General features: G+C 39.5%; 3 protein-coding genes and 1 long non-coding RNA gene across 4 annotated transcripts in view; 1 reads left to right on the forward strand and 3 right to left on the reverse strand.

Moving 5' to 3' along the window:
- Positions 1-13,336: 13,336 nt before the first annotated feature.
- On the reverse strand, positions 13,337-63,967 carry LOC139736281 (nephrin-like). Its single transcript, XM_071647011.1, is given in 18 exon segments — positions 13,337-13,391; positions 13,424-13,527; positions 14,183-14,396; positions 16,286-16,431; positions 18,568-18,669; positions 18,671-18,766; positions 18,769-18,849; positions 19,628-19,773; positions 21,137-21,319; positions 22,988-23,278; positions 23,870-24,091; positions 26,246-26,326; positions 27,100-27,280; positions 28,094-28,203; positions 28,742-28,876; positions 59,242-59,326; positions 60,757-61,001; positions 63,856-63,967. Coding segments are annotated over 18 exon segments (2,589 nt in total).
- A 12,269-nt stretch (positions 63,968-76,236) lies between these two features.
- Positions 76,237-92,211, reverse strand: LOC139736299 (uncharacterized). Its single transcript, XR_011711253.1, has 3 exons — positions 92,032-92,211; positions 80,399-80,482; positions 76,237-77,384 (listed from the first exon to the last, which is right to left on the reverse strand). It is a non-coding gene; the product is annotated as an uncharacterized lncRNA (long non-coding RNA).
- Positions 92,212-92,451: 240 nt separating this feature from the next.
- On the forward strand, positions 92,452-110,303 carry LOC139736298 (DCN1-like protein 1). The gene is made up of 7 exons (XM_071647028.1): positions 92,452-92,525; positions 92,637-92,850; positions 96,988-97,156; positions 98,007-98,137; positions 99,259-99,341; positions 105,930-106,026; positions 110,174-110,303. Exons 1-7 carry the CDS (start codon positions 92,523-92,525, stop codon positions 110,248-110,250), a joined length of 774 nt encoding a protein of 257 aa, XP_071503129.1. The 5' UTR covers positions 92,452-92,522; the 3' UTR covers positions 110,251-110,303.
- A 14,626-nt stretch (positions 110,304-124,929) lies between these two features.
- LOC139736282 (uncharacterized) overlaps positions 124,930-144,179 on the reverse strand; it is a gene marked incomplete at its 5' end in the record, with an annotated part of 27,217 nt that continues 7,967 nt past the window's right edge. The window contains 13 exons of the mRNA XM_071647012.1: positions 124,930-127,551; positions 128,859-129,145; positions 130,678-130,869; positions 132,418-132,534; positions 133,284-133,433; positions 135,500-135,607; positions 136,348-136,500; positions 137,042-137,158; positions 138,901-139,026; positions 140,071-140,142; positions 141,012-141,119; positions 142,504-142,674; positions 143,407-143,470. Of these exons, the coding sequence (XP_071503113.1) occupies positions 127,297-127,551; positions 128,859-129,145; positions 130,678-130,869; positions 132,418-132,534; positions 133,284-133,433; positions 135,500-135,607; positions 136,348-136,500; positions 137,042-137,158; positions 138,901-139,026; positions 140,071-140,142; positions 141,012-141,119; positions 142,504-142,674; positions 143,407-143,470 (1,920 nt within the window). The remainder of the gene's footprint in view (positions 127,552-128,858; positions 129,146-130,677; positions 130,870-132,417; positions 132,535-133,283; positions 133,434-135,499; positions 135,608-136,347; positions 136,501-137,041; positions 137,159-138,900; positions 139,027-140,070; positions 140,143-141,011; positions 141,120-142,503; positions 142,675-143,406; positions 143,471-144,179) is intronic.

The following is a 144,179-nucleotide window of genomic DNA, read 5'->3' on the forward strand; positions in this document are numbered from 1 at the left end:
CGGAACCAATTGCTCTATCCCCGCCCCTCCGCTATCTATCTATCTCTCCTTCCTTTTCATCTCCTTCTTTCTTTGTTATTCTGTATGATGTATATTGTGAAATCAATTATATTGTCAATGGCAACATTGCAATTAACATTTTACCGCCAACAGGAATCATTTTGGCACAGGTTGATAGTGTATCTGTACTTGTAAATAATATAAAAAACGAACTATTATCAATAGATATTCTTAGATGTTAAGTGCAGTACTATAGATTATGCAAAGTTATACGAGTTTGCAGCCATAATGTACAGTGTTACTGCGTATATCACGCAAGGATAATATACTGCATAATGTGAATTCAATCACAATATTATTATAAGGTATGTGGTTCACTCATTACAGAGGGCTGGCAGTGTTAATCGCGTTGCTGTTTTTTTAATCGTATTATTATTATTTATTACTATGGGGGGAGGAGCAGGATGGGGTAGGGTGGGGTAGGGGAGGGTAGGGATTGGGTAGGGCGGAGTAGGGTGGGGTAGGGTAGGGGTAGATACCGTCTTCCTGCTTCTGGTAGGGTTAAAGGAAAATGCAGCTCCCGGAAAATCACAGGCTTGGGGGAGGATTAACACTTTTTTGTAGATAAAACACAGACATAAACGCATTTCCTTTTAGATATGAGGGCCTGTGTATTTTCATCGTTTGTTAGCCAAAAATGGAATGGGGGAGGGGGTGCAGCCCAAGCCCCCGTTTCCGCCACCCATTAGTATTGCAAACTGTGCCTCTCAAGATAGAGTGCACTATGTCTTTCAGGCTGACAGAGCGTACATGTTTGCACAACAATCGACAAGAAATAAGTGGGAATTCGCACCTTACTGTGTGAACACCAACAGACCGTTAGGTTCATGTTTGTGCTTAGAAGTACAGTACATGTACTATCGACGTCACAGACACTCTAAGAGCGCTTATATAAGTGCAAACCCATAGAAAAAGGACTTTGTTTGATGTTTAATTAACAGACAATATTGGAATGCGCCTTCCAATAAACTGAGCATGACCTGCATGAGTTCATAACATTGATATGATTAACAAAAGACATTGCACGGAGACATGCACATCATGTTCACTCTAGGATAAGGTGCACTCCAAGTTCTTTTGTTGATCACATTAGCAATTAAGATCGGATTGAAAGATAACATATTCGAGAGAAGACTGGTTTGAAAATTGCTCTTTTCTGTTGTTAAAATATCTAAAGATAAACAGCAGAAAATCATGAAACATATCTATCGCACATATATGTCTATTCTTTTAGCCACAAGAGTGATGATCGGGGTATCATAATCGACATGCATTTATAAAGTCAACATGTGGTTTATTTGCATAGGTTCTTTAACCGCATTCCGCAATTTGCAACAGACCGTTTCTGTAATGTACAAAACTTCATGTTCGTTTCCTATACAGCCTACGAACAAGCCACATTCTTTCTCCTGCTCCCTCCAATCAATTTTCTGAGGCAGGAATTCACGCATCATGCATCAGTCGTTGCTAGGCAGGGCAAGCCTCTGGCAAGCTTTGTGGTTGCTGAGGCAACATTTTGTGAACAAAACATGCACATTTTTTAGTACATTGTAGAAGCGGTCTATTGGAATGTCTTGATCGTAAGAAAATGATGCCATGATCTCGGTTTATCTGCTCTAGGATGATAAATTCCACAAATCTATACAGAACACAATTTAAGTACACAACGTGAAATTATTGAAAGAAGGGGGAAAAATCTAGAATGCCGTCTTCATGGCCGGGATACCATTTTTTTTTTTTTTTTTACCGTGGGCTTTGTTTTATGAAGAGTTATGATTGAGTATACAGTTGATTTCTATGATAAGTCTATGGCAGCCTGTGTAGTGAGGAAATTCATAATCGACTATATCTTTTGATAAAACGGGGCCCTGTAACGTTGTTCTTAAAATTTTGGATCTTGTGATATATCTGATGCACAATCAGCGATTTACCTGTAGTGTATTGATGATGTCTTGAAAAGAGATAATACATGTACAATCACGCCAGTCTTATAATATGAGAGAAATGGCTGCATTTTCTACTTCAATATACATTTTTGAATAAAAATACATGTGCAGGAATAATTCATATCATCCCTGTTCATTCCTGAAAGTAATAGAAACTCGTTCATACTCGCAAGGCCTTCATTGAATTAGATACTTGAGTACGCTTCCGAATTGCATTTACAGTTATTTGTATTGTTTACTGAATAATAAAAAAAATAACAGACGTACATACGTGAAATAGTGTGAAAGAGTGAGAGAATTATAAAGAGAAATCTTGTAAGTAAAAGAGAAAAATGGGATTATGTGGAGTGTTGTACAGAAGTGGGATGTGTTCAAGTTTGCATAAACAACTTATGGATATAAATGTATATTACATACTGTACATACATGTACATACACACATACATACATACATGCATACACACAACATACACATACATGTGTACAGACATACCATAGGCCTAGAAATATGTGCATGCTATGTCTGTATTAATTAGACTGAGAAGAAATCAGAGGTACAGGGCATGGTTACAGCTCGTTATTCCGAAGGCTCTTTATTCCAAAGATTCGTTATTTTGAGGGTTCATTGTTCCGAATTTCATTTTCGGATTAACGAATCTTCGGAATAACGAACCTTCGGAATAACGCCACAAAGGTTCGGATTAACGAACCCTTTTTCATTTTCGGATTAACGAACCTCTGGGTATAGGGAATTTGCGTGTTTCGGATTAACGAACCTTCAGAATAACGAACCTTCGGAATAACAAACAGCACCCATAGGGCATACGTGTCCATGTGTAGTCTACTGCCAGTCAAAATGAAGCAGTGAGAGAGAACTTAAGTGTGATGGACATAGAGAAAAACCTTTCTTTGGCAGGTATATTGCATAGACCAGGGAGGTGTTACAAAAGGAGAGACAACTCCTGGGGGCGTTTCATGAAGGAACTTGTCGGATAAAGTTCAGAGGAATCAGCCAATCAGAATAAAGAATTTCTCAAAACTTGTCGGATAAAAGAGACTTGTCAGATACTTTACCCGACAAGTTCCTTCATGAAACGCCCCCTGCTCTCCTTTGAAGTCATGCGCGGTACCGCCGAGAAGTTATGCGCTTAACTACAGGTGGAAATCAGGTGCTTTGACAAAAGAGAGCATCAATAATCGACACTAGCGCTCTCACATCTAGAAATACTTGCCCCTACTGCATTTCGCTCTCTCTCTTTCAATGTGATGGCAACAATGAATTTGTGTACCTTGAATTGGAGCAGCGAATCAAAATGCAGTGTAAAACTAACAATTTTAACAGCAAATAGTTTAAAAGCACGCTGGTGCACGCTTTAGCGGAGTACTTAATTTTAGAAAGATCAAAATTTCCCAGATTAAAGGATAAAAAACTAACACGCGGAAATGTGCGCATTATAGAAAAATATTAGGTTTTTAAGATGGCCTAATTTTTCATTTCATTTCGATTTGCGCATTACGAAGAAACTAGACATACATGTTTATAATATGTACTCTTAATCAATTCGAGTATTTCATTTAAAAGTTTTAAGGGGAAATTAAGCTTGTAATTCAACGAAAGGTGAAATGCGTTCTTCGTCTCCGAACTTCGCCTTGCAACTAGAGCGGTGCAGCGCGTGACTTCAAAGCGTATAGTGGAATGCTAGACATCCCATTGTAACGCTTTGAACCAAAACATGTGTTTGCATGAATTACGAAGAGTTGTCTCTCCTTTTCTAACACCTCCCTGCATAGACTGTCCTTACCTTACCAATTTGATGCATCATGGCCGGCGCAGCCGTGGGGGCCGTGGGGGCTCGGGCCCCCACACTTTTTGTGCACCATACAAAGGAATACATAAGGTGTCATCACTTTGGGCCCCCACACTTTTTTCAATCCGGAAGTACGTAAGAGGCACTACAATGGGAGGGGAGAGATTGAGCTGAGGACCTTTTTCTTTTTTTTTTTGCTTGTCAGCTGAAGAAACCCGGAAGTGGACGGGTAGAGATGAGCTGAGGACCTTTTTTTTTTTTTGCTTGCTTGTTAGCTGAAGAAACCCGGAAGTGGACGGGGAGAGATGAGCTGAGGACCTTTTTTTTTTTTTTTTTTTTTTTTTTTGCTTGTTAGCTCATGAAACCCGGAAGTGGGCCCCCACACTTTTGAAAACAGTGTGCCGGCCCTGTGCATGTATGCGTAGTTGAAAGAAGAATAATTATAAGCACTGTAAATGCTACAGTCAGGTCGTACCACCTAATGCGTAAATGGATCAATCGAACAAACATTTTAGTTGTATGTGTGTGTTCACACTGTATACTCAGGTGTATGCTGCATAACACGTTCCCATGACCACGCACCTCGCTGCACACAATACGACTATACTCTACTAAGAGGGATGTACTTTAGTGGAAGAAGGAAAAAAAAGCCCTAAACAAAACAAAAGCAATTTGGGTGCTAGATTTCTTTCACATTTGCAATAAATGTGGAATCACAACAAACAGGCTAGGACTAGTCATATTACTCAGAAGTACAAATATGGGTGTATTTACAAATTTGATATACATAATTATATGAAGACAACGAAAGATAATTCCTAAATATATACGTTTGTCTTTTTCTCTTCATCAGAAGCATGATCACATGTTTTACTTACACAGCTGTATATTTTTCTCTCAAGAGATATCACATGTATGTATCGTTCTACAAACACTCATTAGTTTGGCCAAAAACTTCATGTACATCAATGTGTTTAGACCAGCCATATTCTCTATCACTTCTACAACCCAGCAAAATAAAAGTAAGAAGAACAAGCAATGAATGAGGACATCAAAAGTGTAGAAAGTAAGAAGTTTATTTTACATTCTTCCCTTGGGAGTTTGATACCAATGGTACAAGTGTGATATACAAAGGTCCCTCACACTACACTTGTACAACATTTGTGCAGTGTGACTAATGAACCCTCAATTCTGCTCAGGAAATCAGGTAAAAAATACAAACAAATCCTGTCCAATTTTCATTTCTCACATAGCTGCATTTTCCCTCCTTTAACCCGTTGATGACAGGCTGATTTTTCATAGACACCTGCCCAAGTATACTCGGACAAGTCTTCAACGAGTTGATCACACGAAAAAAAATATTACAAAACAAAAACAAAAAAATAAGAAAAAAAAAATCTGGTTATTTCTATGGAGCTCACATCAGGGGGAAAAAAAACAAACTTGCAGTGTAAGAGATGCACATGTCAGGCTAATCTCATTTTTCAGAAAGGGAAATTAACTATGTCTTTCATGCTTGCAAAGATTTTGCACAGCAGTTTTTGGATATGCTGCCTTTACATGATAAAATAAGGGCAACTAATGAAGCCAATAGCGACATATATGTTTACACACATTTGCACACATTGTTGACTGTCGCAAAACTCTACTCCATTGATTGAACTTCTTAATATTGTATTATGGAAACATCTTTCTCTCACCAAGGATATTCCTCTGCATAAAGTTGTAAAGTTCAATGCAAGATGGACAATACAACTGTAGTGTAACAACTGGGCAAATTCATCCCCTACCTGCTGCATAATGGTGTGTGAATCAGTCAAATATCAACAAACAAAGCAGTTTATGATGAAGAGACAAAAATAAACACAAACATACATATCCGGATAGAGCAACTGTCACATGCAACATGCTTTCTTTAATTATCCATGCAGCAAGTTCTTACTAACTTGGTAAGCAATGAGATTTACAAGATGCTGGGTAGGTCTAACCTCTGTATGGTAAACTTTTATCACAAATGAAACTGCTTCTTTTGGGGTCTTACTGTGATAAAGCTTTTAAATTTTTCAAACAGCAAATATACATACAGCAAAGGAATCTCAAAGGGCACTAAGAGGCAGAAAGTTTCTGCATATCTTCCTTGCCATGGCACTGCAAGTATAATTCTAGTAGAGGATATATAAGTTGAGGATCATGATGGTTCTTTAGATTACTCTTTTTTGGCAGATTGCAAAAGCTACAAAGGGACTGAGAGTCTTCATCTGTAATAATACTGCATAGTGAATTATGCAAATCATGAATGTGACCCCCTGCAAACAAAGACTACCAGCACAGGAAAATTCAAAAGGAACATTTGATCCAGTAGGTCTAGCCCTCACTGGACTATCACAAGTTCACCTTCCACATATTTTTGCAAGCTTTTACCTAAGAAGAACATTGCAAACTTAGGGGAGGGGTGGCTTCGAAGGGCTGCAGCGGGGCATGTGTGTCAATTTTGTAGAATCCACTTCATCACACTGCCGATAATACCTCCCAAGTTTGCAGAAAATTTGACTATGCATTAAATAATATTATAATACATATATATCAGAGCGTGAAAACTGGCCCCAAACCATTTCAAGGTCTAAGAGAAAACAATTTTTAAAGACCCCTACATTTTGAAGCTTTGGCAACACAAGCACATGTAACAATGCCCATATTGCTATGGGCCAGTACCACAGCCACAAACTGTGGAAACTCATGTGCCACAAAAAAGAAGAAGAAAAAAAAGATAACAACACAAACAGCACCTTTAATGCAGAGACGCATCAGGCAACACAATAGGCGTTTTCACATCAGCCTGATAAAAATCAAAGCTCGAGGTATTTTTCGCGATCGCAAATTAGCGCGCCATTTCATTTCCTATTCACATCAGCCCGAACATTATCAAATAGCGCGCTAGTTCACATTGATTATCCTGCTATTTCGGAAATTTCTCAAGTTGGACTCAAGAAATTTTCTTGATCAATTAGCGCGCTAATTTGTATTCACATTATCAAATAGCGCACTATTTCGTGATCGGGTTAATTTCCCAAGTCAGAAAATAGCGCGCTATTTCAAAACATCAGGCTGATGTGAAAACACCTATTGAAACATATGGCAGTCCTGACATCTATCAGAACATTGTTGCATAAAGAAAAAATGCAATCAAGCTTAAGTCAGAAAAAGAAACATAAGTCAGGTAGCAGGAAATCAAAATACAATATTCAAAGACTTGTGTTTGATTTTCTGATTATCACTTTGATGATCTGAACTTCAATGCGAAACAGAGTGCGGGTCTCACAATTTATCCCCCTGGCCTTGCCAGTGAAAAGTTCGTTTTTGTTACGGTGGAACACACCAGTCACTGCACATTTTATACAGTCAAACCTGTCTTCGCGGCCACCTGTTTATGGCGGCCACTGAAAAATCCCCCCCCCCCCCCCCCCCGAGAGAAAAGCCCTGTTAAAGACCCTGTGTATAGCAGCCACCTGTCTAATGCGGCCAGCGGCCACAAATTTTGTTTCCCGGAGTAGATCTTAACCTGTGTATAGTGGCCAAAGAGCCGATAATTCAGCCTGTTTTCCTGCTTTGTAGTCGTGCCAGTCATTCATGGGCAACGTTTAGTGATCGCCAATATTATTCGCCATCCCTGCATTCATCACTCATTCAGTCATAATAATGCATTAGTGCTTAGCTTTCTTCACAACTGTTCACATGCTGATGTGCAACAATTTCATAAACACCGGCATTGTTCAATGCATGAAACACACGTGTGCATACGTACACACATACATGTACATGTAAGTACTTATTGATGTATACAACGATGATACATGTACATGTAGGCAATGCACACATAGTTGGATAACCTGTCTATAGCGGCCACTTGTCTATAACGGTCACTTCTTTTGTCTCCCTTGGGTGGCCGCTACAGACGGGTTTGACTGTCTTTGAATTGGTGATATATCTGGGTACTAGTCAAAAGATTGGCCGAGCTTACAATGTATTTTCTCTCAAGACCCAAACCTACTTTTCACCAGTCACCAGAGTATACAAATGAATGATATCGACAATTGTTTGTCTGTACCCAGCTGCATTGCCTGTGTACTGGAAATGCATTGCTTTCTGTGTGCAATTTACAGCTTGCTGTTACTGCTGACCTGGCAATCTTGCTAAAACGGCTGCCACAGAATTCAGATGATTTCAAAATTTTATGAAACAAATAGTGCGCATTTCTTGGTCTTTCCGCCCCATGATAATTTTGGAACAATCCACAACACACTTGGCTTCACCTTGAGTGTTTCCGACTGTTCCAAATTCATTTTCAGGTTGATGAGTCTATTATTAAAAGGCCCTTTGTCATGTACACTATTTGCATAGTAGCATTGACAGACAAACACATTTTGAAAAATAAAAGACAGAAATGAAAGAAGAACAAACTAGGGCTGTCATCCATTCATACCTGAAGCAAGAATTTGCAAGTACAAGCTGTAGACATTTGAAATCTGAGACAGGAAGCTCATAATTATGATCATTATTTCCAAAGCATGATTTTAAAAAGGCACATTCTGTTGTTTCAATCACGACTGTTCCAAGCTGCCGGTTGAATGGAATTCCATTAATTTTTGTTGTGAATTTTTATCCACCAGAAGGGGGATCTTGCATATCTAGATGGTAGAAAACACATATCAATTAATTTGTGTACACAAATCATACAATAGTCATATGTATGGCTAAATAGCTAATTGCCTTGCATGAATGCATTTTTCAGCCCATTCATGCCTCTTACATCACATACTATGTACACAAAGGAAAATGCCATTGCAAGGGATTCTGAGGCATTGTATGCTAAGACTCATTCAGGTCTCTTGAGGTTGTATGCTAGAATGGTGGCAAAATCAATCATATCAAATGCTCATTTACACTGAATCAGGCATATTGATAATAGTCACTATCTAATCTACAAAATAACTCTGTCCATGATATCTTGTAGAGGGATGTTACTGGATTACGACTTTGCAAGACTGCAGTGTCATGCCATGGACGCAAATGGTGCAAAATACAAAGAAAAATGTAACATTTGGACCCAGAGATATTCCACTGTGGGACTAGCATTTCATCGCAGCAGCAGACAAGATGATGCTGTCAGCCTATAGGTGTCATATATGCTATCAGACACTTATTTTTGACCACTTGAACTTACACACGTACTGGTTCTTCAGGTATTACCTGAACACAATTTGCATTCCATCATGTCTATGGCTGTCACAACTAGTTTTTCCTTTTTATTGCTCAATGAACTTCATCCTCCAGAAAGGCAGCTTGATGCTTGGCTCAACAGACTGGGGTGGGTGTGTGTGTGTGTGTGTGTGTGGGGGGGGGGGGGGGGGGGGATAGATACAGAAATCACTTTGACCTGCCCCTTGACTTCGGCTGAGCTTTTCCCTTCATGGGACCTTTGCCCTTTGACCCCTTGCCCTTGCTGGTGGTTGACGACGCCGCTGCTGCTTTTGATGATCCTTTCTTCATCTGCCAACAGGGAAACAAGAAAAGACATTGATTCAAAATCACGAAGCATGTGAAATGTGTGTAAGTATACGTGACCCTGCATCACAAAACGTACAGAAATGTACAGAAAGTCGCCAGATATGAAATTTTAGTTATGAGCAGATTCTGAAAGAACAGACTCGAAGCTTTAAAATGATGTATAACCCAAATCAAATGGACTTTCCAAACCTATCTAAATATTGGAAAGAAAGCACGCACTCAGGAAAAGTGTGAGCTGAGAAAAGAAGCTCTGAAGTACAGTGTCTATTCAAGCGCTAAATCTTTACCAAGCCGTACTGGCTGTGAGATGAATGGGACAAAAAACCACTGGAGTAACAACAATGAAGGGATTATCAGATTAAACTAAAATTGAGCATGCCTTATCAACACATTCTGTCCACAATCAATGCCAATTTTCAAAGCAATAGCGTCATCCTTTCAAAAGTTATTAGAGTTGAAAGTGAAGAGTGTGTACAAGGTACTTATGAAAATGGGACCCTAAAGACACACCTAATCACACTATTCTACCAAAAAAATGTTCGAGATAAACTACTAAAAAACACACTTTCCTGCCCGTTTTATGATCCCAAATTTTAGCATAATGTAGAAGAAGACTTGCTCTTTCAAAATATATGAAAAATTCAAGATTGGCTAGGTTGACCCATGCCACTTATTTTCAGTCCTCACACAAAATCAGTGTGTGCGACTTTTTGTTCGTTTTGTGGTGCACGGTCACATACAAAAAATTCACTAAAAAAGAGAAAGAAATTTGCCATATTTCTATATGACAACTTCTTCTGTTAGTCAAGATTCACAAGTTATAAGTTAACTAAACTAAGCACGAGACAACAGAGTCATTACATAGAAATGTCGCTAAGGCGACTGGTATGCCTCCGCCATAATGCATGATTCTCCTAATAGGTCTATGTAGTACATTAGTAGGGCAGATATGTAAACAAAAATTGGTCGAAATGCTCACATCCGGCGGAAAGTATGAAATTTTGCATACAGGGGTATTTTGGGGCGCTGATTTCAAAAATTGCCGGATCCAAGAGATCTGGCCACGGGATCGGCCGTCATTTTGAATTCCAATATGGCCGCCATCACAAAACAAATTTAAAGATCCCTATTTTGAGTTTTGAATGACCTGTGGCACCAAAGTTTGGTTCACAAGATCGTTTTGACACATTAAATGTGATGAAAGATTAATTTGTGGTGTCTGACAATCATCGAATGGCCGCCATTTTGAATTCCAATATGGCCGTCTCAACGAAATTTTCAAAATTCCTATCTCGAGTTCTAAGTGGTGAGTGACGCTGAAATTACATTTGTACGTGCAAAGAAGTATTTTAACATACTGAGTTTAAAAATGGACTAATGCGATGTGTCTGACAAGTGCAATGCCCGCTATTTTGAATTCCAATATGGTTGCGAAGACAAACATCACGAATAACATTCACGGGCATGCCAAAAAGTGCAACAAAAATGAAGTATAACGCACCTTTTACTGACATCACAATGTAAATACAGCAGCGCGCACTCAATCAGTTACAGACGCGCGCTCAATCAGGTAGCCTAATTCACAAACCCGAGAAAGAGATTTTCAACACTGCAACATGGAAACTACGTAGGAAAATTCAAATTGACTGCCGTGCAGCTTGTCAGACGAATCAAATAAGTCTGTTATTGAAGTCATCATATCACCACGTTTTTATGTATCAAATTTCAATGGCTTATGTCATTCAGAACTGAAGATAGGGATCTTTGACGGCGGCCATATTGGAATTCAAAATGGCGGCCGACCCTGTGGCCAGATCTCTTGGATCAGGCAATATTTGAAATCATCGCCCCAAAATACCCCTATGTGCAAAATTTCATATTTTCCGCCGGATGTGAGCATCTTCTTCACATATCTGCCCCACTACATGTAGACAATGTATGATTACATTTTCACAAAATTGGCAAAATATCAAAATGACAAGTTTGTCACAAATGTGTTGAATGTTCACCTTCCTTGACCTAGGTTTGATTGGATGAATAGGAGAGCATGTATTTGGGGATTTAAGTACTTTAACTTGACTTTGACCCATTCATATGTTCATGCATTGAGAAATTTTCAAGGTATGCAGAAAAAGTGCAATTTCTGTATTGAAAAGTTCATTGTCACCATTTTCATCTGGCCTTTGACCCTAAAATTCATAGGATAATCACTGTCAGGCACAACATGCATAAATATGTAGTAAGTTTCAAGATAACTTGAGCCACTTCTGAGATATGGAGGAAAAAGTTAGTTCAGCACTTTCCCTTGATCTTTGACCTTTTGACCTTTGAGGCAAACAAAAAAAAAGAAGAAAAAAGAAAGCTTCCAGAGAATCTTCATTAGGTTATACATGCATACACCAAGTGTAAAAAAAATAATCCTGCTGGCATTGCATAAATATGAGGGAAATAGTAAATTTTGAAGTGTTGCCCTTGACCTTTGACCCCTGACCTTTGACCCATGAACCCTAAATTCTCTGGATAATCACTGCCAGTCAGTACATGTATATATACTATGTTCCATGAAGATACCTTGAACAATTTCCAAGATACGGAGAAAAAAGTGAAGTTCTGATATTTGTACTTGACCTTTTGACCTTTGACCTCATGACCCCAAACTTTCACCAGAGAATCTTAATTGGGTAATACATGTATACACTAAGTTTCAAGAAAATATCTTCAGGTATTGCATAGATATGGTGGAAATAGTGAAATTTTATGTATTTGACCTTGACCTTTTGACCTTTGACCTTGAGCATGTGCAACCAAAAGTTGATAGGCACAACTTCACCCCCTAATACACATACATGCCAAGTTTCATTAGGATACCTCAAAAGGTTTTTTAGTTACGCTGTCCACAAAATTCATTACGGACGGAAGGACGGACGGACGGAAGGACGGACGGAAGGACGGACGGACGGACGGACGGACGGAAGGACGGACGGACGGACGGACGGACGGACAACCCGAAAACATAATGCCTCCGGCACCACTTCGTGGCGGAGGCATAATAAAAATAGATGTAGTGTTATGTGTTATGGTGTGGCAAGGTCATGGCAGGAAATTCTGCAAAAGAATCTACAAGCCCAGCGCAAGCTCTACTCATGTCTCACGTCTGTGATCGATATTTTGCATTGTTTAATGGCACATGCAGTTGCCCGTGGAAAGGGAATAAATATACTGCTTGACTGCTTTTGCACAGGTGAATGATCAACCTGTCATATTAACCTGTTCCTTGTTGACGGGCAAAAGAATCTTGTTAGGGGGCATTAAAAGTTCTCAGAGAAATGTAGAAGGAACAGGTTGATATCACATCAGTGCAAGTTGTGTTGTTGCTGTTGAATGAAATGATTGCTGACAAAATGGGTTGGAAATTTACACTTCCCTGCAAGAACACATTAAAGGGATGGTACAGTATTGGTTGAGGTAAGGATTCAGCCTTTAACTTTTTGCAAGATACTTCGAAATCACTTGATGAAATTTTAAAAGAGCATAATATTCTACAAGGAATTCAAAGTTCATTTGATGAAAATTGGTTTTCAAATGGCTGAGATATCAAGAAACAAAGTAAAACAATGTGATCCTAATAAAAGGTGGATCCCACCTTAGATTACTTTGGATATCTCAGCTATTTCAAAACCAATTGTAATCAAATCAACTTTGAGTTCCTCTCAGAATTATATGCTCTTTCATATTTCATCAGAAGTTTCTCATTATTTCTAAAAAACATCATCAAAAAGAGTTGGAAACCTGTAGCACCACCTCAACCAAAACCGTACTATCCCTTCACGGGTTAAATGTTCTAAAAACCTTACCCACAATCTTACCCCTCTTCCCGCTGCCCACAGACATTCTGTATTACGATGTTCTTCGCTCACCTTGACCATGCCTCCGATAACATCCTCCTCCTCCTCGTTCTCACTCCCCGCCTCCTCCCCTTGGGTGCCCCCTCCTCCTCCTCCTTCCTCCTCTTCTTCCAGAAGGCCCGCTTCCGTGCCAGCGAGCCCCGCCCCGCCTCCTCCTCGCCCCTTCTTCTTCTTCCCGGCCTCGATAGCGTACGGGGTCATGTGACTGCCCTTGTTGTAGGTTCTGGTCAGTGCCGCCTTAACCTGGATGGGACATCACACGCAACACAGTCGAGAGAATTTCTAATTAGATGATTTTTATCTTTTAGTTTCAGCGTGATATTTCATACTTGTGTACATTTTCTTACACACAATCTCAGCAATGCTGCATTACATCTGCATCACTCTATTCCTTTCAGAACTTATAAACAATGCAAAATTAGTTTTCAAAATCTGCACCCACTGTTGGATATTGTCAACATAATACAGGACAATCCATGGATAAAAAGAGAAACTTACAATGCAGGGTGGTCCACAACCTGAAATTTGAGTATGTTGCAAGCTCAGAATCTGAGAATATGGCAGAAATGTGCGCGGAGTACACATCACAAGCATTTTGTTTGTAATATTTTGCAGCTTATCTGTCTTTGTGCTGCTTACACTTAATGTTCCCTCTCATGTTTTGCACACAAAATCAAAGTACCAGGTAAATTGATGTTTCGTGCATGTTTTGCACATGTTTGAATATGTTTTATTTTGAGCTTGTTGCACATTCTTGAGGATGTTGCATAGCATGTTGCTGGCTTTTGATGATGTTGCACAAGAGTTGAGGATGTTGGGCAAGAATTCGAGCATGTTGCAGGAAAATGCTGAAACCCCTCATGGACCACCCTGTAATGTAAAGAGTTGATCTGTGTACCTTTGAGGGGACCCTTGACATGGGTTCCCTGAAGCCGGAGTACTGGGTGACCTCCAGTAGGCTATCCAGGTCTTCCCTCAGTAGGTCGTAGTCGCACATCAACTGGACAGTGTCCTCCACCCCTTCCGCCTCCCGCTCTATCAGGGGGTCGGTCAGGAACCGCCGGAGGCGTGGCAGATACTCCTGGTTAAGGTCCCGGATGGAGGCTGAAGTCCTGCTCAGTGGAAAGAGGTAGGGGGAGGGTGTAGAAATGGTGGTGGTGGTGGAGGTGGTGGTGGCCAGGGTGGAGATGGTGGTAGCATTGGTGTTAATGATGACGGTGGTGGTGGTGGTGATGGTGTTGGTGGTGGTGGTGGTGGTAGTGGGGATGGCAGTGGGGTTGGTGGTGTTGGTAATTGTATTGGTATTGGTGTTGGTGATGGTGTTGGTGATGGTGTTGGTGATGGTGTTGGTGATGGTGTTGGTGATGGTGGTGGTGATGGTGGTGGTGATGGTGGTGGTGATGGTGATGGTGGTGGTGATGGTGGCGGTGATGGTATTGGTGATGGCGTTGGTGATGGTGTTGGTGATGGTGTTGGTGATGGTGATGGTGGTGGTGATGGCGATGGTGTTGGTTGTGGTGATGGTGATGGTGATGGTGGTGATGGTGGTGGTGATGGTGGTGGTGATGGTGGTGGTGATGGTGGTGGTGATGGTGGTGGTGGTGGTGGTGGTGGTGGTGATGGTGGTGATGGTGGTGGTGGTGATGGTGGTGGTGATGGTGATGGTGGTGGTGGTGGTGATGGTGGTGGTGATGGTGGTGGTGGTGGTGATGGCGGTGGTGATGGCGGTGGTGATGGCAGTGGTGATGGCGGTGGTGATGGCGGTGGTGATGGTGATGGTGGTGGTTGTGGTGATGGTGGTGGTGATGGTGGTGGTGATGGTGGTGGTGATGGTGGTGGTGATGGTGGTGGTGGTGGTGATGGTGGTGGTGGTGGTGGTGATGGTGGTGGTGATGGTGGTGGTGATGGTGGTGGTGATGGTGGTGGTGATGGTGGTGGTGATGGTGGTGGTGATGGTGTTGGTTGTGATGGTGATGGTGATGGTGATGGTGATGGTGATGGTGATGGTGGTGGTGATGGTGGTGGTGATGGTGATGGTGGTGGTGATGGTGATGGTGGTGGTGATGGTGATGGTGGTGGTGGTGGTGATGGTGGTGGTGATGGTGATGGTGATGGTGGTGGTGGTGGTGATGGTGTTGGTTGTGGTGATGGTGATGGTGATGGTGATGGTGATGGTGATGGTGGTGGTGATGGTGGTGGTGATGGTGATGGTGATGGTGATGGTGGTGGTGATGGTGGTGGTGATGGTGGTGGTGATGGTGATGGTGATGGTGATGGTGATGGTGATGGTGGTGGTGATGGTGATGGTGATGGTGATGGTGTTGGTTGTGGTGATGGTGGTGGTGGTGATGGTGGTGGTTGTGGTGATGGTGGTGGTGGTGGCAGCAATGGTGGCAGTGATGGTGATGAAGGTGGGGGTAGAGGGATGGAGATGGAAACACATTAAGTTGTGACTAGATACATGCATGCAATTACAACCATATAGATCTAGATGCATTACAGTTTTAATTAAAGCAAGATACAGGTAGAAAATACCACAATCTGAACAAAAATGCTATTGACAGTCTCTATACCCTATTAAAATTTTAGATTATGAAGTGAGGATCCATATATTACTTCCTGTTTACAATGATTCACTTTTCCTTCTGTAATGAGTATATGCCTATCAATATTAGTCTACATATATTTCATATCTCATGATATCTCTCAAAGCTTCCCTTCAGAAGCAACAAAGACAGATGAAATACATAAGGAAAGAGAGATCTTTGTGGATACATGTTTGCATGTTCATCCCCAAATAGATCAATTAGTCATGTACGAAGCCAAGTATTTGAACTTCAATGGGGCATGATGTGTATTCATATCAAAACACAATCTCTGAATCATTAAATAGCACAGCAGGCAGCATATAAACATACATGATTAAAAAAAAACATAATATTAAAAAAAAAAAACATTTATGGTCAAACTTTTCAAGGTACCCTTGTTGACAACAGCCTACCTCATTCTAGTGTGCATCTGCAGCTCTTGTAGGAGACGGAAATTCTTGCCCCTCGTCGAGTTCTTGCCGAGCCAGCTGGGGAAGTTGATCATGTGACCCATGTAACCCTGCAAGGCTGTGCCGGGAATCACGCTGGCAAACACAGCCTGGAAAACAGCACAAAGTCCATGTCAGCGTGAGGACAAAAAGAAACACACTAATCCAGCATCAACACTTATAATGCATGAACAATTACGCAAACTAGCCAACAAACTTGCATAACTAAATCCACATTCAGATGAGGCATTAGCATTCATGTCCATTAACCCTAAAAAGACTGGGCTATTTTGGTAGCTCGAAAGACTGGGGGGGGGGGGGGGGGGCCCTCAAGGGCCCCCCCCCCAAGATCTCGGCCGTGGATCGCGTAATCGCCGCGGAACTTTGCACAATGGTAGTGTGCGATGTAATCTACAAGATCGTGTTTTTAAATTTTCCAAAATAGACTTCTTTTATTTTATTTTGATTAATTATGATAATTTATGCAAGAAATCAGAATCTTTCATCTAAATCAGTAAATAAAGCTCAAAAAGTGCTCATTTTTGGTATAATTAATCTTTGTGGCATTTTTAGCAAATGTACTTGAAAAAAAATTCGGTATCAAAATTAATTTCTTATTTATTTTATTGTTTCATGAATTTCTTATGTATTTCATTGTTTTTTCGACCTTTTGTTTTTGTTGTTTTTTGTAACAAAATTTGTCACAGACATTTTTGAAGCATAATACTCCTAAAACAAACTAATTTTAGCCATTGAGAGTAAAAATAAGCATATTTATATGAACCATGTGAAAAAACTCAATTTGCATTGACTTTGTACACAAAATCACATTTTTTAGCCATTTTTGGCCTCACGTGCATGTTCAAAAAGTCATGTAACTTCAGAACCGTACCCCCAGGCATCACAAATTTGGTGTCAAAATGTGCGTGAAACTCAAAAGAAAAAAGTCATGGAGCATCGCGGCGAGAGCATTGCGTATTGCACAGTAATCGTGCGAAAAGTCGAGGGGGGGCCTCCGAGGCCCCCCCCCCCCCCCCCCCCCCAGTGCAGTTAGGATTAAACCACGATATCCTCACAGCTAATGGGATTTATAAAATGGGTTCAAGAATGTAGCCAATTGGAAGCGCTGAAATGAGTCACGTGTGCGTGCATTATTTTCTTCAGGTAAGCACTAAGAAGAGTCTCTCTTTCCACCTCCCTGGCCTGACGTACGTCACAATGTTTTTACACTAGCAGTGCGCACTCAATCAGTTGTTACAAGTGCGTCACGCGCTACTATACGCGCTGTCAATCCTGTAAACAGCTTCTAGTTCGGGCCGGCGCGGGCTGCCACAACAGCCGGCGGCCTTTCTTGTGCATAACAGTACGTGGCGTACGTATACTCTTGTACGTACGTCACGTACAGTACTTATAGTGTGCGGGGATTTCCGAGTGCGACGTGCGTAAATGTTTGGGACGAACATCTTCGGACATCTTGACTTTTTGAGCGAGTGTGCTACATGTAGCTGACTGGTATTGACCCACAAAGTGTACGTGAATAATGCTGTTAGTTTTCGACCCATTTTATAAAACAAATGATGCACAGGATTATTTCGTGGCGTTAATAGTGAAGGTGCGGCTCACTCGAGTGTTGACAACGGTTGCAAACATGCACTCGGCTGCGCCTCGTGCATGTCGCACCATTGTCAATACTCTCGAGCGCGCCGCACCTTCACTAACACACTCTATCCTGTTGCATCATTAGTATATCAGCATATGTCAACGGCAGACAGATAAAAAGCAAACTTTTGGCATACACTTGTAACTTTTCAGAAGTTGTGAAATTTTTACACTGTATCAGTGGTATTGAGGAGGAAATGGGGGAGGGGGCTGCCAGACATCTATCAAAATGCACTGTGAATTTGAATGTTTAATTCCTGCCTCCAAAAACTGATTTCTATTACAATGAGTGCAACCATTGCTTGTCACTACACAAATTTATTTAGCTAAAATTTGCAACAGAAGGAAATAAGTACCACAGAGATCTCATAGATTTGGGTCTTGATATCGTAAAAAAACATTAGATATAACAGTGCAATACTGTGAAGGGGCAATCTTAAGGGACCATAATCTGCTATTGTATTTGATTTTCATCCATTTCTATAATTGATGGAAAGCAGCTGCCAATGCTATAAAGGATGGAAAAAGAAGGGGTGGCAGGGCACAAGGAGAGTCACCCATAAAATTCTGCGATACGTACACATAACATTCACGGTGGCCGTGATGTTGGACGAGCCCTCCTCATTGCTTGCAAAGCACTTGTACGTTCCCGCCTCGTTCCTCGTGACGTTGTGGATGAGCAGCGAGCCCCTGGTCGTCGATGGAGTAACGCGGGGAGGAGTCCGGATTGATGAGGTTGCCGTTCTTGTGCCACTTGTGCGTGATTGCCGCCGGGTTGCCCTCCGCTCCGAACAGTTCAGGGCGAGTATGCCGGGAACTTCGTGTGAGCTGACACTGATTCCTGAGGGCGTGTCAATCTTTGGCGGGGACTGAGCATGGGAAATTTGAAAGATCAGAAAATTTGGGTTATAACCTAGAGTACCATTACAAGAAGTCATCATACAGAATGCAGTGCAAGTTCACTTCATGATAAAGGAAAACATCATATCATAACACAAGTGCAATATGAATAATGTAACTCCATGGCTATAGAACTGCGACAAATATGAAACGACTGCTCTATTCCTTTATACAAATAACTAAATTAAATATACCCAGCATGGTCTTCAGGCACCTTTGTGCATAATAATGTCCTATGATTCGAGCTTCAGTATAATTTGGCATTATAAAATCAAACATATGTAGGATTTGTTTTCATGTTTGACAGAAAGAGATTTCAAATAGCCAATCAGATGTTCTGAAGTAGCTGTTTTGAAAGTAAAACCTCTGCAATCGTTTCTATGGACTAAAGACCCATGGTATAGCTGATAAACTGCTCGATCCTTGCAAAATACAAATTTGTAGGCACACAATGGACAGCAGCAAAGGGGAACAAAACTGGCAAGTACACCAGGAGATTAGCACAGGGAAGATAATGATGTTTGTTGAAACAATCGGAAATCAAAATTTTCAGGTGATTTTTGACACACGGAAAAAGTAAAATGTGTATAGCCTTGGTAAAAAAAAAAATCTGAAATCACATTTAAATCTGCAGAATATCATGCCTGTTAGCACTTTGTTGTGTGTACAAGTTACGATTTGACCAGAAGGACCAAGTGCACTTAGGATTCAAACATGGATGTGATATCTTCGCAGACCGTCGCAAACTCAACAGCGGATGTCCAGCGTGATGCCGTCGTTGACGCTCTCGTCCAGGGTGTCGCTCTCGGCGCGGCAGAGGTAGACACCCCCGTTGTTGGCCGAGGAAACGGAGGGGAGCACAAGCTGACTCCTGGTGGGAGATCCCCCCCATTCTCGGCATTCGCCATGACTTGTTCCCCTCCTGAAATGCATCAATATCACACACACACACATTAGGTGGCATTGTACGGATTCTTCCGACAAAGAACTGTACAACAGTATAATACACCATACACATGTACATGTACATCTTGCGAGTCATATTTTTTCGCAAATCAGGACTTTAAGACAATTTCAGGAGTGGAAAAATGAGCAAAGAAAATGGGATTCCATCGGGATTCGAACCCGAGACCTCCGTATTGCTATCCCAATGCTCTACCAATTGAGCTATAGTATAGAAAGCCCTAGTTCAGTGTTCATCCATAAACCCCATTAAAATTGTCAATGCTCGGAGTGAATTTCAGGAGTGGTTAAATTCACAATCATGGAGTGTAGTTCGAGAAAATGCAAACCCTGTGAAATAAAAATATGGCATGCATACACTGTATACTGTAGTAGGTGTCTTTGCATTGTGCATGGCATGTGTGTAAAACATGCATGTGTGTACTTGTGTGTTTCAACACATTTCTCTCCTTCCTCGCATAATGAAGAGCACCTGACTTTCACACCTCTTTCAGGAAGAAAGAGGAGTAATACTAACCTAAGCATATGTTGCTTAGGCTGCATTCACATAGAAGTATACAGTATTCACTATTCGGGCACCCAGTACACCATCATCCGCACCGTCAACTCACCATCCCATGCAGTGAGGATTTCTTCCTCCTACATCCCAGCAAATCTTATTAACAATTTCTAAACTGCATCAGAATGTCAGTCTACATGCTTATTTTTGCTAAAGGGCAAATCCAGACCAAAATTGTCATTATTTCATAAACGAGAGACGGTATACGCTGCAAGAAAATCGAACAAGCTCGATTCCCACTATGCTATACTATTCTATGCTATTCGGTACTTTCGAATAGTGCCCTCTTATGTGAACCGGTGTTAGGAAATCCTATTGTTCGCTTCAAGCTATTCGCGTGCCCTCGAAAACGAGCCCCGATTACCCAAATAGTATACTTCTATGTGAACGCAGCCTAACAAGTCAATGGAATGGATACTTTTCACAGTGAGGAAAGTAAAATAATTATTGTAGAAAAGAAAACAAATCCAGGCTGCCATAGACTTTATAAAATATCCTTTAAAAAGGCTGAATGATAATCCGTAATAACAAGCATGCAATTTCATGCTGCAAAAACAAAGTCCTGAAGACTGCCATGGAGTGTAATCTGTTCTCTCTTCTTCTTCTGCAATAATTATGTTGGCAACATATCTATTACTCCATGGAGATTCTTACTATCATAGAAAAGAATCTGACAATTTCATTTGGTAATGAACAGTGTGATCACAACTGTACATTATTTCCTTGGAAAATACCATAATATACATCAGACTTGACAAAGACTAGACAATTACATGTACCTTCAATGGCAATGCCATTGCGCCACCATGAGATTCTGTACACTGGATTGCTGCTGGCCGTCTGGCATGTGATGGTCACTCTGTCCCCCTCCTTGGCTTTGTCCGGCTCTACGGTCACTGTTACATGGCTTGGAGGAACTGGGCAGATGAGAAACAAAAAATGACCGACCAATGAATGAACAGGTTGCTTTACAATTCACACGAAACTGATCGACGAATTTCAGGCATTCTTAAAAAAAAAAAAAAACTAGATATATCGCTACGGCTACTGATATGCCTCCGCCATAATGCATGGTTCTCCTAATAGGTCTATAGTACAATGTCTTGACAATGTGTGATGACAGTTTCACACAATTGGCAAAATATTAAAATGACAGGTTTGACACAAATGTGCTGAATGTTCACTTTTCTAGAACTAGGTTCAATTGGATGAATGATTAAAATGTCAGAGTGCAGGTATTTGGGGAACTGATGATTTTTACTTGACTTTTGACCCTTTTATAAGTTTATGCATTGAGTAATTTTCAAGGTATTGAGAAAAAGTATAATTTCAGTATCAAATGGGAAAATAGCATTATCTAAACCTGGCCTTTGACTTTTGACCTCACAGTTCCAAAGAGAATCACTGTTAGGTTGAACATGCATAAATATGTAAGTTTCATGATAAAAACCTTGAGTTACTTTCGAGATATGGAGGAAAAAGTGCAATTTAGCACTTTCACTTGACCTTTTACCATTTGACCTTTGACCTTTTGGCAAGAAACTTCCCCAAAAATATATATTGGGTAATACATGCCATACATCAAGTTAAAAAAAAAAAAAACCTTTAGGCATATTGCATTTTAAGGAAAGTAGTGATATTTTGAGGAGTTGACCTTGACCTTTGACCCATGACCCCCAACTTCCCTAGATAATCACTGCCCATCGGTACAAGCATATATACTAAGTTCCATGAAGATACCTTGAACCATTTGCGAGATATGGAGAAAAACATGAAATTTCAATTTTTTTTTCACAAAATAACCTGTGACCTTTGACCTTTGACCCTGTGACCCTAAAATCCACATAAAGTATTATCCCCCGAGGATATACCCTCATACCAAGTTTGATGTAAAACCACCACACAGTTCTTGAGATATCGACAAAAACAAAACGGGACGGACAGACGTACGGACGGACGTACGGACGGACGTCCGTACGTCCGTCCGTACGTCTGTCTGTCCCGTTTTGTTATTGCCACACAAGTATATCACCGTAAGGTCGGAAGGACGGACGGACGGACGGACGGACGACCCGAAAACATAATGCCTCCGGCCACTTCGTTGCGGAGGCATAAAAATGCTATACCAGAATAAAGCTGCTATTACGATATAAAGGTCTCTTGCATGAGTGAATGTAAAGCAATTACTGCATTATAGGCAAAAATGTTCAGTCATTAACAACCAACAAGAGGTTAAATGCACTTTGTTCATTTCATTTTCCATCTGTCAAGGTGGCTAGACAGCCCATCTTCAACTGTACTAGCTCGTCTTTCATAGGGTCCAGTTGTATGCACTTGGGACGGACCACTTCACATGGTTATGCACCCCTCTCTTTACGATAAATGAGTGAAGCAGGATCTTTTCATGTGTGTGGGGATATGACTCGATATCTCAAAAACAGAAACTCCATTTCATGTGCTATCCTAACTATAATTCTGAGACATTAATATCATCCTTGCTCCAATCTCTAGTAGACTCATACAAGCTAATATAAAGAAGGGGTTGTTAGCTTCCAACTACTAAGGAGAGGAGAAGAGAGACTCACAAAGGACATTCAGAGTCACGCTGGCACTGAGGGGTACGGGCGTGGCCTCGTTGGAGGCGTTGCAGGTGTACAAGGCCCCATTGTCCGTCTGGTCCAGGATGATCGCCAGCTCACTGGTAGACAGGATGTTCTGTGTGGTGGCCTGCGCCCCCTCCTGCTCCACCCCGTTCTTGTACCAGACCAGTGTGGCCAGGGGGTTGCCGCCCGTCGCTCTGCACACCAGGCGCAGCAGGCCCCCCGACCTCGTCACCGAGTTCTCGTTGCCGGAGATGGTGGGTGGCGACGGAGGATCTATTGGTTAACATAAACAAGAAAGATCTTGCAAGAGTCTATTCATGCCTGTTGAGCAAACTCACTTTTAAAAGTACCGATAAAAAAAATGTCTTCTGGTGTCTATAATAACTCGATTTAAATAAGAATTGCACAAAAGCGCATACTATTAATTCTTAAGCAGAGGCACGTTCACACCTCCAGACTTTTCAACATCACTGTGATTCCCAACTTCTTATGAACATACTGTATTATCATTCTCAGAATTTTAACAATGAACAAGCATCTCACTTTAATACGTCATGATTTTACAAGCAACACAGAGAGACGGATGCATTTACTTCCTTCTACTACTGGTCACCTGAAGAGCCTTTTAGAAGAGAAGAACAACAACAATTAAAGTATACTATCATCGTACAAGACAAATATGTGACCAAGCACCACAAAACCAACAAAAGAGTTGCACACTGTAAATGTACATGAGTACTCAAAATAGGTGATGTTGGTCAAACTGGTCAATCTTTAATTTTTTAGATATTCCGAAAGAAAGGAAAAGGAGACCATCTGATAGTAGACCACGTGGCAATAAACCAAAGACCCTGGGTAACTAACACATGACGTTGACGGTGACGGTCTCTGCTGTCGTCTCGTACAGCTCCTCATTGGTCGCCTGGCACATGTAGTCCACGCTGCGTGCGTTCGCTACCATGGTAACCGTCAGCTGCTGGGAGGTGATAAAGCCGCCGTTGGGGGCGGTCTCCACCACGTCGTCATGGGTCTTGACCAGTCGGCCTCCGGTGAACCATGAGATGAAGGCTGCAGGATTGCTGTTGGCTGATACACAAGGAGAACAGAATTTTTCATAAATAGAGTTCACATGGGAAGAGGAAGGACTATATGAATTTAATAAAAAAATCAATCTTTAATGTATTATAATATACTATTTTCTCCCTTTTCTATGAAACTTCACCTTCTCACTCTCTCTATTCAGATATGAATCATTATTTGAATGGGTTAGTATGGTTCAATCTAACATTTTATGTATCATTTGAAAGCTTAGAACTTACTCTTTAAAAGTATGTAGAAAAGTTTAAAGGGATCGTACAGTGTTGGATGGGACCTAATTTCAGATTTCTAACATTTTTTTGTGAAATAATGAGAAACCTCTTATGAAATATAAAAGAGCATGTAATTCCTATGAGGAATTCAATGTTTATTTGATGAAATTGGTTTTGAAATGGCTGAGATATCCAAAAAAGAGCGATTCTAATAAAGTGTGGGACCCACACTTTATTACGATCGCTTTGCTTTACTTTGTTTTTGGATGTTTCTGTCATTCCAAACCCGATTTTCATCAAATAAACTTTGAATTCCTCTTAAAATGGTATGCTCTGTGCTATATAATAAGTGTTTTCTTGGTATCTCACAAAAAGTTAAAAGCCCAATTCTCATCTCCACCAATACTGTACTATCCCTTTAATTTCATTTTGGCATTCTTTTTGTGGATTTTGAGCTAGGAGATTAAATTTGTATCATGTACACAAGTAGATGGCAAATTTCTGCATTATTTAACTAGACAATGTACATTCTTGAATCCTGAATCCTACAAAATCATCTCAGAAAAAGTTAAAAGATGAGTCCCCATCTCAATTAAAACTAGAAATATCACTTAAGGTGATTAATACCCCCACCCCGTGACGACAGTCTTACCCAAGGAATGATCTTTCCTTGATCTTCAACCATTTAAATGCCGTTACCATGGCAACGCAGCTTCCGACACGTCTGAAAAATGTCTTGCACATCTTCCCACCAAGACTATTGTGTGTGCCACATTTCATAAGCTTTTGTCAAAAACTGAGGAAGTAGTTCAATCCACAAGATCTTTCCTTGATCTTCCACCATTAATATGCCGTTACCATGGCAACGCAGCTTCCGACATGTCCAAAAAATATGTCTTGCACATCTTCCCACCAAGACCAATGTGTGTGCCACATTTCATGAGCTTCAGTCAAATACAGAGGAAGTAGTTCAATCCGCAAGATCTTTCCTTGATCTTCTGCCATTTATATGCTGTTACCATGGCAACGCAGCTTCCGACACGTCCGAAAAATATGTCTTCCACATCTTCCCACCAAGATCAAGGTGTGTGCCACATTTCATAAGCTTTGGTCAAAAAACTGAGGAAGTAGTTAAATCCGCAAGATCTTTCCTTGATCTTCTGCCATTAATATGCCGTTACCATGGCAACCTACTTTCGGGTACTGTCAAAAAATGCGTCTTGCACATCTACAACCAAAGGCACACATCTGTACCAAGTTTCATGGAAATTGGGCAAAAACTGAGGAAGTAGTTTGCAACACAAAATTTTCCATCATTTTGGCTCATAATATGTGAGCTGTTACCATGGCAACATACTTTTTGTCACTGTCAAGAAATGTGTCATGCTGACCTATATCCTAAGACAAACATTCAATATGAATTCCATGAGAATTGGAAGAACACTGATGAAGCAGTTTTGCCATGAAGCATTTTGCCCTATATTTTACCAATAACATGCCGTTACCATGGCAACGCACTTTTTGCCACTGCTGAAATATGTGTCTTGCACATTAACATATTCAGATGAACATCTGTACCTAATTTCATAAAAATTGATCAAAAACTGTGGGAGGAGTTCGCGACGCAAGATTTGTACCCATTTTTGCCCATAATATGCCGTTACCATGGCAACATACTTTTGGGTACTGTCAAAAAATACGTCTTGCACATCTACAACCCAAGGCACACATCTGTGCCAAGTTTTATGGGAATCGGTTGAAAACTGAGGAAGTAGTTCGCGACGCAAGATTTGCAACGGACCGACCGCCCGACCGCCCGACCGACCGCCCGACCGCCCGACCGTCCGCTGATTCCTATATACCCCCTTCAAACTTCGTTTGGCGGGGGTATAACTATGCCATCCCTTCAATGGCTAAGTCAGCATCATACCTGAAGTGCAGGTCAGTGTCACTGTAGCTCCAGACCTCACCATGTTCTCATGGCCTGTGATGTTGACAAAAGCCGGAGCAACTGTACCAGAAAAAAAGATGGGAAAGTATAGACAACACGTGTGAATTCATTTCAACAACTCCCATCTGGCAATACAGTGATGCTTCTGATATAGAAAATGCAGCCAATACCTTCAAAAGAAAGTACTATTTACTATCAGTGTTATGAACTTTTTTTTTCGCATTGCACTACAATCAATAAATCATATGAACATTTGGTAGAATGTAAAAGGGAATATGATACTGTGTGTGCACATACAGTATATGAAATAATCTATGTTACTACAGTAGAATCTCCTTCAGTGTCTTATTGCAATGCAACTCTCGACTAAAAACTGAAAGAAAAAAAAAAGTGCTCGAGGCACATTGTTTGATGGTTGGGAAATAACGAATGAAGCCAAGGAGAGGCAGGGAGAAAGTTGGAAGAAAGAGTAGGGTGGGTTGCCATGCCGGGGTCATCCCACTAGACCGACACCAACGAGCCATACAGCCCACGAGTTCGACACTGAAAACAGGTCCATAAGTCATACAGCTCACGAATCATACAGCCCATGAGTTCGACACTAGGTAGAAACAGCCCACGAGTTCGAAAGATACAACACGGCGCATTATGTGTCAGTCTCGTGGGCCTTGTTGGCTTAGTGTCGAACTCATGGGCTGTATGACTTGTGAGCTGTATGACTTGAGGGCTGTATGACTCGTGGGTGTTGGTCTCGTGACGTGCACCCGCCATGCCTACATGGAGTTAGAGGTACGAGAAAATCAATTGGGGGAGAGGGTTGCTAGGCAACTCACAGTTGACAGTGAGCTGGATCTGCGTGCTCATTGGCTCCTCGAGCACAACGCTAGTTGCACGGCAAAGGTAGATGGCATTGTTGTCGCCGTACTCCACCGTCAGGGGGAGGACGTTGTAGGCACTGACCCCATCTGTTCTGTAGGAATAGTCCAGCTTCTCACCATTTCTATACCAGTAAACCTGTGAGAAAAGGGTCACCAGTCTCTTCTTGTAACTGCACGTGCTGTTTTTAGGCTACCCAACTTTTGTGGAGAAACATCATACCACTAGACAACATGCAACTTGGAGCAACTGCATCACGTTCATACAATACTGTTCACCATAGAAAGGTTTGCCACTATTGTACGCTACAACAATATGGTAGCAGCCACGGAGACAATCAGCCACTTGCAAGACGTTGCAGCAATAACTACACACGGACAACAACAGTAATAGTCTTGATGAGACAGAACTAATACATGTACACCCTTTAATGACCTCAGCAATCCTATTTTTGTACAATGTAACAGTGACAAATCAAGTTCTAGAAGAATGCCTACAGAAGATCCATGGATATCACAATGACAGAATTTATTGCTCATAAAAAATGAAACAACCCTAAAAAAATAAGAATAACCCTTCCTTGGACTGAAGCAGAAAGAAAGAAAGAAAGAAAGAAAGAACAAACAAAAGAAAGAAAAAGAAAGAAAAGAAAAGAAAGAAAGAAAGAAAGAAAGAAAGAAAGAAAGAAAGAAAGGTTTCATGAAAGTTTTCAGAGAGACTTTTTGCTCATATGATACACTTATGAGAGGCTTCGTGAAAGGGATTTCACTTCTCTTTGAAAATCTCTCATGACTACATACAAATTGTACGTGTATGAGCAATTTTGACCATTTTGAGATTTTAAAGGCTTTTATGTGATGACTTCATGAAACGGACCTCAGGGCACATTGCAAGTTAGCACTCTAGTACCTACTACACCTCTTTGGGCTGCATTCAAAGGATCTTCCTCACCTCAGCCAGGGGATTTCCACCCCTGGAGGTGCACCTCAACGTCAGCACTTCCCCCTTCCTGACAATGGTACCTGCCGAGTAGCCAGTGATGAGAGGTGGCAAGGGAGGAACTGCTCCAAATTCAAGAGAAGACAACGAGGCAAAAACATGATGTACGGTTGTTTCATTTTCTGTTTCTCTACCGTGAGGATAATGATCATGATCACGGTCCTTGCTAACAAACCCTGTCACATGCTACAAGGATGGAAAAAACATCAAACCTTTTATGTGAGGAGTTTGATCACGAAATGAGATAACTCTATTCCTGCTTAATTTTAGGATATTTGTGGAGATGCAGCTGTGTTTGCCTAATAACTTCAAGAATATTCCTTGTTAACCGTAACAAGTGAGGTATAGTTGGAAAGATTTTATTCTGCTATATCTGATAATTCAACTTCATTCATTCATCGCATGAAAGAGAAGGGTGCTGGCCCAGTAAAGTGGTCTCCACCTACTTACCAAAACAAGAAATCGGATGAAAGATTCTTACCCCATGTACAATACTTTCGCCCCAGGTGACTAGAAAAAGTCAGGAAATGCTATCACCCAGTCACATTGTGCCACATACGCTGGAATGAATGAATCTGAGAGGAAAGTAATCAGACTTACAGAGGACATTCAAAGTGACGTTGGTGAGGAGAGCTGACGGCAGGGCGGGGTGAGTGACCTGGCAGGAGAAGGACAATCCGTTGTCCTCCTTCTCAGGGTTAAGGGTCAAGGTGCTGACCGTATTGACCTTTTTACCTAGGAGCGGGGAGAAGAGAGACCTCATTCAAATTAATGAAATGTTTGCGTCCAGTTTTTATTGCACCGAATTGCTCTACATTGACCTATGAATAAGCACCGAATTAATCAGTGTTAAAAAGTAGCCAAGATAAAAAATGCTGAACATATATCGTCATTGGGGTGATAAGACCTTGTATCTGCAATTTTGCTGAAAATGAGTTTTTTGGATTAATGGTCAAATAATGAGTTAAGTGATGTCCTGTCCAAATCCCAACTGTCTTACTCCAAAAATGAAGCCACCACGGCATGTCAAAGGAAAGGCTAGCCCATTCTCCACAGTGCTTTGGCCGCCATGTTTTTTGGCTCTCCTGAACATTTGACATTTTGTAGATACGAGGTCTTATCGCCCCAGCGGCGATATATACTCAGGCAGAACTTAACCTGTGACCTCCTCATCCTGGACAGGTGTCCTATCCACTAGACCACACGGTTTCCATCCGACAGCCAGTGCTGGTTCTAATCCTTATACAGCATGCAGCAGATACTGCACTTTTAGTCAAATTAATGAAGTTCTTGCATCAAGTTGTTTTTACTGCAACTGACTGACAAATTGCCCTTCCACTACATCGACTTATGATTTTCATCGTGAATACAACTAAACACTGATTAATTCGGTGCTTTGAATATATGTCAATATAGGGCAATTTGTCAATCACCTGCAATAACAGAGAATTTGATATGACGAATTGGTAGATTAATAGTTAAGATGTATTGGTGTACTGGTACATACTTGTATATTTTGAGAGGAATGGACAGATACAGTTGTAGGCGACAGATATGTTCACACAGGAGAACGTGTGGTGGGTGTGAGGATGGATGTATGTATGGATGGATAGATGGATGGATGGATGGATGTAAAGATGAATGGATGGATAGATGGATTTATTAAAGGACAAGTTCACCTTCATAGACATGGGTTGAGTGAATATAATGCAGCAACAATAGTAGAACACATCAGTGAGAGTTTGAGGAAAATTGGAAAATCCGTTCGAAAGTTATGAATTTTTGAAGTTTCTGCTCAGTCACGGCTGGATGAGAAGACTACCATACCTTGTGATGTCACATGTGTACAACTATATAAAGAAAGAATAAAGAAAATTAAATATATTTTCACTTTTCTCACATAACAAAAGAATACTTGACATCTCTCTTTCAAAAGGCAGGGGGAATAATATTACCCTTAACCATGGCTCGACACTAACTTTTTGTTTGGTGGCCCGATGGGGCCACCAAAATCCTAAATTTCAAATTTTTGGTGGCCCGAGAGAAAAATTTGGTGTCCCGAAAAAAGAAACAATAAAAAACATTAAAAGTCCTTTGCTTTTAATGAGTCAAATATTTAAGTTTTATGATAGTAAGAACTAGAAGTTGGACATATCTACTCATAAATAAACTTCAACAAACTTGCAACACTCACTCTCGGGCACTCATTCAGTCCTTTTCATCCATCCTTTAAGAAATTTAACTGTTAATTCTGGCGCAAAAAGTTACGAATTTATTGACATACTTTTCAAAAAAATTTGGTGGCCCGAGGACGGGCCACCAAATTTGCCCTTTTTTGAAATTTGGTGGCCCGACTTTCATTTTTGGTGGCCCCGGGCCACCGGGCCACCGTTAGTGTCGAGCCCTGCCTTAACATTCATCAGTAACAAGTCGAAAAATATAGACTTTATTCAAAAAGTAAAGTTTTGTGAAATTCTCTTTTATATTCCTTATATCGTTTTACGCATGTGACATCATACACTGGGTAGTCTTCTCATCCAGCAGTAACTGCATAGATATTTTAAAAATTCATAAGTTATGAATGGATCATTGTCTGATTTTCCCCAAACTTTCACTGATCATGTGTTCTACTAATTTGCTGCAGTCACTGAATCCACATGTCTATGAAGGCGGACTTGTCCTTTAAGTCTGCCTCCTTCAATAAGCTGAAGATTCTGCAGACTGTTCCTTGATTCTCATCTACTATAATCATAATCAAATCTGTTTGTAATTATTTTAAAAAAAGTCTTTTTTATCAGACTAACTTTCAACAGGTCTGGAATTCCCCTTTTACAGGTCGATTTCAACCATGGAAGAAAATGTATTATTGTCTATTTATCATTCAAAAGGCATTGCATTAATCAGCCCTGCTTTAATGGAAACTTGCAATGGTGTGTCCCATTCCATGACAATTATTAAGGTAAAAATTATGGCAAAGGTATTTTGAATAAAAGCCATCATAAACCAGCAGACTGGGGAATTAAAAGTCAAAGTAAAATCTTTGATAAATGACATTGATGAAAGCATACATGCCAGTGCATCATTTACCTCCTGGGTGTAACCCTTACTGCACTTCATTCGCTGATTGGTATGTATGATCAAGTGTTTTCTTGGCACATTAATGGTTGAATGAATTCATTAAACCATTTCGCTCTATGTATAGCTCCTTCCATATATCATGATTATACCACTCAGACATTTGAATTGATACTTGACAGGTCTACGTACTATACATTGAGATGCCAAGTTCAATAATCAAGTACCGGTATTAAAGGACAAGTTCACCTTCATAACATAAGGATTGAGAAAATGCAACAATATTAGTAGAACACATCAGTGAAAGTTTGAGGAAATTGGACAATCTGTGAAAAAATATGAATTTTTTAAATTTTTGTGTTGGAACCAGCTGGATAAGGAGACTACTACAGCTTGTGAGTCATATGCGTACAACAGTATAAAGAAAATGTAAAAGAAAATTCAACATATTTTCACTTTTTTTCGCATAATAAAAGAGCACTTGACTTGCCTCTTTCTAAAGGCAGGGGAATAATATTACCCATAACATTTGTCGGTAACGAGTCAGGGGGAATGTGTACTTTTTTCAAAAGATGGAATTTTGTGAAATTCTCTTTATATTTCCTTATATTGTTGTACGCATGTGACATCTAAGTTATTCATACACTGCAGTAGTCTTCTCATCCAGCGGGTACTGCACAAAAACTTCAAATATTCATAACTTTTGAACGGATTGTCCGATTTTCCTCAAACTTTCAATGATGTGTTCTACTAATATTGCTACATTCTCTCAATCCTTATGTTTATGAAGGTGAACTTGTCCTTTAACAATTACAAGTCCATTGCTAATCATGTTTGTCTCATTTCCATGGACCAGCAAATAGTATGAAAAACCATATATTTCAGAATCAAAGTAGGCCTTCTTGTTCGAGAGAAAATGTTGTATCTTTACTGGTTACCACCCCCCCCCCCCCCTCCACACACACACACACACACACACACACACACACACACACACACACACACACACCACACAAACACGCCCCTCCCTTGCCTATCTGCATACAACAGATGGTGGAACTAGAAATAAAATGGACAGTTCACAGTGTACAGTAATCTCGAGCCTAAATCACTTGATTCTCCCGTGAAAACATGTTTTTGTGGTCACATAAGGAACGCAAGTCTGATATCATCTTTGCGTAGTTTTTGTCAATGAAATTGCGCTAAAATCTTTGAAATGTCCAGTGTAAAACTACCGGCCTCACAACGATCTGTTGGAGCGGAGACAGTTATTCGCGACACGCCTTGGCTTCCCCGATGCTCTCCTTTCGTTTTCCACACCCAGCGCCTCTCAATCCTTTGTTTGTGTGGTCGGAGGCCGCACATTCTCCGAGCGAGCGAGTCGATGTCGCAACCACAGCTGTTCGTATCACGGCGACACAAAATGCCATCTCTACATATTTAGATTAATATCCCTTTGTACACTGAAATGTCAGAGAGGCATCCATCCCCCACATTCCTCGTATTCAATAAAAAATAAGGACGACCTAATTTTGTCACTTACTCTGAATTTCAGTATTTTCGGCCATTCTGAGTCGTCTGCTTCACTACAGCTGTCCACGCACGTTTCAGCACACAGTTACCAGACTGGTCACTTCTCAAGAATAAACTCAACGAGTGATGCAAGCGCGTACAAGTAATGAAGCGATAGAACGTGTGTGTGGTAGGTACCTATCTGTACAGCGGGTGTCTGCGCGTGCACGACGATCTTACGACAGGGAAAGTACTAGTAGTCTAATTTGGCAGACATGACAGATACTGAATGGTGAAATTAAAACACAAAGTGCGATGAATCTTTAAATGAAAAGTTCAAATTTAGGTCCTGTGGAACGCAATACCTGGTGCTTTACCGAATAAGCAAGCCCCGTGGACCCACCTTCAAACTTCCATGCGATATCATGCGATTTACTCCAATGAGTACAAGTGAAAGCTAGGAAGATATTGAGATGTAATGATGTAAAGCTCTGACACACAAAAAAAGTGGGCCCTCATTTGACCGTAACATTGTAAGTTTGAACTCGACAGCACGTTGATCATCTTTGAACAATGATATCGGTGTAGGCCTACATCCCAAGAACTATATGGTCAATAACTCATAACACAAAGGGGTTTGAAACAGTGGAAATGGAACACTCGTTTTAAAAAGCAAACACATATTATTATGTACACACTTTCTTTTTTTTGGGGGGGGGGGGGGGTGGAGTAAACCACTTCTGGAACTCTCAGCTATTTTTCTCAACTCATGCAATATTCAAGTGTCCACCATCCTTGCCTCCATCATGATCAGCACCATCTCATCTCCCGAGACGTGATTCTTCATCTCGATCGTCGCCATTGCTACCATGCACAATTTGATCACTCAGTATCATGATTCTGGGGTGCCTTCTGTAGGCCCAAACTGATATGTAGCTTGAATTTTACAAGAAGTAGCTTCAAGCCTCTTTTCGTCCCTTCGATCCTTATCTTTCTCTCTGCTTCTTATTGATAAATACAGAACCACCCTCCCCCTCCCCCCCCCCACACACACACACTGATGGTTGAATGGCATGTCAGGCTGGCACATTTTCCTTATACAAAGGTAAGGCTAACCGTTTTCGACAAGAAAGATAATACTTTTAAAAAAAGTATATGATTTGTAACTTTTTCCATGTTTGCAAGATCGTTAGCCATTTCTAGATTTTGTTGTTGCTGTTATGTGCCAGGTTTTTTTTTGTTTTTTTTTTAAATCGTTGTCATCATAATTATCATCATTGTTGATGGTGAATAGTTTCTCACGTGGGGAGGAAAACTGACCTGGGTAGAGCGTTCTGTCAAATTACGGTACCTTATAACACCTCAAAAACCGCATCCTCAAACTTCATGCGTAAACAGGAAAAACATTAAAAGTGTTACACATTTTGCAATTTTTTATTGTTTGCTTGGTCATTAGCTATCTATAATCGCCTTTATACAATGACACTTTACAAACAAAATACGTATAAAGAGGAAATTAAGCTATGCCGTCGGTTCATCTTCAATTTTGATTGGTGAAATATAAAGTGAAATCAAACAAATTGTGGTTTTGCATCCAATCAATAATGAAATAACAAAATTGTGGACTTCAAAACTTTCATTTATGACTTAATCTTGGATTTTGGTTGCAACAAAAGATGAGATGGTGATGTTATCAAGTCGCATCACTCCAAGAACTCTTAGAAGTAATTTAAACCGATTTAATATGTTTGTATAAAACAACCGGAATTTAGGGAAGAACTGTGTGTAAAAGGCATAAAAGAAAGGAAACTTTTGAGGCAAAATGCAGTTTTGAATAGTTTGATTGTTTCTTAAAAACGCAATGTGAGACATGAATGTACCATATTTCATTATTCATTTTTTAGTCTAATGAGCAATGTTATGTTTCGACCTCATGAGGGTTTGAAATGCTATTTCGGGAGGCTATAAGTCCCTCGACTTCGTCTCGGGACTTATAACCTCCCTCACTAGCATTTCAAACCCCTCGGGTGGAACATTCGGTATGTTCCCTCCCCCGCCAGTCATCATCTATATATTGTATATAAGTGCAGTTGGTTTTTGTGTGTGTGCGTGTGTGTATGTGTTTGTGTGCTTGAAATGATAAGATTTGCTTCCTCTCTGTCATTTCTGGGCCAATTTTGCTTCTGATTGCTCTGACTTATATGGAGATTGTAATAGGTAAGGGCTCTGTAACTTCAACACAGAAATCTGAAATTCATTAATTATGCAAATTTATGCGATTTGTGTGGGGAGGGGTCCTAATGGGGCCCAAATTGTACATTCTCATCTTTTTCTTGAAGATGCCAAGATGAATTTTCACCAAACTTGGCAGGTAGCAACCCTATCACAAGGGGGATAGAATCTCATTCCCATCATGGAATACGGGCACCATGCCTTACCTGGGGGCCCCATGGGGGCCTAAATTGGGGCATGAATTGTAAACTTTCATTTTTCTCTTGAAAACCCCATGATGAATTTTCACCAAACTTGGCAGGTAGCATCCCTATGGGGATAGAATCTCAATTACATCAAAGGGCACCATGCCCCACCTGGGGGTCCCAGGGGGGCCAAACCCACCCCCAGTAAGGAATATCTTATAAAGATTTTCTCTAGAACCAGAAGTGATTGAGCTAAGTGATTGAATCAGTATATTGATGACTGTTGTTTCAAGTTTGTTAATGGCAGAATCAGGCGTGCCCCCTCCCCTTGGGACCCAAGGGAGTGGGGTGGGATGGGCCCAAATGGTGATGTAAATTGCACATGTTCATGATCATTGAAAACCCCTTGATGAATATTCACCAACTTGACAGGTATAGCATGCCAGGGGGTTAAGATCTCAATGTGCTCCCCTTGGGGTACCGAAGGGGGCCTAATCCCCCCCCCCCCCCACATTAAGGAATATTTACAATTCTTCTCTATAGAACCACTGAGTGATAAAGCAAAGTTACTTTGAGTTTGTACATTGATGACTATAGTTCCAAGTTTGTTTCATTGCAGATCCAGGGCTGCCCCCCCCCCCCCCCGACTTGGGGAGGGGGGGGGGGGGGGAGGGATCCAAATGCGGACTTAAATTTTCATCTTCTTGCTGAAAACAACATAATGGATTTTCACCAACTTGGCAAGTAACATTCCTAGGGGGGTAGGATCTCAAGGTGTTTGAATGGGCACCATACTTTCCTTGGGACCCCAGGGGGTCCAACTAACAAACCTCCTAAATTACGGATTTTTAAAGAATATTCTTTTCTAGAATCGAAAGTGATAGGGCTTTAAGTCTCCTTTTTCCCCAACTGCGTAGTCTAACAATCTATAAAGTACAGTGTACTTGGTAGGTATATTTACCAGTGTGATGGAATATGCAAATGGCACAATTCCCCCCAACTCTCAAAGCTACCCCCGGGTCTCTTGTTTTTTCCAGAATTGAAATTATCGAAAATGTTACTTCTCCTACATTTAACAGTGGGTTTTGATTCTGCTTGTTTTATCTGATAGGGCTTGGTTAGGACTATCGATACCAAAGTTCAATAAAGAATTCTAAAATTTATAAATCATGCAAATTTATGGAAACGTATGCTCATTTTGCAATTTTTTTCAAAAATAGGCGAAAATGCTACTTCTACATCTTGCAGTGAATTTTTATTCTGTTTATTTTATCTGATAGGGCTTGGATAGGACTACCAAACCTCAACACAGAATTCTGGAAATCATTTATTATGCAAATTTATGCAAATGTAAGCAATTCTTCGGTTGTTGTTTTTTTTTAATACTACTTCTACATTTTAAGAGTGTATTTTGATTCTGCATGTTTAATCCGATAGGGCTTGACTGGGACAACCAGAATTCAATACAGAATTCTGAGACGCATTAATCATACAAATTTATGCATTTATGCACCTGACCCACACTTACTTGCAGCTTTGGGACCCTACTCCCTAAGAATGATCCTCAACAAGTTTGATTTCTGAAATCCGCCCACTGGTTCTGAAGAAGATGAAAATGTGTTTTCCCCCTTGCCCCCCCCCCCCCCGTCTCCAACGGATACCCTAGGTATTCCCATAAACAAATTAGATTCTTCAGCTCTAAAGATATCCACGAACAACATAACTTGAGTGTAATGCTTTTTGGTCTGCAGCACAAATTTCTACCTATTTCCCCATGGGGGCCACATGCCCAACATGAACAACCTTAGGACCCAACCCCCTACGGATGATCCCCGCCAAGTTTGATTGATATTCGATCACTAAAGTGGTTTTGAAGAAGAAGATGAAAATGTGTCCCCCCCCCCTTGGTCCCACCCCTCAAACTTTCACCCCCCCCCCATCTAGGGGCCCAAGGGGGCCATCTTGGGTCTTGCCATGAACAAACTATATTCTTCATTATAAAGGTATCAGCATACCTAGACTGTATTGCTCTTGTGTCTGGAAAGAAGATTTTTAAAGTTTACTCCTTTTTCCCCTTGAGGGCTCTCTCCCTGGGCCCCTCTGGGGGCCCCATGCTCCACATGAACAACTTTGGGTCCCTACCCCGTTAGGATGATTGAAATTTGCCCTCTGGTTCTGAAGGAGAAAATGAAAATGTTTGTTTCCCCCTTGGCCCCCACCCCTCAAACTTTCACCCCCCCCCCCCCCCCCCCCTCTAGGGCCCAAGGGGCCATCTTCGGTCTTGCCATAAACAAACTACATTCTTCATATTATATAAAGGTATCTACACACAACATATCTAGACTGCACTGCTTTTGGGTTCGGAAAAGAAGATTTACCTCTTTTCCCTTGGGGGCCCTCCCCCTTGGCCCCCTGGGGGCCACATACTCCACATGAAAAACTTTGGGTCCTTACCCCCTAAGGATGATTCCCACAAAGTTTAGTTGAAATCTGCCCACCGGTTCTGGAAGAGAAGATGAAAATGCAAAACAGTTTATGCAAGACGCACGACGCACGACGCTCGACAGACGACGCACGACGGACGGCGGACGAAAAGCGATCGCAATAGCTCACTCGAGCCTTCGGCTCGGGTGAGCTAAAAAAAGTGTCTTGCTTGTCTTTACTGCACAACCATATCACCTTCCTTGACCGTATAATAACTCTCAAGAACATCCATGGGTTATTAGTTCAGTCACCAAAATGTGCAGATTGTCCAAAATGTGCTGGCAAATCCACTTTTAACTGCACATTTTGGTAACAGTTGATCCCGCAGGTATAGGTGCACTATCGGCACGTTTTAGTAACATTCTTTTTTTAAACCAAAATGTGCAGTTACCAAAATGTGCCGTAACATACTTACGGCACATTTTGGTAAATTTACCAAAATGTGCAATTTTCCAAAATGTGCCGTATATATGAATAACAGGGTGCATGCAAGTGAAGTGTGCAAGGTCCCACCACACATCCAACACGTCGAACTGGAAACCATGGAACACCAGCGATAGTGCAGCTGAATATCCAGCCATCTTCTCAGATGGAAATGAAACAAGCTTCTATTTTGTTAAGATTACCGCTATATACAGTAGTTTAGTTTTTGTCGTAATTCGCATGGTAAAACAAACAAACAAACAAAAGAAAAACACACACACAAAGAATGCAATTCCGTGAAGAACAAACAATCATGTGTATACCTATACCTTACATTACAACAATAATATTTCCATTAACAAAACAAGCAAACGAGCAGTACGTATACCTGAAACAATGAAAACGTGCTTAATTTGCAGCGGATTGATGATATCAAAATAGTCACTGAACAGAAAAGAGAACTACGAAAATAATGAAGTAATCTACACAGATTTATCTATACTACACAGTTTCAAGTCGGTACATCGCCTTGTTAGATGGTAATTCGTATCAAGTCTCGATAATGTATAATAGGCCTAGTGAACTCAAGAACAATTCCAGATATCTAAGTGGCAACAATTTATAGCAGGAAGGACAAGCGGAAGAAAATATAAACACTATAAGAGGACAGAAATCATAGAACGAACTGTGGACGGGGAGTCAGAGAGTTGTATGCAGAAGGCAAACACAGTGACGTATAAATACAAATCACGTGGTGAAATTGTACTTCAAGATAAATTTGTCCCATCAGTGATTATGTTTCCGTATTGCATTTCATTATCGAATATGCATGTGACTGCTAATGGGTACCTGCTAGAATGCGAAAGTCTAAATGTCGTAACAACCCTGACCTGACTGACGACAGGGCACGGTCAACAGTTATACCGTCAGGAAGAGGCTGGTTCCCTGATTGTAGTAAATAAGAACACATCTTCAGATTCTGTTACAGGTACCCTTTATTCATTCATACATAGTATACAACAATCGTGATTATGTAAAGCTTTTCTCGTGTCAATGACATGATGTGCAGGATACCCATCAGCAGTCATCACTTCTTCTGGCCTCATCTATTGCACTGGCTTTAGTTTTGTTCGATTTATTTTTTCTGATGTGTTTGTTAAATTTTATAGATCAGCAGTTGCGATCTTGCAAATTTCATTTGTACAGAAGACAAATTGAAGAAAACTCATACCTAACCAGATTGGTGCCAGGTAAAAATGGCAGAGGTAAAAATGGCAGAGGTAAAAATGGCAGGGGTAAAAATGGCAGGGGTTAAAATGGTAGAGGTAAAATGGCAGAGGTAAAAATGGCAGAGGTAAAAATGGCAGGGGTAAAAATGGCAGAGGTAAAAATGGCAGAGGTAAAAATTGCAGAGGTAAATATGGCAGGGGTGAAAATGGCAGAGGTAAAAATGGCAGAGGTAAAAATGGCAGGGGTAAAAATGGCATGGGTAAAAATGGCAGGAGTAAAAATGGCAGAGGTAAAAATGGCAGGGGTAAAAATGGCAGAGGTAAAAATGGCAGAGGTAAAAATGTCAGAAGTAAAATGTCAGAAGTAATGAGAGCGATTTCGTCAGATATAAACGTATGAAGAGGTTGTGAATGATAACCTAGCCAGAGCATACTGTACTTATCGAATTATCAAATCCAAATTGCAAATTTGAAGAATATTGATTGAATTATGTTTTAAAAAGATTAGGGCACTCTCATTATTCTGAGTTTGATTCAAGTGCAGTGGCGTAATCTGTCTGTGTGCAGCCTGAGAAATAATAAACCAGCTAAGAGCCTAGTAGGCCTACGGTAAATTATTTTTATTATTCATTATTATTATTATTATTATTATTATTACTATTATTAGTAGTATCTATCATTATAAGGGGGTTCCAACAATGCTGCAAAGCCCTTAAACAGTATAATCTTACGTTGTTTCGCCCAATGAAGTTATCACACACACACACACACACACACACGAGCCCACTTTTGGTATAAACATATACGCAGATATACATACTCTCACATACACACTCTTACACAAACGAATTCCGCTCACGTCCAGGCTAGTATATTGTCATTATTTTTCATGTTTTGAACTGTTTAGTGTAAAGAAGTGAAGGAGACATAGTCGAAGCAATTTTTCACCTGTTTGTTTGTTTTTTGTTCATTTCCATGTAAGAAGATGGCTGGATAGCCCATATTCAGCTACGTTAAGCTGGTCTTCCATGGGGTCCAGTTGGATGTGAGGTGGGACCACTTCACCGGGTTAAACACCCTGCTCTTCAACTGCTCTTTGCGATGGATGAATGAAGCGGGATCTTTTACGTGCATGAGTTGTGACTCTCTCATACACGGGACCTCCATTTTATGTCCTATCCGAGGGAGTTCAATATTATTTTCTCACATTCAGGTTTCGTAGGAGCCTATTTATCTCACAAGGCCTGATCACGACATAATGTAGAAGTAAAAATACAAAACGGAAAAAACAAACTGCTGCAGATGTATGGGCAGACATAAGTAAGCTCTTGCAAAATATATTATTACATTGTTCAAGTATCACATGGCGCAAAAACAAATAAGCTCTCGCAAAATATTTCATTACATTATTGTTCAAGTATCACATGGCGCAAAAACAAATATCTCGAAGTTTAATGAACACTTTGTGGTCACTTTACAAACTTATGCCTATTAAGACTGGAGACGAACTTTAGCAATAAACTGTTCTAGTAAGAGTAAAAACTGATAGTTTGCCATGGGATTTCTTTCAATCATTGTTGAACGAATCCGCAGGCGAAAAAAATGTAAATGTTTGATGCCTTTCAAACTTAGCTGTTGCTCCAAAGTCAGATTCCATTATGTTATCAACATGGTGTGTTGCTAAAGATTGGTAGATTCAGCCACCGAAAATGACGTTGTTCCCTCGTTGTACAACAACAGTAAGAAAATCCACCCCAATCCCATCCAGGTAGATTGAAATCACCGCCTATGACTATGATAGCGATTCAATTTACACAGGGATCGCTGAAGCTCTGCAAGAGTTAGACTCTCTTTACATGTGCCGCGGGGAGAAATGTAACACTGCCCTATTAAATTTCTCCCAGTGGTAACAGAAACAGTAAAAGATCCCTGCTAATTTTTCATACCTGTATGTCTGTTATCAAGCAATTTTATTTTCAGAAGTGTGCACACTTTTTAAAATACGTATTAAAGGGATCATATAGTTTTGGTTGGGACCTAATTTCAGGTTTCTAACATTTTTTGGTGAGATAATGAGAAACCTCTTATGAAATATGAAAGAACATGTAATTCCATGAGGAATTCAATGTTTATTTGATGAAAATTGGTTTTGAAATGGCTGAGATATCCAAAACAGAGCGATTCTAATAAAGTGTGGGACCCACCTTTTATTACGATCGCTCTGTTTTACTTTGTTTTTGAATGTTTCAGTCATTCCAAACCCAATTTTCTTCAAATAAACTTTGAATTCCTCTTAAAATGGTATGTTTTGTATTATTTCACAAGTGTTTTCTTGGTATCTCATAAAAAGATAAAAGCCCAATTCTCAACTCTACCAAAACTGTAGTACCCCTTTAACATAGTATATAGGACCTACCAGATCTAAAGTAAGTTTGATATTTTACTGACAAGATACCTGTAGAGCTGTATAGTGGTTAATATGTCCATTTTCAGGTGTACCGAGGCTCATCTTTTTACTGATATAATTGGATTGTTGACTGGCCGAGCATTTTTCAAGTTACATGAGTGTCCCATTCTCCCCGTGTCCCATTTTCCCCCGGTCTCCCCAGTGCTTTATTTCAGGAGAAGGCACGAAAAGCGCGTTTTGCGAAAAAGGTGTCAGAAACATGAAGAAGAAAAAAAAATCTCTGTCACTTTTACCTCGTCCTCTTGCATTTCAACGACTAAATTTTTATCAATGACATTTTTATCTCTAGTGTTTTGACCACTGACATTTCGACCACTGACAACTTTACCTCTGCCATTTTTACCACATAATTATTTACCTCTGCCATTTTTACCGCTGCCATTTTTACCTCTGCCATTTTTACCTCTGCCATTTTTACCTCTGCCATTTTTACCTCTGCCATTTTTACCACTGCCATTTTTACCTCTGCCATTTTTACCCCTGCCATTTTTACCCCTGCCATTTTTATCCCTGCCATTTTTACCTCTGCCATTTTTACCTCTGCCATTTTTACCCCTACCATTTTTACCCCTGCCATTTTTACCTCTGATGCCATTTTTACCTCTGCCGTTTTTACCTCTGCCATTTTTACCCCTGCCATTTTTACCCCTGCCATTTTTACCTCTGCCATTTTTACACCGAACCATAAGATTGCCTTCACCCCGCTGCTTGATAATCTATTGCTTTCAAAGTTACTTATAAAGTTTCACTCTCCTCAATGTAGATATTCTTCATGAACTACCGTTTATTTTGTCATCACCTGTGAGCGTTTTCCGCCTTCATATACCAGACTTAACAGTAACACACACGTGGAACAGGGGGTGACGATACCACGATTTACCTATTCATTTTTCCCACACTGATCGAAAATTTCAAAATATTTCACAATGAGTATGCACCAGATCCCTAAATTTCATAGAGCAATAAAAAGCGCCCTCGTGTGGGAGAAGTTACCCCCCCCCCCCCCGACCACCATGAACAAGAGGGGATAGATACCACGACTGAGCCATTCACATTATCCCTGAATGTTGATTTCCTTACTTTCTTTTTCTTAATTTGAAAATTTTCGAAATATTACACAAAGAATGAGATCGTTATATGCAAAAGCGCCCTCCCCCCCCCCCCATGTCCACCTCCGTTGCAAGAAGGCGCACACGTGGAACATGCAAGAGGTAACTGATGAGACGGTAAGATTGAACTATTCTCATTGTTCCTGAATATTTATTTTTCTCATTATTCTGTTTGAACATTATACATTTTCCAAATATTCACAAAAAGTGCACACTTGATAGATCAATTTCAATTCTAGAAATGCAAAGCCCCTCCCCCGTTTGTATGGGAGGGGGAGTTACTCTCTCTCCGCTCTACTCTCGCTGTATAAAGTTTCGAGTAAGTTCTGATGACAAATGATGTAATAATATGTCATATGTATTTAGAAGTCCGAACAAAATATGAAAAATTGAGCCTTTTACTTTGAGTTTGATTATTCATGCATCAATACAACTGTACATTTGATACGTCGTTGTTGAACATAATTGAAAAAAAAACAAACAATGCAAACGTGGATGGGGTATAGAAAATTTTCAGTTAAACTAAATGTTGGTACAAACAAAAGTTATCAAGGATTACTTTCTTGATAGAACATGTACTTGAAAGAAGATAATGGTAGTCGGTGATGAATGGAATACTTCTAATGTTGATAAAAGACAATAAATTAATCAGTCACAAACTAATGAAAGAACATGGCGTGAATTTAGAGGGAGAGGGGGAGGGAAAGGGGGGGGGGGGGTATAGCAATACATAGCACACTTAAACAGTAAGATCCCTGCTCCGGCATGCTATTTAGATCGTTCATCAAAAAAAAAAATTAATAAATAAAGATACAGAAATGTCGTCAAATGCTTTATTCGACCTGAAAAAAGGTAAGTATCTTGTAGTAGAAAGGGAAATCAGGGAACTAAATTAATATGTAAACTGTTAAGAATTAGAAGTGTGGACCAAAGTTTTATTCGATATCATAATACATTTTTTTTTTCGCATGCGCTATTATAAGCACCACAATGTATGGCAATATGACTGGATCCTATACCTTCAACAGTACAGTCCAGACATTCCCTCCGGCATTCCATTCAATTTATCACTAAAACGATCCATTTTGCTCTTTGCAGATAAATTATGGGTCTCTCTTTGCAAGTACGAGCTGTGGAAGGAAGTTAATTCTTAATTCACATCTTTCTTTTTCCTTTTTTCAATGAATGGATCTGTTCACACAAAATGTTTGCGCACAAAACGTGACATTATCGATGTAGTTCTGAAACTGCGGTATTCACATAATATACGGTTCAAAATTCTTAAAATAAAGAACCGTGATCCCCATATCCAAACTCTATGGAAAAGAGGCGCGCATGCAGCATGGAACATCAAAGCCAGTGAAATGCCAAGGGTTTATGGCGTAGAGTTTATCATGCTATAGAATCCATATGCTATTCGCACAAATTGCAAAGAAACTCCACTTCTTCTCTAATACAACACTTCCCTGGGGGGTCATCCCACGAGACCGACACCCAAGAGTCATACGGTCCACGAGACCGACATCAAAAATAGGTCCATGAGTCATACGGCCCATGAGTTATAAGGCTCACGAGTCATACAGCCCATGAGTTCGACACTAGACACAAAAGGCTCACGAGACCGACACTAAGCAAAGAAAGCCCACGAGACCGACACTACACAATAAGGCTCACGAGACCGACAGTACGCAAAAGAGGCTCACGAGACCGACACTAGGCAAAAAAAGCCCACGAGACCGACACTAGGCAAAGAAGGTTCACGAGACCGACACTATAGGCAAAGAAAGCCCACGAGACCGACACCTAGGCAATGAAGGCTCACGAGACCGACAGGATGAATAGCGCCGTCTAGATGTCAATTACAAACATGTACCTGTACAGGGTGTTCCACTAAGGGGGAAATTACATACTGGCGGGTGCAAATTCGCTACGCTGTTCAGCGAAAGATTGTTACCAACTAATAACAGCACCATCTACATATCAACGGCATTAATTACGTTTTTCTACACGTGTAGCTTTTAGGGGGCAGTTCTGTCACGCTACGGGGAGCGACATTGTTACCATAGAAGAATGAAAAAGACGAGTGATAGAGAACAAGAGCAATGAATGGTTTACTTTTAGATGCCATCATGCTTATATCTAATAGGCTTTCCTAATTTCTGCTTAGACGGTGGACAGGATCTAAGTTTTTTACCCTTTTCTGTCTCGCTTCACATGTTAAGTATAAAAGGCCTTATTAAATATCCTTTCTTCCTGCTTTTACCCGCCTGCTTAGAGTTCCATTTGTAATTTTCTCTTTAACTTTAATGTATGAAATTCAACGGATGAAAACGGGTTTTTTTTTTGTTTTTTTTTTATCGCGGCGATTCACCTCGATTTCAGTAGCTTGTGTTTGTAGAATTATTCGTCTCAAATTGAACAGTACGTTTTTCATGAAATAGGAAAGTTACTTTCATGGATCCATCTTCTTTTTCCGAATTCTTAACGCTGCCTTAACCCTATAAAGCCCAAGCTATTTTGACCCCTTCCAGGCCCAAGGGGGGGGGGGGGGGGGCTCATTGTGCCCCCCTACATAACTTCTTTATTATATGATGTATGACCGTCATATTTGGCACATGGGTAGAGCAACTCATGTTCTACATGACCCAACATTTGAAATTTCTCAGGGTCACTCACTGAGGGCGCTATTTCCCAAAATACAAAGAAATACATAGGAAATACGCTGATATCATGTTTTTTCTATTTCTTTATCCCCAGTATATATGTTTTTATTTTATATCAATCATTTTCATATTTACTACAAAGGAAGAGCAAGTCAACCTTCACTATTTGTTATGGTTGAAATTTCTCAAGGTCTAAATGTGGGGGCGCAATTCATTACAATATAAAGAAATGTATGAAACCTATAATGTATTTCTTGGAATAAATACATATGTTGGTATCACATTTCATATTTCCAAAATATTGAAATTTTGAGTTTGCTGATTTATGATAAACAAATTATATTACAGGTAAAGCTTGTGTAAAGATAACACAAAATAAAAGGGTATTCTTTGGAAAATGCTGTATTTTCGATTATTTCTATTATATCCATTGTTTGATGCCTATGTCATATAAGAATAAAGGAAATAATAAGAAAACCATTTCAGAGTAACTCACAACCACTTCACCATTTGGTCCTTTGGCAAATTAAAGCCAAGAAAACTCCCATTTCATCAATTATTATATTGTTAACTGAAATTGGAACAGAAAATCATGCAAAATCTGACGAACATGGTTGTCAGTTTACGGTTGCCATGGCAACCAGCAATATTGGACATAGCTAAATAATACATCAAAATGTTCGCAATAAGATTTTAGGAAAAGTCACCAAATTTGGTTGAAATCGGGTAAAGGGTGTAGGAGTGGCAAATGAAAATATGGTAGGGGGCACAATGTGCCCGCCCCCCCCCCCATGGGCTTTTAGGGTTAATTGACGATTACATGTTTTTTTTGTGATTTTTTATTATTTCAACACCTTTGCAGATGACTAGGCCCCCCCCCCCCCATATCATATAAAGCAGGTGTGCACTACAACATTGACCATTTTGTGAATAATTTTCTTGTATTGAACTTCATTTTATACCTGGGTATTTTTCTAGGTTGGTTGATCTGAATGTCGACATCATTTTATTTTTTTTTTCTAGGTAGGTATACCGGTATGGGCTCTGCAGATAGGGAAACGAGGGTGTTTTGGCATCTTCGAAAGTAATGTTGAAACATCTCATACACTTTACTGAATTTTGTTCCTTTTTTTCACAAACACTCACATACGCAAACATAATTAAAGATCTTAAACCGTTCAGGGAATGAGGGAGGGCAATGAATGACGGGGTAATACCCTAGCATCTCTCCTTTTCCATCTCTTATATCTCTTTACGCCATTATCTGGACACCCTATACAAAATTGGTCTATAGGTGGAGCTCTTCATCCTGTCGGTCCTGATCAGTGGTCCTGGGGGGCGTTTCATCAACGAGTTCGTCGGAGGTTTTCACCGACAAATTTGCTATCAGCCAATTAGATGCAAGGATTTCAGTAGCTCCTTGCGTCTGATTGGCTGATAGCAAATTTGTCGGTGAAAACCTCCGACGAACTCGTTGATGAAACGCCCCCCAGATCCTGTGTCGGTCTCGTGGGCCTTCTTTGCCTAGTGTCGGTCTCGTGAGCCTCTTTTGCCTATTGTCGGTCTCGTGAACCTCTTTTGCCTAGTATTTGTCTTGTGAGCCTTTTAAGTGTAGTGTCGGGCTCGTGGGCTTTCTTTGCTCGTGAGCTTTTTGTGCGTAATGTCGAACTCATGGGCTGTATAAACTCGTGGGCTTATTTTACTTGATGTCGAACTCATGGGCTTAATTAACTCAGTGTCGAACTCTTGGGCTGTATAACTGGTGGGCTGTATGATTTGTGAGCTGTATGACTCGTGGGCTGTATGACTTGTGAGCTGTATGACTCGTGGGCTGTATGACTTGTGAGCTGTATGACTTGTGGGCTGTATGACTCGTGGGTGTCGGTCTGTCCTAGCGGGTAATTGCCCTTGAGGGAATTGCCCAAGGGGGGTAGTTGTCCGGCGGGTAGTTGCCCTAGGGGGAAATTGTCCTGAGGGGTAATTATCCTTGTGGTAGTTATCCGGAGGGTGGTTTTCCAGGAGTATAAGCGTTCCTAGACCCGAAAAAAGAGAATTGAATAGAAAACTGTTGATTTCATAAGATTACAAGCCTATAAGCAAGAACATTGAATTGAAAAAGAGAATTGAATAGAAAACTGTTGATAAAGCTTTAAAAATCCCTTCCTCCTCATAACTCCCGAGATATAAAGATCTTTTCTCTCTTTTTTTTAGTTGTTGTAGAAAATTGTCCAAATATTTCACTACTACAGTATTTATGTCATTAGGAATAAACTGTAATACACAACCAAATTATCAAAATTTGAAAATAATACGAGAAACTTCATTAAATTGCAAGCCTTAGCAAGAAAATTGAATTGAAAAAGAGAATTGAATAGAAAACTGTTGATAAAGCTAAAAGAAATGAAATAAAATGGAGAAAATAATAAAAGCGAGGCAGAATTCACTCTACGGAGTCTATTCACGCTCTCGATAAGCCAGCGGTTTGCTTTCTAAAATGGCCGCTGTTGGGCTCCATGGCTTACTGGTAATACTACTACTACCCCTGTTAAATCGCGAGAGTAGACCCTCTTGGAGCACTTCTGACATTATCTTCTTTGGTGTAGGATTAGCGCGACCAGACGCCGTACGCGGAAGCACGCACAGCGTCCCCGTGCTCGTGCGCCAGTACAGTCTCGATACTTGATTGTACAGCGAGGCTACACCGCGAGGCTACTTTGTAGTGTAGTTGGACAGGGCTAACGGCTAGCTGTAGAGCTGTGTTGGATACAATCACAGTGTATCCCACAATCATCCTCTCTAGCTCACCTGCGCGAAGCGGAGATACCGTATTTCGTCCTCAAAATGAAGCCTGTGGCCGTAGATGAAATGTTTCCAGAAGGGTCTGGACCCTATGTAGATCTCGAGGAGGTAAACAGAAATATCAAGACCTTATTCGTTCTTTTTACTATACAAAAAGGACCTTAACTCTAATGTAGAATGTAGGGTCTGTGGATGTGGCATCGATGCGCTGTTTTTGAGTTCTGAATTCTGGCGTCATCGGTACTGTTTTGTATTGTCCCACCCCTACTAAGTGGCGTTAGTTCAAGTAATCACACATTGATTGCTATACGAGTATGATGTGGGTGTTGATTATTACTTACTTTACTTGGGTTTACTTGGGTGTATGTCAGTCCGGGAAACCCGCTCATGAGGACCGCCCCCGCGTACGAGGATGGTCCCTCCTCATGAGGACCTCCCCCCGCCTCATGAGGCGTTCCCCGGGGGGCCTCATGAGGCCCCCCATTCACTTCTTATTCATCTCACATCTGACGTATAAATTGTCGCAACTTTGCACGGTGATTTTTTTGTTACACACACATGTCCACTATCCATGATGAAAAGAAGAAAAAATCCTGTCTGTTTTTTTTTTTTTAAATCGAGTTTTAATCACCCGATGCAGAGCGCCCATCAAAACACGGGCGCCAGCGCGTTCGCACAATGCAAGACTGCCGCACCTAGCGGCCTGATCCGACTAAATATTTTCGATGCTTTTTTCTGCGGCTCTCACCTCTCCGCGCACGAATCAGCCTCGTGAAGCTGAAGTCTGACATCTTTTTACACAAATTCGTAACGAGAAAAATTAAATCAGTACTAACCTGATCTTGTCCATATCAGTTCGGGAAACCCACTCACAAGGGGGGTCCCTCCTTATAAGTAACCCGTCCCCCTTATAAGTAACCCTGTCCCCCTTATAAGTAACCCCCGGGGCACCCCTTATAAGGAGTCTCCACGCTTTTTTGCAATGCAACGCGAAAATGAAAGGACTGCGGCAATTCGCTTGATTATGTCCATAAAGCTTCACAAGTTTCCTAGTTACTCACGAAATTTGAGCAAAATCGGTTTGAGGCATCATATCTAAAATCATGGATTTAAATGCGATGTCAAACGACCCATGCGAATGCTGAAATGCGAGCGATTACTGGCGTGAGTGTCGCCAGGCGCGGCGGCGCGGCAATGCTTGAGTGCAGACGTGGCGACTGAGTCCTGCCGCTCAGTCGCCACGTCTGCACTCAAGCATTGCCGCGCCGCCGCGCCTGGCGACACTCACGCCAGTAATCGCTCGCATTTCAGCATTCGCATGGGTCGTTTGACATCGCATTTAAATCCATGATTTTAGATATGATGCCTCAAACCGATTTTGCTCAAATTTCGTGAGTAACTAGGAAACTTGTGAAGCTTTATGGACATAATCAAGCGAATTGCCGCAGTCCTTTCATTTTCGCGTTGCATTGCAAAAAAGCGTGGAGACTCCTTATAAGGGGTGCCCCGGGGGTTTAAATCTGATACTTATAAGGGGGACGGGGTTACTTATAAGGGGGACGGGTTACTTATAAGGAGGGGCCCCCCTTGTGAGTGGGTTTCCCGAACTGATATATTCCAAATTACTATTCCACACTGATAGAGTAGGTGGGTAGATGACATACTCCAGTTTGTTAGCAAAATAATCACTTTGTAGGTATGACGAGTTCACTTTCTTCGTCAATTCCGCCCACGATGCCGCCGTTTGGGAGCTTTTTCTGGAATCATCCCGCGACGCGACGTACGTCGCATCACATCACGCATCCAGCACATACAAGTACCAGACTGGTATGTGCTGGATGCGTGATGTGATGCGACGTACGTCGCGTCGCGGGATGATTCCAGAGAAAAGCGCCCAAACGGTAAGCGGGCGGCGGAATCATGGGCGGAATTGACGAAGAAAGTGAACTCGTCATACCTACAAAGTGATTATTTTGCTAACAAACTGGAGTATGTCATCTACCCACCTACTCTATCAGTGTGGAATAGTAATTTGGAATATATGGACAAGATCAGGTTAGTACTGATTTAATTTTTCTCGTTACGAATTTGTGTAAAAAGATGTCAGACTTCAGCTTCACGAGGCTGATTCGTGCGCGGAGAGGTGAGAGCCGCAGAAAAAAGCATCGAAAATATTTAGTCGGATCAGGCCGCTAGGTGCGGCAGTCTTGCATTGTGGGAACGCGCTGGCGCCCGTGTTTTGATGGGCGCTCTGCATCGGGTGATTAAAACTCGATTTAAAAAAAAAAAAACAGACAGGATTTTTTCTTCTTTTCATCATGGATAGTGGACATGTGTGTGTAACAAAAAATCACCGTGCAAAGTTGCGACAATTTATACGTCAGATGTGAGATGAATAAGAAGTGAATGGGGGGCCTCATGAGGCGGGGGGAGGTCCTCATGAGGAGGGACCATCCTCGTACGCGGGGGCGGTCCTCATGAGCAGGTTTCCCGGACTGATGTAACTACACGCAGCCGCTTCGTAAAGCGACAGCGGCTGCACGTCTATTCCTTCGCAGACGTTATTTTGCTCAGCGGTGGGTGTGCGTTTCCTTCATGAGTATCGTGGAAAACTAAAATATAACTAACCAAGGGCAAGGAATCCCCGTAATCTATGATAATCATTCAATAATCGGTATGCGATTTTTTGTTTAATTACGTCAAAAACTCACCGAAATCCGTGGCTAAAGTCAGGTCTGTAAACGTCAGTATCAGTCCGGGAAACCCGCTCATGAGGACCGCTCCCCCGTAAGAGGACTGCCCCCGCCTCATGAGGACCCCGGGCCGGGGTTCCTCATTTATACTGACCCTGGGGGGAAGTCCTCACGAGGATCCCTATTCACTTCTTTTTCATCTCACATCTGACGTATAAATTGTCGCAACTTTGCACGGTGATTTTTTGTTACACACACATGTCCACTATCCATGATGAAAAGAAGAAAAAATCCTGTCTGTTTTTTTTCTTCAAAAATCGAGTTTTAATCAACCGATGCAGAGCGCCCGTCAAAACATGGGCGCCAATGTGTTCGCACAATGCCAGACTGCCACACCTAGCGGCCTGATCCGTCTAAATACTTTCGGTGCTTTTTTCTGCGGCTCGCACATCTCCGCGTGCGAATCAGCCTCGTGAAGCTGAAGTCTGACATCTTTTCACACAAATTCGCAACGAGAAAAATGAAGTCAGTACTAACCTGATCTTGTACATATATTCCAAATTACTATTTCACACTGATAGAGTAGGTAGGTACTCCAGTATGTAAGCAAACTAATCACTTTGTAGGTATGACGAGTTCACTTCCTTCGTCAATTCCGCGCTGTCCGCTAATTTTTGCCAGTTTTGGCGCTTTCCTGGAATCATCCCGCGGTGCGACGTCACATCACATCACGCATCCAGCACATCCAGACAGCGCGCAAGCTGAAAGATTTTCAGAGCGAACTTGCGTGCTGTCTGTATGTGCTAATGGGGATGTGTGATGTGATGTGACGTCTCGTCGCGGGATTCCAGAAAAAGCGCCCAAAGTTTAGCGGACGGCGGAATTGACGAAGAAAGTGAACCCATTTTACCTACAAAGTGATTAGTTTGCTAACAAACTGGAGTACTCACCTACCTTATCAGTGTGGAATAGTAATTTGAAATATACTGTATGCACAAGATCAGGTTAGTACTGATTTCATTTTTCTCGTTACAAATTTGTGCAAAAAGTTGTCAGACTTCAACTTCACGAGGCTGATTCGCGCGCGGAGATGTGCGAGCCGCAGAAAAAAGCACTGAAAATATTTAGACGGATCAGGCCGCTAGGTGCGGCAGTCTGGCATTGTGCGAACACGCCGGTGCCCGTGTTTTGATGGGCGCTCTGCATCGGTTGATTAAAACTCGATTTTTGAAGAAAAAAACAGACAGGAATTTTTCTTCTTTTCATCATGGATAGTGGACATGTGTGTGTAACAAAAAATTATCGTGCAAAGTTGCGACAATTTATACTTCAGATGTGAGATGAAAAAGAAGTGAATAGGGGTCCTCGTGAGGACTTCCCCCTGGGGTCAGTATGAGGAACCAAGGGGTCCTCATGAGGCGGGGGCAGTCCTCTTACGCGGGAGCGGTCCTCATGAGCGGGTTTCCCCGGACTGGTATTGCTTCACTCCTCATCTATATAGTCAGGTCGCTTAATGTAAAAATTTGGGCTTACCGTTACAGAGCGGATAAAAGCACCAAATTTGGAGAGGTGATCCCCGAGGACCTACTCATTAATATTAGAGTAGGAGCCCTCTGGAATTTTTCGGTTTTTAGGATGAAAATCCTGAATTTTGATATTTCTTTGCAATATGATATACTGTATTGCGTAAGTAATAGGTCGCTTAGCGAAATTACCATTACACGGCAGATAAAAGCATCAGAATTTTTTTCACACGGATTCCTATAGGACTATTAAACAATATTAGAGTAGGAGCCCTCCGGGATTTTTGTAGAAAAACACTAAAAAGATCAAATTTCAAAATGGCCGACACTTAGTTGACAAAACCTTCACTTTTCATGTCATATGGGTGATACGATGACAATATATTTCATTTGTTTTTTTATTTTTGGTTTGCTTTAGAACCTTGGCTTGAACATTGCGTTAGGAGCATTATATTCTTGCGTAATGTAAAGTCTCTGAACTGCTGGGGGAGGGGTAGGGCAAAAGGGGCGGGACCCCCCCTTTAATAAAAAAATGGTTGTTCACTTGTTCTTTTGCGTGCTTTTTTTCTCGTTTTGCTCTGTACGCGGGGGATAAAAACAACTTTGGCGCACGGATTCCTTGAGGACTAGGAAACAATATTAGACTAACCACACACACACACACACACACACACACACAAGATCAAATTTCAAAATGGCCGACACTTATGGCAAACCCTTCACTTTTCGTGTGATATTACTTATATATAGATAGGTAATACGTTGACCGAAAGATCGGTCTGTATCTGTCCGTCGGGGAATGTTCCGCGGAGACTGCGTCTGGCTTCACGGATCCCCTCCGTATACAGACCCAGAGACTCCAACTCTCCCGTTTTCGACGGGAGATCTCCCGCCGAAAGCCCATTTTTGCAAAATCTCCCGTTCTCCCGTTTGAGATTTGATTTCTCCCGCCCTGGCTCTGTGTCTCCCGGTCGAAAGGATTTCTTACTTTTTGCTATCGTATGTTGAAAAAATAAGCCTTAGATAGCACCAGAGAACATCTAGAACCCTAGGAACTTCGCGCTTCGCACACATCAACTTGGAGTCTCCCGTTTACTAGGGGTTTCGGGCGGGAGAATCTCCCGATCAGAAGGTGCTTGGGGTTGGAGTCTCTGCAGACCGAAGTCAGTGATCCCAGCTCCTGTGTGGAGCAACGCGCACAGATCAAACGTTACGATAAACCAAATTTCAGACAGCTTTTTTACATTCAAACAAGTTTGACATGACATGACACATTATGCAGCAATATTTGGGGTTAATTTCTCACATTGTGCAATCGAAATACTCACAGTAACTCGGTTATAATGCAGAAATTTTATCCATATCGCAACATCGCCGTTCGCTAGCCGTAGGTCGCCATTTTGAATCTGTAAACCAATCACATGCGAGGTACGTGTTTTAGTAAAAAAAACACGTAGAAACTACTGGTACCTCGCATATGATTGGCTAATAGATTCATACTGTATGTTTCTGCAGTTTGAACGTGACGACGCGACGGGCTGGTTGATGTGTGTTTTGCGTTGAAAATTCTATCGAAATATTGGATTATTCATTAATCTGGTGAGTGTAGTCTATTCTTGAATAGTTGATTTAACTATTCAAGCTTAAATTTGCCGACCTAGGGCCGTGAATTAGACGCAATCGAGAAGGGTGAGGTACCTCACCCAATTTTCCATAGAGACAGTGGTTAAGAACATCCACACAGCAATGGGTACTGCAACCTTCCGTCTGTCTACGGAGGACAGCGTTAATGGGAAAATATAAAAGAGTCCTCCGGACAGACGGATATTTCTGTCTAGGTAATACGATGACATATCTTTATTTTTGGTTTGGCTGAAAACCTGAATTTGGACATTGCGGTAGGAGCATTGTTTATATTCTTGCGTAATGTAAAGTCTCTGAACGGCTGGGGGAGGGGTAGGGCAAAGGGGGCGGCCCTCAACTTAAAAAGTGGTGGTTCGCTTGTTCTGTTGCGTACCTTTTTTTATCGTCTTGCTTTATACACGGCGGATAAAAGCATCACATTTGGAGCACGGATTCCTCATTAGAGTAAGAGTCCTCCTGCAATTTTGAAGGAAAACACGCACACACACACACACACACACACACACACACACACGAAATCAAATTCCAAAATGGCCAGCACTTATATGGCAAACTCCCCGTTTTTCATGCCATGTGGGTGCGATTATAGAACCTTGATTTGTGCCATTGAGCTGAGTGTGTAACAAAGCTTTCAACAGTTTCTTCACTCCCAAAGCAGAGTTCAACTGGAACAGCATTAATGGCTCGGAACTGTTCAGCATTGGACATGAATGACTTGTAGGTATCTGTCTTGTCACCACTTGCCCTTGAACTCTTTAAGAGACACTTTAAGGGTTGAGCGGTGTCTTGCTGGCAAATCACACAACGATCCCATGCACTTAAATACCATGATGGATCACATTCTTAAAAGTAAAAGTATTGGAATGTAATCCAATTATTGTAAAAACTTTGATATTCATCGCATCATTTCACTTACGGTGGACTGGAGTAATGTTGTCATGCATTTGTTAGAGAAGACATTTCTGGTACAAATTGATCTCTAAGTATGTACTCATATAATATTGCCTTGGAATGTTACAGCAGAAAGCACATGTAAATGATAAAGGTAATCCTCTGGGGGAAAGAAGGACATTATACAGACAGTTTCTTGTAAAGCGACTATGATAGTCAGTTAGTTCCTTTCCTGCAAAATAAACCTCCCTCAGCATGCAAACGCAACTTTAAACATCTTTATCCAAATACAAATACGGCCAGCACAACTATATGACAAGACATCGTGTCTATCTTTCTGCCCTCATTTAGTACAATTATCTGTAAAATTCCCGGTAAAAGATAAAGCTCACCCATAATCTCAGAAGGGAAATTTTCTGGTATACTGGGACACATATCAGTGGCACAGTAGCAGTAGAATGCACCCCTGTTATAGCAAACGTCGTCGGGACCGGCAGCTTTTTTCCCTGTTATATCGACAATTCGATTTATTATAAACAGAACAGTAATGTATAGAAAGATAGATGAGAGTTTTGGGACCTGATTTTTACTTAGTTGTTACGAAAATTCTTACCGCCTTTGTCATAGCGGGAGTTAACTGTATCCACAAATAAATCTTACTGTACACTGAAAAATTATTTCAGTGTAAAATGATTCTTAGATGTCTCAGAGCGTGGGAGTAGCAGGGGTGGATCCAGGAATTCCGTGAGGGGCAGAGGCGCCTTTACAAAATTAAAGGGGGCGCATGCATGCCATCCCCCTCCATTTTTTTCTTTTTATTTCTTTGTTTTAATAAAGAATAGAAGGGGCGCGCCCGGTGCACCTCCATGCACCCTGACCCGCCACTGAGTAGGAAAACTGTTTATTTTAGAAACTATCTTCTGTCTGTTTAAACTGTATACATTATATTTGATTAGTGTATAATTATATGTATATAATATTTGATCAGTAATTAATTCTACCAACTCCATGTTTCAGATGCTTTGATGTTGATCATGGTCTCAAGTTTGGATTTATGTTTTCAGTTCCATGACAAATAAATCAATTCACAACAGATCTGAACTTATATGTTATCACATTCCCTCACTTACGCAATACCGTATATACATCATATTATAAAGAAATATAAAAATTCTGCATTTTCACCCTAAAAATCGAAAAATTCCAGAGGGCTCCTATTCTAATATCAATGAGTAGGTCCTAGGGGATCACGTCTCCAAATTTGGTGCTTTTATCCGCTCTAACTAACGGTAAGCCCAAATGTTGACATTAAACGATCTGACTAAGGGAATGTGATAACATATAAGTTCAGATCTGTTGTGAATTGATTTATTTTGGAATTTGGTTTCGTGTGTGTGTGTGTGTGTGTGTGTGTTTTCCTTAAAAATTGCTGGAGGACTCTTACTCTAATGAGGAATCCGTGCGCCAAATTCGATGCTTTTTTCCGCTGTGTTCAAAGCAAGACGAAAAAAAAAAAGTACTGTATGCAACAGAACAAGCGAACCACCACTCTTTTAAGTTGAGGGCCGCCCCCTAGCCTTTGCCCTACCCCCTACCCCCAGCCATTCAGAGACTTTACATTACGCAAGAATATAAACAATGCTCCTACCGCAATGTCCAAATTCAGGTTTTAAGCCAAACCAAAATTAAAGATATACAACCTGTATACTAATATTGTCATCATATCAACCATTCTATAAGTAATATCACACGAAAAGTGAGGGGTTTGCCATAAATGTCGGCCATTTTGAAATTTGATCTTGTGTGTGTGTGTGGTTAGTCTAATATTGTTTCCTAGTCCTCAAGGAATCCGTGCGCCAAAGTTTATGTTTTTATCCCCCGTGTATGGAGCAAAACGAGAAAAAAAAAAAGCTTGCAAAAGAACAAGCGAACAACCATTCTTTTTAAGGAGGGGGGTGGGGGGGGGGTCCCGCCCCTTTTGCCCTTATACCTCTCCCCCAGTAGTTCAGAGACTTTACATTACGCAAGAATATAATGCTCCTAACGCAATGTTCAAGCCAAGGTTCTAAAGCAAACCAAAAGTACAAAAACAAATGTAATATTGTCATCGTATCACCCATATGACATGAAAAGTGAAGGTTTTGCCAATTAAGTGTCGGCCATTTTGAAATTTGATCTTTTTAGTGTTTTTCTACAAAAATCCCGGAGGGCTCCTACTCTAATATTGTTTAACAGTCCTAAAGGAATCCGTGTGAAAAAAAAAAAATTGATGCTTTTATCCGCCGTGTAATGGTAATTTCACTAAGCGACGTGATTATTACTTACGCAATACAGTATATCATAATCCACAAAGAAATAGAACAATTCAGCATTTTCACCCTAAAAATCAAAAAATTCCAGAGGGCTCCTACTTTAATACTGTTTAATAGTCCTAAAGGAATCTGTATGCCAAATTTGATGCTTTTATCCGCCGTGTAATGGTAATTTCACTAAGCGACCTGACTAATATGTGTGTTATTTGAATGGCATTCACTCTCCTATACTACAACGTACCGGGTAGTCGGGGCGGAAGTGATGAGCTAGTCGGGATGACCCATAAAAAGGTCAAATCATTGCCGGCGCAGCACGTGCGGATACGAGTGCTGTAGCTTTACGTACGTAACACATAAAATGCACGGGGGCACGGGGGCACGGGGGCACGGGCGTACGTAAAACGCAACCACTTCCGGTTCCGCATGTGTGGTAGTTTGTTGATTTTGTGAAGCTCTCGAAAGAAAAGATGCCACCGCACAATCTACTCAGAAAAATTCAACAATAAGGTCTTGATACCAACAAAACGCCGAATTCAACTCAACCATCAGGAAAATACGCTGTAGGTGAGTGGTAAAAATTATCTTACTCTTAAAATCAAACAAAATAAAAGGCATTTTATGTGATTTTGCCGTCAATAGTGACGATCGTTTACAACGTTTAGAAACTAACACATGTCAGACCGCTGTGCTTCGCACAGCGGTCTGGTCAGGCTAACTTAGGTGTAGAAACGTAAAGCATCTGCCTATGTGCCCCTCGTCACTGTTTGTCTCTGGTATGGGTCGCATGACCAAGCGTTGTGAGACAGGACGCGTTTCACATGTAGTCACTTTGAAGGGGAAATCCAACGATTTAGCAAGTTAATTCTCACGCCGTTTTCAGAGTATGTTGTCTAGTATATCATGAGGAGTCTATATCAAGTCTTTGAGGTAAAGGGTGCATATTCTATGTAAAATAGATTAGTTTTCATGCGGCAGCTTAAGTGTCCGAAAACCCAACCCCCCATCATACTTCATAATGGGTGGTTTTCCCAATGTCTCTGTAGTAGTGCAGTGCCGACTTGAAATTGAATTTGTTTAATTTTTTACACTGGTGCAGTGGTGGCTGAGACTGCTGCTTCTGGTAGAGCGTTCCAGTTATTTATGCTTCTTGCAGCAAAGGCATTTTGTCTCAGCTGCAGTCTAACTCTTGGTTTCTTCAGCTTCAATTTCAGGCTGTGGCCTCCTGGTGTTGCTGCATTCAACCTTGACTGGACAAGTATGTCTAATTCCGCGAAAAACTTTTCTTTTATAATAATTCTGGCCCTGTGGGCTGTAATGACATTTGCTGGGTCAGTTTTTTGCTTCTTTAGACAAACACCATTGATACATGTATACGCTATTGCGACGGTTTTCAACCGTTCGGGTTAACGCAACTTCGACCCAGATCCCCCCGCATAAAAATGGTTTCTCATTTTTTCCAGCTTGGTTTTCAAACCAATCTGGAAAAAATATACACAGGATTAATCAGTAAACATTTTGACTCACCTCTTCCACTGTTTCCTCCTGTTTTCTGGTTGTTTCCTCCACTTCTTTGCAGCGCTCACCAATTCATCGCCGCCTTCGTTTGAAAAATGACTGCACGAACGTCTATGGCAAGCCAAATGCTCCATACAATCACTATATCAGTAAACATTTATTGACTAAAGTACTAGTAAGTTGTTCGAGCGCTAAATTTAACTTCGTAATATTGTGAATGTACTCTCACTTTTGACAAAACCAATTAAAAGATAATCATAACACAGACACAATATTACGAAGTTAAATTTAGCGCTCGAACAACTTACTAGAAGTAGTACTTTAGTCAATAAACGTAAGTGTACCGATATAGTGATTGTATGGAGCATTTGGCTTGCCGTAGACGTTCGTGTGGTAATTCAAACGAAGGCGGCGATGAATTGGGGAGTGCTGCAAAGAAGTGGAGGAAACAACCAGAAAACAGGAGGAAACAGTGGAAGAGGTGAGTCAAAATGTTTATTGATTAATCCTGTATTCTCTCCTGTATATATTTTTTCCAGATTGGTTTGAAAACCAAGCTGGAAAAAATAACCATTTTTATGCAGGGGGGGGGGGGGGGGGAAACTGGGTCGAAGTTGCGTTAACCCGAACGATTGAAAACCGTCGCAATAACGTATGTATCAATGGTCATCGAGTCTAAGAAGCGAAAAACTGACCCAGCAAATGTCATTATAAATGAGAAGTTTTTCGCGGAATTAGACATACTTGTCCGGTCAACATTCAACCATGTCAAAGAATTGAGTAAATTTACTGTCAAGATGATCTATTCCCTTTATGATCTTGAAAATCTGAATGAGCTCGGCTCGTTGTCTTCTGTATGCGAGGGTGGGTAGCTTGAGGATTTTCAGACGCTTTGCGTATTCCAGATGACGTAGGTGGGTAGCAATCTTGTTGCCCTCTGTTGTACTTTCTCAAGTAGGTCTTCATCCTTTTTGAAAGTAGGAGACCACACCATATTGCAATACTCGAGTGTCGGTCTTATTAGTGCTTTGTAGTACAACTTGAGCCATCCTTTCTCATTCAGCGCCGAGAAAGATCACTTGATTATGATTCCAAGTTTGACATTAGCTCTTTTGGCAAGCTCAGCTGTTTGTGCACTGAATGTGAGGAATCTATCACAGATGACTCCAAGATCTTATTCGGAGATGTCCTGAGTGATCTCCTCACCATCCTCTCCTGACATGGTATATTGATGACATGGGTTACTTCTACCATAGTGCACGACTTTATGTTTGGTCTCGTTGAACTTGAGTTGCCATGTGCATGCCCACTTTGTTACAGCATTTACATCATCTTGCAGCACATCTGCATCATCTTGGTTATCGACAATTCTGTATAATTTGGTGTCATCAGCGAACAATTTCACTCGAGATTTGGCCACCTCTGGTAGATCATTTATGAAACAGATGAAGAGTAATGGACGTAACACGCTTCTTGGGGGATACCACTAATAACTGGATGTGACGTAGATAGTTCCCCATTTACTCTAACTCTCTCAGATCTTCCAGTGAGGTATAATGCTGTAATCCATTTCAGAAGGTACCACCTACACCATATGCTTCTAGTTTGTGGAGGAGTCGCTGGTGTGGAACACTGTCGAAGGCTTTCTGAAAATCCAAGTATAAACAGTCTGCACTGTGGCCATTATCAATCCATCGAGTCCACTCATCTAAAACCTCAAGGAGTTGTATTGCACAGGATCTTCCTCTACAGAAACCATGTTGATCATTGGTCAGTAGATTATGCTCATGTAGGTGTTTTTCCATTTCTTTCCTCACCAATTTTTCCATGATCTTAGATGTTACTGAAGTCAAGCTCACAGGCCTATAATTGGCAGGATCGCTTTTCTTCCCCTTTTTGAAGAGTGGTACCACTGTGGCTTGCTTCCAAGATTCTGGCACAGTGCCGTCTTTCATCAACGTGGTGAAGATGATTTGAAGTGGTGTGCAGACCTCCTCGTGGACCTCTCTCAGCACTCTAGAGTGGATTCCATCCGGACCTGGTGACTTGCTGATGTCTAGCTTGCAAAGCAATTTGCCTATGTCTCTAGCACTGAATTCCATCTCTGTTAGGTCAACATTGGAAATTTTAGTCAAAGTCAGCAGTGATGTGAGATCCTCAATTGTGAAAACCTTCCCGAAAAAAGTACTAAGCATATCAGCTTTCTCTTGATCTGTTTTGGCCCATGTGCCATCCGGAGTCATCAGTTCGGGGATACCTGTGTTTTTTTAATTTACTTTGACATGACTCCAGAAACTAGTTGCATTCTCTTTTACTTCCTCAGCAGTTTTGTTTTCAAAAGCTGCCTTGGCTCGTCTTACTTCAGCTGTCGCTCTGTTTCTGTAGGTGACAAAGTTTTTCCAGTCCTCCTGTGCTCTGCTTTTTTGATACCTTTTCCAGGCCTTATGTTTCAAGTTGATTGCATCCACTGCCTTTTGGTCCATCCACATTGGTCTGTTTCTAGTTGGCTTTCTTCGCAATGGTACAAAGTCTGAGATACACTTGAGTATGACTGTTTCAAAAAATTTCCAAGCTTCCAGTCCAGACAGGTGAGCTAATTCTTCTGCCCAAGTAATGTCTTGTAACGATTTCCTCATCTTATTGTAGTCACCCTGATAGAAATTTCTGGTCTGTTTAACCTCTTCTGGTTCGGTAGTGTTCATTGCCAACTTGAGCCGCAGTGAGACATGATCGCTCATCCCAAGTGGTGGTCCAATGTTTATGTCTGCTAGAAGGTCCTCATCTTCTGTGAATACTATATGTCCAATATGTTAGAAACTTGGCCTTCTGTGATTCATGTAGGAGTTCGTACATGTTGGAACAGAAACAGATCATCAATACATTCCACGAACTTTAGAACATCCTCACCTCCAGAAGAAGAGCTGCCACTGTTCCAATCAATGTTCTTGAAATTGAAATCTCCTACTATTACCAAGTGGTCATATCTCTGCTCACATGCCATTCCCAGATGGTTGCATAGCTCAGAATTATTCTCTTGACTACTGGATGGAGATCTGTAGATACATCCAAAGAGTAGGACTGATTGATTTGTCTCTATTTGCACCTATACGGATTCCTCAAACTTTCCTCCTCCGATAGTGACAATCTCACATTTGATTGAGTCTTTAACATACCTGTAAACTGCAACTCCTCTTTTTGACTCCACGTGGTCATTTTCCATGAAAAGCTTGTATCCTTGTATCTCAAGATCACAAGGTTGAATTTCATATTGCACATTCTTAATAGGGTAGACCTCTGTTATAGCTATTACATCCGGTCTCTCAGCCAATATATACCTATTCAGTTCATCTGTCTTGTTCAGCAAGGAATCACAGTTTGTATAATACATAGACAAGGGAACTTGATCTGCTGTTTTTCCCTTCACATGTGATCCTTCACTTTCCATGGAAACTGCAATATTTGGCTTAGAATGAGCTGGCTTATGCGATGCTCCATCCAATATTTGGCTGCTTATTGTACTGTGTAAGTCCTCACATATTCCATAGGATCCGCTTGATTGATTACATGATACAGCATTTAATACTTGGCTCTTCACATTATTGCATGGTTTACGCCTGCGATGACATGATTCACTAACTTCACATGGTGCTTCACAAATTCCACACCTTGCTTGACTAATTCCACATGGTGCTTCACTAATTCCACAAGGAGTTTCACAAATTTCACTTGGTGCTACACTTGATGCTACACAGGTGCCAATGACTTTCTGTGCTCAACAATCAACAAAGCATTACCTGTAGGTGCTTGTGCTGTGCTAGTAAAAATTTTCCTTCCAGATTCACCACTATTGACCGTGTGTTTCACTCCCGCTACGGCGAAAGCTGTGCTGCACGATCTTTCCTCTTCGTATCACCAAGTTTTCCTCTCCATTCCTTTTCCCTTTCTTTTGACTCATCTCTCAGTTTTTTGTACTCGTTTCTTTCGGTTTGAGTTCTGTCACGAGATATCTGCACTGAGCTATCAATCACTCCAGATGTCGTTCGTGCTACTGTATACGCTATAATTTTCGCGTACATAAATTTTCACGAATTGTCGCTGTCACACATTTTCGCGAGTGGTTAAATTCGCGATTGGGGGACCAGAGAAAATATGAAGTGGCAAAGAAAGTGTGAATTTTCAACTTACTAGCAAATAAGAATGACACTAGTTATACACTGCATGAAAAAGACTTGCCAAACTCTGCGAACTAATAAGTTAGAATTCAACATTTTTGAAGTGGTTAAGTCCATCGCGCTAGATTTCTGACGAGTGGTCCCCTTGCGATAATGGATTGGCTCTATACAGTATTCGTAAGTAGACGTGGACGTGCGTAAACAAGCTTAGCCAGTATGGTCTGTTTGGTAAGCTGTGACATGGTATACTAATTTAGTACTGAAATGTTCGTATCACCAAGTCAAGGGATTCATTTTGGAAGGTAATATTTTCGCGTGTTGTTAATTTCGCGAATAGCTCCCGACTCGCGAAATTCGCGAAAATAAAACCCCCGCGAAATATATAGCGTATACAGTATTCTCAGGATCTCATCTCTCTCACTGGTTGACCTCATCGAATAATGACTTTCAAAGGCCGAGGTGACCTGTCAGACTTCTTACCCAGTTGATACATGGTCCTTATCTTACAAGTATTTCCTTCCACAGCTTAAGAAATGACTGATTCAACCTTTTTGAAGTCATCCTCCTTCCTCGTGTCAGGATTTTTACTCTCAGACTCTGGTTACCCAAAGAAGATCAAATTTGTTTTACGTCTCTCACGTTCCTCCATCTCCTCGACTCTGTGCTCTATCCTCTTCCATTTTTTCCATTCTGTTTAATGTTCTACCGCTTCGTCTGGTAGGGTACGACTGTTACATCTGTGACTGTGTTCCTCACAAATTTTCTTCACTTCATCAAGCCTCTCACCCATCCTTGAATGATTCCTGTCACATTCGTCCTTGTAGGCTTTAATCTCAGTCTTCAATCCACTGACATCCCTTTGTAGTTCAGCTTGCTGTGACTGGAGCTGTGTCATCATTTTTAGCATATTTCCTGCTGTATTGTTACATGTCCTACAGTACCAGTGGATAGAGTTAGGTTCCTCCTTTATAATGCTGTACAGCATGCTGGACACCAATTGACAATTGCTGTGGAACCAGAAGTTACATAGTTCACATTCAATTGCCATATCTTCATCTGTGACGATTTGATCACAGCTTCCACATTTAACATGATCATTGTTCGCTCCTGTCTGTCTCATAGTTTGAGAATCAACATCTGAAGTTTGGCTTCCTTTGCTAGATACCCCTTTACTGCTGACAGATGTCTTCCGGTTTGACAGCTTGGAAAATGTTATCACTGCAGAACCCTCCTGACTATTGCATGTAGATCTATTTGATCTTCATCTGGTCAATAACTTCTCACATTTCAGTATTCAGCTCAGCAGACATTGGGTCTAGACCATGTATCATAATATCATACACATTGTAGGCTTGTATAAAGTGTAAAGTTTATGTGTGCAGCTTACCCTTGCAAGTAGGATTCCATTAACTGATGGCTGCCAACTGTAGAGATGCACTTGAGTATGAAGCTTATGCACATCAGTTGTCACATAGTATATAATATAATCCAAAAATCTTACCTTGCTTCTGTTCCATAGATAAAAATACACCTTTAAAATCTATGATGGCTGCCAAGTGAAGACATGTGCTCAGGAGACCAAGTCCTCAAAGTACAGTGTGCTTCTGTACTATTCATCTCAGTCTCAGTCAGATTTCAGCTTGCTTCTGTTTTCCTCAGTCTGAAACTCATCTTGATTCTGATAGTGATACTCTCAGTCCTTCCGAAAATAAAAAGTTGAAGACCAAAGGAAAAAATGGGAGAAAGGGAGGACGAAAGATGCTATGCTGTGGAAATCGGCCCCACCGCTGTATCAATCTCGCGTAAACGCCATTTGGTGGGGCTGCATTCACGAGTATTGTACTGTGGAAGAAAGCCCCACCGCCGTGCTTATCTACCGATGAACGCCACACGGTGGGGCTGAATTCACGAGTATAAACAGGCGAGCCGCCGTAGTATTAGTACGGACACGCAGTGGTGGGGCCTATTTCACGAGTATGCCAGCTTTGGTTTGATGTAGGTAGATGAATTATATGACAAATCTATGATTATGGCAGTAGCTACTTGACTTGTAGAGCTCTACTTGACTTTTGCGTGCAAAATATAGCCCTGCTGCTGTGCGCTGTACACAAGCAATGAGAAGTGAGAGTGCTTCCGTGCTTCACACGGCATCTGGTCGGGCTAGACCTAGGTAGAAGCTAACCCTGCCCTGGGGTGCTCCTTTTACAGTTGTAAACTGTGGGAGTGTTTGCTTTAATTGTATGATCAGAAAAAAAAAATCATAACATCAGGCACCTGTAAAACTAAAATTGCCCTATTTCACCAGCAATTGGCAGGTTGTTATACTACAGTATATGCTTTTTATCTAACTTATACATTTTAAAGGGGAAGGCTAGTAACTGATCAGTGGGAATCAGTGGAAATGCTTGGAGATGATTGTTCCAATCCTTATGGGATTCATTCAAGAGTTCATTGTATATCTATTGTTGTGTGAAAATGATTTGCTTCAGAATGGTCTCATATTCAAGTAATGTGCAGTTTAATGCTTCCAGGTTAGCGTCCCTGGTCAGTGACGGAGCATTAATCTGCACATTACTTGAATATGAGACCGTTCTGAAGCAAATCATTTTCACACAACAATAGATATACAATGAACTCTTGAATGAATCCCATAAGGATTGGAACAATCATCTCCCAGCATTTCCACTGATTCCCGCTGATCAGTTACTAGCCTTCCCCTTTAAGCAGAAATATGATTACAAATCCAAAAACACATTAATCATTAATACAATTTGACATTTAAGATATAACATATAAAAGAATCCAAGGATACCATATAGAATGTGTTAACTGTTCTAAAACCTAACCAAAAATATGACTCTTCATTATTAAACTTAAATTCAGATATTGCACATCTCATACAGTAACTTATAAACATAATCTATCATTCAAATATAGGAAATCTTGTGTCAAGTAGTTTTTGTTGCAACTGATTTACAGAGTGCCCTTCAGTAACATTTAGCTAATGACCACCAATTATTCAGTGTTTATGTAGTAGCCATGATAGAAAATCATGGGCATGCATAGTCAGGTTGGACTCGAACCAATGACCTCCCAATTGTTAATCTGAATACAATGCCTGTCTAGTGAGCAGGAGATCATTGACTTGAGTTCAGCCAAATCAGTATTGACTACTGAAACATACAAAAGTAGGCTCTATGAAAGTTGTGTATCAATATGCTCTATGCCTGCAGTTTATAATACTTCATGCCCTATTCTGTAGATAGGCTGCAGTTTATAATACTTCATACCCTATGCTGTAGATACAATTGTAGGCTGTTCATTCTCAGACTCTACATAGCCAGTGACCATTCAAGGCTCAACACTAGCAGTGGCTCAGTAAACCTGGGGCCACCAGAAATAGATGCTGGGCCACCACTTTTTAAGGAAAGATACAATGTATGTGTTGGTGGCCTGACTGGGCCACCAAAATTCATTGTCAGGCCACCAAAAGAAAAAAGTTAGTATCAAGCCTTGCCCTTAAATTGGGAATAGGTTGATGAAAAAGTACAAGTGTGTAGATACATACTGCATAATTTATGGCACTCTTGTTTCGTGGCTAACCCAGAAAAACTCTGGTACAGTGCACATGTTCTGTGAATATGATTTTACAATGAGAGTTCCGATGTGTTTTTTTCCTCTCACTAGAATGAGCATCATAATTGTGATACAAACTTTCTTGAACACTGTAATTTTGTGTTATGATCTCTTTCTCCTGTTTGCAAATGTGTCTAATTACTTCACAGGCTGGAGGTACAGCAGGTCTTCTTATGGATCTAGCAGCCAATGAAAAAGCAGTACATGCAGACTTTTTCAATGGTGAGATACACATCTGGTAGTTACGTATGCACTCTCCATTTGTTTGATTAACATGTGGCATGAAATGTCATATGTCCTAATTCTGCCTTTCCCTCAGAATTTTTATCTGCTGTAATAAGAGGAAAAATTACATTTGTGTAGATACCATCCAGACCACTGTATACCCTGTTATTTTCGCTTTATTATCAATACAGATATTTTTTGCTAATAAGGAGGTCACAGGCATTTTCACGTGATGCTGTACTCGTATTTGTTGAGTTGACACAAAGGCCTTCATGAGTGTACTATAACCTTAGCTCAAAGTAACATTTTCGCATTTGTAAAATTTGTGGTCCAAATGTTATTTGCAAAATCCATGAAAATTAAAGCCTTGTGAAAATAACAACTTATAGAGTACTCTTGAGAGGAATTTTTACTTTATTTTAACATTGTTTGTCAAGGTCAAAGGCCCCCCCCCCCCCAAAGTTGTTTGATTAAAAACAGAACCATTGGAAATTCATGGGTGTTGTGTTTATTTCCTTTTTTAAAGATTTTTGTTTTGTTTTGTTTCTTTATGAGTCAAGAAGGTGCGTGTGTGTGTGTGTGTGTGTGTATGTTGGGGTGGGAGTGACTGCAGTCCCCTTCCAGTTCCATGGCCCCTGTTATGAGTGCAATAATGGAAAATCTTACCAACATAAATGCAGCCATAGGGACATTAGCATGAGAGGAATTTGTCAGTTTATAGTACTGTGTACATGTATATGACGTATTGTGTTCTAACTCTTCTATATATTTTGTAAAGTTGGGATATCAGTTTAGTAGTGAATGTTATATGATTGTGATGTATTAATGATAACTCATCAGTCATGTTGTTTTCAATATGATAAAGGTGGAAATTTTACACAATCATGTTTTTTTTATTGCATTTAAAAGTTAATGTCAGTGTATTTTACATGTCCCTGAAAAGATTCCGCACATATTCTTTTAAATATGTTCAAAATATTTATATTCATGGTCAATTGAACATATGTACTTTGATGTCAGATTTGGCCAAATATCACTCTTCTTGAGGCAGGATCAGAAAAGGCCCAATTTTTCCTTCAATATTTCCTCTTCTTAAAAAAATGCATCCATCTAATCATCTGCATGTAACTCAAAGTTCAGTTACCGGTATCTCGATGGGAAAATCTCCAGTCTCATTCAACTTTCATGTTTCCCCCACATGTTAAACGAAGCAAAATTCCAACTTCACTCAGCTATTCCCAGACAAAAATAAAAAACAAAAACAAAACAAAATGAAACAAAAAACAAAAAAACAAAAAAGTTAAACGTGCAGGGGTGGCACAAATCTGTTCACACTCGATCATAAAAAATACTTCATGATCAGAATGATGTCACGTCAAACGCAATACATTGTATGCGAGAATAATACCCGGACACCTATTGTACCTGTACACAACATTAGCGGTGGCCACGGGACACTGCAAATGGATGTTGGACCACCAAATATCGAAAATGGCTACCTTTTGGTGAATTATATTTTTTAATAGGCAAGTAAGAATCAAAGTTGATTGTTTCATTTGCATGAACAGTGTATTTCCAGCCACCACATTTCTGTTTCTGGACACCAAATTTCAGATTCAAAAATTTTAGTGACCCTGGGGCCACCTGCAAATAGCCTCGATATATGTGTCGTGAACACAATGCACACAGCACTCTATAGCCATGAAATGCTTTTGGCAGCATGATGTTCCACAGGGGCCGTGTGGAAGAGGAAGTTTTTACTCTTTTCTCCACGTAGCATGCGTACTGTATGTTTGAACAAATTCATACCTTGCATACAGATACTCATATATTCTACAGACACACTAAAGTGCAGGCACTGAAGAGTTCATGCAAGTACTTGGTTCAGCATGGATATCCTATAACTCTTGTATAACTTTTCTTCTGTTTTTTTGTTGTTGTTAAGGAATTCAAGTCTGTACTACCAGAAAATAAAAACTGGTCCTCTTCTACTCCATAAATTCGGATTCTAAATAACTTACTGTGATGAACATACATTTGGCATTACATGTTCACAAACCATCTTGAACACCAATAAAACAGTCTGTAAAATAAGTCGAGGTAATTTTGACGTACACAGAAGGCAGAGTTTGTTTTTAAAAGTCAAACCAATATGTTCAGTTCTGACAGATTTGAGTTTAGCAAGGTTGGCTGTATTTGTTCTAGTTTAGTGGAGCGTGAAGTTCACATAATTTCCACATTACAAAGTATTCTACATGTATGTGAAGTGCGCTCCTGTTATAATGAACTTGGTCATAGTAAAGTAAAAAATCATGTCCCAAAATTGTTATCTGTATACCTATATATACTTTATTGTTTGGTTTTATGGTGATGATGAAATTTCAGTATAACAAAAGAAAACTGCCGGTCCTGAGGATTTTGTTATAATGGGAGTCACCTGTATATTGGTAGTGCAGGAATGATCTATTTGTCTCAAGCCAAAATGGCTGTCCTAACATCTTTGTTTAATCTGTAATTTTTTATTTTCAGATTTTGATGACCTTTTTGATGATGAGGATCTATCATAGCGGATGTTTGGATGTGAATGCTAGACGTATCCTTCTTTCTGACTAATCTTGTTGGAAAGCCTACTGGCCTCTCGCTGCAAAAGGAGTAAGAAGAAGAAGAAGAGCTGATGAACGCCAAAGATTTGATTACTTACCATGTAATTCTAAGTGAAAAAGGAGAGAAAATCCAAGGCGTTGTTGCTGTTTTATTTTTTGGTGTCATGCCAGAGGCAAATCACACAAGTTATATAATGGCTGTGGTACTATTGGTTGAACCCGAGGATTCGGTCACACGTTGATCTTATCAATGTATGTACCATGTCGCATGCCACATGAAGTGAAAGAATGTTTACATGGCTATGTCATTTCCAGTCAATCAATGGTTCATTGCATGACAAAGTAAAAAACAAAACAAAACCATCCTACAACCCCCCCCCAAAAAAAAAGAAAAAAGAAAAAAGAGAAATGACAAGCGCCCTGACTTGATTGGTTCCATTGGTCTTGTAAATCTTTCCATACCTTGGTAATTTGTAGCTCCTCAAAAAATTAAGTACAATTTTATGTGGGATTTGCTTGAAAAGATTTTTCTCTCAGAATTTATCAATTTTGCAGCTACAGTAACTGGAATAAAATGTTATAGAGCTGAAATAAATTGACGAGTTAGGGCGACTGCTTATGTGGTTGTTAAACTGGAGATTGCCTGTAGACCTTTTCTGTCCTATAGTAAATCATACTCCTTGGCGTATAGTGCAATCACAAGGTTATTTCTTCCCTTTTCTGTTGTCTTCATCTGCTGGGGGGAGGGGGATGGATATTATAAAAATTCATATTTTACTACACTTACATATCTATCATACATATTGAGGGTTGTTATGAGCGGTGCAGTGTGTGCATTAAAACTTGCTCCGCTCACTGCATAAACGTGTACATAAGCAAAATTTAAAATTTAACTAATGTACATGTATGTAATATGCTCTCTATTCTTTTGATCTGCCTATGCTAAAATTGGTATATGTAATGAAAAATATGAAATAGAAAAATCTGTTGTATCTGTTCTGTACTTCACCTCTGATCTTTGCTTGTGTAATGTAATGAGACGATGTACAGATTTTCATCCATTAAAAGAGCTATCATTTTTTAAAGAGATATGTTATGCCAAAGTGTATGGTATTATGTTCTGTATTTTCCCGACAGGAAAATACACCATCCGTCATTTATTTTTTCATGGGGTAATGAAAGTACTTTGAGAATAGCACATGCCTTCAATTTAGAATTTCTTTTGTGGCCATATGTGTATGTGCATCATCTCCACCATGCTCACAGCTAGCACAGTAAAACTTTTGTGACTCGTGCACAATGCCCACCAACTTTTGTTGTACTACATTTTCCTAAATTACCTGTACACTAAGCATTGCAAAGTATTGATCCCTCGTGTTTTTTCCCCCTCAGGATAGTTTAGTGTCTGAAATAATTTCATTCATTGGGCTGAGAATTCCAGTATTAGAGTAGAATTTCCTGCGTATGAGAAAATGTAACACACAGGATGTTTTGACTAACCCATCAAATACTTCGCGTATGAATGTGGCGTCAAGCATCGTATGATTACATGTACTTAAAACATGTTAGTCAGATCTAGGTATACAGTGGAATCCAATTGTAATAGGTCATAGGGGCAGTCTAATTTACCTTATTTTATCCAGACCCTCGTATGTCAGCAGGAAATGCCAGGGAGATATACTTGTATGTGTAATTACGCTCGGTGTATTCTTGCAGAGAAAAAAAAGAAATCTTGTTCTCAATGCATGTCCAATGTTTTAGAATTGACATATCGCAGTTGGGACTGCCTTTCATTACTGTACATTCTTATCCACCAAGCAAATCAGAGCTCAGATAAAACAGAGCACATATGTATGAAGGATAGTCATTTATGGCTTACTTACTGTGATAATGTAGATAATTATGGTTGGAGGACTATCAAGTCGATATCCTCTTTTGTAGTAGTGCTGCCATCTGTCATGGGCCAAGATGTGACTTACAAGTCCAATTCTTGAGGTGCACATTTAGGGGCATTGTGTTGGCACTGGAATGATCCAGTAAATGGTGCAGAGATGGAAGCTTTCCTTTTTTTTTTCTTCTTCTTTTTTTTTTTTTAGCACAGGAGATTGGTTCCTGTTGTCTTCAGAGGAGGAAAGGACTTTTTTTTTTTCTAAATAGAAACTTTTTAATAAAAAGTGGTTATTTAACAGTGGTTTGCTGGTTTTGACATGGTGTGTGATTTTGCCCAGTTTGGTTCATATTTTCCTAGTGATGTCCACACAAATTCTCTTTTTTTTTTTAAATTAATTAATTTTTTCCCCCTGGAAATCTATCATGCAATAAAACTTTGCATTCCCATAGGTAACACATACATTATGTTAGTTGACACCCTATGATTTACCAGGATACCTTGTTAAAAGTACAATCCTCCTTGTACTGTATTTGAATTCACTATAGTTGGACTCCCCTGGTGTAAAAGTGGGGAAATTTTACACTGATAAAATTTCATAGATTAGCACTGATTTAGAAATTACATACACTGTACATGTATAGTGTGTTCAACAGTACAACTTGTTAATACTGTACATTTATGTACATGTATATATATGTATAATACAGGGTAAACTCGATATAACGAGGTCGGAACCGAGTCGTTTTCCTCGATATAGCTGATATCTCATTATATCAGTATGCATGAAAAAAAAAAGCATAACATGAAGACATAAATTTGCACATGTGGGACTACATATCACGTTTCAATTAATACTGATAATCTGGCAATTGAATGTATGTGAGAGATTACTCACCTTTTTGTGTGAGAAGAGGTTTTTTTCCAAAGAAATACAATATCTAGAATGTTTTTCTTAAAGGGAACCCAAACCAAAAGAGCAATGTGGATTAAGTAAAAGCAGCAACATTACTAGAACACATCAGTGAAAGTTTGAGGAAAATTGGACAATTGATGCAAAAGTTATGAATTTTTAAAGTTTTGGTGCTGGAACTGCTGGATGAGGAGACTACTGGAGGTTATGATGTATGAGTGGACAACAATATACTGTAAAAGTGGTTTCTTTCGCGTACAGAAACTTTCGCGGTTTCCATCGGTGCCGCCTTTTTTGCGTGTGTTTAAATTCGCGGTCGGTAATGATAGCGTTGTAACAACCGACGACTTCAAAACATTTTCGCATGATGTTAAATTCACGGTTCAACCTCAAAGCGCGAAAATAAAACCACCGCGAAAGAAACTACTTTTACAGTAAAGAAAATATAAGGGGAATTCCACAAAAATTCATTTTTCATAAAAATTACACATCTATCAACTTGATACTGACGTATGTTAAGGGTAGCAATTATTATCCCTGCTTTTTGAAGGCGGTTAGTCGAGTGCTATTTCTTAATGCTGGAAAAATGAATTTTTGTGGATTTTTTTTTTTTAATATTGTCTACTCATACGTCATAACCTCTAGTAGTCTCCTCATCCAGCGGTTCCAACACCAAAACTTTAAAAATTCATAACTTCTGCATTGATGGTCCGATATCCCTCATAACTTTCACTGATGTGTTCTCCCAATGTTACTGCTTTCACTCAATCCACATCGCTCTTTGAATGTGGGTTCCCTTTAATGGATGTTCTAATTTGTAAATGTATAGTTTGCGTGCAATCGTGTCGCGGTCATCTGTAGACTGTGGATTGGTATGGATGTGGTTATGGCAAGCGTGTTTTGCGTGTGGAAAACTGCATAATGCTGTGTGTGTGTGTGTGTGTAACACATTCTGTATTTATGTACATTATGCCTGCGTGTGTGAAGATGGGGAATTCCCTAGTAGAAAGCTAATTACAGCATCAGATTGCCTCACACCTGCTGTACGTCATGATGATGTCATGTATGCACAGAGCGGTACATTCTAGCACACTCTCTGCATGTATACATACAATAATTATGTGTCTTCGCACAGGCGAAGTAAAGCGTTATCCGAAGAGATTTCGCTTTTACCTCGCTATACCAGGTTTGATTAACCATGTTTTTTGGGGTTTTTTTTGAAATCACATAGCAGTTATTTCATAATAGCCAATCTTGCTATAAGAGTAGCGTTTATACACACACACAAACACACACACACACATATATATATATATATATATATATATATTTATATACTGTATATAGTGGGATGATGCTGATACTTGTACCGTACGCCTCTGTCATCTTAGGAAGAATTATAATCGAGACAATGTAATGATGACAGAAGATGTTGCAGGATGCCGGCTGGTGGGAAGCTTTCAACCTTGGTCTTCTTCAGCAGCTTTATTGTCTGCTAAGCAGACGTGTGTGTTACTTGGGTGTCTTGTGGCTGTCTGTGGCGGGATGAGAGTGATCGTGTTCCTCTCATCCCGCCACAGACAGCCACAAGACACCCAAGAAACACACACGTCTGCTTAGCAGACAATAAAGCCGAAGAAGACCGAAGGTTAAAAGCTCCCCACCAGCCGGCATCCTGCAACATCTTCTGTCATCATTACATTGTCTCAATTATAAATACATGTACATATATATATATATATATAGGACCCCTCTCCACCCCTCTCCCCTGGGTTCCAAGGAGGGGGGGGGGGCACCCCTGATTCCGCCATGAACAAACTTGAAACTACAGTCATCAATGTACTAACTCATAGCTCTATCACTTCAGGTTCTAGAGAAGAAGATTTTGAGAGATTCCTTTAATAATTTTGGGGGATTTGGGCCCCCCTGGGGGCCCCAGGTGGGGCACAGTGCCCACTTGAACAAATTGAGATCCTATCTGCCACGGATGCTACCTAAGTTTGGTGAAAATTGGTCACGGGGTTCTCAAGGAGATGAAAATGTAAAAAGTTTACGCATGACACATGGCACACGACGGACACTGGACGAAGAGTGATTGCAATAGCTCACTGAGCCTTTGGCTCAAGTGAGTTAATGATGTATAACTCAATTCAGTTGGACTCTCTTAACCTAACTACACGTAACTATAACTATCACTGAAGGTGATTAATACCTCACTCCAGCAGCTCAGAATTCTATTTAAAAAGAATTCAAAACCAGGGTTTGATAGAAAGGTTCTGTGTGTGTGTTCATGTGTGTGTGTGTATGTGTGTGTGTGTGTGTGTATGTGTGTGTGTGTGTGTATTACTGAAAAACCAAAAAAATGTGTATGTGTGTAGTACCTTGTGAGTTTGATCAGGTCCGCCCTTCCTGTACATCCCAAGTTTATGTAGAAATCCCTAAATGTCACAAGATTTGTAAAATTGTGGTTACCATGGCAACCCTTTGCCTGGCAAACACAAAAATCAGGTCTCGCACCTCTACACCTAAATGTCATCATGTCCACCTAATTAGATTTCAATTGCTTCAAATTGTGGAAGTACAATAGTGCACTCAAAAAAAATATGCAGTTACCATGGCAACACCTTGTCGGGCACAAACCCAAAGAGTGTCTTGCATAACTACATCGATACACATACCAAAATTAGTTTGCTCCACAAGGTTTGGAAAAGATTGTGATTACCATAGCAATGCTTTCTCCAACAAACACAAGAGACATGTCTTGAACATCTACACCTCAAATGTCATCATGTACCCAAGTTTCATCTAAATTGCTTCAAAACTGTAGGAGTAGTTTGCAATGCAAGATTTGCAATGGACCGCCCAACCGACCACACACTGATTCCTATATACCCCCTTATACACTTTGTGTATGCGGGTGTATATTGGAAAGAAAGCACACAACTCTGGAAAAGTGTATACATGTACATGTACGGTATTTTCTCTCAGAGAAAAGAGGCTCTGAGGTATTAGGGTCTATTCAAACACTTTGTACCAAGCCATGATCTGTGCAGTGAATGGGACAAAAACCAGGATGTGAAACTTCATAGCAACAATAAAGGGATTAGCAGATCAGGCTGAAATCAACCATGACTATAATACTGGATACCAACTTTCAAAGCAGTAGCATCATCCAATCAAAAGTTATTAGAGTTGAAAGTGAAGAACATGTAAAGGGTCTTTAAGAAATGAAAAGGGGCCTATAAGACATTCATGCACACACTATTCTACAAAAAATGTTTTAGAAAAACTGCTAAAAACACAATTCCTATATATCTTATGATACCAAAGTACACTTGCACTGTAAAAGAATTGCTCTTTCAGGAAACATGGAAAACTCTGGATTGACTAGGTTGACTCATATCACCTATTTTGAGTCCTTGTGTAAAATCAGTGCGTGCAACTTTTGGTTTAAATAGTTTTGTGATACACAGTCACATATTGTAATCTTATTTCATAACTACACCAACTTGAAATATAATCTGCTTATCATATTCATTATTTTGAATTCAAGAGTTTTTTTTTAATCATCTTCATTAGTTTTTTAGTTCATGTAATTTACACATATAAAGTTGCTATCAGGATAGATGAATATCAGAATTAGGGGGAAAAAAGCCATGACTGTATTATGTTGTCTTTTTCTTCTTCATGTTTTGTCCTTTTCAGAAAAGTGAGATATACTCTTTGCAGTCCCTTTTTGATATGCCGAGTGTGGACAAATGAAAATCAAATCATATTAGTCATTGTACTTGAGAGGACATTGTATACAATGTATCAAAGGGCAAATCAATGCGCAGATACAAAGATACAGTGTACTTAATACAAACATCGACAACAACACTCTAATTTGATAAAACTCTTTAATGATATAAGTGATCAATACACCATGGTAGAATTATCTTTTAAACAAATGAAATCATATACTGAAGATAATGCAATAAAGTTATGATTACATTGGTGAGGTGCAGTGTTTCAAAGCATCGCACATGTGCTTTCAAGGGAAATGATTGCGACTGATGAGGTTCATTTCTATCCACCTGAGAACACTTTTCTTCCATTTAATGACATTTGGGACATAGTGTACAGTGGTGTACAGTGTAATCTCATTATAACGAAGTCCTGGGTACCAGCAGTTTTCTTCTGTTTTATCGAAATTATGTCATAACTGGACATATAAACAGTAAAAACAGAGCAGATAACGTTGGGGCCTGAATTTTTATTTTGTTGTAACTGGAATTTCGTCATAACCGTTTCCCTTACAATGGGAGTGCAATGTACAGTACCCACCTATGGTATCTGAATGAATCACTCTAAACTGTTCCGAAGGGTATTATATTTTGTAAATGTATGTACATTTTTACACACAAAATTTTTCATTTCATTAGGGGACCTGACATACCTGCAAACTGAATTGTCACAATTTCATCTCTGTGTAAAAAAAGGAAACAAACATGAGTCCAAAATAAGCCAGATGAAGTAAACTTCATGACAGATATCAGGGCACTGAGTATACATTCTATGTGACAGAATCACTATGTCAGTTATTGGAATAAACAGCTTTAGGATTTTGCAAAAGAAGATTTTATAAAGTCACTGGAACCATGTTTTCTTAGATGCATAAAGTCTTGGGACAGACATAACAGCCAAAGGGCACAATATGTTTAAGAAAAGGTTGCCTTCAAACTTGTTAGTCATCCCAGAGTGGTCTGAAAGTAAGATGTACATGGTGCCTCTTTTTTACCATCTGAACATGTTAAAGCTTTTTATAGCATCAAGTATCATATACCAAGGAGATACCTCCTTGCATATAATAAGCCTCACTCCTGCACAGGTCAAGTCATTTGTCACACATAATGATATAAACTAATGACAGGCTTGCTGTTTCAGTCCAGAAGGTGAATGTAGTTCCCCACGACTTCCATTCCACATTGCAAAACTCGTCAATTCTTGTCCACTTTGGATGCAAAGTTTATGAGCTCTTCTGTCCCACACCAGCGAGTGCCTCAAGTCCCTGTACATGCATTTCCAGTAAAGAGTACAAGAGGCATTATGAATTCATCATTAAACAACAAACAAAAATTATGGGTGCATGTCGCGAGTTCAACACACATGAATCATACATCCCAAGAGTCATACAGCCCATGAGTTCGACACTAAGCAAACAAGGCCCACAAGACCGCCACACTGAGCCCTGTGTTGTAATGTCAAACTCATGGGTTGCATGACTCATGGGTGTTGGTCTTGTAGGATGACCCCACAATTACACACTATGTCATTACCTCTGCATAGTTATGTCAAATCCACAGGCCTTATGAAAACTAATATGTATCTGCGTGTATAATAGAGATTTGAGATTCATCAAATTGCTTCCACCTGATGTTCACCGATTTTGTTATCAAATACAAATGTGGATCACGATTGTGAACAAGGTATTTTTTATTCTTGCATGGGGAACCCTCTAGCCTGGACAAATGAATGTTTTAGTACATTATACACTTTATTTACTACCACAAATGGAAAATGCTCTTTCATGCACAATTCTAGCCAATATACACTTCAAATGAATACATGTTGTAATTCACTCTAGTGCAATTCTATTTCACTGATGATTTCAGCCTCAGTGAAAAAAAACAAAAACAAAACAAAACCTGTGTCTGTTGTGCATACACACTGTTTAACTTATGTAGATGGAAACATTGTCATTCAACATGGTCGACATGACTGAAAATTTTAGCTTGTTATAACTGGTACCTTGTAGTAAATGTGCTACATACGAGACCAGCTAAATACAGTAATGGAACAGAGGGACAGCCAAATTTACCTTGTTAAAAGGGGTAGGCCTATTCATTGGGCTCATTCTAATGGGTTTCACTGTACATGTACCTGTGTATAGTGCATTCTACATGTAGATCATGCACAACAATGTAAGTACATGTAATTGTACATCATACCAAGAAAATGTGTGTACAGTGCACTCCCGTTATAACGAACACGGTTATAAAGAAATTCCGGTTACAACGAAGTAAAACTTCAGGCCGCAACATTATCCATTCTATTTTTTTTTTATTGTTTATTTGTTCGGTTATGACGAAATTTCGATATAACGAAAGAAAATGGCCAGTCCCGAGGACTTTGTTATAACAGGAGTCCACTGTAATCATTCCATTATCAGATTAAGAAAAAAATTGAAAATCTGACAACCACTTACATGTGTAGTAACAGAAAGATACTTTGTGCAAGGTGTACAAAGAGCAGAATACAGTGTATATCAACATAGTGTTGAATCTTTACACATTTCAATGGGCACGGGTATTGCAGTCTAATACTCATGTACACACACACACATATATACAGTAAACCTCCCTTCAGTTGACATCGCATAAGTCGACAACTCGCTTATGTCGACATGGCAGAAAAGTCCTGATTTTTCCCTCTCTATTCCTTGAAAATTTTAGTCTTATTTGACATTTATAAGTCGACAACTTGCGTATAATGACATGATTTTCAGTGTCAACTGCGTTTAAATGTGTTTAAATTCCTTCGCCTAAGTCTACATAATTTTTTGCTCAAATTCCTATTGCCATACTCTGAAACAGTTCAGTTGTTCTCACGCTACAATTTGCAGCACTACCGACCACTCGCTAATTCGCAACAGTGTACGGCGCAGTACCATTCGCGCCATGCATCTGTTGTCTCGTACGCCTGAATTTAAGGGCATACACTCATACACACTTGAGTACTAGTACCCAAGGTACATGTCATTCACTTTCTCTTTCCCTCTCGAGCCTCTCTCTGAGTGCTTGTGTCTCTGTGTATTGTATGGTGCAGGTGTAATATATCAGTGTGATGTATGGTGCAAACGTGGAGCTCAAGCTGCGTGGTCCAATGAGGGTGCAGCGGGAAATTGCTCTTTAACAATTTTTTCTTGCTTTTTTGTCGTTTTTAAAATTACACTTTGGGATGTACACTTGACTTCTAAGTTCAGTAAAAAACATATTTTGTGTGGTGACAGTCAGTAATGTATACAATTTTGTCAAATATACATACACTGTATATCATGCTTCCTCTCTGCACACTCATCGTTTGTTCACACAGTTTGTAGGGATATGTTTGTTATAGGTGATGTTCATTAATATATTGCAAAACTTTGTTCATCCGCAAATGAAGTAAGGTTCGATCGATATTCTGAAGATTTGTTATTCTAAAAACATACTAATTTTGGATACCTACATCCTAGTAGAATGATGTTTAACATGAAATCAGCCCTTTCGTTAATCCGAATATTCCTGAAATCTTTGAAGGCTTTTGTAGCGGTAGAATGTTGGGTGGTAGAAGGCTTAATGGTGCACCCTGTCCCTATGTTTTGGCAAGCATGTTCTCGCCATTCCCTTGAGAACAAAAAGTTATGGCGACTCAGGAGAAGAAATTTATAGATATTTTAATTCAGTCGGCACTGAAAATCATGTCGACAGAATCATACAAAATCGAACACAAGTCTTTTCAGCACATGCATTTGAATTTAAACCACAAAGTTGCATGCAATTTTGGGAATTTGCATTTGATAATTTGACATTGGCATCATAACTTTTTCAAGTTAGTTAAAAACATAAAGTTTCTAAAAATGGGTCCAGGTTTCAAATCCCGCTCTCTCAAAATCTCTTTAGAGATTTCCCAATCGGTGCATTGTTGTCACTAATCTGCACGTGATTTATGCATAAAATACAATACGATCGTTGCCAAGATACACTAGGCATGTTTCGATGGTAAAAGGAGTGAGATTTGGATAGCGATCCAAATCATTTATGTCTACAAAATGTTGACTTACGTGTAAGTCAACTTTTGCATAAGTCGACATGTTTTGCTCGGTCTCGATTATGTTGACTTAGGCAAGGTTGACTGCATAAATTCATTTTTTTTTTTTTTGGGGGGGGGGTGTTTTGTGTGTGTGTGTGTGTGGGGGGGGGGAGTTACATGCAAATCAAATGATGCACATGTTGGGCTGTATCAAATAAGCAGGATCACTACCTTTGATTTCCAATAAACTCCTGCTATTTTTTCATCCCTCTTGATTAACAGGTAGTCAAATCCAGAAGGGGCTGTTCTTCTTGCCTGTAGGTGTTAGGGGAAACAAAAGAAAGAAGAAAACAGTGCTATTGTAATTGCATTTTTAATTCAGGTATTACTGTTAAAATACTTAAATGAGTGGAAATGCAGCCACCCCCACCTCCATTGTTGAACACTGCAGAAATCTGCTGCATTTCTTACTACAGTTGTACAAAACGCTGTACATCTATCAAAGTGAATAACTGCATCTTAGAGGCAATGGATTAAGTACAGGATGTACCAAGTTTAAAATAAATCATGCAAACATTTATTTAGTATTAAAAATGACTTTGTGCTTGCTGCAGCACTTCTAGCAAGTGAATCTGAAGTACATGTACAGATAAATCCTGTTATAATGAGCTTGCTTCTATTAACAAGCAACCTCTTTTGTTTCACAAGCTGATTGTGTCGGTCCAATTTTTCATGTGTAAACCTGTGGCAGAATGGCTCTGTAGTGTTGTAACCACGCTTAGATATACATGTACAACACGATTCTGGACATACAATACCGATAAAAGGTTTTGTTTGTGTGTGTGTGTGTAGCTTAAATGCTTCATTTTGATAAAAAATGTGTGGTTACCATGACAATGCTTTTTCTGACACTAACACAATGGTGTATTGCATATCTATACCTATACACGTGAATACATATCAAATTTGACCTTAATTGCTTGAATGCTGTGAAAGTAATATGATTCACAAGGTTTTGGTAAAATTGTGGTTACCAAAGCAATGCTTTGTCTGGTAAACACAAAAATCAGGTCTCCACACTATCATACCTCAATGCCATAATGTCCACAATGTCCTCAATATCATAATGTCATAATGCCAGAATGTCCATAAGGTCCTCAATGGTATAATTTGATTTCAATTGCATTAAAATTGAGGAAGTACATGTAGTTCACTCCACAAGATCTTCAAGAAAATATGCAGTTACCATCGCAATGCCTTGTCGGGTACAAACACAAAGTGTGTCTTGCATAACTACACCTTTATAGATCATTATACATACCATTCCAAATCTGAAATGAATTGCTTAAATACCATGGAAGTACAGTAGTTCACTCCACAAGGTTTGGGGAAATTGTGGTTACCATCGCAATGCTTTCTCCAAGAAACACAAAAAACATGTCTTGCACATCTACACCTCAATGTCATCATGTACCGTAAGTTTCCTTGAAATTGCTCCAATCTGTAGGAGTTCGCAACGCAAGATTTGCAACGGACCACCCGACTGACCGCCCAAACAACCACACACTGATTCCTATTTGAACATGTGATAGGGATATGCATGGGTCCATTTCTTGACCTGCCACTCTCAAACATGCTACAAATGAAACATAAAAAAACTGTTTTCACACTAGCCATCCATCCCCTTTTCCATGTTGCAGCTGTAGTGAACGCTAATAGTGCATGTTACATTAAATTTGCATACACACTGATGCAATATACAGGTGTATGTACCAGTAGTTGGGTGAAACGTCTTGACAATGGGAGACACAGCCACACACAAGTATGAGAGAGGAGCCCTAGGAGTAGAAAGGCAATAGAATGTGCCAATGAGCAACTCTATAACATCCACTCAATTACATAAACTAAGTGCCACATTCTGCAATCAAGTGACAACAAATCTTTTTGTCGTCAGCTACCACTGTACACTGTCATAATCACTGTTGTTTCTCCACCAACTTTGAGAGAATTAAAGGACAAGTTCACCTTCATAGACATGTGGGTTGAATGAATGCAGCAATATTAGTAGAGCACATCATTGAGAGTTTGAGGAAAGTCGGACAATCCATTCAAAAGTTATGAATTTTTAAAGTTTCTGCTCACTCAAGGCTGGATGAGAAGACTACTATAGCTTGTGATGTCACATGAGTACAACGATATAAAGAAAGAATAAAGAAAAGTCAACATATTTTCACTTTTCTTGCATAACAAAAGAACTCTTGACTTCTCTCTTTCAGAAGGCAGGGAAGATAATATTACCCTTAACATATGTCAGTAACAAGTCGAAGAAATGTGCACTTTATTCAAAAAGTAAAGTTTTGTGAAATTCTCTTTTTATTTTCTTTATATGGTTGTATGCATATGACATCATACACTGTAGTAGTCTTCTCATCCAGCAGTGACTACACAGATACTTTAAAAATTCGTAACTTTTGAACGGATTGTCTGATTTTCCCCAAACTTTCACAGATGTGTTTTACCTGCATTCACTCAATCCACATGTATAGGAAGGTGGACTTGTCCTTTAAATATTCAAGATCTCACACACAAATCACAGGACGAACAAGCAAATTGGCATACATTTTGTAGTACAATGTAGTCATAGCGGTGATTGCCATACCATAACCTGCCCTGCATGCATCACACAACTTCGGAAGTACATCAGCTACTAGTGTGTGAATGAAAACAACAGTATCAACATCCTGCGCTCACAAGCTCCATTATTTGTCAAAATCCAAACAAAGAGCTTGCCTCCTTCTGTTCGTATCTGTAAAACTTGTTTGATGGGACATGCACATTGTATAAAATGTAAAAGTTGATTGTGTCATGAAACCAAGGGTGCTGGAAAGGGGGTGGGGATCAAACATACGCTCATCACTTTGTCAAAGCAGTAATTTCAATAATTTATAAATAATGTTTATTTCATTCATTATATTTTTTTTTACCTTGTCAGTAAGGAGGGCTATCACTAGTTGGGCAACATGATATAGGGAAAAACTCTACCATTCTTGCTTACAAAATTACAAAAATAAAAAATTGTCCCCAATACAATGCACAGTGTACTGTCTGGATTGGATTGACACCCACAAATGTCTTCATGTGCCATGTCTTTTCTCATCCATCTTTTGGTACATTTTCTCTCATTTCATGTCACTTAAACATTTCTCTTCACATTTTGAAGAAAAATGTTCTTTCAAGTGTCATGTTTATTTCTGTACATGTACATTGTACTTGTTATCTGTCCATTTTGCTGCAGTATTTAGAAGTTGTTCAATTTCGCTACTAAAGTTGCACAATTTGTTGTGAAAACATGTGTGTCTCATAACCACTTTAGTGTTGGTACTTATGATTTGTTTGCTGAGGTGTTAAGCTCACATGATGGTGGCAATGATTTTGATTCTGAATGTTTTGGCAAAGGACTTTTGATTTGATTAGGGATAGTAAGCAAATAATCAACATTGGTGAAGGTGATGGGACACACTATCACTTCCGAGGTGATCTGGATGTAGCTGCACTTCGGAAAGATAGCGTACACATTTAGATTGCCAAGGAAGTGATAGTTTGTCTCATTGCCTGAAACTAAAAGTTGATTATTTGCTTTATATTCCACATCTAGGGTCCTAGAAATTCCCATTTTATTCCACATCTGAAACCGTTTTAGCTGTCTTTAGGTATCCTTAGGGCTTAGGTTACGTGTGCACGTAGATGACAAAACAATTTCAAAACAATTAATTTGCTGCGCGCACCGCGCGGCACCGAAGTGAAAGTGCGTTGCACTGTGTACTATCCAGTGACCAAGGTCACATGATAGTCCACAGTGCAACGCACTTTTATTTCGCGCGTACTCATCTTGCGTTAGGACTGTGTGGACTGTGTGGATATCAGCGAAACAAAAGGGACTATCAACACAGAGTGTAACGAACTTTTCTTCTCAGGTGATGTGATGGGCAAAACTACGCTTCATTACGTGATCAGCTTTGGACCAATCCTTTTGCAACATTCTTAGTATGTGGAATATAATAATTCCTAATGCTGGTGTCAAACACTCCTTTTTTCCTTTTTTCCTTTTTTCCTTTTTTACTATTCCCTTCTCGCCTGTCTCTCTTTTTCTCCTCCCCATGAATGAGCAAAAACAAAGAAACAAACAAAAAACAAAACAAACAAACAAGCACACAAAAACACTGACACACACCAGGATGAAATGCTATAGCATATAATTATGTCTCTTGAGGCAAGATATTTATGATAATGAATAAGAAGAAAATAAGTGATACTGATAGTGAACATTAACTTGGTAATAATTTTCATGAAAGATGCAGTGGCAGACTTGGGAATGGAGGGAGGGAGAAAAAATGGTATTTGAACAAAAGAATGCACCACATGCACATCCCTTGAGTTCTGAACAGTTCATATATATATAACTAAGAAGCAGGACTCCTTTATGAACTCTCTTTGCATTAGAACAGCAACAAATGCCTATTAGCTAATACTGTAATTCTTGGGAATTCATTAAACTTTGCAAAGTTGAGTTGTAACAAATAATAGGACTCATACAGAACAATTCATGATGAATCATGTCAATGAATTTGAGATTCTGAAAAAGAAAGTCTTACTAACAGCGATTACATGGCATTCAAAAATTGAACATTGGAGAAATTAACCTAATGAAGAAAAAAAACAATGTCTGAAAGATTTTATTGGAAGGGTTCTTTATTTGGGATCAATCTTAAAACCAATGTCATGCCTTAGCTTGATATTTACTCTGACAAATAATCATCACAGCATTTTCAGATACATGACAAATAATCATCACAGCATTTTCAGATACAGTGTACTATAACCATTCCTTTAACTTTTAAAGAGCATTGATTGAAGAAAGAAACATGAATTTGAAAACAAACTTTATATCAAAAGCACATGAGAACTCAATTGACAGTGGAGTCTTCAATGAAGTAAATGTTGGTGGAACTATTGAGGAGGTTGATTTTACTATATCGGCACCCGCACCAAGGTTTGATCTCCCGTGTCAAGGTTTGAACTTGCGCAAAAATACATGTTTATAATAATAATAATAATAATAAAAATAATTGCATTTAGAAATCTACAACTGTATATGGCGCTTCTTCTGGTAGGTACGTCACCCTAGCACTAGATGGCGCTCTTGCACATGAACACCAAATATGCACTACGTCTTTACTTGAACCTTGAAGATGTAATCCCGATAGCAGCTTGTCGATAAAGCTAAACTATGCATTTCGACAAAGAGTTTGCACTATCGTCAATGACAAGTGAATAATATCTGCCAATTCTAATGTGATAGGCCTAGGGCTACCCCTATGCACATACAGCTGCTGTACATTGTCTATGGGACTTACCTCGCGACTGAGCTCTGCAATAGATCACTCGTCTTGGAAAAAGCCCAGAAAATTATCGGAAAGTACCAGTTTGGGTGAAAATTTCTGTCAAAGCTTGTATAAAAATTGGTGTTCCATACGAAGACATGGGGAGACACACGAGCATGTTTTTTGGGAAATGTAGTGTTCTAGGAACCTTACTATGTGAAAATTACAACAGCCGTTCGCAGCCAAAAATTTCTACACACTGGTTGAAGACCACCTTTCATTAAAAAAATTGGCCCAAAATCAATGATCGATCGATCGATGCGAGATTTTTCCGCACGTCCTCCCCATTAAGTAACGCTAATCAGAGCAATCCGTAACTTCGGCGTAAGTGTAAATTCCTCCTGTGTGCGGTAAAGCGAATGCAAAAATCTCTTCAAGAGACTTTAAATAGTTATACCTAAATTTCTGCAAAATGATTGCTTGTTTTCGTGATCTTGAGAGTAAATATGGCTCTTTGATCATTTGATGTATGCGACTGATGTGATTTTTTAGCAACATTTGTCAAGTAATTTTTTGTGCTGTCGTGTGTAGCTACTACTGGTGTTTCTACATTTTTAGTAGCACTATGTTACCCTTGATTCGACCATTTCAATGAATAGACCACTCTTACGAATATAATTTCCCTAAAATTCATGAATAAAAAATGGCGCAAATCAAGTGCGAAATTCAAACTATGCAACTACCTCCACACGTGTTCTGAAGAGCACAACAGTGGGTAGCCACGTCTCCGCATCCCCAAAATCATTGTCGCGACCCTCCCAGGTCGGCTCGCATAAGCAGTTCAATGGGTAAGTACAGTGTAACAGGTAAATGAAGTTGCATAGCAACGCATACTGTATCGACTCGTTTTATTCCAAGTTTCGAAGTTACTAGTCCGTTTATCTGCATTGTATCTGTACAGCGTGTACACCTACAGCCACGGTGGCAGCAGTTTCTGAGATAATTTGTGCATTTACGCGTTATTTATATTTTGCATGCCACCATGCCAGAATTTGTGATATCCGCCACGGTTCAATCGCAATGTACTGTCCGTATGCATTGAATCTCTCACACAACGTGGAGTATATATAGAAGACAGCGCTCTCATAGTGCGATGTATATGTAGACTTTCTATAGAGTAAAATATCCCGTTTGCGGCAGTTTAAGCATTGTGAAGAGTTTTTTCCAACTTGTAAACAAATCAGGCAAATTATTTTTCAACCATTTCATATATCATAGACAAGATTATTCATTAACGCAATTGTTTTCATAAAAGAAATTTACCGTTGACCAACGCAGTTTTCATGATTTACCAGGGCAAAACCCAGCACAATTTCCACCGATAAGGGCGATATGTGACGTAGTATTTCTGCTTGCGGCACGATGTACAATCCCTATGCAATACACGCATGCTCTGCGATCTTTAGCTGAACGCCTTCACATGTCTCGCCAACATTGCGTAAGCGCCAATTCCCATTGCGAAAGCACGTGAAAATAGCGGGCGCACATGCATTGGCCGCAAACAAGATCGCAATTCTGGCGGTGTTGTTGATGTCTTTCTCGTGTTTTTCTCCATTTTTTCGACGGTAACATCCACTTTCCGAATAAAAATGGCGGCCCACATCGGCTCGCGAAAGTTCTATTTTATGTGAGGATATGTTTTCAAAATCCATGAGCATCGGGAAAACGACAAAAAAAATCAAGTTTCTTGGACCATTATTTCTTAATTGTTATGTTAAGAAGTACCAAAAATTTTATTTTGGATGCGATATGTTGTCATTTAGGTGAGAAAATTTCACTTTCGTCAGAGATTGTGCCCATTTTATCGGTTGGTTTTTGTTGATTGCTAGTGTGTTAGTATATGTGTAGTGTGCATGTAACAGTGCAATGCTGTGTTTAGCGGTATATGTGACCCGCTACAACAAAAAGGCCCTAAAGTCGCGAACGGTCGAAGCCGAGAAAATCGTGTTTGAAGTCAGAGCATTAAAATTGGTCAAAACTTACGATTTTCTGATGCTGATATATTATTGGAGTCTAACTTGTCTTCTATCATCTGTCGAAATTTTGAAGCAAAATGATCAAAGGAAAGAACAAAAAATAGCGTTTTTCTGAGCCATGTTTTTTGACGTTTCAACGAAGCAGAAACTGGTTCGAAAATTTGGATTGAGCGCCACATATAGGTTCCGCCCCTAACAATGACCAGAGTGATCCCATTGGTCAGTTTGCTGCTTGCTGCTAACCGAAGCGTAAAGAATGAACTCTTCGGGGGTTGCTAGGGCGTACCTTCTATTGTCCAGAGGTGAAAACTGACTTGCGTGTCCCTTGATCGCGATTGCGTCGAAAGGAAGACTTTTAAGGCGCTTTTCTCGAAACAGTGATTTTCCAGACGTCTCGACATGCTCTGTTTTAAACATAGATATCTCTGCAGCCGATTATTTTTATAAAATGTGTTATATATCAATTAGGGGATTATATCATGAAATTTTCAACTTTAGGATCATTTTGTTGTAGCGGGTCACATATTACCAACGGCTGCACGGCCGCTTACTGCCGCAGTTACTCTACAGTTTCATCCGCACGTGGCATGTCCGCTAATCCATTCATAGGCGGCGCACGGCGGTACGGCGCGAATTCGAAGCATGGACATATGGCTTGATGGGGTCGAACAATGAGCACAGCACAGGCATTCGAGCGAACGATGATCGCAGTGCAGGCGTTCGAACCATGCATGCTATTTTGCTTCCGCTATTTAGGCGGTCGAAAAATGGGTAACTTGCCTTATACACTAGCACTAGTTAGTGCACTAGTACTAGCAGGCGGTCAAATTTTGGATGGCATCGCCGTTGACCATGTTGACAAACGTTCTGCCTGCCGTAGCCGTTGCGTTGGCATTGCCGTCGCGTTGGCCGCCGTTGTGATCGAACTCGTGAATGATGTATGATGCGAGTTTACCCAAACCTGTACAGATTCGACTGTACCTAACCGCAGCAGCGACCCCATACGGACAAATACGTACCGTAAAGGGGTCGCACAGCAAGGCCTATCCTGTCACGGAAGCACCTGATATGGCTTAGCATTTACGTGACCAGAGACCAAAATACAGGGTTTTATACTGAAATTAGTAGCCTTACTCTTAGATAAGATACTTACAATCACAGCAGGCGAAGTCGATTTACAATATGATCTGTTTTGAGAGCCCTGTGAAAGAGTTTATCCGAGGGTTTTAAAGTCCTACCGCATTTCGTATTGTGGTACGACTTACACAGCGCATGCGCGAATATGGATAAAACGTAGCACATACTATAATACGCAATGTATGCGTGTGGAAAATAACCCGGACGGCTCGCTGAGATCTGAAATGAATATTCATGAGATGTAACAAAAAAGAACGCATGCTGGGCGCTGATTTACTATCGGGCCTACCGGCACTTATTAATTTCGTTTTTAAAGCACATTTTGAATGTGTGGTTCATTATTTATTTGCAATAAAGGAAGTGCACACATAATGAACATCTGGAGATATGACGGATTAAGAAAATAACAGGTGATTTTCATGATAGAGGGTATGTTTGTTTCTTTGTTTGTTTCTTTATTTGTTTGTTTTTTAACAGTCTGCAGGGGCAATGTCCCAGATGTCTCATCTATAAATCAAGTTTCCTTTCACACTGTAAAATGTTGTACATTCACAATGGGCTCCACTCACAAGCTCTGCTTCTTGGGGACTCATATTCATTTTTGCTTCATGTTTATTATCTGCTGTGATTTGATTTGAATACACTTCTGTTACATACATGTCTTGTCTATTTTCAATGTTTCAGGATTGTTTGATTATTTATTAAAGAGACCTTTCTTTTTTCAAAGAATTCCACCGTATGGGAATCCTTTCCTGTCTTTTTCTTTCGGGCATGTCACTTGCTGTTTGATTGTGTGTGTGTGTCTGCACGCATGTGTGTTTAATGATTATTTGTGTGTAACAAGTTGGATGAACTGGAAGCTAAATTTCTATGTACTGTGATATACAGATCAATAAAGTTGACTCTGAGTAGTCCTTCATTTTCTTCATTCATTCATTCATTCATTCATAGCAATGGGACAAGAAGTGTCTTCCGAAATTTTTATATCAGAATGTCATTATTTCCTTTTTTTTAAAATCTGATTTTATCATTTTTGCAGTGTTCTCCTGGATTTTTTTTTTCATTCTCATGAAATATAGATAAAGTTTTAGACTGGCTTTCATCTTAAAGGTATGATGGATTGGTTAATGAAAAACTAGAAAGTAACCCTTTCAGATCCATCCATATGGTCATGGGGATTGTATTCCACTGCTCCCTATGTCATTTTCAAAACATTTAGTGTCTTTTTTTTTGCACTATTATCGACACTATATCTAATAACACTATACACTCAATTATAGCTTCATATTGATATTGTTATTTATACATACGAGTGTGTGATACACCTTTTATGTATTGGTGATGGTAATGTACAAGCATATTCATACACTTATTCTCTTCCTTCTCATTCGCATTAGGAATAAAATAAGCACTAAATTATTATGTCATGTCCCTAGTACTCATTCTCATGATCGTGATACTATATACCTGGGGAGGGAAGGTGACAATAATGCAAGCCTTTCTATTCGTGTTCAATCAATAATCATTTTTCCTTATCTCATAACCATGCTTGCTTTAATTGATCGATATTTTAATATTATTAATATGTCATCAGAACCTGCCTTGCTTGATAAATTATATAAGATTATGATAGTGATATAATGATTATCATTATCATGATTTGAAATATCTAATCATAACTAGTACCCTGTATGGCTTCAGTTTGCTACTTTCACTGTACTTATTGATGCCATTGCATACTCACTTTATCCAAGATTTGGTGATGGAAACCAAAACAAACGCTCTTGCCAAACCCAGTTGGCAATATCATTAAGGTGTCCTTCTGTTTCACTGTGCTTTCCATTATTTCTACCTGCTCCTCTTTAAACTTAATTCCAGCCTCCTCCTCTAATTCCTTGATAGCATCTTTGAACTCCATGATGATGATACTGATAGCTATGAATGGTCCGAGAACTACGAGCAACATTGTACATATGTACATATATGGCAGATGACGTAAACATGAATATTCATTTGCGCATGCCCAGATCAATTTACTTACGTGATATTTTCAAAATGGCGAGCGGCAGTGTCGATAGTGTCGAGTGGGGTTCCAGCAAAGATGATGGCGATTTCTCTTGTTTTCGGAGGTAATGGTGAGTAATACATAGTCGGCTAAAATATTCAACATTATGGTATTACAACATGTGGCTTTTTGTTGCGAATCCATGTGTCGTTTTGAACGGTGAGTTTGTGACAGAATTGTACGCGTCGCAGTACTTCCTAAAAATCGCATGGGATGCTTCGGGGCGCTGTTACTGTGTTACAGCGCCCCGCGACGGGGTTAGACTGTACCCAACTGCTATGTACTGTATCATACAGAATCTTATCTTAGTTTCTAGATGCATTGACAATAATGAATTTGTAAATATTACAGACAGGACAGGTTATCGTAGCGCAGATGCAGTGAATAGATTAAGTCAGTTCGGGAAACCCACTCACAAGGGGGGCCCCTCCTTATAAGTAACCCGTCCCCCTTATAAGTAACCCCGTCCCCCTTATAAGTAACCCCCGGGGCACCCCTTATAAGGAGTCTCCACGCTTTTTTGCAATGCAACGCGAAAATGAAAGGACTGCGGCAATTCGCTTGATTATGTCCATAAAGCTTCACAAGTTTCCTAGTTACTCACGAAATTTGAGCAAAATCGGTTCGAGGCATCATATCTAAAATCATGGATTTAAATGCGATGTCAAACGACCCATGCGAATGCTGAAATGCGAGCGATTACTGGCGTGAGTGTCGCCAGGCGCGGCGGCGCGGCAATGCTTGAGTGCAGACGTGGCGACTGAGTACGAACGAACTCGTACTCAGTCGCCACGTCTGCACTCAAGCATTGCCGCGCCGCCGCGCCTGGCGACACTCACGCCAGTAATCGCTCGCATTTCAGCATTCGCATGGGTCGTTTGACATCGCATTTAAATCCATGATTTTAGATATGATGCCTCGAACCGATTTTGCTCAAATTTCGTGAGTAACTAGGAAACTTGTGAAGCTTTATGGACATAATCAAGCGAATTGCCGCAGTCCTTTCATTTTCGCGTTGCATTGCAAAAAAGCGTGGAGACTCCTTATAGGGGGTGCCCCGGGGGTTACTTATAAGGGGGACGGGGGTTACTTATAAGGGGGACGGGGTTACTTATAAGGGGGACGGGTTAAGGAGGGGCCCCCCTTGTGAGTGGGTTTCCCGAACTGAAGTAGGCATCCAATTACAAAAATAGTAATATGTGGGACTGTGATACGCAGAGCAAATAGGCCAAGATCAATACATACCTTTCCGCCATGTTGGAACTTTTGAACAGTGGTAGTGAAGATACCAACAGCAGAAACGCATCCACAGATTATCGCTAAACCTGGCAGAATTTCATACCACATCTTCGGTTCTTGAATGATACCGAAAAGGTGGAAATCAATGCAATGTTGATTGTTTAATGTTACAATGTTGTCTCACCTTCCAGACGTCTAGTAATTTCGGGCATTATGTTACGATTGAAATTACTATGTTAAAAATATTAAATTTTGAATATATTAGTGAGGCAAATATCACAAAAATAAATATGAATAGTAAATGAATTAAAAAGCTCCTTACATTACTTAAGGTTGATTTTAATAGAAGACCAAATGCACTCAATTAAATGACACACAGGGAGGAAAACTGCGCAGTAGAATACTCATCGTATTGTACGTATTGTACGGAGAGAAAACAGCACAGCAAATGCAACCTCGAAGTTATGTCAAAATAATCGACAGATAAATTGTCCGAAATGGTAAGATTTTGCGTCATATTCTATCGCAGTGATACCCGAATCTAATGTTGGCAGATGTATTACGATTTAGTTGTGTTTTGTGTTGTTTGTTTCTCGCATATATCATTTTAGAATAAATTAAAGTCGTCGCAGAGAGATAAAGTCCGGCAGTTCATCGCGTTCACCAATACTGGGGAAAAGACTGCCATTTACTGTTTACAACAGCACGACTGGAGGCTGGACATTGCATCTGACAACTACTTCCAGAGACCAGAACTGTACTACAGGGAATCTAGGCCATCAGTGGACAAGAAGACTCTTGATCAGTTATACAGGAGATATAAAGGTTCGTTCAGTAATTTTTAAGCAATGTCGGGTCCAGGGGGGCAGGGCCGGGCCTCGCGCTTAAACCGTATGCGTATTGCAAACCACGGCCACGTTCACATAGAAACTTAACGTTAGGGTGCCTTTTGAGGCACGAGCGCTCTCCTATTTCCACTGATTTCCTAAAGCGAACTGTACCATACTGTTCCAGCTCCAGTCCAGAGGAGTGCTTGAATGCTTCCTAAGTGTACCGTACTGTACTGAACCGAGCCAAAACTTATAAAAGTGGGCCACTTCCCGATGTGCTCCAACAGCAGGGTACCAAAAGCGTACCAAAAGTTCGCATGTGAAGAATGTGCGTAACATAAAAGTACACAAACGTCATAATGCAAAGAGCTTTGTTCGGGACATCTGTAGTGTAAATGAAGTAGGTTAAGCGCGTCAGGTGAATGACCCTTTTTGCTATGAAGTGCATGGGTCATGACCCCCTCTAAAAATAGCTCATGAGGTATGCTTTTCAACAGAGGCTCAGAGCGCTCAAACGCTCCAAATCTAGCACAGTTCAGTATGGTATGCGTGTGCGCGTATGCGTTGGTTCATATTACTCTGGTTCGCTTTAGACTAGTAGCCTTCATCATAAGAAAATCAGATTTTCACCGAACCATGAAATGAGATCAATTATCCGTAGATTGATATGTAACATACACATAAACAGTGTTTAAATCAGTCCATCTTTTCATTTTCTTGGAAAAATCTCGCATTTTAATAACTTTTCGCGTACACGTAGGCCTGTTGTAGCGGTGGCTTCGATTCGCCCATCATCATATTCATAAGTAGAGAGCTCACTAGCGCCGAGCCAGCGCGCGGCTGCCGCGCGGCGTCCGCGGGCAGTCGTAAATCACACAATACCTATAGCGACTCCCGTGGGAGCAACCGCGAAGTTCTCCACGGGCTGCGCGATCGGGCAGCCAATTTCACTGAAACAGGCATTGCAAGGTCCATTTCGTGTACCGTTCTTACCACATGGGCTTACTTGGGGTCGATAAATCTTCCTTTCAAAAAATCAGAAAACACTTCAATTTTGAAAAAAGTCAAGTTTCGACACTGCCATATTTTGCGCAATGTGGATTAAGTACAAAATACACCAAGGTCACTACAAATAAGTGCGAAATTTCGACTTAGCGTGCTAACAGATCGTCCTCCTCGGGCTACCTTAGCGGTTCGTAGCAGACTCAAACCAACGTACAAGGAAGGCAAAAGTAGTTCAGGTTTGTGATTCGAACATGTCGTTTGACATAGGGCCGTATTACTTTTGAAAAGAATGATATCAATGCACCCTGTCATAACTGCTACAGCTAGCGATCATCGCGAAGAGTTGAGCAATGCGTGTGTAGAAAACGATGTACTTGCGCGAGAACGCCATCTAGTGCTCAATGACGCTAGCTATTTAGAGCACTGGAATGCACCTTGACATTAGGCCCTGAGCGGCTACCTATCTTTCCATGAATGATGCCCATATTGTATTAATATTTTTATTACTAACAGTTGGTGTTAATGACAACTCGGATCTTTTCTTTTGTTTGCTTTTCTCACCAAAAAAGGTACCTTTAGACATACAGTTTGTACATAGAAGTCATACATTGTAACTCATATTATCAATTAGGAGTATGGAATGCTTCAAAATTTTAACAGTGTCTCAACTTGCCTGGACAGCTTGACAGTGCAGTGGTGCTGTGGTCACACTGCATTACCTCTCCACAGGTTTGTGTTAGACAAGCATCACAGAAAACCCCCCCAAATAAAACAAAAACATAAATGTCTACGTCTTTGAAAGAACTGTCATGGATAGGATAGTTTTGTTTTGACAGGAAGGTACCGCTGTGTGTTTATTTATTTCCATTCAGACATAGTTTACTATTTGGTGAACTTCACACAATATTCTAATGATTCATTTTATTTTGTTGATTTAAGCTGTTAGAACTTTCTGGTATTACTTTTCTATATAATTGTAGTTCTAAGTAAGGAATTCAGTGATACGATACTCTGGAATATCACTAAAGGGTGTCTGAGTGATTTCTCACATTATTTTCTAAAGACATGTATTGTAGAGATGTTTGCTCTTTAAAATATTTAGAGAAAAAGAAATTAATGAAATTCTTACAAATGATTATATTTCATATTTACAAGGACTGTATACTGTAAAACATGATATATTCGCGGCATGAATTTTTCGCGAATTGGAGCCGACGGCCTGTTTTGCGGCATGAAATTTTCGCGAACTGCCACTGGCATTCAATGCATATAGTGTAGACAAGAACTTTCGCGTGCATTTTTATTTTGCGAATCTTGGCGCTCGCGAAACATTCCTCGTTTTACAGTACCACTTATTGATAAAGGATACTAAAATAAATGTCTCATATGATTAAAGGCGCATAATCCCGGTAGTGTAGAGGGCGCTGTTGATGATACTGCCGATCACCGTTAGCATTTATACGAAGTTTGCCGAAGTTGAGCTGTCATCAAGAGTAAAGCGCATAGGTGTTGCTAAGTAACGTTGCCTTCATTGTCTTCTCTACGCATCACGCAGTCTGTAGTAATGCTAGGAAGCATGCTTATGTGCTTCTTAGTACAGTGGAAACTCGATATAACGAGATGGTCGGGACCGAGTCATTTTCCTCGTTATAGCCGATATCTCGTTATATCAGTAGGCATAAAAGAAGGCATAAAATAACGACATTAATTTGCACATGTGGGACTACCCATCATATATCAATCAATACTGATAACTTGATATTGTGTGTGAGGGAATTACTCACCTTTATGGGTAAGAAGATGTTTTTTCGCCAAGGAATTCCAATATCAAGAATGTGTTTCTTATTGTAGATGTTTGAATTTGTAAATTTATATAGCTTGCGATTGTATCAAGATCGTCTGTGGATTGGTATGTGGTTATATCGTATGGGTGTGTGTTGTGTGGAAAGCTTGAATAAAAATGGTCTGCACAATGCTGTGTGTGTATGTGACACATTCTGACTTCTGACACTTCTGACATTATGACTGCGTGTGTGTGTGAAGACGGGGAATTCCCTAAGTAGAAGGCCAATCACAGCATCAGATTGCCTCACACCTGCTAAACGTCATGATGATGTCATGTATACATATGGCCGTCCCACCACATTTTCTGCATGTATCAGTGTGCGTGCACACACACACTTCACACGTACAACATGCAGTGCTACCTGGTGCACTGAAGAAAATGATTATGTGTGTACAAGACAGTTTTTGGCGCATCAAGCTTTACAATCTCGGAAGATGATAGCACAGGCGAAGTAAAGCTTTACCGAAGGCATTTTGCTTTACCTCGCTATAGCAGGTTTGATTTACTATGTTTTTCTTTGTTTGGAAGTCACAAAATTTATCTCGTTATAGCAGTTATTTCGTTATAGCCGATCTCGCTATAAGAGTAGCATTTTACATAGACTTGTGTGGAAGGAAATTTGGGATCGAGAAAATTTCCTCGTTATAACCGATATCTCGTTATAGCAGTGTTCGTTATACCGAGTTTCCCCTGTATGACATCACAAAAGAAGTTTGCTAAAGCTGTCATCCCCCTCAGCCGGATCGTGGGCCGAACTGTGATTGGACCACTGACTACAGTGGATCGGACTTCTTCGGACTCGGGGAAATGGGTCACAGCGTAGGCGCTAAAGAGGAGTCGATAGTGTAGGTCTCTGTAGGAAACTTGCGCTGTGTGCCCGCGTACACATTTGACTAAACCACCGGGACCATGTGCCTTTAAGGGATCTGATGCTGTTTCTTTTATTTGATTCTGATTAATATCCATTATTTCAAACAGTTCAGTGATAATGTTGATGGAGTTCAGCTTACATAGAAATTGTTGCTTAAAATAATGAAATGAAGAAACAACTGATCAATGAGTGTTCAATTAATCTAATAGATGGTTTAATGAAATCTTGAAAGAAAAAAACCTCATGCTTATGAAAGGTATTTCTGAAATGAGGGAAACTAAGTTTAGAAATGATTTAATATATACTTTCAGCATGTCTTTATTCTAGAAAACCCTTCTATTACATTAAAATAAGAGTTTCTCAATACATCTGTTGGTGTCTTTCAACTATCTGTACTATAATTGTGTCAGATCCCCATGAAGAAGACAAGATTCTTGCAGAGGGAGTCGCACGGTTCTGTGAAGACCTCAATCTTGATCCCGCCAGCAGGCCTGTACTTGTCATCGCTTGGAAGTTCAGGGCAGCAACGCAATGCGAGTTCACACGGAAGGAGTTCTTAGAGGGAATGACAGACTTGGGGTGAGTTTTTAGTATTGGATGTGTCTTTCACTTACAATACAGTGCATTGTTTGCTGATGGGCACACATGCACGAGTGCTTTCTTCACTGATTCACAACTGTCTGGAAATTAGTTTTTGATTCACACAGATTATCTAATCCTTTTACTTTCTATTTTGTCACAATGGCCTTCCTGTCGGACTGTGGCACATTGTTATGCCTGAATGGGCTTGCTAACTTTACAGCTGGGTTAAATTTGGATGGACAGGGCTCAGCACTAGTGCCTGCTTGATTGCCTGGGGCAAGTAGAATTTCATGTCAGGCAAGATACAATATAAATAGTAAAATGTACAGCCCAATCAGGAAGTAAGATTTCTGACATGAAATGAAGGGAATGTAAAAGAAAAACAAAATCTTCCCCCAAAGGAGCGAACTATGTGTAGAATTTGCTTGCATTGATAAGTAGAAAAAAAAAAGGTGAAACGTCCTAAAAGGCAAACTAGTCCTGGAAGCAAAACACACACTGCATGACTAATGGTTGAGTAAGGAGTGGAGAGAGTGCTGGCATATGGATGACCTAGAGCAGCATTAATTACTGGCCATCTGGATGCCAGAGTCTGTCCAAGAGTAGAGAGAGTAGAGTTGATAGAACATGTGTAATTGACATCAAGATACAAAATTTGTATGATGGTTGTGCAAATGCATGCAAACAGTTGTGTATAATGTTGTGTATGCAGTGCAATCGCTTGGTGAAGAAAAATGAAATTTATCATTGTGTTTGTTGACTTGTATTTGTGTTGTGTAATTTATTTTGTATGTAACTATTCTATTTAGTTGTGTTTAATGTATGTTTGTGATTTTCTTAATTACAGCTGTGATTCAGTGGAGAAACTGAGGCTCAAGATCACATCACTGGAGAATGAACTTCGAGATTCAACAAAATTCAAAGACTTCTATCAATTCACCTTCAACTTTGCAAAGAACCCAGGGCAGAAGAGTTTAGGTAATGTGGTGTGTTTGTTTACCATCATGCTTTGCTCCATAAGGCCTGATTTGGATCAAATCTTTGCTGGCTGATACATATTCTAAAGTAGAAACATCTGCATACAACGAGATAGCCCCCCAAAGTGTTGTTTCCTGTTTCATGCATGATTCCCATTTACAATGCAGATCTTATGTTGTTTTGTTTTGTTTTATGTTAGTAGCATGTATTTATTTTAGGGTCAGAAATCTACATTTTACTACATCTCATTCTAACTGGATTTTAACCCTAACCAGGCTGGGATTTCTTAGCTGTTTTTTTGGCTCACCTGTGGTGTCATCTGTAATAAAAAAGGAGAAATCAAAATTTCATTTTTTAAAAATATTTTATATTATCAATCCTTAATGCTAATATATGTGTGAAATCATGCATTTTGCTTTTAAATTAGAAAGTAAAGCTCCTGGAATCCTAATTTTTGGTGTAAATATTCTTTGTAGCATTCCTAACAGTGAACATGGAGTAAAAAAAATCTGGTATCAAAATTAATTTCTTATATATTTTATAGTTTTTTAATTTCTTATGTATTTCCTTGTTTTATACTTTTTTGTTATTTTCTCACCAAATTTATCACAGAACCTATTTCAAGCATAATTATGCTAAAGTGCATCAATTGATTTCAGTCAATGAAAGTGAAAATAATCCTATCTTTTTGAATAAGGTAAGAAAACTCAATTTGCATTGACTCATTTGCAGTGACATGTGACACAAGATCACATGTTTGAGCCATTTTTGGTCTGACGAGCATGTATTCAAAGGTCATGCAGTATGGTAACTGTATGCCGATTTTTGCAAGAGTGGTATCACAATATGTGTGAGATTTGAAAGTAAAAAGTCAGTGAGAGGCACGGCCAAAAAACTTCAGGCTGTGGAATGGTCATGGAAATTGTTGGGGGGGGGGTGTGATTCAACCCACCCCCCCCCCCCCCCCCCCCAGCTGTTTCAGGGTTAACATACATGTACCTCTTATTGAATGACACACTCGATGATTTCGATCAGTGGTCACTGTCATTATCATGCATACAAATCTGATATGATAACTGATGGTTTCTGTATGATTATTTTTCTTCTGTTTCACATTTCAGACTTGGAAATGGCAATTGCTTATTGGAATATACTGCTGCGGGGAAGGTTCAAATTCCTAGATGAATGGTGTCAATTTCTCAAAGTAAGTGATGTCTTGATTTAAATATTTTGTGTTATTTGTCACGGTCCGTGGTAGGTAGGTGTCCCAATGATGAAATGAAAGTCTATTTTGAGAGAAGTTTTCAAGGTTTCATTCTGAATGGTTAAATACACTGACTTCCATATGACTTAGTGTTAACGAGTAAGTGAAGCACATGCCTAAAGCCAGAGTTGACTAAAGAAAGCATTGATGTGCATGTATAAGACCACTACAGGGTTCGAAATTGGCGATGGTCCGCTGGCCATTGGCCACCCAAAATCATGTCGGACTAGCTAAAAATCATAAAATTCTGAAGTAACTAGTCCGTCTGGCTAGCCAAAATATTGCTTCAGTGTCAAAATTGATTCTAAGTAGTCCGCCTGGCTAGTTAAAAAAAAAGTTAAGTGCGACCCCTGCCACTATGAATACTTAAATTTGTGAATAGCATGTCAGATATTAAATTGTCTGCAGGTCTCGTCTGGTCTTGGTTCTGAGATATAAGAAAACCAAAGAATATACTTACTATTCCTTTTCTGTGACTGAGGTGCTAATATGTTTGGCCATGTTCAATTCCATAACGAGAGCACAGACCTCCGCCAAGCAACTAATTTCCACCAATGATTTTGTTCTTCCATAGACATCAGTGATTTCCACCCATACTTATGCATGCTAAAATTCGCCCGATTCCCCAATATAGAAGCCTTTTGTTATGTCATCAACTTATAGCTGCGTGGAACGCCTCGCCCTAGCAGAAACTAGAGCACGCACTTTTGTGCGTGTATGAAAACCTAAAAAATGCACAGCTTGAACTCCCAAGTTCATTGACCTCACCTGCCAAAATATTGAAAATCCTTCATAAAATCCATAAAAATTTCCGGATCACCACCAAAATTTCATCATCTGTTCCTTGTGTCATTCCTGACCTTTCCTGCAAATCTGTTTATAACTTTTTGAGTTATTTTGCACACAGACAAACAAATGGTAATGAAAACATAACCTCCTCCCTTGGCGGAGGTAATAAGGTAGATCATGCCAGAGCATACTAGACTGTACTATGATGGCATACTGTGTACGCTATAATTTTCGCGAATTGCTGCTATCACACATTTTCGCGAGTGGTTAAATTCGCGATTGGGGGACCAGAGAAAATATGAAGTGGCAAAGAAAATGTGAATTTTCAACTTACTAGCAAATAAGAATGATACTAGTTATACACTGCATGAAAAAAACTTACCAAACTCTTCGAACTAGTAAGTTAGAATTCAACATTTTTGAAGTGGTTAAGTCCATCGCGCTAGATTTCTGACGAGTGGTCCCCTTGCGATAATTGGATTGGCTCTCTACAGTATTCGTAAGTAGACATGGACGTGCTATATGTACGTAAACAAGCTTAGCCAGTATACGGTCTGTTCGGTAAGCCGTGACTTGGTATATTAATACTGAAATGTTCGTATCATCAAGGCAAGGGATTCATTTTGGAAGGTAATATTTTCGCGTGTTGTTAATTTCGCAAATAGCTCCCGACTTGCGAAATTCGCGAAAATAAAACCCCCGCGAAATATATAGCGCATACAGTGCGTATCAAAAAAAAGGTAATCCAACTTTGGAGGGCTACCATCTTATAATTATCAGCTATGGAGAGTGCAATGTTGGTTGAGAGGAAAGGGGAACTCTTCCTCTTTCCATTGATACCTATTCATGTTGACAAATATCATGCATGACTGAGCACATGAACTTTAAAGACAACAATGACAAATTGCACGTTTTCCAAGTTTGCATGTTACTGTGAAGGAACAATGCATATCTCACTGCATGGATGAGATCTGTCAATGGAGGTGGTCGAATCATCAGGCAAGCCTGCATGACTGCAGGTTCGTGTTAATAACCATTTATGGTTCATAGCCTTCAACATGGCCACGTTGTTGTAAACTTGGTCCTTCCCATAAAGGCTAAACCATTATCCATTTTTTTCTCTTCATATTTAAGACATGGTTTGTCGCTGCAAGCTATGTGTTGAATATGAACAGAGAAAATGGATTGTGTGGGTTGACCACTGTGGGAGTGACTTTAGTTATCCTAAAGGTGGCCATCTTAAAGGTTATGAACCATAAAAGGTTAGGAAAAAACCCTAAACACAAACCCTAAACACAAATCTGCATTCGTACAGGCTGGCCTCTTTGGCCACTTTCATTGACAAATCTCATCCATGCAGTGAGATATGCATTGTTCCTTCGCAATAACACGCAAACTTGGAAAAAGTGCAATTTGTCATTGTTGTCTTTAAAGTTCATGTGCTCAGTCATGCATGACATTTATCAACATAAATAGGTATCAATGGAAAGAGGAAGAATTCCCCTTTCCTCACAAATAGCAGTGTGCTCTCAATAGCTGATAATTATGAAATAGTAGCCCTCCAAAGTTGGATTACCTTTTTTTTGATATGCACTGTACAGTAGTCTGGCATGGTTCATGGATAACAGATAATGCACAACAAATACAATGTAGTTTCTGGACGGCAGTCTTACATAAACTCAATGTGAAAAAGAGTTTGTGCTGGTTCTCTTTCCAGAAGTCAAAGGTCACTGAGCTTTGGAATGAAAAGTGACATTTTCAGCCATATCTTCAGTATATAGGAATGTCTATCATAAATATAAGTAGGTAAGAAAGGTAAACATTAATAGAAAATGATTTATGTTAAAGGTCAGTCTTAAAAGGGCCAAGGCCAAACTAAAAGGTCACTGTGCTTTTTCAATAAAATCCTTCAAAGAGCCAGTATCATATATTTACTGTGTATGGCTAAAAATGTGAATATTCGACGATAATATCAGCTTGGAATGTGGAGGTTAATTTGACTGCACTTTCATTAACAAGTCTTTGAAAAAGAGCACACATTTCCTTACATAAAGAACAATATTGTGCAAAAATGGCATTTTAGATCACATATTGCCTTCAACTAATAATGTCATTAACTTCGATTATTCTGTCAAAAGTAATCACAGTGCTGTTTGAAAAAAAAATTAAGATTAAAAAAAAGGGGAAGGCTAGTAACTGATCAGTGGGAATGCTGGAGGATGATTGTTAATAACTAATAATGATAATAACTATTTCTTATTGAGCGCTTTTACAGGACCTGATCAAAGTGCTGTACATACATCAACGAACAACATTCACAAAGCATAGGAACATATAGTGTACTTAGTAGTTACAATTGAAATAGTTCAGTTTTGAGTTTCCTTCTAAACATTTCCTCTGAATCACATAGACGGAGTTGTTTTGGTAGAGTGTTCCAGACAACAGATCCAGCATGTGAAAACGTACGTTCGAAAGCTTTGGTTTTTGCTTGTGGGATTTGTAGGACTGTCTTATCATTTTGTGACCGGAGTTGATATCTGGTGGCTGTAGGGGTGGTTAGTAGGTTGGATAGGTATTGAGGAGCGGTATTCATCATGCATTTATAGACAAGAAGGGCTAGTTTGAAATCGATACGCTCTTTGATGGGGAGCCAGTGTAACTGCTTCAGTAAAGGAGCACTCGGGGATCTTCTCTTTACACCAAGCACCAGGCGAGCCGCTCGATTTTGGACTTTTTGAAGTCTTTTCACATCACTGACATTCATATTTGCCAGCAGAGGATTTCCATAATCAAGCCTGCTCAGAACTAGAGAGCGCACTGCATGGTTACATGCATCTTCTGTAAGATACTTTCGAACATGAGATATGTTTCTCAGATGGAGGTTTACTGTCTGGCACACTCTACTGACATGATCTGTCATGGACAGTGTCTGGTCAAAATGAACACCTAGATTTTTTACAGTGTGTGATACATTGACAGTAGTGTTTCCAAACCGAATGCTTGTATCTCCCGTAGGGCGTAGTCTACTAGATGAGCCCTTGTGGGATTCATTTAAGAGTACATTATACAATGTATATCTATTGTTGTGTGAAAATTATTTGCTTCAGAATGGTCTCACATTCAAGTAATGTGCAGTTTAATGTTTCCAGGTTAGCGTGCCTGGTCAGTGACGGGGCATTAATCTGCACATTACTTGAATATGAGACCGTTCTGAAGCAAATAATTTTCACACAACAATAGATATATAATGTACTCTTAAATGAATCCCACAAGGATTGGAACAATCATCCCTCAGCATTCCTACTGATTCCCACTGATCGCTTACTAGCCATCCCCTTTAAGATTATTTCTGTACATGTATGTCTGTGAAGGCCAAGTTTACGGCAATATATGAGCAACAAATGAGAAAGCGAAAGCATTGCGGTTGACTTTGCATAGCAGCTAATTTGATCTGGTTATTTTCTATTTTTCTTTTTTTGTTTTTGTTTATGGATGTTGATTGTATGCCAAAGGGAGAGTTTGTTGAGGTTGAGAATGCAATTATATTGACTGCTGTGTGAGGCACTGTAGATGTACCCAAGCTGATGTTTGCTTCTGAAAAGCCATAGCTGTTGGGTGAACTGTCTGGGTGTGAATATGTAGGATTGAACACATTATAAAGTGTATGTAGAATGTGCACCTCTGTGCGGCGTGTAGGAAGTTCCTTGTGATCATGTGAAATGAAGTCATTCAGAGACCCTGACTTAGAGCACAAAACATTCTCCTCTCTCATTACCAGCAGGACCTGTTTTTTTTTTTTTTTTTTTTTTTGTTGCTGTTCCAGACTTTGCTTCAGTGACACTTCACTCATCCTTCAGATCAAATTCTTATTTTGGCATTGGGATAGAATTAAAATATTCAGGCTGAGTGCACTTTGAGAGAGAAGAGACCCCATTCTATGCTCAAAAGTTAAAATGTATCACTAGAACAATACATTAAACCACATGACAAGTGTAACTACAAGTGTATGTTTGATGCTCAGAATTAGTTGTGGTCATAGTGATGTCTTGTAGGAAACTGCAGATCATGTTCAAGTACAGTGTGTACAAAGAACTTGGTAATTATTAAAGTTATCAATTTCATAAACAACAGTAATCCATAAGACAGTCTGTGGACTGCACAATTCTGATTTGCAAGCAATTAGTACATGTTTTGTGGCTTGCAAAGTAAAGGCCAGTACAAAGTGACTACAGTATTAGCCGTTTAGTTTCATTTACTGAATTGCAAACCAAAGCAAAGTGGAACAAGAGAGTAAAGGCCGTGTCACACCAGCCTTGCGTGCGACTTGCAAAGAACAATTTTGACTACCCGGAGGTCCCCGTAGATGATCCGCACATGACAGTACCTAGCATGTATCTCAAAAGTAGTTGCCCGGAGGTGCGCACGCATATTTTTTTACCCGCAACCGTGTTTAGGCCCTGTCACACCTTTCCGGGCAAGCTACTCGGGCTTGTTACGTGTAGGGATTTTCTAGCATACCGGACATTCCTGAAGGCGGAAAAGGATTTGTGTGAGTCAGCGCATTTGTCTTACTAGCTGGATGCGTTATACTCGTGAGTATACTGTGTGACCTTTGTACCAGTCGCGTGGGGGCTGACAATACAGTGAAGGAATTCCTCTAATGGAATGGCTGAAATCTCACAGAATTTCATTATCTTGGCTGCATACGGGACTGCGAAGTACCTGCGTGGGAATTGCCTGGGAAGTACTGTCGCTAAGGGTCTCCTAGTGGCGTTCTGCGTGGACCTCTACGGGCATTCCCGCGACTCACCCGGAAAAAGTTTTGGTCATGCTCAAAACTTGGCTGTGGTTAAATCGGACTTGCGTGAGCACCTCCGGGCAACTTCGCGCTAGATACTGTCAGGTGTGGACCAACTGCGGAGAGCTCCGGGGAGTAAATTTGTTTCCCCGCAAGTCAAGCCGCAGAAGTTCCCCCGTACTTATGACAAGGCATGAATGAAAATTGCAAACATTCTTGTTTGCCCCCTGAAAATCTTCTACGTGCTGGAAACTACCTCCTCGCCACAAGCCCGCGTAGCTTGCCCGGAATGGTGTGACACGGCCTTAATATGGATTGGTGCCGAGACAAATACCTTCCGAGGTGCAGTGTATTCACAGACCCTACATCGAGTTTGCAAAGTATTCAGATTCTGCTTTGAAATATTTTCTATAGTTTATTCTGTACCCAAGCTATTATTTGAATTTTGAAAGTTTATTTTGTATTCTGCTCCATCTCATCCTAACTGGAAGCTGTTTTTTTACTGTTTTTCTGTTGTTGTTTTTTTGTGTTGTTGATGCTGGACATGTCAGAAATCATACTGCGGCTACAAAGTTACACAGGAGTAGATCTCGCATTCTTATCCTCATCCTTTAAAAAATGTGTACACTACAGGCATTTCATGTTTACAATGCTTGTGATGATTACACCCAAATCAAACAAATGAAATGTAGAATTTCAATGAAACTAGACATGTAAGATAAAAGTTATCAAATTCTGAAGTTTCATGAGCACTTTCCAATCAGTTTTTAAGAAGTACAGATGTATGCTTTCCAGAAATGCCATCCATCTTTAAAAATTGAGAACTGATGGGAAACATGAGTAGATTTGATGTCTTCACCTACATTTGTATTTCAGTTGGATGTGCTGATATATATACATATATACATATATATATTTTTTCCCCCCTTGTACACATGTAGGAGCATCACAACAAGTCAATACCCAGGGACACGTGGAACCTACTTCTTGATTTCAGCAATATGATTGCTGATGACATGAGCAACTATGATGAGGAAGGTATGTAGTCTGGACTTTGGATGAGCTGTGAGCTGTTACAGTCCACTAGCATACTCACATATATAATCTCATGAACTGCAGTTAAAAGTTTGATGTGTTGAAGAGTTGTCTTCTTTTGGTGGCCTGATTGATTAAAAATTGATTGTTATGTTTCTGTGTAGATCAGGCTGCTACATTTTTAGCTCACCTGAGCTGAAGGCTCAAGCGAGCTATTGCGATTGCTCTTCGTCCGGCATCCCGCGTGCGTTGTGCATAAATTCTATACATTTTCATCTTCTTCTTGACAACCCCATGACCGATTTTCACCAAACTTGGCGGGTAGCATATCTACGGAAATAGGATCTCAATTTGTACAAATGGGCACCATGCCCTGTTGAACCCACAAATGTAGAAAACGCCCACTAATGTAGAAATGATTCCAACACGTTGCCCACAAATGTAAAAATGACAAATATGGATACGTTGATAGATCTACTTACTTAGAGTAGGGCTGCGCTTCTTGCAAAATAATGTGTACGAATGCGTGTGTGTAACCGGGTACGGTGGGGAGATGTGTGTCTGTGCGTATGCATGTCGAACATGTTGCTTGTGCACCTCCAGACAACTAAGGGCGAGATACGTGCTAAATACTGTCAGATGCTGGCTAACTGCGGGGTGCTCGTCGAAGCTCTCACCCAGGTCACGGGGAATACATGCAAGTAGCAGGTAAGTGGCATGCGTCTAGTGCAGGTATAAGACGCAAGTACAGAACTCGCGAACTTCTTGTCCGCCCACAGAAAAATTCTCCTGCGTGCTGGAAAATCCCTCCTCGCAACAAGCCCGCGTTGCATGCCTGGAAAGGTGTGACAGGGCCTTAAAATTTGTAAAGGCGCCCCCTCTCTTTGCAGAATTCCTGGATCCTGTGTTCAGGACCCCACCCCCCCCCCCCCCCCCAAAAAAAAAAAAGAGAGAGAGAGAGAAAAAAAAAAAGAATTGAACTCACCATACACACGCAAGGAGTAGGGAGCCTACTACAGCTGAAATAATTACAGTTTGCATAAACGCCCACTGATGTAGAAATACGTCAACCACAAATGTAGAAATTTTCTACATTTGTGGTTGATGTATGAATTATTTTACTACATTAGTGGGCGCTGTTCGTTTTTACATTTGTGGTTGAAATTTTTACATTTGTGGACGATATTTTCTACATTTGTGGGCGATTTTTACATTTGTGGGCAATGTATTTTTACATTTGTGGGCATTTTTACATTTGTGGGTTCAACTTCCTTGTCCGCTCACAGAAAAATTCTCCTGCATGCTGGAAAATCCCTACTCGCAACAAGCCCGGAAAGGTGTGACAGGGCCTTAAAATTTGTAAAGGCGCCCCCTCTCTTTACAGAATTCCTGGATCCTGTGTTCAGGACCCCCCCCCCCCCCCCCCCCCCCCAAAGAGAGAAAAAAAAAAAGAGAAAAAAAGTATTGAACTCACCCTACACACGCAAGGAGTAGGGAGCCCCCAGGGGGCCCAAAACCCCCTAAAATTAAGGAATCTTAAAAAATCTCTTTCTCTAGAACCAGAAGTGACAGAGCTATTAAAGTTAATACTACAATGTATGAGATAGTACGTTGAAGACTGTAGTTTCAAGTTTGTTCATGGCAGAATCAGGGGTGCCCCCCCTTGGGATCCAGGGGAGGGGGGTGGGGAGGGGTCCTAATGGGGCCTAAATTGTACATTTTCATCTTCTTCTTGAAAACCCCGTGATGAATTTTCACCAAACTTGGCAGGTAGCATCCCAAAGGGGATAGAATCTCAATTCCATCAAATGGGCACCATGCCCCACCCCCAGTAAGTCAGTATATTGATGACTGTTGTTTCAAGTTTGTTCATGGCAGAATCATTGGTGCCCCCCTCCCTTGGAGCCCAGGGGAGTGGGGTGGGATGGGTCCAAATGGGAACTTAAATTGTACATGTTCATCATATTCTTGAAAAACCCCTTGATGTATATTCACCAAACTTGGCAGGTAGCATGCCAGGAGGTTAAGATCTCAATTTGTTCAACAGGGCACCATGCCCCTCTTGGGGACCCCTAGGGGGCCCAATTCCCCCACCCCCCCATATTAAGAAATATTTACAGTTCTTCTTCTCTAGTACCAGAAGTGATCAAGCAAAGTTACTTTGAATTTGTACATTTGTACATTTGTGCATTGCAGATCCAGGGCTGCCCCCCCCCAACAACATAATGGATTTTCACTAAACTTGGCAAGTAGCATTCCTAGAGGGATAGGATCTCAAAGTGTTTGAATGGGCGACATGCTTTCCTTGGGGGCTCCAAACCTCCTGATTATGGAATATTCAATAATATTCTTCTCTAGAATCTGAAGTGATAGAGCTTTAAGTCTTTTTTTTTCCAAACTGCATAGTCCCACCCTCTATGAAGTCTTGGCAGATATTTTTACCAGTGTGATAGAATATGCAAATGGACTCCATGCCCACAGCTCTCAAGGCTGCCCCCGCCCAAAGTTTCCAATGTTCTCAGGTAAGAGTCTGCTAGAATGCATGGAAGGTGAACTTGCAATACTCGGGTGAGCGCGAGACCCTCTGGTCTCTTTTTTTTTTTGGGGGGGGTGGGGGGGGGGGGGTGGGGTCATTAGAATTTTAGATTTATAGACTTCAGTGACTGAGTAAAAAGTTAGTGTTGAACCTGATATTGCTACTTTCATTTAATTCACGTTTATATCATGGCTTTGGTTTCTATAGCCGTTTTATTTCCATCTTTATATACACTTAAAAGGGAAATCTGGGACAGCTGAAAGTTAGTCTGAAAAGAAAGTGTAATATCCTTCAAGCACAACAGTAAAAGTTTCATCAAAATCAGATGAAAATTAAGGATCTTATGAAATTGTGAAGTTTTGCTAATTTTTGCAAAGCAGTTCTTGAACAGTTGATACAAATATGCAAATAGAGGTTTGATGTCATCCCCCCATGATTTGCCATACTGTGTGTACGTCAAATCATGACATTTCCAGTGTTTCTATCAAATGCAGTTACACCCCAGGTTCAAATTCTGAAATAAATAGAGGGTAGTCAGCCTGGAATAAAAAGCACAAAATATAATTTTTTGTTGTTGTTGTTCACAGTAAATGGAAAATTGTGAGGTGATGACATCAGCTCACTCATTTGAACATTGTATCAGCTGTACAAGAACTGTTTTGTAGAAATAAGCGAAACTTCAGAATGTCATAACTTTTCTAAATTTCACTTTTGTGTTTGATAGATTATACACTTCCTTTAATAGGCTAAATTGAAACTGGCCCTAAATTCCCCCTTAGTAAAGACCTTCAATTGCCAGTAACCTTTTGTTACACCATGCCCTGTAGAGGCCCCCAAAGCCTCCCAAGTTTACTATGTTCTTCAGTAGTCAACTAGAATGCGTGAAAGATATTTTGTGACACTTAGGTGAGCGCTTGACCCACTGGGCTTCTTGTTTTTTTTATGCCTCCGCCACAAAGATGTTTTTGGGTTGTCCATCCGTCCTTTTGTTTGTAATCAATTTTGTGGACAGTGTAACTAAAAAACTGTTTGAGGTATCCTATTTGAAACTTGCCGTGTATATGTATGAACGTGGGAAGTTATGCCTATCAGCCTTTGGGTGCACATGCTGAAGGTCAAGGTCAAATGCTCAAAATTTCACCATTTCCCCCATCAGCTATGCAGTGCCTGAAGGTATTTTCTTCAAAAATTAGTGTATGCATGTATAACCCAATGAGGGTTCTCCAGAGAAAGTTTCAGGTCATGAGGTCAAAGGTCAAAGGTCAAGTGAACATGTTAAAATTTCACTTTATTCTCCATATCTCGGAAATGGTTTGAGGCATCTTCATGGAACTTTATAGTACATATGCATGTTCTGACTGGCAGTGATCATCTTTGGGATTTGGGGGTCATTGGGTCAAAGGTAAAGATCAACTCCTCCAAATGTAATTTCCCTCACATCTATGCAGTGCCTGAAAGAACCATGCATAATGGCAGAGGCATTCCAGTCGCCATAGCGACATTTCTAGTTCAAATGTTATTTTCCCTTGAAGGTTTTGTTTATGAAGAAGTTGATTGAAAGGATTTATGTAGGATATATCTGTTTTTTTCTCTTTTCCATTATCATCTTTGCAGGTGCATGGCCAGTTCTAATAGACGCCTTTGTAGAACATGTCAAGCAGTCCATTCAGGGGAAGAGCACGGCAGTGTGACGATAAATGCATCTCTCCTTCTTGTCTCCTGAATGCCTCTCCTTCCTGCCAACTGCTTCACATTTTTATTATTATTATTTTTTTTTAATAATTCAGTAATTCTTATGTAAGTCTGATCTTTGAATATGTTTTCCCATTGATTTATTGAGAAACACAATTGTGTCACAATCATGCAAGGTGCGCTGCTCATGCTGTGATTTGTTCTAAGAATTGTTTGTGGTGTTGCACTTCATACGCAGGAGATACCATGGCACCAATCCCCCTTGTGTATTTTCAAGAGGAGTGCATACTAAATTAATATTTCAAATGCACAGAGACTCTCCCCCAAGCCAGCAGTCTGGCCTATCTAGACAGTGAGAATTATTGAACATGCTTGCTCACTGCATGCATCACCTAATCAATCTTGGCTGCAAATTTGGTGTAGTTGGTGAAGGTATATGTGTACATATTAAAAAAGTTATCAGATTTAGCCATACAATCTTCTTCCTAAAGCCACTGGAAACGAACATGAATACAATCGCTTTCAGATTTAAGTTATTTCTTTAGCATGTACGTGTAGCAGAGAGGATGGTAGTTGATTTACCTAAGTTGGAATGAATTCATGAGTTTCCTTTCACTCTCTCATTACTTTGGTAATTCACTTCCATACACCAGACAAGTTCAGCTTGACTGTGTAATAAAAGTTAGCTCCTTCTTGTCTTTTCCAATGTTGAGAGTAGACCATGATGTTTGTGATGACTGTGATTATAATGATTAGTGGTGATGCTGATGATGATAGTACTGTGGAAGATTTTAATGATGAGGATGGTGATGACATTGACAATAATGACAATGATAATTGAAATGATTATCATCATCATAACTTCAACCCAATATATTATTATCATTCTTATTCTTCCATTGTGAAAGGAAGTGAGTAGTTGGTTGTGTACAATGCCTGATGATGGCAGGAAGGTGTTTTCCTTACTTCACTGATCATCCAACTAACTCACCGAACTACAAATATTTTATCATGCTACCCTGCGAAAGAGAACCGATTTGTGAATTTGGGAGCCAAGATGCCAAAGCCATGGGGACAAAGAAACAGGAGAATTATCAACTGAGGTACAATATGCATTAGTACTATAAAAAGTGCTGCTGTGTATTAAAACATGTATTTCATTTCTAGTCACGAAATGTGAAAATCAGATCGGAATTTTGTTTTCAAGGAAACTGGATAACAGAGATTGCAGGTCCTCTTCATGTCAGTGCATTTGCAAACTAATGATAAACACATTGCAATTAGTTGCTATGGTAAATGTGACCCTGCACCTCAAAACAAACAAAAAGTCGCCAGACATGAATTTTTAGTTAAGACCATATTCTGAAAGAGCAGACTTTAAGCTTTAAAATGATGTATAACTCAAATCAAATGGACTCTCCTAACCTATCTAAATATTGAAAGAAAGCACAAACTCAGGAAAAGTGTGAACTGAGAAAAGAGGCTCTGAAGTACAGTGTCTATTCAAGCGCTTAATCTTTACCAAACCGTGCTGGCTGTGCGATGAATGGGACAAAAAACAGGAAGTAAACCACCAGAGTAACAACAATGAAGGGATTATCAGATTAAACTGAAATTAAGCATGCCTCATTAACACATTCTATCCATAATTAATGCCAACTTTCAAAGCAGTAGCATTATCCTTTCAAAAGTTATTAGAGTTGAAAGTGAAGAGTGTGGCGCACAAGGTTTTTCAGAAATGAAAAAGGGATTCGAAAGACACACCTAATCACACCATTCAACCAAAAATGTTCGAGATAAACTGCTAAAAAAACACACTTTCCTGCCCGTTTTATGATGCCAAATTTTAGCATAATGTAAAAGAAGACCCGCTCTTTCAGAAAATATGAAAAAGTCAAGTTCGGCTAGGTTGACCTATTTCACTTATTTTCAGTCCTCGTGCAAAATCAGTGTGTGCGACTCTATGTTCGTTTTGAGGTGCACGGTCACAAATACAGTTTGGTAGCAGTTATCATGGTGGACGCTCAGTTGATACTTTTAGTCTCATTCTGTGTGACTTTGCGGTGAGGGAGCTCTGGAAAATGTCTTTTTATTGACCAATTTTACAAGATATGTGAGCCCATCACACATTATCTTTGAAAAGAAAACAAAAACCAGAGTCTTGAAACCTATTCATTATAGTTGTATAATTATGTAAATCTTCTAATTTAGCAAGTCAAGTTCATTTGTATCTCGAAGAAATCAGTAATTCTGCTTCTCTGACAGTGGTATTGTGAGAGATATCTTCAAGTAACTGCAGATGCATATAAAAAGCAGTTCCTCTCCTGTACAGCTTTCAAGTCACTGATGATACCATGCTGTCTGTATTGTATTGCTACAGTGTATATTTGTTGATTGCAAATCGTGATCTGTTCAGACACTATTTTAGATGCAACGAAAAATGCTCGGAATGCTGAGAATCTGCTCAAGTCATCTAGCCTGTGATGTGCAAACAACATTACTACCTATAAAGTATCATATCAGTTTTCATGGAAAGAATAAATTTCAGTTTGACTCAAAGCAGTAGGAAATCTCTTGTTTCTTAGAATCCAATGTTGGAAGAATGGTGTGTAGCCTTACAATTTTACCAATTTACATACACATAGAATGTCTTTTGTACTGTTACACAGGCATGGAAGATAATGCGTGGTTACTTTATCAAGCTTACCTATTAAACCTTGTTAGTCAAGCTGAAGAAGTGGCTGTGAAAATATCAGCCTGTGGAAAAACAAATCCATGAGTCCCTGTCATTGCAACTTCAAAGAAGAGTACAAAGTTTTTCTGCATTCATTCTATTATTGCTACAAGAGCAGAAGTTTCCCATTAAATCCAACATTTCTTCATTCTTTTTGGTAAGTATGTGATAAAACATCAGAGTAATCCTATGATGCAATAGTTATAATTTCACAGCACTGCTCCTGACTCTTCTCTCTTTCTCTCCCTTTTTCTTCTCTCTTTCTCTGTCTGTCTTTCCCTCAGGGTCTCCCACTTGTGTTCTGAATTTTGTTATATTAACCCGTTGCGGATGAGGCCTGAGTACTGTATACGCTATATATTTCGCGGGGGTTTTATTTTCGCGAATTTTGCGAATCGGGAGCTATTCGCGAAATTAACAACACGCGAAAATATTACCTTCCAAAATGAATCCCTTGCCTTGATGATTCAAACATTTCAGTACTAGTATACCATGTCACGGCTTACCGAACAGACCATACTGGCTAAGCTTGTTTACGCACGTCCACGTCTACTTACGAATACTGTAGAGAGCCCATCCATTATCGCAAGGGGACCACTCGTCAGAAATCTAGCGCGATGGACTTAACCACTTCAAAAATGTTGAATTCTAACTTACTAGTTCGCAGAGTTTGGCAAGCCTTTTTCATGCAGTGTATAACTAGTATCATTCTTATTTGCTAGTAAGTTCAAAATTCACACTTTCTTTGCCACTTCATATTTTCTCTGGTCCCCCAATCGCGAATTTAACCACTCGCGAAAATGTGTGACAGCGGCAATTAGCGAAAATTTATGTACGCGAAAATTATAGCGTATACAGTATACTCGGGCAGGTGTCTATGGGAAATGCGTGTTGTAGCAAAATCAGTCCGTCCTCAGCGGGTTAATGCAGTAACAATGTACATCACTAGAAGCATGTTAAATGTGAATAACACAATGCTGTAATGCTGGGGAGAGGAGGGAGCTCACCTATTTGATGTCTTTTTGTTTATGTCTTGAAATCAAAGTCAAGTTGATGTCATATGTGACAGGGAGATGTGTGTGCTCTCCTTCAAGGGGTCAAGGGCCATATGACTGCAGACATACCACTTATTGTGCTAGTCTCCATGCACAGGATATTGGATTTTTTTTTCCTAATCCAAAGATGTTTCTTTTTCTAATCCAAGGATATTCCAACAGGATCGTGCAACAGCATGCATAGTACTGCTGCTGTGTAACGTTACATTGTATTAAGTCATTGAATCATAACGTATATGTTATTTTGGATACTTAAGCATGGTTTGACACCAGCTTTTTCTGTGGTGGCCAGTTTGGGCAGCTAAAATCTTTAAATCTGAGATTTTGGTGGCACAAAAAGGAAATGTAGGGGCTTGAAATCAACGGAAATGTAACAATCTATTTAAAGTGGATTGGAGGGCCAATCAGGCCACCAAAATATAGTGGTTTTGGAAATTTGGTGGCCAGACATAGATTTTTAGTGGCCCCAGGCCACCGCTAATGTGGAGCCCTGCTTTACTGAAGGTAGAATGGCAAAGAGTGACTTTGATACTTCTATGTTAATATCTTGGAAATGAAATCTGCATGTAAACTTGAATGAAGAACATTCTATTTTGTCTGCTATGACATGATCATGTGATATGTATTATTTGATGCACGAAGAGGAATGCCTCGAGATGCTGTGAGTTGTCTCTATGTGTGTATCCTGGCATTGTGTTGTGAATCTCAGACATAGCTATTCTTTCCTGGGGTGGTTCTCCCTTGACCCTTTGGAGAGCAAACTCTGTGGTACAAAGTGTATGTGTAGTTTGCTGTCAATGTCAAGGACCAGTCTGTCCAAGTTGGCTCAAACCACTGATGTGGGTAGCAACTCCTGGCATCATTCGTTTAGTTTCCTTGGTGATACTTTCACACAATCCTTCATGTTTCATGGTCCCATTTCAGACTTTCTATCTGAATGAAATAGTAAGATATGTGTACTGCATTGACTGTCATGTAATTCTATGATGAACCAATGTCTGTAGGGATTCTTGTTAATCTCATAGCAGTTTCCCCGTTTCCTGTCGCTGTCCACAGATTTAAAAGGATCGTATAGTTTTGGTTGAAATGGGGCTTCAGGTTTCCAACTTTTTTTGTTAGATAATGAAAAACCTCTCTTGAAATATATAAAAGCATTCAAAGTTTATTTGATGAAAATTGGTTTTGGAATGGCTGAGATATCCAAAAACTAAGAGGTCCTAAAAGAAGGTGGGTCCCACTTTTTTTAGGACCACTTTGTTTTTGGATATCTCAGCCACATCAAAACTGATTTCATCCAATAAACTTTGAATTCCTCTTAGAATTGTATCTTTGATATTCAAAAGTGGTTTCTAAGTATCTTGCAAAAAGTTAGAATATCTGGATTTCCCATCTCGACCAAATCTATACTATCCCTTTAATCACAAGGAATGTTTATCAGTAGTAAAGTAGCTAGTAAGATGTTATTCTGAAACCATGGCGTTACCAGCTGTATTCCTCTCCCATCTTATTGATTTATTTATAGTTCCCTCCTAGGGTGTGGGCTGCATCAAAGATGAGTTATGATGCCGTGATTTATGTGCTTGCTGATTGGAAAGCCCCTATGTCGGTGTTTTGTGTTCCCAATCTGCATTGAACTGTTTGTTTTCATTTCACCTGCCATGACAGATTTACTGCATTGAACCTCAGGTGTAGTTAGGTTTAATAGCCACATCCCCATTCATATTGTGGAAGCAGAGCCCTTCTTTTGTCATGGTGTGGGGGATGGGGCTTTTTCCAGCAGTGATATTACCCTGCTTCCAGAATTTATGCAGTTTTGTCCACTCATCCCAAGTCTAGAAGAAAAATAACACATACCATTATTTATTCTATCAATATTCATGAGCCTATATTCCCAGTGATAACCATTCATTTCACCTGTGCTCTTAAGTCTTTGTCTAAAGCTTCAAGTTGCCTACTTTCTTTTTTTCCCTCTCCTCACTTGTTTTCTTCTTTTTAACTTGGCTAAACCTTGATTGCAGGATAGCTATCAAAATGAATGATCTTGGCAAAACGTAACTGCATTGTCCTAGGAACTATCAATTTACCTATCACTATCTTGCTACACCCTATAGACCGATTCGGGTTCGTTGAGGGCAGCAGACAATTTGTGGCACTGGGCGCAGCCATTAGCTCAAATTGTGGTGTCTCAGCCGACCCCCCCCCCCCCCCCCCCCGCGCTCTCCCCCACCCCCCAGGCAACATGTTTATCGCGCACTTGTAACAAAGGTTTGCGCATTAAGCAAACGTTCGCGCACTCAGTACGAGACGCCTATTGGCTAAAACAACCATGCATCAGTTTTTTTTTCAGCTAATGAAGGGAGGGGGTGGGGGATAGGGGAGGGGGGTCGGCTGGGACACCGCAGTAATGGCGCTGCCCATGCCGATGATACACAAAGCGCGTCACAGAATCGGTCAATATGCAAATTTGAACTTTTGTGTGTCATCCATATTTTCCCTGTTGTTTCTCCCCTCCAAATAGTCCATGTGGTTAGTCTCTCTTCATGATATTCATACACTCTAGCCCTAAAGACCAACCAAAGAGACACTTGCCTGTGTGTTTGTGTATAGTGGGGACGTTGCAAGGGAAGACTCGGCAAATAGCTGGTCCTTGCCATTTCCTGCTATATTTGAAAATTTTCTACCATGTGTGGAATACTCTTATCTACAGTTTGTATTCCAGTACACTGTCTGTGTTATCTATTTCATTTTATTATATATTTTTAAGGCTGTTGAGTGGGAAGGGGGGGGGGGGGGGAGTTGGAGGAAAGAAGGAAACTTGTGGCATGTCATCTCTACTGGCTGATGTGATGTACACACATGAATCCGTATGGCATGCAGATATTAATTGGTCTTCTTGAGTTATTTGTATATAATTATGATGATTAAATGTTATTTAACAAACCTTTATCTCACATTACATATTAGTCAGATTGAGAGAAAAATAACTATGCATACGATCATTTGGACAATGTTACAGCTGCTGTTGATTTTATCTTGTTTATTAAAAACAAAATGTATATGTGTAGCATTTAACAGATGGTGGAATTGCAAGCATGACATATTTCAATGTGTGGTTGTGTTAATTTTTTATATAAAATTGTTTTTATTGCTTTTATTATAGCAAGAGATTTTTCTTTTTTCCCTTAGTTGATGGTGACATTTTCAAGAGTGGGATTTCAAGAGTTGTGATTAAAGGAAGAGAAGATGAGTGCAGCCATCAGACCTAGGCATACATTGGGTCTGTACCAGGTATTCATGTGCTGCTTTCTCTCTTTAGGATTGTCACTGAATCTGAGTGCATGTCCATGTCTCTTTTAGCTAAGATTTCCACTAGATATAACTTTCATCATCTGACCCTTCTATCTGCATCTCAACAGTATGGTAGTCCAAAACAGAACCCCCCCCCATGAAATACCTCAAGACTAATCTAAAAACAGACACAAAAGATGAGATTGTGACAAGCTTTAAAGTCATTCTGAACTAAAACTGTCAATACAGCATGCATGCAGACACATCAGCATAAAGATACTTTTAGCCAGTTTTCTGCCCATATGTATTTACACTGTACACAAACACAAACACACACACATACACACCCACACATACAAATAAGTAAATGATATCAATCCCTTTTGATGCACCCCAACAGGCTAGCACATCAGCAATAAAATCAAAGCAAGACTCGATGGCATGAGAAAGGGGATATCAAGGCAACATAAAACAGTTTTTGTTTATGAACAATTTCCTTTAGGTCCCCCCCCCCCTGCAGTTTTCACTTGCTACTATGCAGAATTTTCAAGTGACAGTTGTAGAGAAGACATACCAGTTGTTAGAAAGTCAGCACAAGTAGAAATAATTTGACTGAATTGTAAACATTTGCATACACCATGACTTGTCTGGTTGTGAAGATCTTACTTGGATTTAAAGTGTATCAGTATGTTGAAAATTTGATTTGTTACAGCAAAGACTGGTTTTCTAATAATGTTTCATGAAAGTAGGAGTGTGAAGCTCTTAATGAGTAGAAATAATGAGAACAATGATTTGAATTGCACTAAAAAGTGTATGCATCATGATTTAGACTAGTCGATAGGCACTATCAGTAGGCATCGATTGCACAGATTGGATATATTCATGTGAGATGTGCTTCTCTGGTCGCTCAAACTTTCTTCATAATACAGCTGTACCCTTATGCTTATGTGTGTAGTATACGTACTGTAATGTGTGTGTAATGGCTTGGCCAGCTGTAGCTTCAACTCATGCCTCACACAATCAGCCCCGAGTGCAGGTTTGGTGCACAATGCAATTCCTTGGTACAACGTATTGATGAATGTATATGGACATATGGTACATAGCATGCATGCAGCATTCACGTTCGAGATTGCATGGCTTAGATGATATCATAACAGCTGCAATGACTCGATGCACGTGTAAGAGCACGTTTACAAAGTTCATTTTGGAATGAACATGTAAGCCCCGGGTTCGAAGTCAATTTTTGTTAATTATGGAGGAAATTGATAAACATTGAGGAGCATATTTAGGGTACCTCTTAGGTGGTGTTGTATGTCACAAAGCTAATTTTCAGGGTATTGATACACTTTGATGTTTGTTGCTAGGGTACAGTTTGCATAGATGCTCTCTTTGTTTTTTATATACACAGAAAAGGCAGATTTGTGTGCAGATGAGTTCAGAGCACTGCTGCAGTTTTTTTTTTCCAAATGCTGTGAAGCCATGGGTATCTTCTTTGCTCCGAAGTATAAACTCCGCATTACTTGTTTGCCACTACTTATACTTGATGTGTACATACATGTGCATGTGCATGTTTGTACCTATAGGTTGTGCCCCCTTTACACTATGCCATTCAAAGTTCAGTTCAAGTTTTGATGTTTTCATTTCATATGATTGAGAAAAATGCATTTAACTGAAGGAGAGATGTAGGCCCTGCCAGAACCCCTCACATTGGTAGATCAGCATGTACAAAGAAATGTAAATTGAATAAAAGCAACTTTACTGTATAGTGTAGGGGGAAATCTGATGAGAGTTTTTCATTGCATCTACTGGATCACGTACATAGCATTATGAGTATACTTTGTGCAAAGCAAAAATTATGGTGTCATGTAAATTCTCTTTGGTTCTTTTTACATTACACTGTACCATTTAGATATTTAGAATAATACTCCATAGAAATGATTACTATGTACAATATTGAGATATGTGTACATTGACTCCAGTTTGTAGCAGCCAATTTGTAGACACAAGTATGGGTAGTTGTCTGTTGCAGATAATGGACGCAAAAAATGGGAGGCCGTATATAGTGTGTATAATAATAACACTAAAGACTGATTTCTACATTAAGATATGTTTGTCTGTGCCTTTTTGGTGTGATTTGTTTGTGGATCAGAGATGGTTGTCTGTGTTGCATTCCATAAATGACAGGACAGTCTTATAAAGGTTTCACAGATATGTTCAATTTTCTTCCAGTACCCTCTTTCATTCCAAGACTAGTTCTGTGATCTTACATTGTAATGTGTTTAATAGTGGTAGCAAACACAAAATCTGTATTAACAATACACAGAATTATTTATTTTGACCCTTCATCCTAATTCATACTGCAAAGATGACATCTGATGAAGTAGTTGTTATGTGATGAAAAAAGGATAAAGAAATGCAACATGGTCTACATGCGTGCAAAATATGGGGGTAATTGGGCTTGGACTAACCATAATACAGAATAATAAAGTATTTTTGACCTTTGACCCTACTTTTCACAGCCATTGAGATGGTGTCCGATGAAGATCTTGCTATTTTATGAATTGGGGTATGTCACTCCAAAGACACAGGCTGAAATACTTAGATACAAAAATATTAAAACCCTTGATCCCAATTTACATAACCCAAATTGCATGTGATTAAAATGTCATTCAATGATTCAATCTATCTGGTCTATATGTGTGCAAAATATTGGGCAACAAGGCATGTACAATGTTAATACCAAAATACGGACAGAAGTATGTTTGACTTTGACCCTAATTTACATATCTGATATGGTGTCTGATCTAGACATCACTGTATTATGAAATATCCAGTTAACATAGGCCAAGGGGGCTTTAAGGCCCCTTGACTTTCTGTGCGATGTATCGCCAACCTAAAATGCCGTCACTGCAATATGATTCACATCTTTTTTGTTTCGAGTTCCCTATCTTTTGACACCAATTCGTGACGCCCAGGCACACGGTTCCGAAGTTTTGCATAAATATGTACATGCATGTCAAAAATTGCTCAAGAACATGAATTCTTGTACAATTTAAATGCAAATTTTGCTTGCAGTCAGATTTCATGAAAGCATGGTTAGTTTTATGTTTTATTGATTGAAATCAATAAAATATTTTCTTATTCAGAACAATGTTGCGGACAAATTTCATTGAAAAAAAAAGAATGAAAAACAGTTGAAAAACAGAAATAAATAAGAAATAAAAAAACAATAAGATAATTCAGATATTTTTCTGATAGCAATTTTTTTTTCACTTACATTTGCTAAGGACACTAGAAAGAATACATGTATTTACACAAAAAATATGCCTGTTTTGAGCTTTATTTAGTGATTTATAGCAAATAGTATGATTTCATGCATCATTATGCATACATGTACATGTATATTAGCAGAATTTTAGCAGAAATATACTTTTTTGAAAAATCTTTTTTTTTTTTTTTATAACTTCACAGGCAGAATGTGTGTGCTGATTTTTGTCGTGATTGCGTAGTCGACGACTGAGATCGGGGGGGGGGGGGGATCTATCATATATATCTGACTGTGTGTCAGATACAACTGACATAGCTGCCTTCACTCAATTCACATGTACATCAAGGTGAACTTGTCCTTGAGGGTCATATGATGACAGCCCCAGAGCAATAGCAATATTACCTGAGACAAAAAATTAACCCTAACTAGGCCGGGCTATTTAGGTAGATGATAGAGCTGGGGGGGGGCGATCGCGACGAAAATTGGCACATGCATTGCCTATGATGTAATCTAAAGTACCATGAAGTTAATTTTTTCAAAAACTATCATTTACATTAAATTATGCTAATTTATGCATAATGATGCATGAAATCAGACAATTTGGTATAAATCACTAAATAAAGCTCAAAACAGGCAGATTTTGGGTGTAAATATTCTTTTTAGTGTCCTTAGCAAATGTAAGAGAAAAAAATTGCATAATCAGAAAAAATTTCCCAAGTATTTTATTGTTTTTGAATTTCTTATATATTTCTGTTTTTTCGACTTTATGTTTTTCATTGTTTTTTCGATTAAATTTGTCCGTGACATTGTTCCGAACAAGAAAATGCATTATTAATTGATTTTAATCAATAAACCCCCAAAATAATCATGCTTTTATGAAATTTGCGTGTAAACACAGTTTGCATTGAAATTGCACAAAAATTCATGTTTTTGAGCAATTTTTGGTCTGACATGCACGTGCATATTTATGCGCAACTTCGGAACCGCACACCCGGGCATCGCAAATTTGGTGTCAAAAGATGCGGGAGACTCGAAAGAAAAAAGTCATGAAACGTCGCGGCGATAGCTTCTCGCGATAGCGATACATCGTGTGAAACGTCGAGGGGGGGGGGCCTCGGAGGCCCCCCCGGCCTAGTTAGGGTTAAGAGAAATTGCCTGTGTGTGAATTTAGATGTGAACTTGACTACTTGGGCAGAGGGCCTGTTTAAGCACATGAATCCCCAAACACATACCCTATATCCCATTTGCATGATTTTTTAAACCCAAATGTTGTAAAACATGGCAACTGTTGTGTGATACAATGAAATCTGATAAGAATTCTGTGGCTGGTACAGCCAGAGATGTTCAGTCTCTCAACTGGCTGGGAGTGAAAAATAGTGATTTTTTAGGGAAGTAACCATGAAGGGGGTCGGGTGGAGCTGATGCAATACAAATAGGGGATCACCCTGCATTTTGAGGAGCTATGGCGAAATAAACGAAGGCATGTTTTTTCACTATATTTGAACATAGACAGTTTTAACATTGGCACAAAATGTGCATTACCTTGTCACTGGTTAAGGTTGTTATGACCAGAAATCAGTGAATATTACTACTGGTTGTATCAGGAATCAAAGCAAAAAAGTGTGTTTCCATGTCGCTTATGCAAAAACGTGCGGACAGATGCATACATGTGGAAATTTTTGAAATGCTTAAAGTTGTCTGAAACGTATAGAAAATCAGTCTGGAAGTCGTTTGGAGGATTTTATCATTCTGACACGTGCATATGCACATCAAAAAGTCAACCTGACAAATATCAGTGTTATGCAGTAAGATCACACATGACTTGAACTTTATGCATACGGAAACAATTTAGACACGACTTTTAATACAGCAGTTTGCCAAGATATGATCGATCATATGACATCACCTCAAATTCACAACATGGTGCCTACATGTATATGATGTCACAGATAAGTTAACTGTATGAAAAGTTTTCTTTATTTAGATATTAATATCAAGTATGATGAGGGAAAATTTAATGTTAATTGGTCAAGTCATTGTTGAGATATTGTGTTCAAAAAATTCATCAGGAAGAAAGAATACAAAAAAGGGAAGATTCCATACAGATACGATAGGTGATACGGTGATAGCATATCACATAACAAAGACAAATTTTAACAATCACAGTAGGTGATATGCCTACTGGCTCATCACCTGATAATTATATTAATTATCATTTGAATATCATTTACTTGTCTTCAAGGGAGAAAATTTTATGAGGCATTCTTTTATGGTGGATAACGATAGTGACCATAGACTAGAGTCATAATTATACAGGGTGGCCCAGAAAGAACGGAACACCGAAGATCTTTGAACGTTTTGCGAGATATTCAGAAACCACTCTATGAGATGTCAAAGAGCATGCAGTTCTAAGGGGTATCAAAAGTTTATTCGATGAAAATCGGTTTTGAAATGGCTGAGATATCCAAAAGCACGGTGAAACAAAGAGATCCTAATAAAGTTGTGACATGTCGCCTTATATTATTAGCACTTTTTGGGATATCTCAGCCATTTGAAAACCAATTTTCATCAAATAAACGTTGAATCCTTATTAAAATTACATGCTCTTTCATATTTCATAAGAGGCTTTTTATTATCTCACTTCAGAATGTTCAAAACAAGAATCCCCACCTCAACCAGTACTGTACAGTCCCTTTAATGTATTATGATTTTCAAAATGTGATCATTTTGCACTCTCAGAGATACTGAAACCAGCAAGAATTCGGCTTGCCATAGAACCAGTAGCATTCACAATGATATTTGCAATGACATTCACATTATTCACAATGATAACGGACAATGACAATTACACCTTCCGCCCAACATTCCACACATTGTGAATGCTACTGGTTCTATGGCAAGCCGAATTCTCACTGGTTTCGGTATCTCTGAGAGTGCAAACTGATCACATTTTGAAAATTGCAAGGGTTGACAAAAATGGTCATACAATCATAATGCATTAACCAAAATTAAAGAACTTGGTGTCATTCTATTGGAAAAAGAATGGCCTTTCCAATAGTATGCAAAATAATGACATATTTGCAACAATATTGTTGAAGTGAAAGATCTTAAGTGTTCCGTTCTTTCTGGGCCACCCTTTATATCATTACTGATATATGTGACCCGCTACAACAAAAGGATCCTAAACTCGCTGACGGCTGAGCAGAGAAAATTGAGTTTGAAGTCTCATCATCAAAATTGGTCAAAATAACTGGATTTCTGTTTTTGGCATGATTTTGTAGTCTTATGTTTTGTCTAACGTCTGCCGAAATTTTGAAGCTAAATGATCAAAGGAAAGGCAAGAAATCAGAGTTTTTCTGGGCCATGACTTTCCGACTTTCAACGTAAGAGAAACGTGTACGAAGATTTGGATTTAGCGCCGCAGCCAAGTCCGCCCCTAGCAACGAGGGAGTGATCTTATTGGTCAGTGCGTGGCAGCCTGATTACCGATTGCTCGTGCCTAGACCGCAGGCGCTAAGCCTGAATGAGCATCGTGGAGGTCGCTAGGAACATGCCTTCTATAGTCAAGCGGTGAAAACTTATAGCATCGGAAGGAAAACTTTGAAGGCGTTTTTCTCGAAACTCTGATTGCCTCAGCCACTTGACCTGCGTTAATTAAATCATTGATATCTCCGCAACCGAGTATCTTTATTAGTTGTGCTATATATGAAATTAAAGTAGAAGATTAAGGGAATAATGTCATGCCATTTTCAGAAAATTGTCCTCCCCCGACTTTCGGATCCTTTTGTTGTAGTGGGTCACATATATTATGTGCCATATCATGGTTATTGTAGTAGCTGTTGAGGGTCACAGTGATATGTTAATATATATGCCACAGTTCACAGCTATTGTAGTTGCTGTTAAGAATGACTAGTGTCATATTCTGCACAATAATTTCTGGTATGTTTTAAATGGTACAGGGTAACAATAATTGTGAATGTATTATCTTTCTCTACCCTGTCTCCTTTTATCTTTTGACTAAGCAGGGCCTTATTGGGTTTTTGTTTGTGTATTTTATGTCAAATACATCTTTATTATCTTTCTTTCTGCATCTTGTGTAAATGAAGTTACTTATTCAAGCATCCTACATAGAAGTTGCAGTATCTTGAGCCACGAAATACCTAGACTAAAACATTACCTTAATGATTTCATTAAAAACGATAATTCAACCATTCTGTGGTATGTTATTGCTTGTCATTTTTTATTCAAAAACACTTTCACAAATATCACCAAATGTTCTGTTCATGTTTATCTAGTGATTTGACAGGTGTGTGACTATTGATATTTCACATTGACATAAACACACATCAACAATCTCAAGAAACTTCGCCAACACTATGCTCCCATCAGTAGAGTGTAATTTGTCATTTATTTTTTAAATGTCCTTGTTCCTTTCAAAACAAATGACAAACTAGACTAATTTGACTTAATAGAGAGATGGTTGTATTCAAATCAAATTTCAATCCTGTAAAGGTGCATGTCAATGAAATTGAGGTGGAAATATTTTTCTCTGGTCATATTCATCTGAGTGTCAGTTTTCCTCAAGTTCACAGGCAGACCACCTCTTGTTTATTTATACACTATAACCTTCTTGTACTGACTCTATGTCAGTATGAACTACAGTTATAAAAAGGGGGGATGAAGTAATAATGACTTCAAAATTTCACAGAAACCAGTCTAGTATGACTAGACATCCCTGTGCCTTCATAGAAAATAGCATGATTGTACTCATAAATAAACTAGCTGGCTCTTTTTTCATGATCTGACGGAAGATCTTTATACAGATAATCAACTAAGACAGCAGATAAGCAGTCGAGACCACAGTCACTATATCTGGTACTTACAATTTAGGAATTTCATGGCAAGAAATTTAAAAGGGGAAAACGTCATAATCCTTTGTACAGTGATCTATAAATACATCATACAATAATTATAGATATACACATAGTTCCACACTACTATGGAAAAGAATCTTGTCTATCCTATGATGCTATAGTAAAATAATTGCCTGAAAATTGTCTCACAATATTGGAAATAACCACAACACTGAAATTCTGTATAAGCATGCTGCTCCTTCTCATAGTGATACAAAAAGTAACGAGTTCTGAGGCTATGCACTTCAAAGCGATTGAACTTTTTACAATGTCCGGTTTTCAATTTAAAACTTCTTTCATTTAAATACAAATGAGATAAGACACAATGATTTTTTTCTCAGCATTTAGTACACGCAATAACACACTGTTGTTGAAAATATATATCCTGTATCTAGAGTAAAACGACTTAGCACCAGTTTGTGTTAATTTTCTACATACGATACATCTTTTGCAGCACCTTCATATTCAAATGCAAACCAGGATTTTCTTTCAACAATAAGCTGAAATGCTATGCTTCACACATTGGGCAAGAATAAGCTGTTGGTGAATGTAAACAACTTTCTGTGATGCTTCTTGCTTTCATAGGAAGAAGTTTACACACATAATTAGAAAGCAAACACGGCACATTGAACGGTAATATTTAACTCCATGGCATCACCCAACACTGATAGTCGAGTGAAGTCTGGTCATCATTAAGCAATACAAAAATGCACAAAAAACCTAAAACATCAATGTTGCAACAATATATTAAAAAATGCTCGAAGACAAACTGAACTTAAATGAGGCTTTGAATTTCTTAAAATACAGAGCACACACTTGTACAGCCAATTGTGTTACCATACAACAATCTTGTGAAATTTGATCCCTGACAAAAGTAGTGCTATGTGACTTTCAGAGGCAGACATTCAAAGTAAAACAGCTTCTATTCGGAAAACTTTTATCATTTTAATCCCAATAATTAAACTAGCAACAGACTAGCTAAAAAATGCCACAACTAGAAAACGACAAGCTGACATTGGTGGTACAAAATTACAATAGTCCCCCATTAACCAATATTGTCTCTTATCTTCTCAGAAACAATATGGATGCCCATAGAGTGTTTGGTAGGTAGTTGAAGAAGAATGCATGCTAAATAAATGCCAAACTGCCATGAACTAGTTTCTCCTGTCCAAAGTCTCCAAGTTGAAACCTGATTTAACCTGATTTATGACAAAACTTGAGGCAGCTTGGTAATTCTACATACATGAATTGTGACAGAATGAAGCAGAAAGATCTGACTTTTAGAAACTCTTAGATGACAACCTGGATCACTTGTCATATTGTATTCTGGTCAATGAAAGGCTCCCTCTGTGGACCAATGATGCTGATGTCATGCAATTTGTAGAGCCATCTGTACATGATGCTGCATGTGACCATCTACACTGCCAGATGGCTTCCATGCCCCTTTTCTTGCCATCACTCAGAGATTCATGTCTAAATGTAAGTATCATTGCTATGGATCCTACTTCAGTTTACAAGTTTATCATAGCCTTGCCATCGTTCCCTTCCATTGAAATGTATTTGCAGGCATTCCAGCTTCACCCATTCTTGAATCAGAGAACCAGTTTTCCATGTGTCTGGATGTTGACAGCAATCCTCCAATTCTTGTCTCCATGTTCAATCCTTTCCAGTCAGTGCCCAATGCTTTCCTTTGACATGATCACAATATGATATCCTATGAGGCTAAAAAGACACCTAATACAGCCTCTACCCCCTAGCCCACCCCTAATGAAGCCCTCACTGCACCCCTAGTTAATCTTGAGACAGACACTGCAGCGTCCTACTACTGACTGTAGCTGGCCTGCTTTGATGGTGCGCTTCTGTGGGATGGCGAACTGATCCTCCTCATTGATGACTGTCAGCCAGAAGCTGAACTTGTTGGCAAAGAAGAAGCAGTTGCCACGCCCATTGCACTCAATGAAAGGCGTGGCCCGGAAGCTCTCCAGACAGGAGCCCACAGACTCCAGGGGTTGACCACCACCATCAGCGCCTGCTGATGTGTACTGGAGATGGGAAAATAGGATTCACAAAGCAAAGAAATCTGTGAGTCTTGGTTTATAAAAAATATTTCATACTATGTATTTAAAGGACCATACCACCCTTTTCACTTTCCAGGCATATTATTCATCATATAGGCATTTGTCAAAAACATGTGGACATAATAGATGTGATGGGATGGGTTTTAAAATAAAGGGTGACTAAATCACCAGATCAGTGGACAAAAGCAAAGATACAATACAAACGTTCTGCCTATCATCTCTCTCCTCTATCAGACAAAGTACTGCTTTCTACAAATACTTTGTGTAACAAAACAATTGGAATAATCTTTTTAATAAATCTGTACATCAGTTATAACGCTGTTGCCCTGGAAGAACTTTTTGCATATGTATCTTCACGAAACAATGACCAGTTGTTTTGTTTTCTCTTCTTCAACAGAACAAAGTCAGAAGTAATCTTGCAACAACGACAACAAAAAAGGAGAAACATATCACACAAATGATGTCACAGTTATGTGAATAAAGAAGTTTAGAAACAACAACATAGAGCACTGTGTTAGTTGCCAAACAAGTATTAAAACACTTGCATCCTTTTAGTTTGGAAGATATTGAACGATTTGCCTTGAGTCTTCATGGATGGTACAGTGCTGCCCATGTTTCACTGTATGTAAAGTCCAAGATCAAATAACGTTCCTTTCAACATCAGTATACTGTCATATCAGTGACTGGCTCAACATCATTTGAGAAGTATGTACATAATGCATGCATGCTTTATATATACTTTTAAAAGCATTACATGTGGCCAAATCGTATTTTTATTTCAATAAACTCTGCTGACGAAATGGATTTGTAGATATCAAAGTATAAAGTGTGAACTTTATTGAGTTTTAAAAGTTGTATTATGAAACTCATCAGCACATTATACATATTGCATCAATGTCCAGCATAAGTCAAAGGGAAGTGGATACAAGTCATGGACAATATTCATGGTTTGTTTACAGCAACACGCAACAGAAACATAACACATGTTTAAGAATGTTAATGAGTAATGGATAAGTGGGACACAAAATTAAAATCTTATCAGTCAAAAAGATATTTGACTCTTGTGAGACTAATGCATACAAACTTTGTCTAGATCTGAGGACATCCAAATTTACTGTACTTTTATTTCTCATTGACATACTTGTGGTTCTAACTAAAGAATTAAACTTTTTGCAAAAATGTCTTTTAAATCTGAGATGTGAAGAAATATTAGATACTATCAATATCAAGTAAAAAATTGTCAAAGACAACTGCATGAGAAAAAATCCTACCATGGCAAAGCTGTATCCAGTCCAGAGGCTCCTCCAGCCGCTTGGGCAGGCTGGGATGTCTAGGGACTGACTATGCACCGCGATGGCTCGGGTCGGTGCTTCACAGACCAGACAGCGACTGATGTACGGCTCGATCTCTCGATTCATTAAGGGCATCATGGGAATAGGCTCATTGGTGGTCAGCCAGTAAGACTTGTCGTTGCGGCTGGCGTAGTTGCACACATTGTTGAAGTTGCAGAAGAGGAAAGGCATTGTGCTGAAGCGGCGGAGACATGAGCCTGGGTCGCCTGGGGGCAGCAAAGAGTAAAATGAGATCAAATATTTCGCAAAATAAATGAGCAAAGCTGTGATTTGTTTTAACTAAAGCACTGTGTACTGAATGTAGCTCACCATTATCATCTTCATCGTCATCAGCAGCACCCATGTCATGTCAAAACATCTGTTAACAACTGCTGTTATGCTTATTGATATATTTTACTTGTTGAGCTGATATTATCTAGTACGATGAAAGGCAGTGCTCAAATAACCAAAAATCAACTGGTCTAATACTATTATCTTCTCTGCTCACATAAGATCTACACAAAACTAAATTAAAGCAAAATGATATCTCTCAATACTTCTAGGCTTTTCACTCAGCTATCCTCTTCTCAAAACCCAGTAGTTTTTTAAGGAATACTACCAAACTGCTTGCCAGAGATCTCTCTCCTGGTAGCTCTAATCTATCGTGACACCAGTCATATCTACATGTATACACTGACTCTGACTCTAACATGTGATCAGGACTTAACATACTGTCTGAGCATTTGCCCTTGAGGCTCTACACTAAAATTGTGGTCTGGAGGAAACTTTATATTGAAAAACAAAATAAAAATGTTCTCTGGGAAAATTAGCTCAACAAGAAAGCCTGCGATACAAGAGGGAAAAGAAATAGATTCATAAGTGAAATATAAAAGTTGTTGCAATTAATGAAAGCACAGAAATGAGAGAGAAAAAAACAACAACAGTTAGTGTCGTAGTGCACCAAGCTTAATGAGATGAACAGTGTTGCTAAGGTCATTGTGTCTTTTTATTTGCATCAGGATTTGTTCTACATGGCTGCTATTACCTGTTGAGGATGGACTGATTTGCTATAACATGCATTTCCCATAGACACCTACCAGAGTATACTTGGGATTATAGTCTTCAACGGGTTAAGGAGGCAATGAAAGCTTGTAAGCAAGCAGTCACAAGACCAGTGGCGCTAAGTCATCTCTGAACGACTGGGAATTTATACCACTTATCAATTGTTAACTCTTTATGTGCCACGTTAACACGTCTGACTCAGTCGACGGCGTGCCAACTCGCATATTCTGCTCCAACGCACAAACCCGCCCGAACCGATCGATAAATCGCCAAATGCCGTAATACAATGAAAGCGTTTCTCAAGCTCTCGTTCCTCTCGCATATAATTGTATTTTATGTGGTGGTTGATTTTCAGGCGGTGTTCCTTTCTGAATTTGTGCATAAATTCTAAGTGTCTGTCACTGTTTTGTGTACAAAGGTCATGCTTCCACGGTAATGTAGCTACTGGTCATTTGTAAGAAAAACAATCATAGACGTGTCATACAATTTACATTAAAGCAAAGCTTGGCATTTTCTCTACAACGTTATACTCACTATTTGTCTCAGCTTAACAGAAATCTATAGGAGTAACATAGCATTGGAAAACAGAATGTTTTCTCAAAGCATGACTACATGTGTTTCTCAGAATAATGTGGCACACAGGAGGTTTCCGCCATGGCACATAAAGAATTAAAAGTGCACAAGCGCATACACTTACCAAGGTCCTGGTGGTGCGCCCTTTCGTTGCCCTGAGCGAACAGCATACTGTATCCACGCCACAGCTCAAAGGTACCTGTTGGACAGCTTGGCAGCTGACGGGACTGGCTGTGTCGCACGATGAAGTGACCTCGGTTAGGAATCAGGCCATTGTCTCCCGGCAGTCCCTTGAGTCCTGGTACTCCAGGTATTCCTGAGTTAACAGACATAACCAATAAAATGCCGTAAGAAATACATACAGCAATTGATTAAGGAACGAGATATACATACGTAGCTTGCTACAGGGAACATCTGACAAACAAAAGTCTTTTGCGATGATTGTTAAAGAACTTAAAGATAGCAATGCTGCACACTGGCACTGGTACGATGGTCCCTGACCAAGTGAAAATCACTGTCGGACCAGCAACTGTTTCAGGAATGGACCAGTAAAACATAGAAAAACTGGGTACCTACTGGTAAGACAAACAGGTCGGACCAGTAAAAAGAATGGGTTAGTGTGCAGCTCAGAAAATAGTGACTATTTTATGGTATTCAGAAATGCATCTTGCCATAATTTTTAAAAAATTTTATTGGGTTATAAATCAGATAATGTGAGTAAATGGATTTTTTAAAAGTCATATCAATATTTTAATGTATTGAAAATCAACATTAAACTAATCCACCACTTCTTGTTCAACTCCTTAATTTTCTTTGTTTGCTCCTCGTTTATCTCCATATATCTTTATTATCTGAACTGACACTTTTTCACATTTTGAAGAGAAAACTATGATAATAATAATGACACAACAGAACAAACAAGCCATCATAACAGATACTGCACTGTTCTTTGTAAGATTTCCTATTGTGCAAAGGCTTATGGTTTGACCCATACTGGTACTTTACACAAATTACTTTGAATGTAAACTGTAATCCATTGTCAACATATATTATGTGAGTGTATTATGCATACCACTATGTTCTTTCCTAGACATTTTTCCTTTTCTAATGTGCCGGCCCTACCACCCAGATGGACAAAAAAAAAGTTGGTTCACTGTTAGTCTTCAATTTTCTCATTCAATGCTTCTTACTTTTTCTTGGGTACATGAACACACACACAGCACACTTGCTTTATAATACAGGACGTAATATGCAGATACAAACCTTTTTGAAATATCAAATATGAGCTGTAAATTCATAGTGATAACTAGCTAAACATGGGCATGATCAAGTTAACAAAAAATAAAACAAATTCAAACACAAACTCTTGCAAACCTACAATCACAAGTTAATGAAGACATCTCAATACCACTAAACGCATCAATTGAAATGGTTGATTTGAAAACAAGGTGATTAAACAGATATGATTCTACAGTGTGCATCCATACGGTCTTTACAATGGTCACAAATGGCCAGCCTGTAATCATCATATCCATACATACATGTAGGTTTTGACTAGGTGCAACAAATACAGTGTAGTTGGCTCATAGATATTTTCTTGTATAGTCACCACCATTTATTCATGACTATTATGGCGATATTTCACAGACATATCATTGTTAGCACTTTTACATGGGACATACTTTTCATCAGATGGTGAAAATTCCTGATATGCCAACAATACTGGCAAGATGCTGTGAGAGATTATCTGTAAACAGATTGGGAAAATGAGGAGTGAACCGGTATATTATGTACCGGTACTGAAAATAAGTAGATAGAAAACACAATAATTTCCAAACATTGGGCAATGTGTTTCACATCTCACCTGGACCTCCATCAACACCCGGGTTACCAATGTCTCCCCGTCCACCAGGATTGCCTAGTGGGCCATCAGGTCCTGGGGCACCAAAGTCACCGAATCGTCCTGGATTACCTGGGGGACCTTGGGGAGGCAAATCAAAGCAAAGATTAATTTTTGTTCACAATATCCACTCTCATTATTACTTTGCATAATCTTCAACAACTCGACCCTGCAGTGTTGTGAGATAATGTGCACCATCCCTGACCTCTGGGGATTATTTGAAGTGGACTGAGTCAAGCTCTTTACACAGAAGGGCTTTCAAATCTAACACTTGTAATAGACAAGTCTATATGGCTATATAAGTCTGACAGGGCATTTGGCTTCATTTCATTTGTTGATATTGACACTGCAAAGGCCATAATATGACATTTTATGTGCATGCGAACAAAAGATTCTCTATCATTCTAGTGAATTGATTCCTATGTATGGCAAAAGTGAAAAATATAGGGTTTTTTCACGCTTGCATATATTAATCTCACAAAGGACACTGAGTCATTACAAACTGGGCAATGTATTTGGCAAATTTGTGGACTACACATTGAAAAGATTGCAAATGCAAGAGAAAAACCAGACTAATCTTCTCCTGAGAAAACAGAAAGCAATCACACCAAAGAACATACAGAGGTAGACTTGGTGAAACAGTATTTGTGACCGTGCACCTCAAAAGGAACATAAAGTCGCACACACTGATTTGGCGTGAGGACTGAAAATAAGTGAAATGGGTCAACCTAGCCAAACTTGACTTTTTCATATTCTCTGAAAGAGCGGGTCTTCTTTTACATTATGCTAAAATTTGGTTTCATAAAACGGGCAATTTACTCTGTCCTTACCCTGTTGACCCCTTTCTCCATCTGGGCCCGGTGGTCCTGGAGGCCCACTAAATCCCGCAAAGCCTTTAACTCCTGGTTCACCCTTGACTCCTTTCTGGGCAATGGATGGGTCTCCCTTCTGACCCTTCAGACCATTGAAACCGGATTGACCTACAAAGTGGAAAAGTGGGTTTGAGCGATACAGGGTACAAAACTTACCAATCAATCATGGAAATGATATACAAACCTAGGGTACAGGAGCATTTTATAGCCAATACAGACAAAAGCATGGTAGTATAAAACAGGAAAAGTTACAGGCAACAGATTGTTGTACAACATAAGAAACTATAGTCAGCCCTCTCAGATGACTTGGGCTAATATCTGGCATACAGTATTACCATTTATCCCTGGTATGATTGACACAATATATGAATACATCAGATACTGTTTGAAGCAGCTTTCATACAGCAAATGCGAGTTCAAAGAGACATTCTCTAAATTTGCGCCCTGAAAACAAATAAATCATGGATATACCAGTACACTGCATGTTAAATAATCCTATTAACATCCCCATAGAATTATCACTCAATGTAATGAATATCCACCATATTACTGGTTCTATAGAGGAAAAATGAAAAAAAAAACCAGAAGCAAAATGAGGTGACAAATTCTCACTTTCAGGCCAACAATTACAACCGGATATTTCTTTCCTTTTTTCTAAGGCAATTTTGTGTATTCAATTCAATGATATGAGATTATGGTGTAATAACTTGATATTTGACTATATGATGAAAATGACTGTAGAAACGCGAGATAAGTTTTACACTTAATAGATGCCAACTTACCTGTATTGGTCAGCTGTCTATAATGTAACTTTTCATGTACATGTATGTACTGTATTTACCAGTGTATAAACCACAATCTTTTTTTCTTCATTTTGCTGTAAGGAATATCTCAAAATAAGGGGTTTAGTGAACAGAAGGTAACAGCCAAAGATGACCACACAGAAAAGCTTGTATCAGGAGGACATCCTCCTATCAAGAGGTTTTGGTGGAAGAAGTATCGTAATGGTAGTATTCTACCTGGAACATGTTTGGTGGTACATCAAATGACATCTTCATATCATACAGGTTCAGAATGGCAAGTTATTTCAAATTCAAGCAGAGTTTATGAGCACTGCATGGAACACTTACTCTCCCCCCCCCCCACTTTTTTGCACCATGTATACAAAGGAATACATAAGGTGTCACCACTTTGGGCCCCCCTTTTTTTTTTAAACCCCGGAAGTGCGAAAGTGGCACTAGAAAGAAATAGATAGACACCTTGAAGTGTGAGCACGGTAAGGCTGGTTTTTGCGCGGGAGACCTTTTCTTTTTTTTTTTTTTGCTTAGTTGAAGAAACCCGGAAGTTGTGCTGAAGGTCTTTTTTTTTTTGCTTGTTAGCTCATGAAACCCGGAAGTGCCCCTCCCCCCACTTTTGAAAACGTGGCGCTGGCGGTGATACTGTTGTTTAATTTGCTTCTGCCAATATTATTGTTTCACTTCCAATATATTTTGTCTTTGAGCAAGCTTCTTATTTCTCATGTCAATAGCTATTTCGGCATTTTCGTTACTCTATTCGTCGCTTGTTTATTAATTTATATCTTTGATAGTCTTCAACAGTCTAGTTAATAACTTTTCCACTTGTTTCTCATATTAAAGTTGTCGTTTAATTTGCTTCTGCCAATATTAAGATTTACCTTCCAGTACATTTTCTCCTTTACTAAGCCCCCCTATTTTCATGCCACTAACCCTTTCGGATTTTTCGTTACTCTATATGCGTCTCCTGTTTATTAATTCATATCTTTAATGGTTTTCCACAGTCTATCCTCATAGTTAATAACTTTTCCCTTTGTTTCTCAAAAGTTTGTGTTTGTGTTTAATTTGCTTTTACCAATATTATTGTTTCCCCTCCAATAAATTTCGTCTATATCTTTACTTCAGAATCTTGTGATATTCTAAAGTCGAGGAGATTTTTCTGTCGTGATAACTAACACTCACTTATACCTATTATTGAACTAACCGCAAATAAACTAAAAACAATTAAGACATTCGCATGTAATTATGATGTGTGTTGTTTTTTTTCTTGTTTGTTTAAGTGGCCAGACCTACATGGTTCAGTTTATACATGGCTGTATGAAGTCAATATACTGTCAAATATTGAAATAAACAAATCTGGAAATTGGCAGAGAAAGTTACCGCCTGGTCCAGGAGCTCCTTTCAGACCAGGGATCCCACTGTCTCCCCTCATGCCTGGTGTTCCTAGCCCTCCAGGGATTCCTGGGTCTCCCCGGAATCCCTTGAAGCCTGAAAGGACATATCATTAAGCACATATCATTAGGACATGTAAAAGGACTGTATCATATTCTTGTTTTCCTAAAAAAAACACCAAAAAAACAAAACAAAAACACACACAAAAAAAAAAAAGAGAAAGAAGCTAGATACAAATTGGGCAATACTCTATGTGCATGTAAAGGGTGGTATCACGTTATGCTAATGGTATGTGTGAAAAGAACAACAACATTTTGCAGGTACCTATATGCAAATCTCATGAACAACTCACAATATTCAATATGCATAAAAAGGGAAATGCCACTCTCAGACAATGCTGTAAATACTAAAAAGACAAATATCAAACGAACATAACAGGGAAAGCTAAATGGAAATTGGGTTAAAGATGAATAGATTGTTGAATATTATTCTTCTACACATTTTCACAACATAGTGACAATGATCAGAATTACACACTCAAAAAGAACATAATAAAGATTATCCTAATCATATTTAGCAACACCAGGATTATCCTGATAAATCGATACATTAATAAATATAATAAGTGAACCACGATGAGAAACAGGTACTATCTACCATGATACTATCACATTCCAAGAATGCTGATGACAATACAAGACATGAAGCATTCTTTTTTTTTTCTTTCTTTTTTTAATACAGTTTTGAAATTACTTCAGAGTCGAGTGGACAAAGTGCTGGAAAATCTATCAAAGTTGTTAACATACAGCATTATTCAGAATAATCATCAGTCTCACCTTTAAATCCTGGTGGGCCTGGGTCCCCTTGCCTTCCCTGTGGTGGAGCGAAGGGATCAAAGCCAGGCTCGCCCTTGGGTCCTGTGAAACCACGTTCACCCCTCATGCCCTTGAACCCTGGACGACCTGGTATCCCCAGTCTGCCTGGTGGGCCTAAAGGTCACATACCGGGAATAGAAGATACAGAAACTGACTATATGTGCAACCATATATCTCAAATTATGCTGAAAATTGTACATAGATGTACTCTACTTCTGCAGTTACATATTTTTCAACAGAAGCAATATATCTCATGTGCCTGCATTTTTTAATTTAAATTTGTAATGAGAACTTCACAAAGATTTTAAGTGATATGATTTTTCCTTTTAAAAACAAGTCTTAATTTTAAATTATATAAAGACAGGTTGGGGTTATAGACAATGTCTTTAGTATGTTTTTTCCCGGGGAGGATTGTTTTTAGTGGCCGTTAACAGCAGGCGGCTACTATAGACAGGTGGCCGCTAAGGAACATGTAACGGTACATTGCATTGTCTCATCTGCTAGTGACAGGTATACTCATTCTTCAGGCATATTAAACAACTTCCTAAACCTTTCACTAATATCTCTGTTTGTATGCTCTTCATAGAAAGGATCCTCTTCTATCTTCTAGTGACACACTACTGTGTTTCTTTGGCATCAGTAATGCATGGCCAACCTGGGTCTCCTGGTATTCCAACACGTCCTGGTTCCCCTGGCTCTCCGATGCTTCCAAAAGTGGCTGAAGCTCCTTTATCTCCTGGCAATCCAGGGAATCCCTTGATTCCAGGAAGACCTGCAGGCATAAAAATCATGGGAAGATTACACACCTCTCTCATAGAATGATTGACTCTTATTGGTTCACTGTAACAGCAGACACAGCTTTCATGACTCAGGAAAAAAAAAAGAGAAAAAAGTTGAATTGACAACTATGGACAGAGATGACAAAGGAAATTAACATCTATGAATACAAATCTACTGACCGCTACCAAAGGTCAAAGCAAAATGACATTGATATTGTCTGTTCACATCGTAGCCAACATTATGCATACTTTCCTAACTCCACACACAAATCAGTTTATGTGTGAGCCTAGGAACTGTAGTAACAGGATATGTACCAATGCCATTTCTTTCCTGGTACATTTTTCATTTTAGTATACCAGTAGTTTGCCTCATTAAACAAATATTCACTGTTCTAGTATTTTACGCATAGTGCAAATCACTGAGAAGTGTGCAAGGAGCCTTGGGTCACAGCTTCTGTTTGAATCAATTCACTTGTATTCACTTTAAGAATGCCAAAATATAGCTAGGATAATAGTTTTTTTTTTTCTTGAATTTATTCCTCTACTTCATGACAGCTACATGTTTTGCATTCACCTTTCATTACTGTATTTTTAATGTTTTCTGCACAATTGATGCCAGATTTTATTTGGAGTCAGACTTATGATTCAGGTGTCAGATTACATGGCCATTCGAATGTGAATTTGCAGGATTTGCTTGTGAAATGCCCTATGGCAAAGCCATACATATACACCTGTACATGTATCTTTATACTTTCCACTGACTATCTAAAATAATCATTTGGATTTTCACTCATAAACAAAATAAAACATTTGGATAGGAAAATATAGAAATAAAGAGAGGCAAGTTTGTGTATCAACACTAAGAAATCAGATTTTTTATCTATATTCATTTTAACAACATTGAATGTGTTTGACATAATTGAGTACTAAGTAACACCTGCACAAAACTTAAATAGAGCTAAGATGCAAAACTTCCAACCAGGTTATACTCAAGCCTAATCTGGTTGGGCCCGGGAAAAAATGGGCAAAACTACACAAACAACTGATACAGAAATGACTGAAACAGCTTTGAGATGACCTACAGGTATTGAGATATTCAGAGCCTATCTTTCTTTGCTTATTGTCATAGTACAGCTCTTATGTGGCATAACAAACACAGCATTTTCCATGCAGAGTATATGGTTGAAGAAGATGAATTTATGTGCATGACGAGATTAAAATCAGATGGAGTGGAAAGTAGGTAGAGTCAAAATAAATAAACATACACACAAAAAGATAAATCAAACAAAACCAGAGAAGGACCCAAACTGCTTCCTCATTGCACTGGTTACCTAACCAGGAAAATGACCAGCTCCTTTTCTTGTTGCTCTACCTGATCATCTGAAGGTTTCAATCTCATCAGAACTTGGTTCCTCAACTACTATTTTATATTACTCCACTGAGTGAACACATCTAGACGCAATATTCAGCTTCTCTCATTTTGCAGTCTGCTTTACTTATATTCTGTGATATGAATCACTAATGACATTCAAATGAATTGTTTTAATACAAATTAACAATTACTTAAACTTTATGAGCAAAAACCAAAAGAACTAAATTTTTGTGATGTAGTACATCAATTTGTAAGAGTTCATGGCTAACCTAAGGGCTCATGCATATCTATCAACACAAATCAATATTCATATTTCATATTACCACAGTATTTTTTTTCACATGTGATTTTCAAGAGACTCACCTTCTTGTCCTTTCTCCCCATCACTCCCTGCCTCCCCCGGCTCACCACGATTGCCTGGCCTTCCAGGATACCCTTTAAGCCCTGGATTCCCACTGATTCCTGAAAATCCTTGCCTTCCAGGTAAGCCTGGGAGAATAAGAAACAAACACAAATACAATTTTAAGAGAGATTATCCGAAAAATATTCTATATCAGATTATTCAACTTGCATATGTGACCCTGCACCTCAAAACAAACAAAAAGTCGCCAGACATGAATTTTTAGTTAAGACCATATTCTGAGAGAGCAGACTTTAAGCTTTAAAATGATGTATAACTCAAATCAAATGGACTCTCCTAACCTATCTAAATATCGGAAAGAAAGCACAAACTCAGGAAAAGTGTGAACTGAGAAAAGAGGCTCTGAAGTACAGTGTCAATTCAAGCGCTTAATCTTTACCAAACCGTGCTGGCTGTGCGATGAATGGGACAAAAAATATGAAGTAAACCACCAGAGTAACAACAATGAAGGGATTATTAGATTAAATTGAAATTAAGCATGACTCATCAACACATACTGTCAATAATTAATGCCAACTTTCAAAACAGTAGCATCATCCTTTCAAAAGTTATTAGAGTTGAAAGTGAAGAGTGTGGACAAGGTTTTTCAGAAATGAAAAAGGGATTCTAAAGACACACCTAATCACACTATTCTACCAAAAATGTTCGAGACAAACTGATAAAAAACACACTTTCCTGTCCGTTTTATGATACCAAATTTTAGCATAATGTAAAAGAAGACCCACTCTTTCAGAAAATATGAAAAAGTCAAGTTCGGCTAGGTTGACCCATTTCACTTATTTTCAGTCCTCACGCAAAATCAGTGTGTGCGACTTTATGTTCGTTTTGAGGTGCACGGTCACATCAATAGCAGGTAATGTGCAGCCTCAAATTTGGCCAGGCAGACACTGGTGAAAACTCCTTTTTTTTTTTTTTTTTTAACTGGGACAAGTGCTTACCAGTAATTCAAGAGAGATCCTGTTCATACCAATGATGCTACATCTAGATAATAGCATGCAGAATGACATTCAGATTCATTTCCTGGAAAAAAAAAGTTTCTATCAATTTACAATAGTCGTTCTTAGTTTGCAAAGCTAGCTGAAGTCAAGGAAATATTAATGATCGCTACCTACCAGCAAATCCAACTGGACCGGGGGTTCCTTTGATTCCACTGACTCCTGGGAAACCTCTTGCACCGCCTGAACCTGATGTATCACGCCAGAAACAAACAAACATGGACTGTATGTAGTTCTTGACCAATAGTATGCAATAAGAACATTGAGGTTAATATGACATCTTTCAACTATTTTATTTATTTATTTATTTAATTTTGTTACTATTATACATATATATATATATATATATATATATTTTTTTTTTTTTTTTTTTTTTTTGGGGGGGGGGGGGGGGGCAAGTCTGGGGATAGCAATTCACAGTAAGGCTATCACTGTTACTCTGTTGTGGAGGGAAACCGTTGCTCCACAATTCACCCTTGCAAAAAGACATCCTTCTCTGACCAAAAAAAAAAAAATACACATATTTGTCCACAACTATTTATGCATAATATCTGCAACACAGTAACTCTTTGTAGATGACAGTGTTTCTGGATACAAAAATACGGATCACAATGAAATCAGTTTATATAACCTTTACTGCATTAGCCAATTAAACTTAGCAAGACAAAAAGAAAAGAAACCACAAAAAAAAACAAATTGCTAAGTTTCCGCTCATGGTAATACGTATCACCATTAAGTTGTAAAGTAAGCTCCTGATTTTCCTAATCACAGCATTATTCAAGACAAGCATTGTCGAGAATAATAGTATGCCTCTATTCACTGCGTAGGGTTTTCTTCAAAGTGGGATATTATGTACATTAGGTCCTCCTCACACATTAATTGCTATACAAACAAAAGAATATGACACGGCAATGCCAACATGCAAATTCACAGGTCTGTGATTCTTTCTTAAACCTCTTATAATATTGCAAAATGCATTCACATAAAAGAAAAAAATCATGAAAAATCATTTTAGACGGTTGAAGTGGTACTTATCATCAGTAGGGTGGCAAACTCACCTTTGTCTCCTTTAGGTCCTGGCTGCCCAGCTGGTCCTGGGTCTCCAACCCTACCAGGGAATCCCTGCTCTCCCAGAAAGCCTTTTCCACCAAACCTACCAAATTCACCTGATACACAGGTAGACATTTGGGCAATCACGAGACAAAAATAAAAACATATTAAACAGAAGAAAAGGCAAGTAAATGTAAGAGATAGGGAGATATGAAAAGAGAGAGAGAGGGAGAGAGATTCCATTTATTTTTACATCAAGCTAGCATAAACTTTGGGACATCTTTTTCTGAACAGTGCACTGAAAAATTCAATCTGTGGGAACAACATTTGTCTTTGTCATGCATCCCCCCCCCCCCCCCCCACCACCACCACTCAGGTGGTCATCTATACCACTGTGCATTCCTGATTTTTCCCCCTGAGTGAGGGGGATAGGTCATGTACGAGGTAAGGATAGTTTGTACTAGAAATGCGTACCGTCCCTGAAAAAGGACTTTGGTTTGTTTACAGCACTGCAAAGTTCACCCCTCAGAATGCCTCCTAACTCTGCAGACCTGACACAGTACTGGCTTGAAGAAAACTTACTCAACCTCTTTAGAATGTAAGCATTTGACCTTCATAGATAAATGTTCCGAATTTTTGCTCAGACTTCAGTAAGATGATATGAATATGGCTACCGGTTTGAAAGGAAAAGCACTGTTCTCCTTATCACAAAACAAGCCAGGGAACATCATTCACTAAAGGCTCAATTGATATGGCAACAAAATGCTCACATGCCATACAAATGTAAACACTGAACATCAAATAGTGGCATGGAAAGGCATATGATCACATGCAAATCTGTTTCTGATGTCTTAGCATAGTGTTATTGAAGATTTTTTTCTTTCTCTAGTAACAACAAATGCAGCATTTAAGTGTGATGTGTGGAGTGCAGAACAGTCAGGAGTCATTACAGACTGAAGACCAACTTAACCTCATCTTTACCTGTACAATATGCAGAAGCAGTTGCCAATACATTCAGAGCATATCCGGGCAATTACCCCTAGAGAGCAATTATTTACAGTTAGGTTTAGGAGTTAGGATTACGATTAGGGCCAGGGGAAGGGCGCACTGTAATTGCCCAGGGGGTAATTGCCCTAGACCCCATTCAGGGCTCATAAATATTTCAATACAATGCATGTGTGGTTCATACTGACCATGACTTGTCAGGCAAGTAGTCATATGAAATAACAGTTCGGCTGTCAAAACATGAAGCTAAAGTCTCATACTACATTGTACAGACTATTAAACATCAGCGGACATTTGACCATCCTTAAAACAAACAATGTTGATAGTCTTGTGTCTTTGGCAGTGGGGAGGTCAGATAATCTCATCCAATTACAAGAATTATTTTCTTGATTAAGGACAATACACCATCATTCTCTGGACTACCCCTGTAAATTACACTAAAAACAAATCAATTTCATATCACAAAATGCTGGGAGGAGGGAAGGGGATACTAACCTCTCTCTCCTTTGGCACCCGGCTCTCCCTTTATTCCCTTTTCTCCTGTGACATTGTTCGGGTTCAGTCTGGGAGGATCACCCTTTTCTCCTGGCGGGCCACGAACTCCATTTCTGCCGGGATACCCATCGAAGCCAGCAAACCCCTTGCTTCCAGCTATACCAGGCTGACCTGTGAGTGTTGTGTGGATTGAAAACACAGGAGAAGTTAATTACACACACAGCACCATGTATGCCTGTCCATGTGAACTGCTCGTGTACCTACTATCAGCACTTGCTGTATATACAGGTACAACTTGTACAAGCAGATAGACTTCTAATGTGGGGGGGGGGGGGGGGGACATCCAGTAATCTTTTATCAGGTAGATGACACATGATTTTAAAAATTACACCATGACCATGATTTCAAGTGTTCCAAACATGACACCCCATTTCAGAAAACAGCTATACAGACCTTTTAGACTAAATATGTTAAAAATAAAGATATGTAAACAAGGCCAACTACATGTAGATTTATTGTTGATTCACAGATAACTCAAAATGAAAATGTTGCGGCATAAACTCATCGCATAAAAATGCCATGATGGTGACATGCTTTTAACACAATTCATAACCATAACCAAAGACATGTTTTATTAATTCCTCCTACTCTTAAACTCAATAGCTCTGTAGTGAAGTGAAAACTAAGGATGAAGAGTGTAGCACTGCTCAAAAACCAGGATATCTGCTGGAGATGATAAGGTTGAAAGAAAGTCACTGTGAGGAAAGCTGTCACACAGAATGCAACAAATCAGTCGAATGAAATTGGAAAATGAAGACGAAATATTGCAAAATTGATCCTACAGTCTTCCTGAACACAGTGAACTGCACTGCTAGAAAGGGAAAAGGTCATAAGGTCACTTACCTCTTGGACCAGCAAATCCTGGGTCTCCTTTCTCTCCTGTAACCCCAAACAGACCACCCTCACCCTTTCACACAGAAAGAAATGAAAACAGATATTTGTAATGTGAATGAAAAATACATGACAATTTTGTTGACAATCCCCACCTGCACTCAGGTGAAGTTGAGACAGATATTTTAAACCATTTAACGTTCAAGTGCACATGCTCCATTTTTTTTTTAATCAATAGTGGGATCACAAACAAGTGCAATTCTGGTTACTATCTAAGGAATGGACAAAGTAGAAAGTGTTATATTTCGATATGCTCTTGCCTTCTCCTCATTTTAGGCAAGATAGGAAATTTGAATTACATTTTTTATTATGTATTTTACATGAGCTGCAATCGGTAATGTCTTCTCGTACTATTTACACGTATTTTTGTAGTCTCATTCTATACCGAGTTCTGTTTTGTTTGCTTTGCTTCATGTGATGTTATTTGTTTTGTTTTGTCCTCAGTCTTAGTATGTTTTATTCTCTCCATGTTCCCTTGATATTATTGGTAATTTCTGTTAATTTCAATTTTGTGCTTGTTTTAATATGCTTCATTCTCTCTGTGCTCCTTTTATCATTTGATATTTTAATGTTTAAATTGCAATATGTGTATGATTTGTTTTCAAGGGTACATTCTATTTTAACAAGCCTCTGGCTTTCTCAGAACTGTACCTGCTACATTTTGGAAACAATTTATATCGAAACGATTTTTATTACTGAATAAATGTATGAATTGAATGAACTGA

Source organism: Diadema antillarum, unplaced genomic scaffold (assembly GCF_040938485.1).
Source record: "Diadema antillarum isolate AM-2024a unplaced genomic scaffold, OU_Dant_1.0 seq00000635_RagTag, whole genome shotgun sequence".
Classification (NCBI taxonomy): Eukaryota; Metazoa; Echinodermata; class Echinoidea; order Diadematoida; family Diadematidae; genus Diadema; species Diadema antillarum.

Coding starts and splice junctions, on each gene's coding strand:
- LOC139736298 (XM_071647028.1), top strand. Junction 97,157..98,006: donor GAGGGAATGACAGACTTGGG/GTGAGTTTTTAG, acceptor TCTTAATTACAG/CTGTGATTCAGTGGAGAAAC. Junction 106,027..110,173: donor GAGCAACTATGATGAGGAAG/GTATGTAGTCTG, acceptor TCATCTTTGCAG/GTGCATGGCCAGTTCTAATA.